Raw genomic sequence first — 115,285 nt, 5'->3', positions numbered from 1 at the left:
CTTACACTTTTACATTGTCCCTCATGTTCCCCTCCTTATTCTATAATTTAACATTGTACTATAAGAGGAAGCACTTTTATTATATTTTGTTATGTGGTTGTTTGTGTGTGGGTGGTGTGTGTGTGTGTGTGTGTGTGTGTGTGTGTGTGTGTGTGTGTGTGTGTGTGTGTGTGTGTGTGTGTGTGTAGTAAAAAGGTTATTTGAAAAATAAAAAGGCTTTCCAAAACTAAATGATCTTGAAATAGTGGAAGTTCTCACTTCCATGAAAAAGTAGGAAGTAAGAAGTATAATATATTGATGTAAATATGTTCGTAGAGTGATTGAGTGCATCTGGAGTAAATAGCATTCAGAGGGCGACCTGAATCTTAAGACTCTCTGGACACTGGAAAAGCGTATTGTTGGGAGATCCTAAGAACGTGCTGAGGCCATGTCTTTCTTCAGTTTGATGTCTAAAAGTAGAACAGATACTATAGAACATTCATAAAACGCTAATGAGTGTGTTAATGATGTCTAAATCACGCTGCATAATCATTTGATTAAATGTCTTTTCTGTTTTCAGAACATATAAATGATTTGCATTAACATAAAGGACAAATGGATCACAAATACTCGGAAAGACCCCAAACAATAGCATTATTGAGTAGTTTTACTGTCTGTTACTCCCACATCACTATAAAATAACTGTATGGAGTTCCGCTGTTGAGTGATGTATAGAGAATCCTGCAAATCTTTAGTTGCTGGAGGTGAAATGCAGGTCATTTATCAAAGTCCTAACTACAGAACCAGTGACAAACTGGGTACAAAAACATTGCAAATGGTTTTGAAAAACCAACAATTTCAAAGGAATGTTTATTCCTTCCTTGGCATATTATATTGTTTATTTGTGGTATACATCTGTAGGAGAAAAATCACATGACATGGGAAGACTAGTAGGTGTTGTAACTTATTAACAGTATGGCGACTACATTTTGTTCTGAGGAAAGTAACCCACAATTGGCAAAACAGGAAGATTTTTAAGTAAATAGTTGTTACTGTATGTATTTTTACTCACTAGTAATAAATAACAAATCTTATTGATTTTGTTTCATTCTTGCACTAAGTACTTTGAAATATCAACCATTATTTATAGAAAAACCTAATCTTTTCTACTGATTACATATTTAAGATAACATTTTAATGTTTCTGAAGTATTTTGCCCCCCAAAAATTTCTAATTAGTATTTAGTAATTTTCATATTTCTGGTTATTTTCTGTGATATTATTATATTACATTTGGGCACATCTGCTAAGAGACCTTTGGTTGCCTATTCCCGACATTTGGATTTACTCATGCTACAGGTTTTTATACATTGACTTCACAATGATGCTTTACTACATTTGTTGTTCTACATAAAGCAATCTATTCTCAATCTGTTCTCAATCAAGATGTGCTTACATCTCACATTGAACACATCAACTCAAAAGAATAATATATTATAATATCATGTAAAAAAAACAAGACAGTAAGACACATTTAAAAAAAAAACATCATACCTGTATAATAATTATACTACCAGTCATCTAGTAGATTAGAAGTTACAAAATCGCAGCATACAGTTAAATTACTAATGTCATCAGTGTTGCCTAAAGCAAAAAAATGTGGTTTATCAATGGGTCACTGGTATAAGATGACAGTGCTATAAGGAATCAATAGCCTTTATATAATCCAGCTAAGGGCATCGTTTATCATCCTAAAAGTTATTTTTAACGAATTGGCCATTTTAAATCTACTTTTCTGCTTTACTCAACACCAATGATCAGAGTAAAAATATACTGCAACTGGTTTCCTTTGCTCTAGCAGACTTTGATACCAGCCAGATGCTTCCTATAGTCTGACCCTTTAATAAATTAATATGCACTTAATTCAATGCTAACACATGACAAAATACTTGGATATTGCCGAATTTAATTGTAATATCTTCAGTTTATTCATTTTAATATGTAAAATACCTGCTTAAAAAAGCAACAGTGTACTACAAGACTGTTATTTATTTTAATCTCATTATCATTATTCATTGCTAGTATTTATAAGAACAGGAAAGAGCATAATTACACAATACTGAAATGTTAACGGATAACTATTATTTTAATTATAAATACACTGATCTACAAAAAATGTATAAAACAAATACACTACAGTCCTCCAATACATAAACAGTTAAAAAAAAAGCTCATAAGAAATGTAAATGAAATTGGTAATATTTCATCTAATAATTATTACAAATATAGACTAATGATAGAATATATTAAAATTCTATCAGACTAATGGAAGTACAAATATTATAGAAAAATGGAATGAAAAAGTTCTAAATCTTTAATAAATGACATAAAAAAGGAATATTTGTCAGCATGTCTAACATAAAGTACCTAGGAGTCAAAGTATGTAATAATAATAACACAAGAATAATACAGGCATTAAATAGTAGGAATGTGGCACAAATGAAATTCATGTTGAGATTAAATATTTGCTATGTTGACTGGCAATATAGTAGTAAAATGCAGTAATAGGTTAATTACTATATTCAAAATGATATCAGATGGCATAAAAGATTCATATGAAACTAGCTATAATTTGGAAGCGCTCCTAAAAGAATGCAATGTGAAATATGGTAGGGTTAAATCAATACAGTTCACATCTTAGGCAAAGTTGGATACTGGGAAAAACAATGTGTAAATATAGGATACTGACACCTCATAACTTATGTGTATATACTGTAGGACACTTTCTGTGTGTATATATATATATATATATATATGTGTGTGTGTGTGTGTGTGTGTGTGTGTATTTCTACATCTTACAATCTTACAGGTATTACACGCTATTAGAAACTAGGTTTGACAACATGACAGCATCAGGCCACATCTATAGATATCAACAGTGACACAGATACACCCTGAAATAGGGGGAAACAGTATCGCAGGTCTGATCATTCTCAAGGAAGTTGAGAAAGAAAAGACAACAATTATTCTCTAACATACAGGTAACCAATAATTTCCCACTGACATCTCTAATACCTCATGTGAAGGTGAACAGGAGAAAAAGTGAGTAATGTACCTTCACCAGCCAGTCACAGCTTCCTTCTCACACACTGTGTACCAGGACACAGCTGAAAATGTCATATTTGTGCCATATACAACATGTTTTAAATGCAGGAATTACATGCATTTTGAACATTGTAGGACTCAGTTCACTATCTCACACTGTGTTTTCATTTGTATTATAGAAGAAGGGAGTCACGTGACACTGACCCCCAGCTGAGTGATTACAATAGGAATGGCTCTATAAGCAGAAAAATCTCAGTAGCGGGTAAAAGCAACGCAGATAAAAGCTTAGGGGGGAAAAAAGATCTGGACAAAAAAAGAAAATTGTCAGTTTTTGCAGTTTCTTGAAACACATCAAAATTACATTACATTAACTACCTAAAGAGAGCAAACAAAGTAGTGATATTATAAATAGGATAAATAAGAAACCAATATAAAGTTGCAAATTTCATATTTAATTAAGATTTAAAAAAAAAAATTGAAAATATATATGAAAATGTATATGAATGTTTGTACAATAATAGTATTCGGCCCATGTAAATACAGTGGTTACCACATTAGCTCAACAGCTAACTTTGTAATAAACTTATATTGAACTGTACTGTGCTGTATGTCATCAATAAAAAAGTTTGCTGGACTGCATATTATCATTAATTCATGTGTCGTTGCATTATTATGCTACAAACCCACAATTTTCAAAATATTTTTTTTTTTGGATATATAGGTGAGGGATACTCAACCTGTACTATAAAATAACTGAGCTGTAGAAAAGTAAAAGTTCTTAAAAACAAATATAAAAGAAAGATTGACACACAGTCAAAATGTAGCACATAGTTTAAGGTTAAGGCTCCCATACACTTCTCTGATTCGAGCCCAATTTCTCCTCATTCCAATGGATCAGGCCAAGACCAGGCCCAAATCAGATGTGCAGTCACGTGCGCATAGGATCAGATTCAGAGGTCAGACAGGCTGCACATAACACAAATCGTATGTGCAGGCATCAGATCGTGTGTGCTTTTTAACACCCGCAATGTATAGTATCCGGCCGTGCAGAAGAGGTGCTCTCCCTGCTCTGCATCCCTGTGTGGCCGCATCAGTGAAATAATTTTTTTTTTTTTCAAAAGAATGGGTCTCTAAGCCTATCAGTGGCCATCCATTCTTTTGAATGTGTTTTTTTTTATTCTCCTACCTCCTGCCTTCAGTTTCCTGGGAGTATTATATGCAATAAATTGCATGTAATATATTGCATGCACAAATGTCACATAAAGTGCCAGATCGTATGTGAGCCCTTCCGGGGAGCTGCCGTGGGAGCTCAGGGGAAATTGGGTTGACTTGTCCTTAAGACAAATTGGACAAGTATATGGGGGCCTTCGGAGTTTAGATTTAGGTTTTAGCCCTATTCTGGTCAGTTTCCTTATCTATCAGTAGTGCAATATATGCTGATAACTTGAAGGAAACAGATAGGAAACCTTTTTCCATTTATGATTTTGGACTTATTAGCAAAGACTACTCTCAAACAACTTCTCAATCACCTTAGCTGTTCCCACTTTGTCAAGATTTATTTTTTGTATGTTTCAGAATAAGCTTTATGTTGTATCACATATATTTAACTAGTTAAGTATTTTAGAGTGTAAATTGATACAGTAATGATCATTCTATTACATGCAGTTCCTCTCACAATATTATTCAGTAGGCGATGCAGGCTGCTGTTTAGGGTCTGATGGGCTTTAAGGGTAATACCAGCCTTCCACTGGCAATTTAAGTGCATTTTCAGGCATGAATAAATGGCATTTTTGTTATATTATGTTCCTAATATTAGTTATGTATAGGTTACTCTATAACTAGGATTCAGTGCATTTTAGTTCTTCACAAATTTAGTCTGGCCATCAAGTCAGTTCTTATTTATTTCACTTCCCAGGTACACCTAGAAATAATGCAGCATAATTTACAGTACTGTATGAATGAGGAGTTCTCTATTATATAGTACCACTACACTGTCAATTTATGAGATGCACAGTAAAACATGGATGGTTGCACACAAATGCGCCACTCATGCCTCCTGCTCACAGCAACTCCATTCACTTCTTCCCTCACAACTAAATACTCACACAGTTTACCCCAATTCCACCTCCCTTCACAGTTGATGCTGATCCTACCTTCTCTGCATAAGTGACCTGATCCTTCTACCTTCACAGCTGGAGACTAGAACAGATCACTCAACATACAGTTAACATATCCATAGTGTTATCTAGAACAGTACTGACAAAAAAAATCCTACATTTTTTCTAATTTAAAGCCAAATATATATATTTTTTTTCTGAAATGGAATTTATATTTAGCAGGATAAATACCTTAGCTACACCTTGTGCTGATATTGGAAAAATTGGCAAATACACAGATATAAGCTGTTCTAAGAGCAGAAAATAGATATCATGCCACAGGGTGAGCACAAGGGCAACATGGCCTTTCTACACTCCCATGCTACCTGGACCTATTAGAAAAGGCTGACCAGTACTACTTCCAGTGGGAGAGAGAAAACAGCAGAAGAGATAGAGAACAGGGGAGTATAGAGAGACAAAAGAGAGGGAGAGAAGAAAATGTCATAGAAAGAAAAAAAGAGAGGGAAAGAGAAAAGATGAAAAAGGGGGACAGCAAGAGGAAGACCGGGAAAGAGAGAGGCAGGGTAAAGAAGGCATAAAGAGAGATAGGAAAAAGATGAGGGAAGAGTCGGAGAGTGAGAAAATAAAAAAGGGGGGAGAAAGATAACTGGAGAAAGAGGGAGATAAAATAATAAATGGAGAGACAGAGGTAAGAATGGAAACAGAAGGGGGCTGCAGTGGAAAAATAAAATCCTGCAATTTATGCTACAACATTATACATGCATTTAACATGCATTAGAGCATGCAATTTTAGATAAGTATATTTTTATTGCAATGATAAAGCTGGATAAGGGAAGAAATACTTGCCTCAAGCTTCTGAATACAACCTGTGTTTAATGTATAAGCAAGCTAATTAAAACACACCATAAGATGGCATTGTAATTTATACTGGAGTATATGAAACCCCCTAAACATTGAGCATGCAGAACAGAGCAAAACTAGGCCAAGACAAGGTGCTGTATGCTAACTGCCAGTGGTAGCTATACTACGGGAGCCTAGAACATGAGTGCTAGAATACACAGGATTATTCAGGTACCCATGATGCACTGGACTGCAACAACAGGAGCATCCTGGGATGACTGGCCAGCAGTAACATGCCAGTTTATAAATAGTCAGTGCCAGTTGTGATAACAGAGTCTGGTAGCTGGTGTGTGACTGTGTGACCACACATACTGTAAGAGGCAGTTATATTTCGAGTAGCATTAGTCAAATATACATCAATCATTTTTCTGTAATGTTTCAATGCTTGAGGAGTAGCAATTCATTAAGTCCCCAACTGCAGGAATTTCAAGCAAGGTGAGGGCAGTAATCTCCATTTTTACAGGAAATGGTCAAATACCGGAAAATCTGGACCATGTGGATGTCATTGAGGGGTATGGGTCATTCGGTCGACATCCATTAGGCCGACCACTACTCGTCGACAGTCATTATGTCGACACATGAAAAAGGTCAACATGCATTAGGACAACATTGTCAAAAGTCGACACAAGCAAAAGGTCTGCATGAAAAAGGTAGACATGGGAAACAGTGTTCATGAGTGTTTCAGGTTTTTTTGGTGTCTATGTCGACATTGGTCTACATGGACACTGTATAAGTGTACTGCTTCCCCTCACAGGGCTTGCTGCACTTGCCATGTTTTGGGCACGGTGCCTCGCTGCACTTGGCACACTATTTATTCTCTCTCTATGACCACTGGAATGCTAATGGCCCTGTTGGCCGAATGCAAGCTTTTTCATATGTTGACCTAATGACTGTTGTCCAGCATTGCTTGCTCTAATGACTGTCGACCTGTCAAAGAAGAATACTTCAGTTGGGTGTATAGATTTTGAAGGGCATAGTAAAGTATTAAAGTAATAACTCCCTGGTTGATACATGAGCTACATGCCATAAATCATATATAATTTTAATAAAACACAGCCTTATTAAGATCAAATACATGCTTGCAATTTCCCCTTATGACTCCATTATTTATTTAATCAGATTTTTCCCCCAAATAATTCTGTTTTGGAGTACAGCTACAGTAGCTCAATTACCCTGCACTGACTTTGAACATTGCCCCTCTTCAAAAATTGATGACATTTTATAATCAGATGGCATTGGAATTCCATTCATCAATGCTTTTCAGTGTCCTCAACTTCACCTGGGCCCTTTTTATCTCCACCTACTATTTTTGGTGTGAACCGTCTTGCCACCTCCAATGCAATGAATGTGTCCTGAATGAGTACTTTACCTTTCAATTTTCCAACAGATAGCTCTACCACAACAATCACATTAAAGCCCCGTACACACGGGGGGATATATCGCTGAGCGATATATCGCTCACGATGAGCGATATATCGCTCAGTGTCCCGTTTGCATCAGCGACCAGAAATGGTCGCTGATGAAAAAGAAACTGCCGGGGAGCCCGGCAGTGGAAATCAGCTGGTCGCAGGAGTATGTTCCTGCGACCAGCAATCACTACGGGAGAGAAAAGGGGAGCGCGCACACTCCCATCGCGGGCAATATGGTTGCTCAGCGACCATATTGCCCGCGATATTAGACAAAATCACCCCCGTGTGTACACAGCCTTAGTTATTCACCAAGTCAAAATCTATAGGATCTGCACATTTGACCGTTCCACATTCTGTTAGTGAGACGTTTTGTTTTTAGATTTGCTGCATGGTTTTTAGCAGGGTGAAGGCAATAGTCACCTTAAAGTGGAAATGGCTGATTAAAAATCAGGATTTATAGGCGAAGTGTGCTGTTTGTAAGTAGATTCATTTGACTTCTATTCAAGGTTACTGGATTTAAGTGACTCAAATTCTAGTGGTAGCCAGAATTCCATTTTAGCAGAAGGCAAGTCATGGTTTAATGGAGAAAAAACTTTGATGGGAAGGAGAGGGGTTGTTGATCATTTCACTTTTGTAATTGAGGTGGGTTTAATCAGGGGCGTAACCAGAACTTAGTGCCCCCCCCCCCCCCCCCAGAGAGAGAATGTAAGGGAGAGAGAAACATAGTGATGGAGAGAGAAAGAAAGTGTTAGGTAGAGTATGGAGGGGTGTTGTCACTTGCAGGGGGTAGTCCAGTAAACACAGGAGAGTGTGAGAGGCAGTCACTTTCAGGGGGGAATTGTTGGCAAGCACACACAGGAGACATGGGGGGCTGTCACTTGCAGGGGGGGAGGGTTTGGCAGGTATATGCAGAAGGGATAGCAAGGGGGGCAGACTGTCACTTGCAGGGGGGTGCAAGTATATGCAGGAAGGATAGCAAGGGTTGGGCTGTCACTTGCGGGGGAGGGGGGCAGGCACATGAGGCAGGTGAGGAGGGTGAGGGCAAGACATGTGATGTGCAGGAGGTGGTGAAGTAGAAGAAGTAGCATCTCTGCCTACGACCTCCATCCCTCCAAGCTACTGCAGATTTAGTAGATATTCTATGGACTCAGCTGACTCTGGCACTGGCTCCCACACCACTATATTGGGAAGCAGAGAGAGCTGATTACCCGTTGAGCCTGTGATGCTCAGACCCATGAGCATCTGTCCCCCCTCTACCTTTCTCTCTCCTGCCGCTACCTGAGGTGAGCTGTAGACCAGAAGTGTGTGTCCAGGTGTCGGTGGGAGCTGGTACTGGTGGAAAGGCCCTCACATGCGAGACTTCTACCGCCGCTACCGGGGTTCACATCTCAGGCTCCGCAGCTCCAGGCACTGGGGAGGAGGCTCCGGGTGTGTGCAGGGATCCAGCAAGTGCCGCCCTGCACAGTAACACATGACAATAGAGCAAGGCAGCAACAGCGCCCTCTAGTGTGGTGCTCTATGCTGCAGCTGACCCGCTCTGTATATCGCCTCAAAACTGCTAGCCACTATCTTCACGTGCAGCGCCACATTACCAATATTAAAAACAATTGATATAACTTAAGATGGTGCAGGGGATTGTCTGCTGGCCCCCCGGACCCCCAAGCCACGGGGTCCCATAGCTGTTGCACCCCCTGCACCCTCCATAGTTACGCCACTGGGTTTAATGTGTGAAACTGTGCAATGCACCAACACTGCAGTTTTAAAAAAAGCATTCATCCGCACTAGAATTCACAATAAGATTAGGATTGGAATGTATGTTAATATTTCTCAGTAATGGAGAATGGTAAAAAAGCAAATGGCGGAAGCTAAGGCAAAAGACAAATGGATGGCATGTATTTTTTGGGCTTGTTATCTTTATTCATGTCTTAATGAGACTAGAGTTATGTTAATTTTGAATTACATGTTACTTATTCATGGGATTTTTTTTTTTGCTTTACTATTTTATAGAGAATGTACTGATATTTTTATAACAATGCCCCAAAAAGTGGACCTGGACAAATCTCATTTATAACAAGTGTATATTTCTTTAACAAGAAATATTAAAAAGGTATATTTTATTGTATTGCCTGTGTTGTGACATATATTAACTATTTCATGTCTATTGTTTTTCAGATGTTTTACTATTATTTTAGTACATTTTTATTTTTTTATACAAGGTATATTGTAAAAAGTTCAGTAATCAACTGGAATTTTTCATTTAGTAAAATAGTAAAAAATATTGTATGGCTGAGAAATACTTTGAATGATCCTTTATTGAGTTCAACTTAAAATGAAATTGATCCTAATTCTGATTTTCAACTTAATTTCAGTCATGATACCCAATTTATTGAAAATAATTATAACTCAGATTCATTAAGGTCTTGAAAATATTTTTTATCTCTCTAAACACTGAGACCACTGGCAAATGGTTTCCCATCACATGACAGGTTGTAGACAGTTATTAGGTCATAAGGTAAAGGAAAGCAAACTGGGTATTTGACACTGATACTCCTTTCACACTGCAGCTCTTAAATGGTAAATTGCCCTTTTTTAGCATTTAAACAGGTAGAGCTGCAGTGTGAAAGTTCCAGGGTGCTATAACCGTTTAACAAATACCGGTATTTGTTAAACGGTTAAAAAGCAGTCGTTTCAGAGCCTTTTTCAGAGCCTTTTTTTGGCAGTGTGAATGGCTCTATATCTATGGCTTGAAACGGGTTGGATGTGTGAATGGTATTACATGCTATTTAAAACGGTTTTCACCTGCAATGTGAAAGGGGTTTGAAAGGGATTTAATGGCTCAGACCTGTTTTAAATACCATTTCGAAATACCGGGTCTTTTAGGCAATGTGAAAGCAGCATGAATCTGTCCATAGAATGGTGAAAGCAAGTTTTGGTCCAAACCAATATAGGGCCTAATTCAGGTTGGCAAAATCCTTCTTTAATGAACAAAAAAATGTGCACTGCAGGTGGGGTAGATGTAATACGTGCAGAAAGAGTTAGATTTGGTTGGGGCTCTATCTGCACATGTTACTTCTGCCCCACCTGCACTGCACATGGTTTTGTCCGTTAAAAAAGGAGTTTGCTTTTGGCAAACCAACCAGAATCATCCCCTTTGTTATATAAAATGTTAGGGGAGCAAATCAATGATTAATGGAATCATTCCCCAAGGGAAAAAAGTGCCAGATGTGAACTTGAAGAATAATTTGAATTCTATGAGATGCTCTGTTGCTGTAAATGTGTTGGGAAAAGATGAATACAGTACACATGCATGCCTTTCTAAATAGTTTGCTGGCTTAAAAAAAGAACCACACCCTTTCCTCAATTAAGAGGAGCTAAGGTATAAACACATACCTCCCAACATGACCCTCTCCAGGAGGGACACATTGCTCTGCTCCTGGACTTCCCTCTTAATGTATGATTGTCATCACATGTATTAAAACACCTTTCTCATCAATTAACCTGTTCAAAACAGGTGATGGCAATCATACATGAGAGGAACCTAGAAAGATAAATATTCCCCTTATAGTTCAAAGGAGATAAGGACCCTGGAATGCTATACAAATCGACTGCATGATTTCTCTATGGCAGAGCCAATAAAAACTTTTTTCAAAATTGGAAGAATTCTCCCCCCCCCCCCCCCCCCCCCCATCCTCCACCCTAAAAGTAACACTGCTATGAACACAGCAAAATAGATTCACATTTTCAGGAACATTTGCATCACATTACCTGTGATCAAGGTTCACAATTCACAGGTAATGTGATGCAAATGTTCTTGAAAATGCTGGGAATAATACGTTTCCATATTCCTTATTACCTTGAATCCTCAGGACTGGTATGGCATGCCAGATTAAGCCAAGAGGTTTTTTTTACATAAATGGAAAAAATCGAGATAATTTATTAAACATAGTGCCAATGGCAATGAGGTCTACACCTTCATTAGACATTCGATTGACTCATTTTGAATTAATGATAGACAGACAAATTACATTGACAGAGCATGTATGAATAGATGGATTTACTATTGATAGACTGTCAATGGACCAGAACCTTATTATAAAACTAGAGAAAGCGGTACTTGTGTCCTAGCACGGAGCCTAATTAGCATACGTACGCTATCGTAGGGAAATCGCATCGCATGTCCCGTTTTAGTGCCGTGCGATGCGATCTCAGTAGTTAATATGGTATGGACGTTTGGCAGTTAGCGGAGCTGTGCTTTCAGAATTAGTGTAGGCTGCACAAATAGCGTAGTCATTTAGAACTTGCGTAAGTGTTCCCGGTTCCTTTCAGATTCAGTCAGAGCTGAATGACTGACAGTAATGGCTGCATCAAGGAGAGCAGAAAACGTCAACGAAGTGACAGTGATGGCTAGTGAACCTGTGACAATGTTCACCTTGTTGAGTCACATGGAGAAAAAGAAGACTCGTTGTGGGGGCATTCGTAGGATATTTACATGCGTAATATATTGTTAATAGGGATTCGTGGAAAAAGGGGCTGTAGGAATAGTGATATTACTTAAAACGTAACCTTTAATAGTCTTTATTAATTATAATTTATATATTAATTAAAAAAATTTAAAATTATATATTAGTTATTAAATATGGAGTGTCTATTAACATAAATAGTGATTAACAAAACTTTCTCGCTCTATAAACCTCTTTCTCCCCTTTTTCCCTCTATTTAAAGTAATGACTCAGACTGTCAAAATTTAGATACATAATACAAAGAAACACTTCCTACATACAATTAAGGGTCAACTAATTGATTATTGCTAATTATTACCTTTCAATTTTTTTTTCAATTTTTCATGCTTTAATATATATGTCCTATACTCTAAAATTATGATGATAATACCTTTTTGTATTTATTCTCTGATGATAAAATTTACTGTAGATTTTTTAGTGATATTGGTATGTATAATCTTTACCTTTCATTGTCAAGCGGTACAATTGCCCAATTGAGCATTCAATTTGCTCTTTCTAGTTAAATACCTGATACCATAGTAACCCAGACAGGATGTGAGCAAGCCCCGTGGGAGGGGCGAAACGTGTCTTCCTATCTGCTTCTATGCACTAGAACCTATAAATAAGTTAAATAAAGGAGTTTCTCTTTTTTCTTAGAAACTTCTCAAATAACGTAATAAAACAGGATTTGGATTTCTCTTTGAATTATTTACTCCATTTTTAATAATAAATTGATGATATCTAAGTCACTGGAGTATCCAGTGCGGAAACCAAACAAATGTTCACCTTGCCAAACACAGAGGAGGAGGCTGTTCTATTTTTCCAGCACCACAATTTGCTTCCTGTCACGCAAAATTTTGTGAAGGGCACCCTATCCGACTATCGATGAAAGAATGCATATGGCGCTGCCACATTAAAGCCTGTCACAAGAAGCCTGTCGCAAGAAGGTGAGCCACTGGTTCCTGGGGTGCGGTTTATCGTTCCTGATGCTGGTCCGCTTCATATATTCCTGGGCTGAGGAGCTGACAACAGTATCTTATTGTGAGTGTCATCTGCAGTTCGCCAAGAAAACAACAGTACAGTATAGTAATGTAATGCGTGAGGCCTGCACTGTGGACCTTATTTTACAGCCCCAACAGTGTATTGGCGGTCCCAGAAAGATCATTGAAGTGGACGAGGGCCTGTTCGTCAAACGTATGGGAACGGATGCTGCCGCACCAGTGAATCTTTGGAGGTATATGCAGGGAAACAGGAGACTGTTTTGTTACTCCAGTACAGACATGTGATGCCACTACGTTGATGGCCACCATCAATGAATGTGTGGAACCAGGAACAATGATTTATTCTGACTGCTGGCAAGCCTACAATACGGAGCAGCTTGAGGAGGCCGGATATAATCATGCACATGTTAATCATAAATTCAACTTTGTGGACCCGGAGACAGGTGTGCACACCCAGAATATTGAGCGCCTGTGGGGGGGCATGTAAATAGCCCAACAAGCGCCAAAGAGGCACGTCACGCAAGTATTTAAAGTCCTATCTGCAGGAATTTATGTGGCGTAAGACTCTGGGTCATGAGAACGCATTTCTCCGAATTCTGCAGGCACTTGTGCTGCTTCCTTAAGCCAATGCAGTGTCTGAAAAGTTACTTTGTACTTAATGTTTTTTTTGTCGTTATTAATTGTCATTCTTCTTGTCATTTTCCTTGATTTATTGCTATATTTCTAAATAATTCATGTGCCATTTTATTATAAATGATTAAGTAAATTCAAGTTAATCGTTAACACATGTCGTCATTACTGTCAGATGTATGATATGAGAGGTGTGAATGTGTTCCTAAAACACCCCCACTATCCACGCTACCCCTAAGCGTGGCGAGCGGACGCGGAAAGCGTCCTCCCATCCTTTTCATACCCCCACTATCCACGTCGGCATGGAGTTGATTTTATATAGTGTGGTGAGTGCAGCGAGCCACCGAGCCCGAAGCATGGCGAGCGCAGCGTGCCCTGCGAGGGGACGCTGAATATATGTAAAGTATACTGTGTCCGCTCGCCACTATGGGCTCGGTGGCTCGCTGCATTTGCCACATTTTATAAAATCATCTCCACGCCGACGTGGATAGTGGGGGGTATGAAAAGGTCGGGAGGACGCGTTCTGCGTCCCCTTTTGGGGCTCGCTGCGCTCGCCACGCTTCGGGGTGGAATGGATAGTGGGGGTCTGCAGAAAAAAACACTAAGAAATGGCATAGGTGCTTTCAAAATGAAGCACCCATCATATCTCATATCATGGGTAGCCATACAATGAAATATCGCATTGCATCGGATCGCACAGTGTGTATGGTGCCGTGCGATCCCATTCGATATTTCATTCTATAAGCACTCTTGTGCACTTAATATTAACTAAAGGCACATCTTATCCCATTGCATCGGATCGCACGGAAAAAGACATGCTTTTAGGGCCTGCCCTATAGTCCATGGTCTGGACAAAAAAAAGGAAAATTTACAATAGTGTATATACAAAATACGGTTTAAAGATGCCAAGAAAGTGAAGGATAGATGGGCACATACTAATAAAAATAAACTGTACAAGGGAGAGGGATCAACTGAGTAACTGTTCTTTTCTTCTTCTTTCACAGGAAAATATAAATTCTAATATTGTCCCTACCTTTACTGGTGAGACTCCAGATTCAGTAAAAATTGATTTGACTATTTCAAGAGGTAGGTGAATAAATCTCTTCCACTCTAAAGATGTAGAATAAATTCTCCTTCCAGTGTTCATGTAAGCACAACTTGCTAGCACGGCGCCCATCGCATACCATCGCATACCCTATATAGTGGTATACGATGGTATGCGATGCGATATTCGCGTAAATTAACATGAATGTACAATTAAATATTGCATAGCATTGCATGCCAGCAAATGGCATGCGATGTGATGCTATTTTTAATTGTACAAGCACCCTGATGGGTACTTACAATGTTAAAATGCACCCCCATTGTCAATGCCACCCCCACTATCAACGCCAACCCGAAGCATGGCGTGCGCAGCGAGCCCGCGAGAGGCGGCGGTACGCGTCCTCCGACTTTTTCATACCCCCACTCTCCACGTCAGTGTCGAGTTGACTTTAGATAGTGTGGCGAGCGCAGCGAGCCACCGAGCCCGAAGAGTGGTGAGGAGATGAAGAATACATGTAAAGTAATCCGCATCGGATCGCTGCGCTCGCCACACTATCTAAAATCAACTCCACTCCGACGTGGATAGTGGGGGTATGAAAAGGTCGGAGGACGCGTACCGCCACCCCTCGCGGGCTCGATGCGCTCGCCACGCTTCGGGTTGGCGTTGATAGTGAGGGTGACGTTGACAATGGGGGTGCATTTAACATTGTAAGCACCCATCAGGGTGCTTGTACAATAAAAAATTGCATCGCATTGCATGCATCGCATGCTGCTATATTGCATGCAATGTGATGCACTTCGAACAAAATCGGGGGCGCCGTGCTAGGAAACAAGTACCCTGAAAAGTTCTGTTCCTGGAAGCATCACATGGAGTAGGGTCTATTTCCTGGGACAATTTAGCCGAGTACCACAACAAGAGAAGGAAAAATACTGCCATCTGCAACAGCTCAATGACCAGAAATAAGTGAAAACTCCACTAATGGTCTCACTGCCACCTGTATTCCTGTATTCCTGGTACGCTCACCATGCTATCTAAAATCAACTCCATGCCAACGTGGATAGTGGGGTTATGAACTCTCCACGTTGGCATGGAGTTAAGTTACTTTATTTTAGATAGTTTGGCGAGCGTACCCAACCCGGAAGTAGCACGGCGCCATGTTGGTGCCGTGAAACTACACAAGAACCGAAAAAGGAACAGTTTATAATACGCATAATATAGCAAGATTGTTCTCAGAGACCCACACCAGGATAAATTAAATCATTTACATCCACCATAAAGAAGCAAAACAAAATGATGTAGGTATAGAGATAATATGCATTTCTTAAGGTAATTATGTTTTCAACACAAACACATGTAATTTAGAGACCTACAATCTCCTATAATACTTTTTACGGGAATAATTTTGACCAATTGTTATTGCTCACAATCCAGCATTGGGGGGAAAACCTCAAGAGATAATTGCAGACCTATTTTGACTACTATGAATTTAAGTGCTATGACCCCCACGCCCAAATAATGATTCATTACATTGCCACAAGTAGCAACCCTGTGTAGTCAATGATATCTTGAATGTCTCCATTAGCCTTTCTTTATGTGTGTTCAACCCAAGCAAAGCTTTCTTTGACAAACTGTCTACAGTCCACTATATTGAATACTTGGAAAAGTACATTTGCAAGAACATTTGGACATACCAGAAATAATGGTCTGAGTCATTGACACCTGGAAAGTGCCACAAACCACTTGCTGCTGAGTCACAGTAAGTTCTGTCTAAATTGTGTAAAGGAATCTGCAGCTTGTAATCAAGTAAACCAAGCACCTTGCTTACCGACCTAAATTAAATAGGCATTATTTAGAGCAAAACTGTGGGAGGTACCAGATGCAGTTCAAAGCCATATACATCATCCAACTAAGAAGCCAGAGACATTGCATGTCCTGTACAACTAACAAAATGGAGAATTCCAGCATCTAAGGTTATGCAAAGCATGAATGGACTTTAATGCATGTTCAAAATTTATTGGGAGTTCTTAAATGCAGGAGAGCATGTCCAGTGTCAATCCCAAACTTTTGCTTCCACACACAGGACTATACTACCATTGGTCAGACTGTTATCACCTTAATTCTTGTTTATGAAGAGGACATAAATAAAGATCGTGAACAAGAAGCCTTGTGGTATATACACCTGTGTTAGACATGCACATTGATCCTTTATCCCTAGATTTACAGAAACTCTTGGATAGTAAAACACACAAACATAGTTCTAATTATTGAAATGGTTATGAAGGTAGATGCTACACTAAGTAAATTATTGCTTGATAGAGATTTTTAAATCCCTATGACCAACACCTGCTTTGAAATTTTTTAATAAGCATTTTTTTAAGTAGTTAACCAAGTCAAGAATTTAGTTAGAAAAACTGACAGATCCTAGATATAAACAATTGTTATCTTAATTTATTTGCCCATCTTCATTAATTATTATTGACACAAGGGGTTGACTGTTATCATATACAGTAGGTAATTGTGTAAGTCACAGGTTCTCTAACATGGTCCTCGGGAACCCTCACAGTGCATTTTGCAGTTCTCACAGAATCACAAGTGAAATAATTAGCTCCACCTGTGGATCTTTTGAAATGTGTCAATGAGTAATGAATACACCTGTTTGGTGACCTGGAAAATGTGACCTGTGTGGGGTCCTGAGGACAAAGTTTGAGAATGCTTGGTGTAAGTAAAATATAAATTAGTAGGTGTTTATTTGTGTGTATGTGTGTGTGTGTGTGTATGTGCGATATATAATATATATAGATCATTACCGGGTCGCTGTTGATGCGGAAGATACGGAGCATTTGTGAATATAGCAGGCCATTAATTAAACTTCTGGGGTAACAACTTTGTGACTGAAGCAGAGTATTACGATCTGTGCTCTTTGTGAACACAGATGTAATGATTTTGTTGTTAACAATTTGGATGTCCACATCCAAAAAATGCTCTTGAGTCTTGCTAAGTTCAAATGTAAATGGGCCCTGCATTGATATTGTATGCATTAATGGCTTCAATAAGTATGCTTTCCTCTCCTAACCAGAATAACAGCAAGTCATCAATAAAGCGCTTAAAGAAATACATTTTGGCAGAAAACTCAGGATTGGCATAAAACAAATCGTGCTCAATGGAAAACATAACAATATTCGGTACTTGTTTCCTAGCACGACCACCCCGATTTACATCGGGGTGGTCGTGTCGGAAAAATCGGGTCGATCGCATCGCATGCGATTTGGTCGCATGCGATGCGATCGACGCGACCGACCGATTTTGGACCCGATTTTTTTTTTGAATGAAATGTAAATCGGGTCCCTGGGACCCGATTTTACATTGGATTCAATGTAAAATATTTCCCAACCCCCCCAAATGTAACGGCGTACAACCCACCCCACGATAGACGCCAACCCGAAGCGTGGTGAGCGCAGCGAGCCCGCGAGGGGCGGCGGTGCGCGTCCTCCGACCTTTTCATTCCCCTACTATCCACGTCGGCGTGGAGTTGAGAATAGAATAGTGTGGCGAGCGCAGCGAGGCGAGCGCAGCGAGCCCCGCGAGGGGACGCGTATACCTGTGAAGTTATACGCGTCCCCTCGCGGGGCTCGCTGCGCTCGCCACGCTTCGGGCTCGGTGGCTCGCTGCGCTCGCCACACTATTCTATTCTCACTCCACGCCCTAGTGGATAGTAGGGGAATGAAAAGGTCGGAGGACGCGCACCGCCGCCCCTCGCGGGCTCGCTGCGCTCGCCACGCTTTGGGTTGGCGTCTATCGTGGGGTGACGACGGGGACATCTATAATGTGAAATGGGTCATATTGGCCCATTACACATTTTTCAAATTTTTTCACTATTTCAATGTTAAAAAATATTTTAACATTGAAGCCTATGTAAAAATCGGGGGCATCGCGTCGGGACCATTGTTAATGGTCCCGACCGACGCGATGCCCCCGATATTTTACCTTTCCCGACACGATTTCAATGTTAAAATATTTTTTAACATTGAAGTCTATGGGGAAATCGCGGGCATCGCGTCGGTCGCGTCGGGACCATTGTTAACGGTCCCGACCGACGCGATGCCCCCGATATTTTGTCCTAGCCGGCCAAATGGACCTGATTTCAAAGGAAATCGGGTCCATCGTATGGATCGTGTACCTTAACTTAAAGGTACACGATCCATACGATTGTGGCCGTGCTAGGAAACAAGTACCCAATATTCAAATCTTTCAAATTGTTAGCATTTTCATTACATCTTTGTTCACAAAGAGCACAGATCGTAATACTCTGCTTCAGTCACAAAGTTGTCACCCTAGAAGTTTAATTAATGGCCTGCCATAGTCACAAATGCTCCGTATCTTCCGCATCAATAGCGACCTGGTAATGAGCCATACCCAAATAGATACATTAATTTCTAAATTTAAAGTAAGAGGATATTATCCTAAAATGCTAGCTGACTGCAAAATGAAAGTGTTACAACTGGACCGTGATAAATTACTGGAAGTGAAACCTGGGAAATCAGGTACAGAGTCGACTTCTGAGACACGAGTACCGTGGGTCAATAGGTACAATTCAGCATCCCCATCCATTAATAAAACCATAAAAAATCATTGGCCAATTGTTCAAAGTGACCGATCCCTACCATTTACAGACAAAACCCCTATGCCGTGCTATTCACGTGGCAAGAATTTACATGACCTTCTTGTCAAAACTGAAGTGTCAATAGCCAAAATCCAACGTACATTCTTGGGAACAGCTAAAAAATGGTTGCTTTTAGATGTACATGTGTGACATGCCACATGCTTCACATGTGACTCGATGTTCGTTGTCTACCAAATTGTATGTCAGTGTAGCCTGTATTATATAGGCAAAACAGAAAGAAAGTTTAAAGAAAGAATGGGGGCACATCGCTTTTAAAGGTGAGACAATCCCCAACACAGCACCTGAATTAATATTAGCTGGGGTGCATGAGAAAGCTCATGCACCCCATTCAGCAGCGCTTCCCGCCATGCTATCCGGCAAATACCACTACAAGCTCCCAGCCGCCGCCTGGACCACTCTGCCTGCCCCACACTGCCCGCCCCCTGCCATTGCTGCAGCTCACCGGGGGATTTTACTTGCAATACATTGCATGCGATTTATTGCATGTAAAATTGCACATCAAGTGCAATTTTAGTCCAAATCGTAAGCGAGCCTCCCGGGTACTTAGGACAAGCTGGACTCGTGTATGGGGGTAAGTTATTGTTTCTGTGCAGGGTAAAACCTGGCTGCTTTATTTTTCAACTAAAATTTAGACTTCCCTGTGAACTCACCTCATCTACAGTCATCTACAACTTTGTAGATCAGTGATCAGGTCTGAATCGGGACCATAGCATGTAGCAAACCGAGATTTGAAATGGCTGGGAGTCCGGGACATGCAGCACTGTGAAAACAGCCCGGCAGCTCCCGGCTCTCTGTCTGCCCGGCTGTCAGTACATAGTTACAGTCCTTCCCGGCGGTAGTGGCTGTCCCTGTTAGGAGGGGGGGCATATATTCCCCTTTGGCAATGAGCCCATGAGCATATACAGTATTCCCCCTTGGCAACAAGCATTTATTTATTCCCACATGGCAATGACCATGTAACCCCCATGGCAACGACCATGTAACCCCCATGTCAACGGTCATGTAATCCCACATAGCAATGACCACGTATTCCCCCTTTGCAACAAGCATGGAACCCCTGGCAACAAGCATGTAATCCCACATGGCAACGAACATGTAATCCCACCTGGCAACGAGCATGGAACCCCTTGCAGTGAGCATGTAATCCCAGATGGCATGGAACACATAATCCCACATGACAATGAACATGGAACCCCTGGCAATGAGCATGTAGGTAAGCAGCATTTATGTTGCATAATTTGTAATAGGCATTATGGTGTTCGGCATAATACGTAATGGACATTATGGTGTGTATGTCTTAACGTGTTATGGGCATTACAGTGTAAATTTTTTCTGCGTGCCTTCGGAGCGCAATGTCCCTGTTTGTGGAATTAATTGGGCATTTTTTCTCAATCCGTGTGGCATTATGTGAATTTTGGCTCAATCTGTGTGGCATTATGTGAATTTTGTCCCAATCCATGTGGCATTATGTGAATTTTGACTCAATCCATGTGGCATTATGTGAATTTTGACTCAATCCATGTGGCATTATGTGAATTTGGGCTGCATTCTGTTTTTCATCATGTGCAAGGGGCAAGTATAATGGGTCTACTATTTTGTTGCATAATGTGTAGAAGTGGTATATGGTGTGGTACACTACACTCAAGGACATGCCCCTTTTTGCGTGGCCACACACCTTTTTCTGGAGCGCACACGCACTACTACATCCTTCACTTTTGACGCCAAGGTGGGCCTGTGTACTTTAAAGGCCAGGATCTATGTATAATACCATTCCCCCTCTCTCGGCTCTCCTCCTCTCTCTCTCTCTCTCTCTCTCTCTCTCTCTCTCTCTCTCTGAGCAAGCACACTGGCACCCCCCCCCCCCATCCCCTCCCTCTCATGGTGCCCCCCCCCTGTCATTTTCTCCTGGATCCGCCCCTGTTAATGACTAAATTCTCGCACAGGCTTTTGCTAAACCACTGCACTGTAAGGTGGCTTACCTTGTCAAGGTGGCACAAGCCACATCAATTTTGATTCCAAAAGACACCTCAGCAATGTGTTCCCTTGACCTGTCACTAGCTATCACCTTCCTAGTGATTGGCCAACTTATCCAGTAAACATTGCACTGACCCCAATTCCAAACAATCTTTTAAAGCATCCTCCACAAACACTACTTATTAACAAGTCACACCCCTGTGATGCACCTGTGTGTGCCGTGTGTAAGCAAGGTGGAGAAATGAATCCTGCCTTAATGATAAGACTGCAATCTCCCAGAGTAGGCATTAAAGTCCCTCAAAAGAAACTGAGATAAACTACCCTGTTTGCCACAGATGCCATAACTAAATCTGTGCATGAAGCTATATTCTGAAGGGCAGCATAGGGAACAGAGCAGAAGGGCAATGGGCTGAAGGGTGGGTCCAGCATAAAAGCATGGCCGAGAACCTCTGATAAGCCACATGGCATGCAGAAGACTAAGCAGCTCCGCCTCCTGGTGCTCTTTTCAACCAACCAACATACAGACAGATGGGCCATGCCATAAGGCCAGCCCCTGCGACTCATGGTATGCCCCCAAGAGTGACCATGACCCTTTTCATGCATGGGAGGGCTGCCAGGGCTGTTGTAGAGCCTTAATCCATCCCTGATGGTACATGTATCATAACCTCAATATAAGCAGAGGCCTGCATTTGTTTCAGGTATGGGTTATTAGGTCGATAGTGTCTGACCTTTCTTATGTCGACTTTTTGCTTGTGTCAACCTTTTCACCATGTCAACCTAATGCATATTGAACTTTTTTGTGTGCCAGTATTATCTACTTTCCTAGAATTAAGACTTATGATATGCCTACACTGACAGTTTACACAATAATTTGTTTTTTAAACTGTGTTATCTTATTTGTGCTAAAAGTAGGACTATTCTACGCTGTCCAAAATTCAGGTTCCATTTTAGGAGCCGCACTCCAGTGTCACACCACAACCAATAACTCACAGAAGGTTATACATCAAATAAGTTGAAGTTTAATGCTATCACTCCTCCTATCGATTGTATTTCTCCAGTAGGAGATGATCCAGTAGCTGCTATGAAGTAGTAATCTAGAATTAAACTCACTGACATGAGGTTGTATTGTGCTGTAAGCAGGCATATAGAGATAAGATTGTTGTCTAATAACACACACAAAGCACAGCCAATAGATCCATATTATATAATGCATCAGCTCTATTAAATGATAAATAGCTTGTCGCTCTAACTGGACAAAATAAAGACTGTGCATTAAGGAAACACATTAAAAGTTAAATTATATCATCTCAACACATAAAAAATTAAGGAGGTCTAAAGATTCTGTTTATATATTTATTCCCACAGACATGAGATTAACAAAAGGAAGATAAAGTGATGGCTTAAAGTGGTGTTGCCCAGGGGGAAGAAACAGATTATTTAAATACTTTGATATATTTTATTGGATTAGACAACAGCGTTACCACATATAAACTCTCAAGGACGCTAATTTTCCTGCCTGCTAAACTGTGGTATCATTTTATAGTATAGTAACTCCTTCCCTTCAATGTCTTTACCATGGTTCATTGAATGAATCTCAACAGCCTTTTCTTGTCTGACTAGAAATAAAGCCCTCCACAAAATATTCTGTACGCATTTATCAAAGGAGGCAAAGGCTTCAGCAGAAGGTGAGACCAGCAGAAAGAGTCTCTTTATAAAGAGGAGATTAATCTGTCAATCACCCCTGAAACAGATGCCTGTGAAAAATACAGTATGTTTTTTTTACGACTTTTTGTTTTCATAAGCATATTTATTTTATTTTTCATTTTAGATTTACTTTATGTTTACTTACAAAAGGAAAAAGTGAAGCGCTATAAGTAAATAGTTACGACTTTGATGTGCAGTCTTAAGTATGAGATAAAGTGTCTGGAGATGCTATTGACACTGGCAACACAGGCTCGAGAAGGACCCTGTCAAGAACAGTATTTGGACTCGCTTTCATTTGTTTTGTATTTTTTTTTTGTGTGGTATGGGTCACAGGGTTGCCATTACTTAAGGTCACTCTTTGTTTATTATTTATTTATTTACAGTTTATTATATAGCGCAGCAGATTCCGTTGCACTTCGCTAGGACTTAAGTTGACATAGACACAGTATAAGTGTACCGCTTTGCTCCCCATGCTAAAGGTGCCTAAATATGCTCAGCACACTATTACATTCTCACTCTGGGGGTTATTTTGGTTCACTCTTTCTGAAAAATTCCTTCTTAGATGGACAAAACCATGTGCACTGCAGGTGGGGGGGCAGATGTTACTTGTGCAGAGAGAATTAGATTTGGGTGAGTTATTTGTTTCTGTGCAGGGAAAATACTGACTGCTTTATTTTTGCACTGCAATATAGATCTCACTTTGAAGTAAAACCCCACCCAAATCTAATTCTCTCTGCACAAGTAACATCTGCCCCACCTGCAGTGCACATGGTTTTGTCTATCTAAGAAGGAATTTGTCAGAAAGAGTGAACCAAAATAACCCCCTATATGCCTACTTTGATAGTAAAGTATGAAAATCCACCTTTTATGAAGAAAAAACCATGAAAAACTCATGTCGACCTAATTCATGTTAACCTAGAGACTGTCGACCTATAGAGGATGATGTAATGCTTGAAGACCTAATGACAACATCCCGTTTTTGTGTGGTGCGGTACATATACTGTAGGAGATTATGGGGAGCTGAGTTGCATAGAACGTTCAAGTACAGTTCCACTTTAGCTTACTCTGCATGCACTGGAATGCAGTTTTATGGTTGATCAGGTACATGGAAAAGAAAGTCAAGTGCTGTGTAGGCAACATCTCCATATACCACGGTGCAACGATACAACAACCCAATTGCAAGTATGACTATCATCAAGATGCAGCAGCAGATCAAAAAGCACCAAGCACAGGTGTACTACAACCAAATTCCAAACCTCTCCAGATGTGCCTATTTACAATGTGACCTTCTCCCAGCCCACATTAAAATGAACCAAGTGTCATCAAAGCTTGGGCTGGATACTGCGAATGCAGGGGAATAAATATTAATGGGGTATGTTCGGCAGAGTGCTGGGAGGGGGAGTTGCACAACCAGGCATCCAAATGGTAGGATCAAGCCATTGGAGATGGCCAGTCCAGACGTGATATAACCTTTCATCCACTATTATTCAGGTATGGGCTGGTTATTCCAGTGGGAGGATTATTTTGTGGCCTCAATTGCCTTAGGGAATAAAGCCAACAGCATATGCACATCTACAATGTGTGTTATGCCTTAAGTCAGCACATAAATAATGATGTTATCACACTTGGCCATCACACAGCATGGCAAATAGGGCCATTATTGGTCAAATTCAAACCTTTTTAATTCGCTCTTAATCAAGTCCAAAGATTCACAACAGGATACTGTTTTTTTATGTAGCCCATGTACAGTGGGGTGTTTTCAGGGGGGGGCACCAAGGCATTCAGGGGGGCACCAAGGCTGTTGTTTAGGTGATCTATTTTTACATTTTAAACAGCTATGGATACACAGCGGTGTGCCTCTAGCAAGAACCGGGGGTTTGCATATCGCAGGAGTCAGAATCCATGGGATTGGAGGTCTGCTGCTCATGGAAGCCAGAACCCAGAGGTCTGCTGCTCACATGAGCTGGGATCTAGAGGTCTGCCGATTGTGGGAGCTGAGAGCCAGAGGTGACTCAGGTGAGCTGGTGCGGTTGTGTATCACACACACATCAGAAGCTGCAGTGCCTCTATGGGACATTTGGCCCTTAACAATAGCTCCCCCCTTCTCCCTCATGAGCTGCTCGCCTGCACACATGCACCAATGCTACCTCTACCTTCTCTTTCTCCCCTCTCTCCCTCTTCCCCACTCTCCATCTCTCTATCCCCAATCCATTTATTTGTCTGTGTCTCCCATATCCTCTCTTCATACCTACCCTTCTCCCCCTTCCTTCCTCCCTCCCTCTCTCTCAGCATCTGCCTCTACCTCTCTTCTGCTCTTCCCACTTCCCCATCTCTCTCTTCCACTCTGTATCTCTCTATTTGTCTCCCACTCAGTCCTCCGTTTCTCTAGCCTCTCCTGCCATCTCTCCCCCTCTCTCCCTCCCTCTCTCTGTCCTCCATTCCTCCATCTCTCCCCTCCTTCTCCTACTCTTTCTCTCTCTCTCTCTACCCCTCTCTGTCTCTCTACACCACTCCAATTGTCTGTGTCTCTTTGTCTCGCCCTCCCTCTCTTCCAACTTCTCTCTATGTGCGGATAGGGGCAGAATGGGGAGGTGTCTGGGAACAACTGCTGTGGCTCAGTGCTGCATCTCCCAGCTAGTGTCACAGCCTCCATCTCCTCACTGATGGGGAAAATGACTCATGGCCTGGCATTCCCTGTGCTCAGTCTCTTGCCAGGTCCCCCGCCGACTCCCCCACTGGCTCCCTTGTAGAGTGGCAGGTGTCCAGCTGGCTTCCGAGTTTGGAGGTAGCTACCGCAGGGGATTACAGCTTCTGGCTACCTTACACATGTGGTGTCCAAGCCATACAACACATGACCAGAAATTGTTTAGAAAATTAGCATATCTTCCCTGCTGTAGGGAAGATGAGAAGATGGTGCACATCAGATTGCATTTGTTCAAAATACTGTACTATGTGCATTAAAATTGTTCTATAAATTGGTCATAATCAATCAGAAAATAAATCTTTCTAGTGTGTGGGCACCTTTATAAACCCTAGATCAGGCATGTCCAAACTGTGACCCTCCAGCTGTTGTGAAACTACACATCCCAGCATGCTTTGCCATAGCTTAAGTATTCCCTAACAGCAAAAATGTGGCAAGGCAAGATGAGACTTGTAGTTTCACAACAGCTGGAAGGCCATAGTTTGGACATGCCTGCCCTAGATAGTCCAGGCCATTATTATAATTTTACTGAAATCTTAAGATAAATTATTTTGTAAAAATGTACTCTACAAAATCTTTTGTCCAGGATGGATGGGGAGTTCAAAGGAAATCAAGATCACTGATCTTTCTAGTGTGTGTGGGCACCTTTACCTGCTCCAAGGAAGACCAGAAGATGCAGCTAAAGATCTGTGGGAATCCAGGATTCCGGTCTTCATGCATTGAAGTATTTGGGAGTTTGGGCTCTCAGTTGCTCGGGTGTTCAGACGCATCTGGTTGCCTTGGAGCACTCAGGTTTTTAAGGCGTGTTCAGATATTCACACATGGGCGTGTTCATGTGGTTGGGTATTTGCGGTCAACGGTGTGAGCGAGGTATGTGGGTGGGTGACGATGGCGCACACCTACAGGTCAGTGGCATGTGGCGGCAGTGCAGCTCAGCCTGGAAAATTTCTGGGCATACCTCCGATGGGTTCATATTTTTCTGAAATCTTAAGATAAATCTTTGTCAAAATGTATTCTCTGCATGAAATCTTTTGTCCAAACTTTTTTAAGCCATGGCACAGTAGAGAATCAGAAATTTTATCAGGGCCCACCATTATTAAATTAAGAAAATTGGCTTATGTCATCCTTAAACTCAGGTATATGGTTAGAAACTGTTTTCACCTCTGGTTGTCCACATATTTTATGATTGGAATCCACAAGCAGCATCCGCCAACTGCATGATCCATGGGGTTGCACAAGCCAGCCTCTGCAGGAGCTACCAAGAATCCAGGGAAATTCTTTGCTGGTTAAGGATAACCAGGCCACACTCCACCCCACCCGCCCAACAATGGCCTTTCACCTTTGAGAAATTGAAGCAGTTACTGCACCCTCCCCACCCTACATGAAGGCAGCAAGTGTAAATCACTACCAGTCTGCTGCCATCCTGCTTCCTATTTTGCAGGACAGTGACTAGGTTGACACCTGAAAATGGTCAACATACCATAGGTTGACATTGCCTGAATGTCTACACAGGCTTATGGTCGACATACTGTCTGTCAACATGGACACCGTATAAGTGTACAGCACCCCCGCTGCACTCTGCACACTATTATATTCTCGCTCTATGCCCACTTGTATAGTAAAGTATGAACCAAGTCAGTTTACACCAAAAAACGTGTTGACCTTTTGAGTGTTGACCATGTCTATGTCGACCTTAAGCTTGTGTCTACCTTATGTCAATGCCTATGGTATGTCGACCATTTCCAGGTGATGACCTAATCACTGTAGACCATTAGTGGTCAACTTAGTGACTGTCGACCTAGACATTGTCGACCCAGGGACCACATACTTTATGGCTAACTAGCATGCTATGTAAGTTCTGTCCAGTTTGGTAGGGGTTGGTCAACTCTAAAACATTGAAAATTAAATGGAAATTGTCTTTCCCACAGCGGTCTGTAGGGAAATGGACACTAATGCAAATATTATATAGCACTTAGCAGAGATGCTAGTTAATGAGGTATGATCAGCTGGAGGTCATTCCACATGTTGCTGGAGATAACTGTCCTAGACTAGACATGTATATGACTCCAAAGAGGCATATCTGGAGGTTTGCTGAAGTTTGCACATTTTTACTCAAAACAATTGGATTTTCTTTACATCCAAGTGTAAATGAAGTAATATGGCTACTTCCTTATTGGTCTACATGATTCTACAGAAACCATTTGTTTTAATACAAAAGAAAAATATCTGTCAATGTCAATCTTATTTGCAGTGATGATATGTAAGCATTAACTATGCTATCTGATTATATTAATAAAGAACATTATAATATTTTTGCTATCAAAACTAAAAAATATTACTGCAGGTAGAACAATGTAACTGAAGATATGTATTTTCAACTTGTAATTTGAAATGATGCTGTAGAAAAGGTTTTAATGAGGCTACTGATGACACAGTTGGCAGTGGCACTGTGGAGGTTGGCAGAAAATGTAACTGTGATATGACTGATATAAATAATAAATTACATTATTACCAATATACTTAGTCATCACAGTAAATGGATCTGTAGAGATAGTAACGGTAGAAAAATATCCATCTTTCGCACTTGAACGAAAAAAAAAGATTCTATTGTCTATTGCACAGGTTCTCAAACTCGGTCCTCAGGACCCCACACAGAGCATGTTTTGCAGATCTCCTCATAGAATTGCAATTAAAATAAATAGCTCCAACTGTGGATCTTTTAAAATGTGTCAATGAGTAATGAGTACACCGAGCACCAGCTAGGTGACCTGGAAAATATGAAATTTGTGGAGTCCTGAGAACGGAGTTTGAAAACCTCTGGTCTATTGTCAGTGCACCAATATCTATTTTTATTTTTCTTACTAAGTCTGTGGTGAGTGTAACTAGGTAGACCAATCCTGGGATCAAAATCAGCTGGATCCAGGAATTTTGTCCTAAAATTGCCAGGATTTGAATCCCATGACTAGAACTTCCAATTTTGGTATTTTGAGATCAATCAGCGCTTCCACATTTTTTAATGCTGGGCAGTGCTGAGCACCTGCAACAGATGGCTTAGATGCTGTCTGGTTCCCCCCTGCCCCCAACTGTGTGACTCTTTGCAGCATAACAGCACCATCTGCCCACACCATGGGCATGCACACATAATAGATGGACTGTAAAGAGGGAGTTGTGGGAATATTTGTTTAATTTCAGTACAGTCAACAAGGTACTTTTTGATCAGCAGTTTCATCATAAAGGTATTTACTTGTTTTCTTTAATTACTAAATGAACATATTAATTATATATTATAGAGGGAATTTGGAAGAGAATTTACGGCATATGAGTGTTTCTGGGACGTTCAGCCACACTCGTATCCCAGAACAAGGTGTTCCCAGTGTCAGATCTTGCATGTTTTGGATTTCCCAAAAGTAGCAGATTGCGTGTTTTGTGTTCTATATAAATTTCTCCCTCATTATTGTGGGTGTCCTTTCACACTGGAGTTCGGAGGAAGGAGGAAGAGGGGTGTGAGTAGGGGCTATCAGTATATTTAGTTCTTAAAATGCCATTAGTAAACATATATTAGTGCACCATAAAGATGTAGGAGAACTGTTATAAACATACACTACACAGTATGGTTGTACTACAGAATGAGTACTACTCATTCTGGTTGACTCGCAAAGCTTTGCGCGTTAACTAAACGCTGCCTGCCACCTGCACAAACGCCCACCATATGCACACCAATTTTCACCGCACGCATGCAAATGGAGGATGTTTTGCATAAACATCCATTCACAGCTTGCGTGCGGTGATTTCTAAAGTGCTTGCAAATCTAAATCACTCTCTGGTGGCTCAGATTTGCGGAGCCCTTTTACGGGAAGAGGGCGGGCATCTGAAATCCGGTGACATCAGCTGCCCTCTCCCGGCACCCACGTGACAAATAAATGACCATGGGAACGCCCCAGCATTTTCATGGGAGTGCTGGGCCTTCCCATGGGCGTGAACCATGCCTGCTGCCCCCAGCCCGCACTGCTCTGTGCGAACAGGCAAGCGACTATACAAGTCACCGCATCCATTCGCAAACAGAGCCTGCTTATGCGCATGTGCAGTACTAAACATTGCTCCCCCTTGCAAATGCAATTAATCCAGAATAACCTCCAGTGTCTGCAGACATCACTGTCAGTGCACTGTTTGTCTCACACACACACAAACACTCACACACATACATACGGTAAACACATAAAAACTATGTTCCTGATTCAGAGTTGATCACAAATGCAAAATCTTTCTCTAATGGGAAAAACCATGTGCAGTGCAAATGTAACACGTAAAATGGGGATGCAGTTTAATTCACGGCGGTCGGGATCCCGGCGTTCAGAATCCCGACGCTGGAATACCGACCGCCGAAATCCCAACACTTTCTTCCTCCGTGGGTGTCCACGACACCCCTGGAGGGAGAATAAATTAGCATGCCGAGCGTAGCGAGGCACCAGGCCCGCTGCGTGGCGAGCGCAGCGAGCCCGCAAGGGGGGGCGATCCACGTCCCCCCCTTGTCGGGATTTCGGCGGTCGGGATTCCAGCGTCGGGATTTTAAACGCCGGGATCCCGACCGCCGGGATTTCATACTGAATCCGTAAAATGAGTGGTGCTGCAAAAACAAGTTACATTAAAATAAAATGCTCTTGTTAAAGTGAGACTGCACTTTTTCATATTAGCTGTGTGACATAAAGTGTAATACATACTAGCTGGCTGATACTTGCCGCCTTCTTATTAGTATTACTAAAGTTGACCAATTCTTCCTGCCTTTTTCAAAAAGAACACAAGTGATGCAGTGTACAATATACCATATTAGCTGGGTTAGATTAGATAATGGGTGCTTGCCTGATATGTACCACCTATCTGTACTACAAAGATTTTTTGGATGTTACCCAAATCTTGACATTTGTCAAGGGGTCTGGTCCATGTGTTAGTAAATATAGGAACATTAACCATTTAGGGGGGTATGCAATCTAGAATAGCGGCTGTCGATCCCCGCCGATAGCCGTGATCCTGGCCCGTTTGCGGTCAGATCGACTGCATAATGACAGACGGGATTCAATGTCACACCTGCCAATGGGCGCAAAGGGGGACGTGGCCACGAAAACGGCCGTGGATTGCTGATCTGCGGCCTGGATCACGACAATCCACGGCCATTATCGGCAGAACCGGCCTGACAGCTTCTGAAGTTGGGCCCGTTCTGCCGTGATCCCGCATCAATGCTGTTATAAATGACAGCATTGTATAGAGAGCCGCCGCTATTTCCCACGTAGGAAATAGCGGAGGCACATTGCTTACCCCCCTTAGACACCTCGTCCTGATTATTAAGCAAAATCAGAAAAATCCTGTAACATTATGACATGCAGTCCAGCATCCACTACCAGTAGTTTGGAGCCTTGTGAGCAATCAGTGTAGGAGGCTACATCCACAAAATGTGCAGAATCTGATCTTCATTAAAATGAATAAAAAATTCTATGAGGAAGTCTCACCAATTTACAACAAACAGAAACTTCTTCTAGAATAGAGGATTCCAGTGGGGATGCGCTAATATTGGGGGTTATTCAGAATCCCAAAAGCAAATTTTTTTCTCTAGTAGGCAAAACCATGTGCACTGCATATGGGGCAAATGTAACACGTGCAAAGAGAGCTAGATTTGGGTGAGAGGACAAATGGAAAATATTGACAGTGTTCATGCGCTCCTCGATGTGAAGTTGTTTCTACAGATGGGGCAGGCCTCTCCCTTGCTGGCGAATCGCCAGAACGTCAGCGCTGGTGATCCACCAGGGGCCTGCCTCACCATCTGACTGAGACGCGCGCGCGTCTTATGCGCACGCGTGTCTCAATCTCCATCGGCGGGGCGACGGGAACCCTGTCCATCTCCGCCTCAGGTAGACGGACAGAGGGTTGGGGGGGTGCAGGCAGGCGGCGGGGACCCGGGGGAGCAGCTGGAAGCACCGTCGGAAGGGGACGCACTCGCCTCTCGTGCGCGCACGTCCCCTTCTCGTTATGCAGATGGTGCTGGCGGGGGATTTTGGCTGGCGTTGCCATCGCCATCCCCTGCCAAGATGGGACCTGCCCCATCTGTATGTCCAATTTCACTTGTCACATAAAAGAGATAAAAAATATATGTACAATAGTGTAACCTATTAAAGTCCACAGTGATTCTAATATACAGAGTATGCGTGTAACTGTACCGTATTTGAAAGGCCACTGATACTGTAGGTAGACTTTTAAGGCATTTGATAAATAAGGTATCCAGATTCCAGTCTCACAACTGTGTCTTCTCCTGTTAATAGTTTTTTTCTCTCAATGTACATATAAAACAAAGAGACCATATATGGTGTAATACCATCTAGTCTTTGATCAAGTACATGAAATGCTTAAGTGGGGGAACCGTACCCTATATTGTTGTCCACCTCAATTCAGTAGACATCAATAGCTCAAAATGAAGGGAGACAAAGACCTTCAATACTGGTCCTCCTTCCCTTAGAAGTTTTTCAACATGTAGGAAAATCAAGAACATATCTCCAATGGTGAAATAACATTTTAATCAAGCATTTAAAATACAATAGAATTCACAATAAAAATGGATGGGTGTGAACAATGGACGCTCACCAAATTTGTATGTCCACAAAGATTGTAGACACAGACAGCATGATAAAATGACCTCAGGTGTCCCTTGATGCTGTTACAGATGTCCCTGGATGCTGTTACTCAGCATACAGAAGGTGTGGCTGGGAGGAAGGGCCCAAGGACAATTCGATTGTGCACCACTTTTCTTTTTATTATGGGCTTTATTATTTCAGGGCATTGGGGATGGTTTTCAGTCTCTTGGAAGTCAATCCTTTACTGTCTCATGCTTCATTCTTATTATACTGTCAATAGCAGTTAATCAGACAAATTCCAACTTTCTGAGTAGAAGAGAATAAAAAGAAATGCAGTAATATGGAGGGACAGCCTTCTGGAAATATTTCATATCTATTATTCAACAGATGTCCTATGAGAGATGTAACAACTTCACTATGATATCAGATATTCACAACAAACCTTTGTTATAATTAATAACAATATCCTACAAAATATTATGTATAGCTGAGTATTAGTACTCCAAGAATTTTCTTAATTTTAAGACTAAGACTATAAAATTGAGATACATCATTTAAACCAGAAGCCATAACAACCACTACTGTTTGTATTTTACTGGGAATTGGATGATGGCAGTACTGAAGCGTGTGTAGTAAGAATTCCTTGTGTATTTTTATTTTTGCAAGAGTTAATAGGACAGTACTGTACTCTGTAAGTAGATGACAATATTTAAAAATCTGAAAGTAATGTATTCACAATTTTGACCGTTTGCGAAAGAGCCTACTAGACAGTGGACAGTGATTTTGGAGTAAAGAAATAAGCTGTGAACAGCATATAATGCAGTACTGAAGTGCATTTTTGTATCATCTACAGGAAATGTAGATTACAAAATTGGGACAAATGTAGTGGAACATGATTTAATAAATAAAATACAATTTTATTTTACACAAAAAATATAAACTATATAGACTGTTCTCTTGCCTGCGAATTAGAAAAGAGATCCAGTTAGCATACGGCAGTCCGAATCCTGACACTGGTTAGAAGACCTAAGCCGTTATCCTGACATTGCTGTCCCCACAATCCCGATTGTTGGCATCATGATCAAAAGTATGCCAGGAAAGGTTAGCGTTATGCTGCAGGTGTGTGCGTGTGTGTGTGGGGGGGGGGGGGTTATGTACTAGAGGGAGGGTTATGGTTATAATTTGAGGTGGTGGCAGTGTTAGGCTCCTGACCATCAGGCAACTTGTTTATAAAGCACCGGGATCACCAGAGCTGGCCTAACCTATTTGATGCCCTAGGCAAGATGTTGGCTGATGCTCCCTAGAACTTTGCTAGCTTCACCTCTAACCCAGCATTAATCTCTCAGCACAGCATTCAGAAGCACAGATCACAGCAGCCAGCAACATCCATCATCCATAGCAACCCTGTGCCAGCAAGAGCACTGACCCCCACATCCCCATTTTAGAAGCAGCAAAAATGCGTGCCTACGGTGTGCACCAAAGAAAGGGGGATGTTTTTGCTGGCAAGGGGCACGGCCATACAACAGTAACCCCAATCCAAATTATGCAAATAGTACACCCTTATTATCATTAGATAACATGACAGTGTCCCTTATTAACTTAACATCACATAGTAGTGTCCCTTATTCACATTACATAACACACAGTAGTGCCCCTTATTCATGTAATACCACACCATATTGTCACTTATTCACATTACACCACACCTTATTCATGTTACACCAGAAAGGCCAAGGACCATCCTGGGAGGGTGGAAATGGGAAAAGAAGATGGCCTGACACACCTAAGGGAGTAAGAAGAGGTAACGGAAAGGACCAAGGGCAATGGGAAAGAAAAAGTATCGGATGTGAGACCAGCTTTCTGTTACTGGGAGGAGTGGCAGTTGCTTGGCAAAAGCGGGGTGAGGCACTAGTGGGGCTGAGAAAATGAATGCCTTATCCCTGAGGCAGCACGGGGGTGTGAAGAGGACAGACCATAACATTTGTGGAAAGGGAGGACATACAATAGCAGTAAGGGAGGAGGTTTATTTTTTAAATAACTATGAAAATATAAGTAATTACCCTGGTGATCAAGTTGCAGTCACGGATGGTGGTATAACTCTCTTGTCTTCTGTGTACACCTAAAGAAAAAAGAAGAAATATGGACTGCGCTCTATATTGAGATTATAGAAGTCATATTTATTAATCAATAAAATTAATAGTTACAAAATTATAATTATAAACCGGCCGTCAGAAGACCGTAAAATACAAATAATATAATAGAACTCTGCCTATATATTGAATACAGCTTTGCAAAAATACTATTGGTCAGAAATTTATTTTATATTTTTATTATATCATTTGTGTTTGCTGCTGTGAGGTGTTCTCTGCAATCCGTGCTCTTAACTTTGGCAGGCTCAGCTGTGTGAGCCACGCTGCCAGTGGCTGCCCGTTCAGTGTGGCATCTTAAATATGTTCTTGATAAAGATCGAAGCATTGAATGACGAACTGAGTCACTAGTCATTTTTTAGGGTATATGAAGTCATGAGAGTGCCTTCATCCTCACGTTATTGTAGTATGGGATTCTTCACCCTGGACGGCTCCTGGGAAAGTAAAACTATTATATGTTGTGGAGTGCTGGCTTGAAAACTGATGTGTGTGTATGTGTATATATATATATATATATATATATATATATATATATATATGTTTTGTAGCAGGTAAACCGCTGACCAGCATAAGCAAGGAAGGTTACAGCAATGCAGCATACAGGCATAAACTCTTCAGAATGCTCCAGTGTTCTCTACCATAGCCCACACCCCGGCCTATCACTTGGGCAGCTATTCTACCATCACGAGACATGACCCTCTGCCCTGGAAACCCTTATATCAGGAGATCACAGGTGCTGCTATGCATATATACCTCTCTTGTCCATTTTCAAAATTAGACATTAAAGGAAAAACAATTAGTATTCATGAACTATAAAGAATTATATACTATATATTGAGCTTGGGGAATGCAAATAATATATTGGCATGCAAAATCTTACATGAAACATGTTTCAATTAAAAAATAACTCAAGGGGCGTGGCTTGGCGGCCATTACAGGCAGACGTGGACGCCAGGAGCTCCTGCTACACCGGGCCTAAAACCATTAAACAGCAGGCATCCGGGGACGAAACCTAGCTCAGGAGACCCCTCCAGAGCACCAGCACAAGCGGCGGACCCGGCGGGAGGCGGCGGAGTCGGGGTGACCGCTTTCCGGCCACTCGCGGATTGCGGCCTACCCGAAAACCGGGAGCCGCGACCTAAATTTCGGCAGCCAGCCGCATCGCGGGCTCCAGGACGCGCGTGTGCGGCAAAACAGCGGGGAGACGTCCCAGCGAACGGGCTCTTGCTCTGGCACGTACCTGGCAGCCCCCCAGCTTACCTCCACACAAAAGGTTGGTCCACTGCCCTGCCCCAGCTCTGTCCCTGCATAACATTGAAGCCAGATCCAACACCCTGTTACTGAGGCGGCGGCCATATTGAGTGTGGCAGAGGCCTGCAACACTCGCTTTAGAGGACAGGTGCAGGTGACAGGGAGCTGCAGCACCACTTAACGGCCTCCATTCACAGAAGGCAGACCTAACACCCCTGACTGGGGGACAGAGGCCCATAGGGGCTGCATGAACTGAACTGTACCACATATTAAGAACATAAGCAGCCACCCCAGGACAGGTGACACAGCAATACAGGTGTCCCAGTATTGGAAACTGAATGCATATGCACCAGGGTTGTTGAGACCTGCCCCAAAGTGGACATAGGAGAGCTGCCTCCCCCTACTGAGCACCCGGGCCCCTGGGCGTGCGGAGATGAAGTGTGTATGCCTGGCACCCATGTCCTGCTGATGCTGCTGTAGTCACTTTCTGGGGGAAGGTGCCGGCGACGACTCTGACAACCTGATTAGCAGCACTAGACCCACTTCGTCTGAGAGCCTAGAGTTTACTGAAAGTGCATAACGTCATAAGTTCCATGGTGAAGGGCAAGAAGACCACCCAAATGGAAGGCCGTAAATCTCAGAAGGGTTCCAGTGCGCATCACTCGGAATCCTCACAGCCTCCCTCAATGCGTCAGTTTCCATCGTCAGGTGACTCCGTAATCCCGCCTACGCCTAACTTAACACAATTTGCTGACCCTGACCCCCAAAGTACCCGATCTGTGGAGCAGGTGCCCGCACAAGATACAGGAGGTATATCCCAAGTCTTGCAGATGCTGAGCACTATGCCGACGAAACGTGACTTGGATCAGCTAGAACAGAGATTGCGAGAGACCGTCCGTTCAGAAGTTGCCTCCATACAGTTAGAGATGACGCAATTAAACTCTCGCTTGACCACTGTGGAGGAATTCACCGCGGACTCTGCAGCCTCACATAACGATCTGAGGACCGCAGTCATTCGTCAGGCGGTGGAGCTGCAACAGCTGCACGACCGTTTAGATGATTTGGACAATAGGGGGCGTCGTAATAATCTGCGGATAAGAGGCATCCCTGAAGACGTTCCACCACAGAGTCTCATTGAGTATCTTATAAAAGTGTTTAATGGCTTGTTGGGACAAGACCCGGGGACCCAAATTGAGTTTGATAGAGCCCACCGTGCCTTAAAACCTAGGGGCGCACCAACTGATGGACCGAGAGATGTTATTTGCCGCTTACATTATTACACTCAGAAGGAAGATGTCTTACGCAAAATACGGCAGAGCGACTATGCCATACAGGGAGATCATCAGATCCAGATCTTCCAGGATTTATCTTGGTCAACCCTTCAAAAACGTAGAGCCCTCCGCCCCCTGACAACCGAACTCCGCAAATTGGGCCTAAAATACAGATGGGGATACCCCTTCAACCTGCAAGCTACACATAACGGCAAGCTCTATACTCTTAGGGGCCCAGACGATCTGACGGCCTTCTGCCGAGCCATGGACGTTCCTATAGTTGCTCTTCCAGATTGGCAAGAACCATTAGTGCGCTCTATTCCGCCAGAATTAGCTCATCCCAACAACGATTGGCAAGTGGTTCAACGAAACCCTAGGCCTCCGCTGGACCAGAGGTCACCAAGAAGATCTACCTCTAATTGAGGGTCTACTCTCTAACCCTGTTGCATCATTGTGATTGGACTGTTCGAGGGTTTGGTTTTTCCAGGCAAGCGACCTGACCACACACTTTTTCTTGTGAACCTGAGTCACAGGAGCAGTCTCATGATCTTCGACCCAGACCGTAAGGATTACAAATAGGGACTCAACTGTAACCGTGATGGGACTTTAAGTACAGTAAGAGATGGATAAAGGTTTGGCCGCAACCTCTTAAAGGTTACGATGGGTTTAACATTGTTTTTGAAAAGTTGGGGTTTGTTGTCGGCGCTGACCCCCCAGTGCCCCCATGCCGCCATCCCTTTTTTTTTTTTCCTTGGAACCGGATACGTTTTGTATGTTCGGATTTTCAAGGGGCGGCATTGTGATTTTGTATGTGTTTTTAGATGAAGTATTTTCATATGATGAACACTGTAATATTACTTTCTGGATTGTTTCTTCTTATAACTACTCGTCTTTCTCTCCCTTCCTTTCCTCACCTCTGTTTCTTTTCTCGATGTGGTTGGTACCCCTCCTCCAGAGCCTGCGCAGGCCCCGCCCCCCACCACCCGACCCATGATGGCGGCTAACACGAGACTAACTGCTATTAAGCTGGTCTCTTATAACGTTAAAGGCCTAAATCTTCCCGAGAAACGCTCAAGGGTTCTACGAGACCTCTATGCCTTTAAGGCTGATGTAGCATTCCTACAGGAGACGCATTTCCGGGCTGATGCTGCTCCCACGTTGACGAACCGTAACTTCCCGACGGCCTTTTATAATAACAACACAAAAGGCAAGTCACTGGGAGTGGCCATTCTCCTGTCAAGGAAACTCCCCTTTAAAGATGTGACCTCAATAGCTCTGGAGGAGGGCAGGACACTAGTGGTAAAGTGTAAACTCTATGAACAGACCTACACGTTTGTTAATCTTTATGTGCCGAACCAAATGCAACACTCCTACCTACCTATAGTCTTGGATAAGATTGCCCCGCTGGTGGAAGGCGTTTTGGTGGTGGGGGGAGATTTGAATTGGGCACTCCAGCCGGAGATGGACACCTCAGGTCCCGCAGGCAGGCCCTCTACGGCCTTACATCGTAAGATTAGGAGGGCCCTACATGAACACCAATTGGTAGATACATGGAGGCTACAACACCCAGTAGACCGAAACTACACATTTTATTCTAGACCACATGATATGTACTCCAGATTGGACCATTTTTTAATGTCCCATAGGTATCTACATTTGATCAAAGATACAGATATAGGCCTGACGACTTGGTCAGACCATGCCCCTATATTTTTGTCTATCACGACGACCATAGCTAATGTTAAACAGTGTACGTGGCGCTTAAATGAAAACCTTCTAACTGACGCTAGATGTAAACCGCAATTGACTACAACACTCACGGAATATTTTTCCGAAAATGAAACACCTGATGTCACGGGTCTCACAGTGTGGGAAGCACATAAGTGTGTGGTACGGGGGAAACTCATACAACTGGGAGCAATGTTAAAAAAAGAAAAATTGAGTAGGAAATTAGACTTGCTACAACAATTGCGTTCATTGGAGACATCCCACAAGTCCACCCCCTCCCACCAAACGCTTAAGGAACTCACTGCGGTGAGATCTCAGCTTAATACCTTGTTGTTTGAAGACGTCAAACGTGATTATAAATTGTGTAGAAATCGTTACTACCAGTGGGGCAACAAACCTGGCAGGCTTCTGGCAAGGGCACTACGCTCCCAGAGAGCCACGTTATATATTGACATGATAAAGGACCCGGGGGGGGCCAAGCGCCACCTTACACGCGATATAGCTGCAACGTTCCACTCATATTACACCAAATTGTATAACCTTAACGCTGGGGAGGCGCAAACTCCCTCCCATGACCTGGTGGAGACGTACCTCCGTGAGGCGGGTCTTCCCCGGTTGTCGAGAGAGGACAGCGCCAGTTTAGAGTCCCCCTTTTCCCTGATGGAATTGGAAACAGCACTAAAGGAGACCCCGTCTGGAAAGAGCCCTGGACCTGACGGTTTCTCTGTTTCATATTATAAATCTTTTAAAGACTTACTTTTGCCAAAACTGTTGACTGCCTTTAATGAGGTATCGACGAGCCGTGGTTTCTCGCCTCACTCAGTGACAGCTCACATTACAGTGATCCCGAAGGAAAATAAAGACCTGAGTCAATGCGCTAGTTACCGCCCCATTTCCCTATTGAACGCAGACATCAAATTGTACGCAAAAGTTATAGCAAATAGGCTTAAGTGTTTAATACCGGACCTAATACATTCTGATCAGGTGGGCTTTGTCCCTGGGAGAGAGGCACGGGACAACACGATCAAGGCTATTGACTTGATATATAAGGCCTCTACACACAACATACCCATGGTAGTGCTGTCGACCGACGCCGAAAAGGCGTTTGACAGGATAAGCTGGGTGTTTATGGAAGGGGTGCTGAGACACATTGGGCTAGGCCCGGAGTGCTTGCAGCGCATCATGGCGCTTTACAGATCTCCCACGGCACGGATAAGGATCAATGGGACCCTCTCAGAGCCGGTACATATTGGCAATGGGACCAGACAGGGGTGCCCTCTCTCCCCCTTGATCTTTATACTGTGTATGGAGGCTCTGGCATGCACCATCAGACGCAATCCAAATATCACGGGCTTAAAGGTGAAGGGAGTGGACCATAAGCTGGCGCTGTTTGCGGACGATTTGTTGGCAACACTGACCAACCCCGTTATCTCTATCCCCAATCTTATGGCAGAATTCCGGACATTTGGGAATCTCTCAAATTTTAAAATAAACATGAGCAAATCTGCTGCAGTTAATGTATCCTCGGCCCCCCGTGATATAGAACACCTTAGGCAATCCTTCCCCTTTGCCTGGCACCCTTCTAGCCTTAAATACCTTGGTGTTGTGTTGTCCCCTGATATGTCTCGCCTTTTTGATAATTTTAGGCAGTTATTGCTCACACTTCGCACCGAACTTAGGAGTTGGGGCAATAAACGCCTTTCTTGGTTAGGAAGAATCAGTGTGATCAAAATGAATGTTCTCCCAAGGGTCCTATACCTTTTACAAACTCTACCTATCCATATCCCGAAGACCTGGTTCCGAGACCTACAGAATGAAGTCCGGTCATTCATATGGGGGGGTAAGAGACCGCGGTTCAGACATGATATACTCTTTAGAAGGAAGCAGATGGGTGGATTGCAACTCCCTAATTTCACGGTTTATCACGAAGCTGTGATTTTGAGTCGGGTTCTGGAATGGACGCGTTCAATAGATGCCAAACAATGGGTACATATAGAAAGCGAGGTTTTCCCTCTGCCGATTGAGCTTTACCCCTGGCTTCCCAAGGTTGGCAACATAATACATCCCACAGTAGGCCCCACAATAACCTGTTGGAACAGACTGAGGAAACTCTCATGTGTTACGTCGCTAATATCCCCCCTTACTCCACTGTTTGATAACCCTATGTTCCCCCCCGGAGTTGCTAGCTTAGGATTTGAAAAGTGGAAACAACATGGCGTCCATCGGGTGGGCCAGTTATTGGACGGGAACAAGATATTACCCCTTTCAGACTTACAGGAGAAATGGGGGCTACCTCCATCAGAGATTTGGAGATATCTCCAACTTAAACATTTTGTGCAAGGGAGGGATGTACGTGAGGCAGCTGGCCGAGCATTGACACCTTTTGAGGGTATGTGCAGGGAAACAACGCGCCCTTTGCACCTGCTCTCGAGAGGCTACACTCTTCTAATAGAAAATAAATATAATGCATTGCCAACCTATGCCCGGGCTTGGAATAGAGACCTGGGTCTGGAATTAGACGATGAGACTTGGTCGAAAATAAATTCTGAATAATTGTATAATGTTTTAAAATGAACAGTATGAGTATCTCAGCCTTTTCTTTTATTATAAAGGTGCTCTGAGAAGCGTGTTATAAATGCTCGTTTTTTTTTTCCAATGTAATTTACATTGTTACACATAAAGTAAATTGTTGGAGTTGCACGTGGATTATTTTTGATAGTAGCACAAAACCTTACTGTTCTTCATAACATGCAATATCTAAATCTGATACTTCACATTTTTTTCTTTCTTTATATAAGGACTATCAGGTGATATAAGACCATTCAAAGTTTGTGCTCTCATTTGTCTCATTCTTTTTAGGATTTAAAAGGGCATTTTTTTATCACTACAAAGAACTTAATATATCACCATAGAAATTAAGTCATTGGAATAACCTTTTTTTCATAAATATATCTCCCATGTTATCCATTTTTTAAGTATATTTACATTAGATATATTTTTTTGAACATCTTAAAGTGGTTAAGGGTGATCCTCAGCCATTGTTTCTATTGCTTTTTAGTTGAATTATATATATTTTTCAATTAAAAAATAAATAAATATATACATATTTGAATTATTTTTAAGATCGAAAATATGCTTCCTAAAATAGAATACAGTACTTATATTTTAAATCTTTATACATATTAGAAAATATTAAACTTCTTCAAAACCTCTTTTTTCATTCATATAGTGGGTACTTACATCTACAATAGAAAACAAGAATTGTCCCATTTTACGTCTTTTAATAATTTTGAGAAAATATCTCCTGTATCTAAGATATGATGAATGTTTAACCACTAATTGTTGTAAAAATGATGAATGAGGTCTGATCTTATTTTAAAAATCAGAAAGGGCATCATTTTTGCTCTAAGGAAAGTGTTCTTAACTCCAGTCCTCAACAGGTCATGTTTTGTGTATTTCTTTAATCATGCAGTTAAATTAGTCTATTTTATGGGGACAGTAAATCTACCACCTGTTTCCACAGAGTGAGATTCTCAAAACATGAGCTATTGGAAAATTTTGAATATTGAGTTTGAGAAAAACTGATTTAACTGTCAAATGTATTGCTTATGGAGATTGTACAGTATTTCTACAATATATGTATGATTATAGTTATTTTTAAAGTTTCTATTCTTTATTTTTTATATATAAAATACTTATTTCTTAATTATATTATCAGAATTTGTGTTTCGTGGTCCCATTCAGATTTCTTTTTAACTTTCTTAAAGTCTAAGATGATAGCTCCTAATATTTCTTTCTATGTGGCAGATGTATTAAGCCTTAACAAGAGATAAATGCAAGGGTGATAAAGAGAGATAAACATCCAGCTAATCACATCCTAGCTGCCATGTTACAGGCTGTGTTCGAAAAAAGTCAATAAGGAGTTGATTGGTTGGGCATTTATCTCTCTTTATCACCCTTGCATTTATCTCTTGTTAAGGCTTAATACATCTGCCCCTTTATTTATGGCTCTTATAATTCCTTAATTGTGTTGATTTGTATGTCTTGAATATTTCCTGTGTTTTTCTGAATTTTTTTGGAGAATTATCCTCATGTGGAAACATGCTTTATTTGCCACAAAAACAGTACTAGAAAAATATGACTTAGTAGGTAGATTTTTAGAAGTGATGTTAGCTATTTACTCAGCTGCTAAATCCCATGTTTATAGTAATTGATTTATTTCCACTAAATTTTCAGTTTGTAACGGAACCTGTCAAGTGTGCCCTCTGTCACCAAGTACAGTATGTTTGTTTTATCTATAGAACCCTTAGCAGAAAGTATTCATAAATCATATATGATAAAGGGACCTATAAAAATATAGTACAACATAAAATTATTTTATTTGCTGACAATGTTCTTATATTTCAAACTAAACCTAAAGAATATCTACCTCTTGTTTGGATATTTTAAATCAGTATGCAAAAGTTTCCTATTATAAATTAAATAAAACAAAAAATGAAGTTCTTCCAATAATTATTAACTCTATAGAACTATAAATTCAAGTGGAAAACCTAAATCACTAAAATATTTAGGTATATATTTAGTTGTTAAGGAAAACATTTTCTTGGATTACAACTATGGTCTATATTTACAACTGAATTAAAATTTGGAAGATTGGATAGACTATGAAATAACTTGACTTGAAAGAAAAGCAGCTGTCAAAATGTTTTTCTTACAGAAGATACTATAGATATATCACGCTATTCAAAGAATACTTTCTAAGTATTGGTAATAGAGATTTAATTCTGTCTTGAATAGATATATTTGGAGAAGTAAAATACCTAGACTTGCAAATAAATCTTGTAGATTATGCACTCATGGCCAACTGTATAGAATGAGGGGGTGCTCCTTTATAGTAACACAGTGTGTCCCACTAATATGCAGAATGGGACGAATCCCAATAAGGGCACTCACCAGGGTTTCACGTATTTGACAGCTTCTTTATTGGTTATCCAACCAGGGTTACATATCTGTAGGTCTACGTTTCGGCCACCCTGACCTCTGTGCTGTGTGGATGTCATTGTTGCAGTGTCTTGAGAAAGGCCCTCTAGTGGCCGAAACGTAGACCTACAGATATGTAACCCTGGTTAGACTTGCAAATAAATATTAATGCTTCCTAGATCATATGCAGGTCTTTAATTTCCTAATTTAGAAATACAACATATTTCTTGTTTGATAAATGAAATTAGTGATTGGACAAAAAAGAATAATCCATAAACATTGTGTAAATTTAGAATATGGCATGATAGGTAGTTTTCAAATTAATGATTTAATTTGGTTCCATCTACTACAAATAGAATACTTAAAAAAAAAATACATTACTAGCACTCTTAATTTACTTTTCAATTCAGGCATTGACAAATTATATTCTAAATTCAAACTTGAATATGTTGATCTCTAAAGGAATATGTACATTGAAAGATCTACATTCAAATAATGAATTAATGTCTCTCACTCAGATTCAAAAAAGTTTGTTTTATTTCCCTCTTCTGCAAACATGTAAAAATTTCTTTCTAAATACAATATATAATAACTCAAGTATTTTCCACTATACATCTAATTTTGGTACTCCATCTTGTCAAAATTTAAATTAGAGCCTCAGTTAGCCCTTTGATCGCCAAGGGAATTTGTCAAACTGGGTTTGAACATGATATCAAAAGTTTATAAAATATCATAGATCACATTCCCTGATACCCCATCATTCTGTTAGGCGTGGCATAATGACCTGGTCCACGTATATAAAGTGACTGGAAGAAACACTGCCGTGATCACACACTGCTCTACCAGCTCAGAGGTTTGTGAAACTCAGTATAACCTATTTACGAGATGGTATAGATGCCCAACACTGCTTCACAAATGCTATCACACTGTATCCACTCTGTGCTGGAGATGTGGAAAACAGAAAGGCACCCTCATACATATCTGGTGGGATTGCCCACATATAACACCATTCTGGCGAGAAATCATAAAACTGATATCCAAGATAGTGGAAAGTGCGGCACTGAACAGTCCAGACATCTGGTTGCTCTCACACCCCACCATCCTGGCATCTACATACAAAAATTCTCTATTAAAACATTTGAGTAATACAGCTAGGGTGGTGATACCTGTACACTGGCGTTCAGTGGTACCACCTGCGATGTGGGAGTGGTGCCAAAGAATGGATTTCTACATGCATATGGAGGTCTACTGCACTGCACTAGATAAACACTCCACTTATACAGCGACTTGGTTTCCGTGGCTTGAATGTAAGACTACTAAAGAATATACGGACATAATGGGGGAAATTTACTAAAGTAAATTTGTAAAAAAAATAGGTGTGTTTGTATCCAGAAATACACGTATTTTTGAAATTTACTATCCCGAAAATACGGCAATTCGTATTCGTATTGATGTGCTATCAATACGAATTTGAATTGCCGTATTTTCGGGATAGTAAATGTCAAAAATAAGTGTATTTCTGGATACAAATACACCTATTTTTTTTACAAATTTCCTTTAGTAAATTTCCCCCAATACCACCAAATCATATTTGATGTAAGCACTCTAGGGTATACATACAATGGACCACATGCTCTGATATTTACACTAAATTACCTGTACACTGACCCTTGTCTTTCCTCTTTTTCCCCTCACTTCTTATTGTTTTGTCTTCATTTATCAGTATATTATTTCTTTTGTTGTGTTTTTGAAAATGAAAATAAAGAATCTATAAAAAAAATAGGTGTGAAAATTGCCAAGCAAACCTTTTTATTAATCCTTTGCCTGCCAATGTTGTTGCGAGAGATCCGCAAAATAACAAAAATACACTTGGGGCCTTATTTTGGTTGATTCCCTCCCCAGAGTGTTCACACAGGGGAGTGATGTTTTCTTTATGTGCATGTGCATACACTGACTTAGTAGGCAGTGCAGGCGTGGGGCAACAGTGTTGGGCTGCTCCCATGGGAATGCCCAGCATTTCATGGGTGTTCCCATAAAAATGCTGAGCCTTCCCATGGAAATTAGTCTGTAATGTCAAGGGGGTGGTCAGGGGGTGGGCAGCTGATGTCAGTGGTTGTCAGCTGCCCACCTGCTTCCCATACAGGGAGCATGCAAAGCTAAGACACCAGAGATTTGGCTCCCGCACCCAAGGCTGCGAATGGATGTTTATGCAAAACATACATTTGCAGCCGTGTGAGGAATTTGCTGAGAGAGGGGGGGCAGATGGCTTTGCGAGCAAAGGGCAACGTTACATCCACACGCAACGCTGCAAATTTTGCAGCATTGCGTGTGGACCAGAATAAAGTCCTTGGTGCCCGGTGCCCCAAAAGACTGCAGCCCAGAATTCTCACAGGGTTACCAACCCCTATACACTCCAAACTCTACTAAAATAGTGTGCAACAAAAGGCACTGTTTTGAATTATTGATGACGTGTTCTCCCAGGAAGACACTATGGAGCCACACTGTCCTTGATGTTGGTCCCTTTGTGCATATCAAGGTTTATTTAAATCAAAATAAACTTCATCCACTATGAAAGATCCTTTAGGGTTTACTGACCTTTGGGTTAATTCCTACACATAAAGGTATCTTTATACTTCATTTGTCTTCACACGTCATGCAATGGCTCACATAAGGAAAAGTACTGACCTGGGACTATATCCCTATAAAGGTTTCTTTGGACCTGGTCCCTTGTCCACACCAAGAAGTCAACACCTCCAATTCTCCATAAAAAGGGGTTTTTGTTTATTCTTAAAAGATTTCCATAAAACAAAGCAGATAAAACATTCTTAAAGCAGAAAAACATCCTCCACATGTAGGACCAAAACAATGCTCAACAGTATGCTTTCCTCTCACCTGGACTGAGCTGAAGCCATAAGTCACATGGACCCTATGGTATGGGTAAGCAGTGGATCCTCCTGTGGTAGGTCTGTTGTCACCAATGCGTTTCGGACAGAGATTGTATTTCCTCAATTTTCTGAATTGATGTAAAAATGCAAATGTAGGTGTGGACTTGTATTTTCCCAGTTGTGACTTATAGTAATACATAACAATAACTTCCAATTTTTGTACCTAATTTCCACATACAGGTACATCATATCTTTCATTGGAGTAGATCCAGTATTTTGAGATGATGTCCCAATAGCAAAAGACTGTATAACTGTCAGGACTGCCATTGATATCAATCTAGCCTGCAGTACCTCTGGTTTGCCAGAGGTGCTGCTGTTGTGTTTGGACTGCAGTACCTATAGATGGTCAGAGGTGCTGCTGTTATGTTCAGCTTGCAGTACCTCTGTGTGGCCAGAGGTGCTGCTGTTGTGTTTGGTCTGCAGTACCTATGGGTGGCCTGAGGTGCTGCTGTTATGTTCTGCCTGCATTCCCAGCAGCAGCACATATTGCGGATTGTGTGCTGCAGGAATTGGCTTTATCTTTCTTTAAAGCTGTGTTTGCCCTGAGCTTCAGGGCCAGTTATAGCCTTCTTAGCCTTGGCTGAAGTCCTGTACCTTGCCTGATACCTGTACCTGAGACTTGTACCTGTTCTTGTACCTCATTCCCGATGCCTGTTCCTGTACCTGATTCCTGATACCTGTATCCTTGTACCTGTACCCGTTTCTGATCCTGATAATACAGTGATTTAACATCCGTCCTGCCTCTGTTGTCTCTTCCTCCAGCAGGTATTATTACTATTAGACGTGCAGTCCACTGGGACTCCTAACAATAACAATCTTACTTTCAATACCGTAGCCATCTTTGAAAAATATACTAATTGAAATTGGTAGAACTTCCTGTTTTCTTTACCATTCAATGCCTGTTAAAATAGCCATTTAGAGGAAGCCATACAAGCAGAAAAGTTCCTTGGATGCTTTGAGACTTGACTTGTACATACTTCATTTATATCTGGTTGGCACTCAGGAACTTTTGGGTACAGAGCAGACTATATAAAGTGCACAGTATAAATAATCTTATATGACTTATTGTTTCACTGGGTATTTCCTGATATATTTCCTCTACATACCTTGTTGAGGAGGACTATTATTAAAAGGTAAAAACAGAAACATTAATCTGTATAATACAAAGATACACTTACAGATTGGATGTTATGCCATTCACAGCATAACATCCAATCTTTAAAAACATCCAACAGTATAACATCGAACAGTAAGCTTATTCATTAAAAATTAGTGTGGACTGTCTTGCTTTAAGGAGGAACTTTAAAACACAAAGTGTGGACTTCTCAATATCTTTGAAATTAGTACACTATGGGCCTTATTCTAGTTCACTCTTTCTGACAAAATCCTTCTTAGAATTACAAAACCATGTGCACTGCAGGTGGGGCAGGTGTAAAATGTGCAGAGAGCATTAGATTTGGGTGAGTTATTTTGTTTCTGTGCAGGGTAAATACTGGCTGCTTTATTTTTACACTGCAATATAGATCTCACTTTGAAGTAAAACCCCACCCAAATCTAATTCTCTCTGCACAAGTAACATCTGCACCACCTGCAGTGCACATCATTTTGTCAATCTAAGAAGGATTTTGTCAGAAAGAGTGAACTAGAATAAGGCCCAAAATGCAGTGATTGCACCAAGGCTCATAATTAGCTGTCTCCCATGAATGTTGTAATTTTAAAAGTTTGGGGTCCTTTTCCATTGTTTTAAGTAACATCATAATATCTACTTTTGTGTAAGTATAATAGTTTGCACACATAACACAGATCACAAAACATTTGAAATGATAGAATAATGATTAATCAATTTTTAATTACAAAAAAAGTTTAAAAAAATTGTTTAGAACTTCAAGACAGCCACCATGAGCCAATCACAGCTCGGTACATCCAGGGCCGGTGTAAGGCTTCTCAGCACCCTAGGCAAAACTTTACCCTACTGCCCCCCCCCCCCAATACTGCGACCAGTGCTCCAATCCCAACCCCTTAAGGCACACTTGCCCAACATTCCGGAATGGCAGGTAGGCTCTCAAAAATTGGGTGGTCCATCCAGCCCCCTGGGAAAGTGGGCAAGTGCCCTGGAGGCCCCCCTTTGCCATCCACATTAGAGTACAAGGAGGAGGGGACAGCAAACTAGGACAGTATGCCTCAAGGGAAAGTATGGAGGTGAGTTCTTAGAAGTTCCACAGCAGACACCTGCATTAAGTACAATAAAGATCCTCATAGACATCCTTGATTTTTCGATAGGCAGACTTGGTGGCGCCACCCAGATCCTGGCGCCCTAGGCAGTTGCCTAAAGCTGCCTAATGGTAGAGCCGGCCCTGGGTACATCATCACCCTGTCCCCTCTGACTGGCATATATGAGCCTGTATGATTGAGCCACTGCCAATTCGCCAGTGGTGAAAGAGCATTTAAGAGCTTCCAAAGAAGACGTCTGGAAGTCCTGGTGGCCCTGGCCATGCAAAAGATTTTATATGCTGTTGCATAACAGGTGAAGACACTAGAAGCCCATGGTCATGAAAAAGAGCTTAAAGTCTGCCATGTGAAGATGCTGTATAATAAACTATTAAAGCGTTAAATATATTGTTTTTCTTTTCATATTTTCTTTACAGGTGGACTTTAGGTGCCATATGACCCTTAATGTCCTGGCGTGCTGGCACTTGTGGGTCTCCAATTGCAGGTCAGGGCTGGCTGGCTTGCTTGGACCTGTAAATTGTGTTTAAAGAACAATATTTTTGTACCAGAACCTTGCACCAATGCCAGTAGGGACCCTATTTCAATTTTTGGGCCCCTACTTTCCAAGAAATTTAAGCCCTGGGATGATGGGTACTTATGTAATATCTGGGCTCCCGTTTTTCTTATGAGACCGCGTCCCCTCGCGGGGCTCACTGCGCTCACCACGCTTCGGGCACGGTGGCTCGCTGCGCTCGCCACACTATATAAAACCAACTCCATGCGTAGTTGGATGGTAGGGGTATGAAAAAATGGGGTGCATTTAACATGGGAGCCCAGATAATACATAAGTACCGGATGATGAATTTGGGGGTGGTTAATGTGATAACAGAGGGACCACACAATAAGTGTCCCACCAAACTTTACTGCAGATAAGAACAGAAGAAATTGCTTTTTTATTTAATGTAACTTAAATTTAGAAACAAATATGTTATATTACTTAGCACTCATTCTCTGCATGTAAGCTTAGTGCATAGTCATTGCGGAGGAACTTTTTAAATCCTATCATTTTCTGGGAGAGCCAACAATCCTCAATAATCCTTGAGATATAGAAAATCTGCTGCTTAATTATTACTTGAAGAAATAGCAAATAAATGTGACTTGACAAGAGAAACAAGGAAAACCAAAAGTAAGGAGAATGGCATTTATTGTATTATATTAAAATAGTAATTCAATTCATGGCTATTTGCTTTTAATTGAAATCATAACTATTCAGCGCTTCTTAATTTTCTAAATCTATCTTGCAAACCTTAGAGCTCAGATGCGGTGAACCGCAAACCACAAGTTAACTTACTGTATCTATGAACTAAACGTGAGTTGTTCTGGGCTGCACAAATCATAACTTCGTTGCAGCCACAAAAGAAGTTGAACTGAAGAATGGGGAATACAGGAGAGTGACGTCACCATCAATATAAATAATGCTACATCAGCACGAGGATAGACCTGTGACTTGACATTCAAGCAATCAGAGACTTCAAACTTTATTCTCTCTTGATCCCTCAAAATGGGATGAGGTCACTAGGTCTACAAGCTTTTGGTAGACAATCATTAGGCCACTATAGGACGACAGTCACTAGGTCGACACATAAAATAGGTGAACAAGCTTTTGGTCAACATGGTCATTAGGTTGACACAAGCATTAGGTCGACATGGAAAAGTGAACAGGCGTTTTTCATGTTTATCTTTCAAAAAAGGGTGTTTTTTTAATGTTTTGCAATCCAAATGGGCATAGGGGGAGAATATAATAGTGCCCAAAGCATGGCGAGCCATGGGAGGGGACACGGTACACTGATACGGTGTCCATGTCGGCTTAAGTCAACATAGACACCAAAAACATGAAAAACTCATGTCAACCTTTTTCATGTTGACCTAATGCCTGTGTCGACCTATTTCATGTGTCGATCTATAGTGGTCGACTTAATGACTGTCGACCATACCCCCCAAAAAAATTTTTTTACCATGTTATGCCAAATTTGATCTCCTGTACTGAAAATAACGCATAACTTAGTTGAAAGTCATTTTGGGGGGAAATATCTCATTTATATTCAACATTACTTATTGGGCCAATATTATCCGCAATATCTCCAGTCTCAGAAACAAAGCGTCTTTGAAAGATGTGGAATATTCCCTCTTCAGTCTATGCATGGCCATCCAGTATTTTTCAAGACTGCACTTTAATTTTCCTATGCCTCATAGATTTTATTGTTTTTTAAAAGATTTGAATAATGCTATAGTTTATTGCCAATCTTCCTGCCCTAACATTGATTCTTGTCATTGCCTTTGCTCATTAATACGCTGCCTTTGCTGAGATTTAAGAATTGTTTTATGAAAGAGTCTATCATCATATTTACATATAGACATAGGCTTAAGAAGTGTTGTATGGCCTTCTTGATTGTTATAGACAGCAGTTTGCATAATGACCTTTTTTTTCTGCTAAAATATTCTTGCAGTATCGAAATCCAACAGCATATAATACAAGGTAATGGAGACGTTAAGCTATACTAACATGGCTAAAACATTCCCTGTACAGTTCATACACATACTGTACTCTAAGTATTTCAGCAAGAATATGTAACATTCCTATTGCACTAGGGGGTATATTTACCAAGATGCAGATTTATGGAAGTGGAGATGTTTGATTGGCACCCAATCAAATTATAGATATTATCTTCCACATTGTGTTAGAGAAGTGGAAGCTAATTGGTTGCTATTGGCAATATTTCCATTTCTATAAAATTGCACTTTAGTAAATACACCCCTTAAAGTTGTGTGCATCTGCTAAAATGGATCATAGGAATCAATCTAATTTAGAATGTCTCCAATGACTGTATGGGTACTGAAGCCTTCCCATTGTGGAATGGGCATGTAAAACCTGTAATGACCTGGTCTTTGGGTGTACAATATGTACAAATGGGTTAACACAATGATTCTTCTGGACTTGCTCTCAACAATAGCAAGTAACTTATTTTAGGAAAGAGTTTACACACCCAGGCACAAGTAATAACACCAGAGGTTGAACAACCAAAAGAGAACACTATGTGGTGGCTATTGAGACAAACCATAATAGCCTGTCTAGTGTTTGGGAGTAAAAACCCTCAATAACACAAATATAATTTGGAAATAAACACTTTTTGGTGTAACACAGTTCATATTTTCCAGGCCACCCCGTAGGTGCACTGTGTATTTTCAACTGTCACATTTTAAAATTCTACAGGTGACCTGGAGAATATGAAGTCTGTCGAGTTTGAGAACTTGTGCCCTAGTGCATAGATTAAATTATTTCTCCTTCACCTTCATATTATGGCTAATTTGGAGACACAGTTGGCAGGATGGTGTTGCTAAGCCTCAGGTGGAATTCATCAGCCATGATCTTCTGTGAAGAAAAGAATACTATTCAAGCACCACTAATATGAATGAACTACTGCTACCCTGTCACTCATAAAATCACATAGAATCGCAATCAGCGTGGCAGCTCACAAGACAATTTTGCAAGAGTGAACTTCTATGTCTCCCCCAATGTTCCCGTTATTTAAGTGTAATTGTTTCACCTCTTTAGAATGTGAAAGGTAGATTAATAACCATGCAGCACTACCTTGGATGTTCCCATAAATGCAACACACCAGTGAGCTAGTAAATTGATAATACATAACTTTCCTGTGCAGTTTCCAGTACCAGATAGATTTGTTTATCTGAAACAAAAAAAAAAAAGAAGGAGAATACTCTTCTCCCCCAATTCTGGGACTCACAATAAGGGTACACAAAAAAAGACCATCATTGTGTAGTATTAAAACAAGATGGATATTTTAATTCGTATATAAAACTCTAATTTTTGTAGCCAAATTATACTAGACCGTGATGCTAAGAGATAATCAATTTGCGCGAATCAATCTTAGGGATAGGAGGATCACAACAGGGGAAAAAGCGGGAAGGAAGGGGGGGAGCAATCTCCATTGCAAACAGGTATAAGGAAATGGGTTGGTGTAGTAGTAGTAGTTTGTTTATTTATAAGGTGCCACAAAGTGTCTGCAGCGCCGTACAGAGCAAACAAAAAACAAATTACAAGGTAACGTACAGGGTGTGTGGATAAAATACAGCATAAATAGGGGTATGGCTGGTAGAACTAAAATCAGCATCAGTTCTGAAATAGGCGTCAAATTTGTCGAGGAGACTGAAGATGAAGTAGAGGAGGGGAAGAACAGGGCAGGAGCACTGGTGAGGTAAAGAGGTAGGGTGAGTACGTGAGGAAGGAGGGCCCTACTCATAAGAGTTAACAGAGTAAAAAGGAGGTGGGTGGACGAACGAAAAACAATAGGATAAGTAGGAACGGATGGGAACAGATGGAGGGGTAAGGTAGGCAGGATAGGAGGAGCGAAAGAGGTTAGGAGGAGGAGGGATAGGCGAGTCGGAAGAAGTGGGTTTTGAGGGAGCGCTTGAAGGACGTAAGGGAATCAGAAAGCCTGATGGGTGGCGGGAGGTTGTTCCAGTGCATGGGGGGCAGCGCGAGAGAAGTCTTGGACACGGGAGTGGGAGGAGGTGATTAGGTGACAGGTCAGGCGGCGGTCGGCGACGGAGCAAAGAGGACGGGAGGGAGTGTGGATAGAGATCAGTGAAGAGAGGTAAGGAGCAGTGGAGGAGAGCCTTGTAGGTGGTGGTGAGGAGTTTAAAGAGAACTTGTAAAGGAATGGGGAGCAAGTGAAGAGATAGACAGAGGGGGAGGTGGAGGTAGAGCGGTGGGAGAGGAAGATGCGCCTAGCAGCAGCGTTAAGAATGGATTGGAGAGGGGCAAGGCGGGCGAGAGGTAGCCCGGAGAGAAGGATGTTGCAGTAGTCAAGGCGGGAGATGACAAGAGAGTGAATGAGAATTTTGGTCGCGTCAGTAGAGAGGAATGGTCTGATGCGCGAGATGTTGCGGAGGTGAAAGCGGCAGGACTGTGAGAGAGCACAAATGTGGGGGGGTGAAAGAAAGGGAGGAGTCAATGATGACACCAAGGCAGCACGTTTGGTCGGTGGAGGTGATCTCGTTTCACCAATGCTGATGGAGATAGTGGGAGAAGAGGGGATATTCGGGGGATGGAAAATTAGAAGTTCAGTTTTACCTATGATTAGTTTCAGGAAGCGTTGGGTCATCCAGGCTGAGATGGCCGTGAGGCATTCGGAGACCTTGGACAGGAGTGATGGGGATAGGTCGGGGGAGGAGAGATAGATTAGGGTATCATCAGCATAAAGGTGGTAATGGAAGCCGTAGAAGCTGATGAAAGTGCCCAGAGAGGTGGTGCAGAGGAAGAGGAGAGGGCCAAGGACTGACTCTTGGGGAACACCGACTGGCTGCGGGGTAGTAGGAGAGGAGGAGCTTGGAGTGGAGACAGAGAAGGAGCGATTGGAGAGGTATGAGGTGAACCAGGAGAAGACCGTGCCAGTGATGCCAAAGGAGCGGAGGGTGTTGAGCAGAAGAGGGTGGTCAACAGTGTCAAAAGCAGCCGACAGATCAAGCTGGATGAGGATAGAGAAGAGGCCTTTGGATTTAGCCGATAGTAGATCGATAGTGACTTTGGTCAGGGCAGTTTCAGTGGACTGTAAAGGGTGGAACCCGGATTGGAGGGGTCTAGAATGGAGTTAGCAGTAAGGTGGCTTAGGAGACGATTATAGGCCAGATGTTCTAGGAGTTTGGAGGCAAAAGGGAGGAGAGAGATGGGCCTGTAGTTGGACAGAGAGTTGAGGTAATATTGCCGCTGAGCATTTTGAGCATCAGGTGCTCTTCTTCCAGGGCAAGGTGGAAGAAGAGCACCTGATGCTCGAAACGCGTCGACGGCAGTGACTGATTGGACTTCCTTTGGGTGAACCTACCAAGTGCTAAGGTATTTGGGACCACTGCAGGGTGCACTTCCGGACTGCATCCTTGCCACTTACCATCCCTTGCTGGCTCCAAATGCCCTTAGGGGTAAGAACTCATCCCATCCTTTTAGAGAATATAAATTTTACCATGTTATTTGCCAAATAATTGTGTATATATTTTTAACTCTATCTCTGGCGCCTGATAATATTATCACACCAACCCATCTTCTACTTATGCCCAAGGTCTAAGGGAGACCTTAAGTGATAATTAAAAGGCAGCCAAAGAAGGAGCGCAGGACATTTGTTGCTCAAAACCACCATTTCAGTCGATGTATAAGGAAATATCTATTAGCGTAATTAACAAAATACGCAGATAAATAAAGAATAATACAAGAGCAGGTGCTGGGGGACACTTACATTGCCAATACCATGAGCGGGGAATCAATTTTGTCAAGTCATTTTTAGATCAAAGACATCACAAAATTATTCTTGCATAGTAGATAATTTAAACAGACTAAATTGTTTCCATTTGTTCAAAAAAGTATATATATATATATATATATATATATATATGTTGTGCTATATCTTTCATACAGATGGAGCCTCTCTCGTTCAGTGCCGGCACTCGCCAGCACCTCCCCTCTGGTGAGCGCCAGCGGAGAGGGACTCCATTAAAACTGGGACGCGTGTGCATCTCACACACACGTGCATCCCAGTCTTCGACGGCATGGCAGCAGCATCATGCCCGTCTCCGCTTCAGGGAGACGGCAGGGTTAAGGGGGAGGTCGGGCGGCAAGGGAGACCAGCGGTGGCGGCAGGGGAGGTGGCGGGGACCCGGGGCAAGCTCCGTTGCCGCAGGGCACGCAAGCATCTCGTGTGCGCGCACCCCCTGGCGGGAGCTGTCGGGGGCTGGCGAAAGTATTGCCAGTCCCTGCAAAGATGAAGCTGGCTTCATCTGTAATACATATATTTTAATAACAAGCCATCTTGTTCATCCAGTGTGGGAATGTGTTTTGTGATCCACAAATTCATAAGTCTTGGAGGGCCTAGGGCACTTGAGACAGGGGGTTACTGGGGAAATGTGGTGTAAATACAGAATATCCCTTATCCAAAATGCTCGGGACCAGAAGAATTTTGGATAACTGATTATTAAGTATTTCACAATATTTTTATATTTCAATGATGTATCTTGAGGTATCTTGCATGTATGTTGTAAAAACACATCAAACATATATACAATATAACAAACGCCGGGAAACACGCCGCCAAGCCCACCACTGCCCAGAGCCCTGGAACCGCCTGGACCCTGCCTCTGGACGGGGAACATGCTATCCGGACCCCCAGTGCTGCCGCCCGTATACACTACACCCCCGGAGCCAGTAAGAGACTCCAGTGGTCCAGGAGGTTGTGACAAATAGTACTTAACATAATTTTTTTATCTTGAGAAGGAAATGTATTGAATGATTTCACTTCTTTCTTTCCACATTTAGAACTATCGTGGGAAGTAGCCAATGATATATTGAATCACACAAAGGCTTAATTTGTCATGAGGAAATGTCATAATAATTACAGTGACTCACTCTATACTGCTGAGAGATAATGAATTTAGTTCTATGTTTGTTATATTGTATATATGAGCATGTGGATAATATTACTGTAATGCTATTAATGTACTTTACATACATGTACAGCTCTAGCCGCACTCATCTATCCCTGATTGCCTTGGTTTGCTCCCACAGGAGCAAATTAGACACATGCGCATGTCGACGGGATCACGCCAACACTGAACATGTTGACATGCATTAGGTCAACCACTGAAGTTCAACAGGCCTTAGGTCGACACACTCAAAAGATTGACATGGCTTTATGTTGTCAGGGTCATTCCACACAAGCAGTATGTCAACATTGGGAAGGTCAGTAGTCAAAAGGTCGATATGGGTTTTTACTTTTTTCTTGAGCCGTCATGTGCCTACAGGTGGTATTTCATGCCCTATGATTCACTAGGGCGTGGGAGAAAAATATAATAGTGTGCCATGTTGAATGTGTTGACATTTCGGACAAGAAAGAGAAAAACCCATGTTGACCTTTTGACTATCGACCCTCCTAATGTCTTCCCAATGCATGTGTCGACCTAATGGCCCTGTCGATCTTTTGAGTGTGTCAATCTAAGGCATGTCGAGGTTAAGTGGTCGACCTAATGCATGTCGACCTTCCTGTCACAATGGGTCGCTTGTGATGTCACAATGGGTCGCTTGTGATGTCACAATGGGATTCTTGTGATGTCACAATGGGTCGCTTGACCGCTTGTGATGTCACAATGGGTCGCATGTGATGTCACAATGGGCCGCATGTGATGTCACAATGGGCAGCTTGTGATGTCACAATGGGCAGCTTGTGATGTCACAATGGGTCTCTTGTGATGTCACAATGGACCGCTTGTGATGTCACAATGGGTCTCTTGTGATGTCACAATGGGTATCTTGTGATGTCACAATGGGTCGCTTGTGATGTCACAATGGGCCGCTTGTGATGTCACAATGGGCCGCTTGTGATGTCACAATGGGCCGCTTGTGATGTCACAATGGGCCGCTTGTGATGTCACAATGGGTCTCTTGTGATGTCACAATGGGCCGCTTGTGATGTCACAATGGGTTGCTTGTGATGTCACAATGGGATTCTTGTGATGTCACAATGGGTCGCTTGTGATGTCACATTGGACCGCTTGTGATCTTTTGAGTGTGTCAATCTAAGGCATGTCGAGGTTAAGTGGTCGACCTAATGCATGTCGACCTTCCTGTCACAATGGGTCGCTTGTGATGTCACAATGGGTCGCTTGTGATGTCACAATGGGATTCTTGTGATGTCAAAATGGGTCGCTTGTGATGTCACATTGGACCGCTTGTGATGTCACAATGGGTCGCATGTGATGTCACAATGGTCCGCATGTGATGTCACAATGGGCAGCTTGTGATGTCACAATGGGTCTCTTGTGATGTCACAATGGGCATCTTGTGATGTCACAATGGGCATCTTGTGATGTCACAATGGGTCTCTTGTGATGTCACAATGGGTATCTTGTGATGTCGCAATGGGTCGCTTGTGATGTCGCAATGGACCGCTTGTGATGTCACAATGGACCGCTTGTGATGTCACAATGGACCGCTTGTGATGTCACAATGGGTATCTTGTGATGTCGCAATGGGTCGCTTGTGATGTCGCAATGGGTCGCTTGTGATGTCACAATAGGTCGCTTGTGATGTCACAATGGGTCGCTTGTGATGTCACAATGGGTCGCTTGTGATGTCACAATGTGTCTCTTGTGATGCCACAATGGGTCGCTTGTGATGTCACAATGGGTCGCTTGTGATGTCACAATGGGCCGCTTGTGATGTCACAATGGGTCGCTTGTGATGTCACAATGGGCCGCTTGTGATGTCACAATGGGTCTCTTGTGATGTCACAATGGGCCGCTTGTGATGTCACAATGGGTTGCTTGTGATGTCACAATGGGATTCTTGTGATGTCACAATGGGTCGCTTGTGATGTCACATTGGACCGCTTATGATGTCACAATGGTTAGCATGTGATGTCAGAATGGGTCAATTGTGATGTCACAATGGACCGCTTGTGATGTCACAATGGGTCTCTTGTGATGTCACAATGGGCAGCTTGTGATGTCACAATGGGCAGCTTGTGATGTCACAATGGGCATCTTGTGATGTCACAATGGGCATCTTGTGATGTCACAATGGGTCTCTTGTGATGTCACAATGGGCATCTTGTGATGTCACAATGGACCGCTTGTGATGTCACAATGGGTCTCTAGATCCCTCTCTTCCTCAGTAGTTTCCATTATAGTGCCATTTATACTATATTGAGTCTTTGGATTTCTGAGAACCAAATGCATGATTTTGCATTTTTTGGCATTAAACTGTAGTTGACATTCTCTTGACCATTTCTCTAATCTACCTAGATCCTCAATCATTTATTTTACCCCTCCTGGTGTGTCTACCCTGTTGCATACCTATGTGTCATCTGCAAAAAGGCACATTTTACCCTCAATTCCATTTGCAATATCACCAATAAAGATATTAAAAAGCACCGGTCCAAGTACAGATCCCTGGGGTACTCCACTTGTAACCTTTCCCTCCTTTGACTGTACTCCGTTTACTACAACTCTCTGTTTTCTGTCCTGCAACCACGCTCTTATCCATTCAACTATCTTAGAATCCAAAATCAAGCTTTCAAGTTTATTTAACAGTCTGCGATGTGGGACAGTGTCAAAAGCTTTACTAAAGTCTAGATAAGCTACATCTACAGCCCCACCTTGATCTATTACTTTAGTCACCCAGTCAAAAAAGTCAATAAGATTTGTTTGACATGATCTTCCCCCAGTAAACCCATGCTGTTTTGGATCCTGTAAATTTCTGGTTTTGAGATATTCTACAACTCTTTGTTTTAAGAGTGTTTCCATCAATTTCCCTACTACTGATGTAAGGCTCACTGGTCGATAGTTGCTTACCTCTTCCTTGCTTCCACTTTTGTGCAGTGGGACTACATTCGCTGTTTTCCAGTTCTCTGGGATTACTCCAGTAGCTAGTGACTGGTTGAATAATTCTGTTATTGATTTTACCAGCTCCCCTTTAAGCTCTTTTAGTATCCTTGGATGTATCCCATCTGGCCCCATTGATTTATCCACTTTCAGTTTTGAGAGTTCTGTGAGGACTTTCTCCTCTGTAAATGTACTTGTCTCTCCCTCAGTTTTCTGACTATACTTGCAACTTAACTGTGGCCCCTTTCCCTCTCTTTCAGCAGTAAATACTGAGCAGAAATAATTATTAATATTATCTGCTATTACATTGTCTCCCTCAAGAAAACTTCCACTCTCTGGCCCTTATTCTGGTCGGTGCGGATATATCCGCGTGCGTTCGGGCCGCCGATGTTTTGTATCTGCGCATGTGCAGAGGCGTCTCTGCGCATGTGCGAGCGGGGCCTACGGCCAAATCCCGCATGATATGTGAACACTCCGAACAGAGGGAGGAGAGGGGCGTGAAGGGCTATTTGGGCTCATTACCATATGCATACGCCCCGTGTTTCATGGGCGTTCCCATGCAAATGCTGGGCGTACGTATGGTAATGCGGCCGTGACGCACGTGTAGGGGGCGGACATATGACATCGCCAGATGTCAGCTGCCCGCCCAGATCCCTGCTTTTGCACGGAAAAATGTCAGTGTGGTCTGAGGTTGCGGGAGCTGGTGGAGCACTCGGTCCTGCATTCGATGGTCTGCGACCATCGAATGATGGGGGAGGTTCCCTTAGATGGAGGAGGCGTATTCCGTAAAAAATACACGTGCGGTCCATTCGGCCAGCTTCTTACCGCGTACGGAGGGAGTTGGCGATCCGTATGGAAGGCGGGGTTTCGCACGCACGGTCCTGGCCGCATAATCGGATCCGGCCGCAACGATCAGAATAAGGCCCTCTGTCTTCAGTCTAATTATTCCACTTTTTGTTTTTCTCCTTTCACTTATATACCTAAAAAAAGTTTTCCCCCCTTTACCCACTGACTGGGCCATTTTCTCTTCAGCCTGTGCTTTTGCACATCTGATTACCTTCTTAGCCTCCTTCTGTCTAACAAGGTACACCTCTTTGTCCTCATTCTTCTGCGTCTGCTTAAATTTCTTAAAGGCCAACTTTTTTGCTTTCACAATACTTGCTACTTCTTTTGCAAACCACAATGGCTTTCTTTTTCTTGTGTTTTCCTAACTCTTTTGACACAAAGTTCTGTTGCTTTTAGAATTGCACTTTTTAATTTTTCCCACATATCCTGCACTCCTTCCAAGTTCTTCCACTCTGCCAAAGAATCCCTTATAGAGTTTCCCATCTCTACAAAATCAGCCTTCCTAAAATCTAACACCTTTGTTTTTGTGTGCGATGAGTCAGTCTCTGTCTTTATTTTGAGCCATACTGCTTGATGGTCACTAAATCCCAGATTTTCACCCACATTTATGTCAGATATTCTGTCACCATTTGTAAGTATTAAGTCTAATATTGCGTCCTTACGAGTGGGCTCCCTCACCAATTGCTGGAGGGATGCTCCTTGCAAGGAATTCAGCATGTTCCTACTTCTGGTGTAACGTGCAACAGGCAGCTCCCAGTTTACATCAGGTAGATTAAAGTCTCCCATGATTATCACCTCTCCTTTTAATGCCATTTTATTGATGTCCTGCTATAGGCTCTTGTCTAGTTCCTCTTCCTGACCTGGTGGTCTGTAGATCACCCCTATACGAAGAATCGCCTTCTCCCCTGTTTCTCACCAAAGGGCCTCCGTTTTTTCTTCAATACTTTGTATTCAGGTAGTCTTTATATATTTTTTCACATATATTGCAACCCCTCCTTCAATTTTTCCCATTCTGTCCTTCCTAAATAAAGTATATCCTGGTATAGCTATGTCCCAGTCATGATTTTCATTGCACCATGTCTCTGTAATAGCCACAATATCCAGTTCATCCCTTGTCATTATTGCAATTAGTTCTGGGATTTTATTTCCTAAGCACCTAGCATTTGCACACATAGCTCTTAAAGTTGTGTTTGTGCTTCTCCTGCTGCTAGCTATGTTCATCTTTCTGCCTATATCTATTCGGTTTTGATCGGCATTATCTTCTGTTGCAGTGGATATGCTTCCTGTTCCATTTGCCTGCAGAGACAATACCTCTAGGTTGGGGGAGCAGATTTCTTCATTCTTATTTGTTCACTGCCCCCCTCTGCTAGTTTAAAAAGTTGCTTATGAAGCTTCCATACTTCTCACTCAATATTCTCGTTCCCTTTGAAGATGGGTGCAGGCCATCACTTTTATATAAGGCTCTGTCTTGCCAGGTAGCTTGACTTTGACCTAAATATCCAAATCTCTCCTCCTTGCACCAATTCCTTAGCCAAACATTGAAGTTTCTAATTCTCAGAGTTCTATCTTCCCCTTGGTGTACTGGCAATACTTCTGAAAAAGTTACAGTGGTTGCCACCTGTTTTAGAGCAGTTCCTAACTTTCTAAATTCATCTTTTACGGCCATGACTTCAGAATTAACCAGGTCATTTGTGCCTAGGTGGACGATGACATCCACCTCCCCATCTTTTCTTGCTGCCTTTACAATTCTTAGCATGCGTTCTTTATCTCTTGGAGCTGTGGCTCTAGGTAAGCACCTTACTTGTTTCTCTACTATAGTAGCATTTCCCAGATGAACTCCTCTAATGATGGAATCTCCCAAAAAAAGTGCAGTCCTTTTTGGAGGTGAAATTTTCCTGGTCCTACAGTTAGTAGAGGTAGAAGTCCTCATATCTTCCTGTTCTTTATTGCCTACGTTGGTCATACATTCCAACCCTGCAAGAGCAGAATATGAGTTTTGCAGTGTGACCACTTGGGGAATGTGTCCGATGCCCTCTGTCAGTCTCTGCCTTTCAGAGCCCACAGCAGTCCAAGCAGAATGTCTTCTGGGGACTCTCTGAGGCAGTGGTGGTTGCAAGGACACAGACATCCTACGTAGCTCAGCATGCAGTTTAGCTATCTCCTCCTGCAGCAAAGAAAATTGTTTGCAGATTGGAACGCAGCCGAGTCTACAGAATGTCTCCCTCAAAACAAATGCATTACATCCACTGCACCAGGCCAAACATTGTATCAGATGTATGGTAATAACAATAATAATATGTGTTTTGGCTTTTGTGTTCAAACTCACCTTTTTCTGTTTTCTAAATCACCTGCTTCTGTTTCTGTCACGGACCCACCGGTCGCCTGCTCCGATACGTCAATCTGAGCAGCGCCGGCCGTGACTGGGGTTCACTCAGGACACTCGGGTCCTTTCCTTGAGGTACACTGCCACCAGCCAAAACCTGATTTTAGCGCCTGAAACTGCGCAAGGGGCGGCTTGGCTCGCCCCTGACCACACAATACAAGATAACAATGGTAACGTTTTCCAGCCTTTCTCTCCTGAGGCTAATGAGTCTTAGGAACACAGAACCAGAACTGGGAATATGTATTATTTATTCCTAGAAATACTACAGAGCTTTAAACAAAATGGTTACAAGACATTACAATGATTTTAAAAGTACACACAAGTTTTAAATGCAAATTTCAGAAATAAAATAAAAAGGGAAAAAAGACAGAACCGTATCTTACAATCCTGAAGTGGGGGGGTTCTCCACAAGAAATCTCTCGTCGCCTACAGCCTGCTTGCTAGACCCCCAGGTAGTGACACTGACTATAGGGAGAAAGGTCTTAGTTATACCTTGCAGACTCCCTCATCCCTCCCACCCTTGGGATTCCACTCTTTCCATGCTGAAGGAGTGTGGAAGGTCCCTGGCAATGTATTTTCTACAGTCTGCTGTTTTCAAAGTGATTGATCCTCCTTCCTTGCATAGCAGACCCACTGATAAGAGATGTGAAGAAAGGGGACAAACTCTAACCTCTTCTCCTGGACCATGGTTTATGAGGGGCTCAGATCTTATCTTACATCCTAACTCCGGAGGAGTCCACAGATGTCACACTGAGGGAATACAGGCCTCAAACTCAAACCAGGGTCACCTACAGTTTACATACAAGACATGTCCTGATTCCAATACTCACAGGAGACATAACTATTACACCAATATCAGACATACATTGACCGGACAGATAATCATAACAGGAGGCATACGTTAATTTGATCGATCACCTGATCTGATCGTTACACCTCCCTCTTTTAAAATGGCGCACAGAGGTGGTGACCCACGTCACCATCTCCTCAGTGCGCTATTCACTTCCTCGCCGTGAGAGTCCATCCGCATTACTGTGGTGGGCACCCTTTTTGTGCTGGATGGTAAAAGTGTACTGCTGCAGTATGAGACTCCATCTTAGCAGTTTACCATTATCTCCGGCAACTCTATTCAGAAATACCAATGGGTTGTGATCTGTAATTATTAAAAAGTCATGTCCGTACAGATATGGCTGGAGTTTTTGGAGAGCCCACACAATCGCCAAACACTCCTTCTCCACGGTGGCATAGGCTACTTCTCTGGGAAGCAATTTCTTACTTAAGAACAGGATGGGATGCTCCTCTCCTTTCTCATTGACTTGGCTGAGCACAGCACCTAGCCCATAATTGGAAGCATCAGTCTGCACTATAAACTTCTTTTGGAAATCTGGGGCCTGCAGCACAGGTGACTTAGCTAATGCGGACTTCAGCGCCAAAAATGCCCCCTCACATTCCTTTGTCCAATTGACCACCTGGGGCAACTTCTTTTTGGTTAAGTCTGTCAGTGGTTTTGCTAGAGTGCTGTAGTGGGGTACAAATTTTCGGTAATACCCAGCAGTACCTAGGAAGGACATGACCTGTTTTTTGGTTGTGGGAGTGGGCCACTCCGTTATAGCCTCTACTTTGCTTAACTCTGGGCGAAGGGTACCACCTCTAACACAGTGCCCCAGGTAGTGTACCTCACCCAGCCCAAGCTGGCATTTCTCTGGTTTAATCGTCAACCCGGCCCCCGTGATTTTACTTAACACACTGTTCAGATGGATCAGGTGCTCTTCCCAGGTCTGACTGAACACCGCAATGTCATCCAGGTAGGCAACGGCATGTGTCTCCTGGCCTTCCAGCAGGTCATTAACCAGGCGCTGAAAGGACGCAGGTGCATTTTTCATTCCAAAAGGCATGACCAGAAACTCAAACAGGCCGAATGGTGTGATAAATGCAGACCGCTCACGGGCCTCCGGTGACAGTGGGATCTGCCAGTATCCTCTACTCAGATCCATGACAGTGATGTAACGTGCCTGGGCCAGCTGATCTAACAGTTCATCTATCCTGGGCATGGGATAGGCATCGAACACAGTGGCATCATTTAACCTTCTATAGTCTACACAGGAGCGGGTGCCCCCACACTTCTTTGGGACCAGTACAACTGGGGCAGCCCAAGCACTGTGAGACCGTTGAATCACCCCCAGCTGCAGCATTTCATCAATTTCCCTCTTCATGGCTTCCAGCACCTCAGGAGAAGCCCGGTATGCTGGCTGCCTGAGGGGGGTCTGACTACCTGTGTTTACATGATGAGTTACCAAGTGTGTTTTTCCAGGCTTCCCTGTGAAATGGGACTTGTAGGGCTGCAGTGTGTCAGTGAGCTGTGCTCGCTGTGCCTCTGTCAGTTTATCACTGAAGTGGGCATCAGACAGGGATCGCCCCTCCTTAGCAGCAGCTGCTAAATCCATCAGGGGGTCAATTCCTTGCTCATTCTCAGGCAAACTACACACAGCAAACACACAAGCCCCCCTTTCGTGATAAGGTTTGAGCATGTTGACATGATACATCTTCTGCCTCTTACGTCCCTCCCCTTTTTCCACAATGTAATTAACATCTTTGATACATTGTATTACAGTGTAGGGACCCTCCCAGGCAGCCTGCAGTTTGTTCTGTCTCATGGGAACCAGAGCCAATACCTTTTGCCCCACCTCAAAGATACGCTCTCTAGCCTGTCGGTCGTACCATTGTTTTTGCTTGGTCTGTGCAGCCTTCAGGTTGCTCTGTGCCATTTCCATTAGGAACTGCATTTTCTCCCTGAATTGCACCACATAGTGCACCACGGATGTTTCCGGGGTGACCAACTTCCCCTCCCACTCCTGTCTAATCAAATCCAGGGGTCCACGGGCACGGCGCCCATACAGGAGTTCAAAGGGGGAGAAGCCCGTTGATTCTTGAGGCACCTCCCGGTATGCAAACAGGAGGTGCGGCAAGAACCTTTCCCAGTCCCTTCCCTGGGACTCCACAAAGACCCTCAACATCTGTTTTAGGGTACCATTGAAGCGTTCGCAGAGGCCGTTCGTTTGGGGGTGATAGGCAGAGGTGATGAGGTGATCCACCTGCATCCTCTTACAGAGACTCTGCATGAGCTTGGACATGAACTGAGTACCCTGGTCAGTTAGCATCTCCTTTGGGAACCCCACCCTGGAGAAAATGGATATGAGCGCATCCGCCACTTTGTCTGCGCGGATGGAGGAGAGTGCTACAGCTTCAGGGTACCTCGTGGCGTAGTCCACCACAGTGAGAATGTATTGTTTCCCTGAGCTGCTGGGGATAGCGAGGGGCCCCACAAGATCTACACCAACCCGCTCAAAGGGTTCTGCGATAAGTGGTAATGAAATGAGAGGTGCTCGGCCTTGGTCACCGGGCTTCCCAGCTAACTGGCAGGCATGGCAGGAGCGACAGTAATTAGGTACATCGTTCCCCATGTTAGGCCAGAAAAAATTGGGCCTCAAACGAGCTTGAGTTCTTTTCGGATTCATATGTCCGCCTAAGGGAATTTCATGAGCTATTTTCATTAACCCTTCCCTATAAGCCTGTGGAACCACCAGCTGCCTGTTAGGACCTTCATCTTCAGGGTCCTCTGAGGAAGGTGGCTCACGATATAACAGCCCATTTTCCACATAAACTCTGACTGAGCCATTCCCCGTTGGGACCTCCTTGGCTTGTTCCCTGAGAGCGGCCAAGCTGGGATCGGTCTGCTGTTCTGCTTTGAATGCCTCACTTCTGAGCAGCTGATCAGTGTGGGGAAACAAGGCAGGCAAGCCCCCCCCCCTCCTCTAGGACAGCATCTGAACTGGAGACTTCTACAGGAGGGGAGGGGGGTGGAGGGGTATCCACTTCCAGGGAGTCCCCTTCCACACAGGCAGGGGTTAAATCACAGCTGTTCTGGGCTGCAGCTCTCCTTGTCTGAACTGCTAACACAGAGATTGGCTCAGTATTCTGTACAACCCCAGATACTGGTGCTTTCGCAACATTATCTGGTAACGATACATCACATAATTCTACCTTAGTACAGGCATTGTGACCCACTTCCCTCCTGTACATTTGCAAAGGGTTAGGTTCTGCTAAACACAAATCTGCAACCTCACATACATTTACATTACAATTGTAAAGCTCAGCAGGGGTCGCCTGAGGGACAGAAGGGTTAGCTAGTAACACAGAGTCAGTACCAACATCACTTTCATTGACATAGGCAGTGTGCATCTTTCCAAGATCAGTCCCCAAAAGCACACCGGCAGGTAGATTGTCCAGCACCCCAACATCACGGATGCCTCTTCCAACCCCCCAATCAAGGTATACCCTGGCCATAGGAACATCAGGGTGGACCCCACTCACCCCCCGTACAGCAATAGTCTTTCCTGGGATGATGTTCTCTGGGCCCACCAATGCTGAATCTATGAGAGTCAGATCTGCACCTGAGTCCAATAGCCCAAGCGCCACCCTTTGTCCTACCTGGACTGGTTGTAGATTGTCCCGGGGTCTCTCCTGGGGTCCTCCTACACACAGGACGGCAGGCATAGGTTTCACGGCTGGGCCCCCCACAGAAGAGTTCCTCTTGGGGCAACGGGAACGGAAGTGCCCCACTTCATCGCAAATAAAACACCTGCGGCTGGTTGCCAAAACAGGTTGTCCCCCCACCCCCCCAACAAATGCAGCGGCTGCTGGTTTAGTTGAAGAGGGCTGCTGGGGCGAGTCTCCGGGTCTCCGCTCTCTCCAGCTGACTTGCCCGGGCGTCCCCCAGGTCTTCTTTGCCACAGAAGCCCTGGTGCTGGTGTATTGGTCTGCCAGGGTGGCAGCCTTTTCTGCTGATTCGGGATTCCGGTCCAGGACCCACTCTTTAACCTCAGCTGGGCAGAGTGCGATGAACTGCTCTTGCAGAAATAGGTCCTTCAATTTATCATAGTCCTTTACTTGCAAGCCCTCAACCCACTGATGCAATAGGGTTGACAGTTGTGCTAACAGGCCCCCATAGGTATCAGAGGGGCTGCGCTTTAAGTCTCTGAACTTCTGTCGGTATGCCTCAGGGGTGATGTTGAAACGCTGTAGCAAGGCTTTCTTTATGGCAGTATAATCTCCATCCAGCTCCTGGGGAAGGTCAGCAAATGCATCCAAAGCCTTTCCCCGCAGCCCAGGGGTTAAATAACTTGCCCATTCACTGGGGTCCAGTGCAAACTGCCGGCAAGTCTTTTCGAAACTCCTGAAGAAAGTATCCAGGTCACCATCTTTCTCCAGCACGGGAAATTGGTCATGCCGGGGCTTTTTCCTACCCGGGTTACCAACAGCGCTCTGGCCGCTGAGCCTCACCAGTTCCAACTGGTACTCACGCTCCGCCTGACGCTCTGCAGCCTCTCGCTCGGCTCTGCGCTGCTCAGCCTCTAGCTCGGCTCTGCGCTGCTCAGCCTCTCTGTCGGCCGCAGCCTGTCGCTCTGCAGCCTCTCTGTCGGCCGCAGACTGGCGCTCTGCAGCCTCTCTGTCGGCCGCAGACTGGCGCTCTGCAGCTTCTCTGTCAGCAGTTGCCTGGTAATGCTGCATTAGCTGCACGGCCATTGTGGGGTCCAGGTCCTTCATTTGCCTGACAGCAGTTTGAAGGTAACTCTGCAGTGTAGACTCACTGTTGCCAGCAGATGCATCTGACCCTGGCGGGGCATCACTTGTGTTGTCTTGTGCCAACTGAGCCCTTGGAGTAGGAGTGTCCCTGGACTGGCTTCCTCCAGCAGCTAGAACCCGATCGGCTTCCATGAGTGCCTTTATCATCAGTTCTTTACTCAGACCAGACCAAGGGATGTCCCTCCGTACACATATAGTCGCCAGATCATCACGTCTCATCATCCGGTAATCAGACATCCTGAGTCTCACACTTGTCAAATAAAATGATAGTAAAGAAAACAAGAGAAGGGAGGGGAACAGAAATTGCATCCACTGTGTGACTTTTAAAACTATAGTAAAGCTCTGAGTTCTGATTCTGGTGATGTGGGTATTTCTCACAAAATTCTACCCACACTCACTTAAGTTCTTAAAGAGAAAAATGAATTCTCCATCCCACCGCTTGCCACTAAATGTCACGGACCCACCGGTCGCCTGCTCCGATACGTCAATCTGAGCAGCGCCGGCCGTGACTGGGGTTCACTCAGGACACTCGGGTCCTTTCCTTGAGGTACACTGCCACCAGCCAAAACCTGATTTTAGCGCCTGAAACTGCGCAAGGGGCGGCTTGGCTCGCCCCTGACCACACAATACAAGATAACAATGGTAACGTTTTCCAGCCTTTCTCTCCTGAGGCTAATGAGTCTTAGGAACACAGAACCAGAACTGGGAATATGTATTATTTATTCCTAGAAACACTACAGAGCTTTAAACAAAATGGTTACAAGACATTACAATGATTTTAAAAGTACACACTAGTTTTAAATGCAAATTTCAGAAATAAAATAAAAAGGGAAAAAAGACAGAACCGTATCTTACAATCCTGAAGTGGGGGGGTTCTCCACAAGAAATCTTTCGTCGCCTACAGCCTGCTTGCTAGACCCCCAGGTAGTGACACTGACTATAGGGAGAAAGGTCTTAGTTATACCTTGCAGACTCCCTCATCCCTCCCACCCTTGGGATTCCACTCTTTCCATGCTGAAGGAGTGTGGAAGGTCCCTGGCAATGTATTTTCTACAGTCTGCTGTTTTCAAAGTGATTGATCCTCCTTCCTTGCATAGCAGACCCACTGATAAGAGATGTAAAGGAAGGGGACAAACTCTAACCTCTTCTCCTGGACCATGGTTTATGAGGGGCTCAGATCTTATCTTACATCCTAACTCCGGAGGAGTCCACAGATGTCACACTGAGGGAATACAGGCCTCAAACTCAAACCAGGGTCACCTACAGTTTACATACAAGACATGTCCTGATTCCAATACTCACAGGAGACATAACTATTACACCAATATCAGACATACATTGACCGGACAGATAATCATAACAGGAGGCATACGTTAATTTGATCGATCACCTGATCTGAACGTTACAGTTTCCAACTCACAAGTCACTTAAATATTCAAGCTTCACTTTAGTCTGCAAGCTTCTCATGGGCCGCTTGTGATGTCACAATGGGTCGCTTGTGATGTCACAATGGGTCGCTTGTGATATCACAATGGGATTCTTTTAATGTCACAATGGGTCGCTTGTGATGTCACATTGGACCACTTGTGATGTCACAATGGGTCGCATGTGATGTCACAATGGGTCGCATGTGATGTCACAATGGACCGCTTGTGATGTCACAATGGGTCTCTTGTGATGTCACAATGGGTCTCTTGTGATGTCACAATGGGCAGCTTGTGATGTCACAATGGGTCTCTTGTGATGTCACAATGGGCATCTTGTGATGTCACAATGGGTCTCTTGTGATGTTACAATGGGTCTCTTGTGATGTCACAATGGGTCTCTTGTGATGTCACAATGGGCCGCTTGTGATGTCACAATGGGCCGCTTGTGATGTCACAATGGGTCGCTTGTGATGTCACAATGGGTCTCTTGTGATGTCACAATATAGAAATATAGAAACATAGAATTTGACGGCAGATAAGAACCACTTGGCCCATCTAGTCTGCCCCTTTGTTTAAACATGTTACCTCAAACCATATTTGATCCTTGAATAGAAGAAATTAGTTCCGAAACAATTGCGCCAAAAGACTGCTGCACTGTAGCCACCCAAGGAATACCACTCCTCATAGAAACAATGTAGCCAGAATATGGTGTCTACAGTTGCGCTGTCTTGACTTGTAGAGATTCTGTTAGAACCTTGTGAACCCCGAGCTTCAATGGGGGGATGCGAACAGGAGGACAAAGGGAAGATGGTCAGTCAGATGTCAATGGATATTCATTTACACCAGGGGTACTCCGTAACTGACCTTTTCACTTTGCCCTATTTTCACATAAAGGTATCTTTGTTCACGTCAGGTCACCCGCTCATGGGTAGAAGGTGCTCACCTTATCTCTATGCCCTATGTGCATGTAAGGGTTTCTTTTGGTCACGATCTCCACCCGGAGACAAGGAGTGTTCACAGGAAACCAATGGATAAATTCCAAAAAGATTTATTCACCACAAGGCAACAATACGAGACGTCACACTTCCAAAAAATCACACGATAAAAAACTCCAAGAAATAGATAAAAACAGTCTATATCAAGATAGGACCAGAGAACCACTGGGCCCAACACAGCAAGCTTGATCTCACCCGGGAAGAGAGCCAAGATGGGTACCACACTGATGGAAAAAGTGGTTGGGGGCTTCAGGGTTCCTCTGGTGGCTATCCTCCTTCTCACCAACGCGTTTCGGGTCTTTGTAATTGACCCTTTTTCAAGGTATGAAGGAGCTTAATGTTGGAGGGTATTTATACCCTTTCCAATTATTCCTTTAGATAGTCAATGGTAAAACATGGAGTGAAGCATTTTTTCTTACTTTAAAAAACTTTGCATAAAACATGATTTCATAAAATTACATATACATTTATACATTACATATAATACATATAAAAAATTTATCACAGTACAGATCATGAATCATACATATATGATGTGCGGCACATGTACATGAACATCGTGAAAAGTCCGGTCCTGGTTTATAGAAATTGAGCATAGCGATCAGCTACTTCCTCCTTCCGGCGTGTATTGGAACGCAACGCCGGAAGCGGGACTGACGTTCACGTCCAGACGTCTGAGACGCACCTCCGTGCTGTATACGGAAACGGAAGTGACGTTTGAAGATTCTGCTGGAACGCAAACGGACCGGGTTCCCAGGTTACTATGAGCCGCACTGTTGTATGTCACGTGGTTGTTTAGCAGCCAATCAACCCCATCGGGGGTTGTTTATGGATATTCCCCACGCAATTACATATAGGTATAACAAGAGAAAAGAGACAAATGTTAGATAAATGAAATCGGCACCGAGATTTAAAAATAGCAGAATGCGGCATAAAAAGTGGTGCATAGAGGATCATTTTATAAAAAGCATTTAAGCTCAAAATCAACATTGAGCCCCTTGGGCTCCAATGTTTTCAATTCATAAATGGATTTCATCTCCGTACGTGAAAGTCGCAAATCCATGTCATTAACCCTCCAGTGTGGTTTGATTATTTTAATTCCACAAAATGACATCAAACATGCAATATTGCTGTTATGGGTTTTGCGAAAATGGTCTGAGACATTATGCGATTCTAGACCTTTTTTCGCATTCCTGACATGTTCTGCCAGCCTAATTTTAAGTACCCTTTTGGTCTTACCAACATATTGTTTTTTACAGTCACATTCCAATAAATAAACACAATACTTGCTATTGCATGTGATAAATTCATCTATACTGAAAGTTTTTCCAGTTACCGCAGATCTATATTCATGTATGACGGGCATGGGGCTTTTGCATGCCCGGCACATGCTGCATGTCCCGCAACGATAAAAACCTTTAGATTTTATATGGTTCAATGGTGATGGAGTACCAATGGCGCTATTGACAAGCGTGTCCTTAAGGTTTTTTGCCCGCCTGTAAACAAATTTGGGCTTAGCAGTTACATAATTACTTAATAGTGGGTCATTGGTTAGAATTTGCCAGTGCTTGGTGATAAGGCTTTCAAGCTGTTTGTGTTGGCTTGAATACTGGGTAATAAATGCAACCCCTGAATTATCGTTTTTGGGCCTTTTCTCCATAATTGAAGGGTTCTGATTTTTGTGGACAATTAGGTTACGTCCCTTGTCCTTGGCCCTTGTGATGGTGTTGTTTTTGTAACCTTTACTCTGGAATTGCTTTTCCAGTGTGGAAGCCTGCTCATCATATATATCTGCGTCGGTACAATTGCGACTGATGCGCTGAAACTGGCTATTCGGCACACTGTCCAACCAATTGGAATGATGGTTGCTATCTGCATTTATGAAAGAGTTACAGTCGGTCGCCTTGATATAGGTCTTGGTTTTCAATTGTCCCTCTTCTATATAGAATGAGACGTCTAAAAAGTCAACCGTTACCTCACTCACATTAAATGACAAAGATATGTTAAGCTCGTTTTGATTAAGATATTCACAGAACATATCCAATTCCTGACGACTGCCTCGCCACACAAATAGAACATCGTCGATGTACCTGCGCCAGAGCACCAGGTTGGCACCATACGGGTGGCCACTCCAAACGAAGTGGTCCTCCCACCACGCCAAAAACAAATTGGCGTAGCTAGGTGCCAACCTGGTGCCCATCGCCGTGCCCATGAGCTGGAGGAAGTACGAGTCGTCATACCAAAAATAATTATTGGTTAAAATTAGTAGAATTCCCTCCAGAATAAACTTTTTCTTATCGTCCGTCATATCTTCTTTTTCAAGAAAGTAGGACACTGCTTTGATGCCCAAATCGTGCTTAATGATGGTGTACAGCGATGTGACATCTGATGTCACCAAAATATAGTCCGAATCCCATTGTAGATTTTTCATAGTTTCCAATGTGTCTATAGTGTCTTTTAAATAGGCTCTACTTTTTTGGGCCAAAGGCTGTAAAAGACTATCAAGGTAATGGGATAGATTTGACAAGATAGAATTCGTGCCGGCCACAATTGGCCGGCCTGGGGGTTTTTCCTGATTTTTATGCATTTTGGGTAATACATAGATTACCGGTATGGAGGGGTGTTCGATTTTGATATAATCCTTCTCATTCTCGTCTATTACTCCTTTACTGGTATAGAGATTTAAAAAGGTTTCTAGTTTTTTAGTAATAAGTTCTGTGGGGTTGCCCCTTAGTTTTTTATAAGTGGCGGTGTCACTTAATTGGCGTATTATTTCTGCATTATATGTATCCACATCAAGTATCACGATGCTTCCCCCCTTATCGGCGGGTTTAAGCACTATATCTTGGTTGTCTTGGAGTGATTTGATGGCTAATTTCTCTTTTTTAGTAAGGTTCACAATGGGCAGCTTGTGATGTCACAATGGGTCTCTTGTGATGTCACAATGGGTCGCTTGTGATTTATTTATTTATTTATTTGCAATTTCTTATATAGCGCAGCAGATTCCGTTGCGCTTTACAATAGATGTCACAATGGGTCGCTTGTGATGTCACAATGGGTCGCTTGTGAAGTCACAATGGGTCGCTTGTGATGTCACAATGGGCCGCTTGTGATGTCACAATGGGCCGCTTGTGATGTCACAATGGACCGCTTGTGATGTCACAATGGGTCTTTTGTGATGTCACAATGGGCCGCTTGTGATGTCACAATGGGCCGCTTGTGATGTCACCATGGGCCTCCTGTGATGTCACAATAGGCCTCCTGTGATGTCACAATGGGCCTCCTGTGATGTCACAATGGGTCGCTTGTGATGTCACAATGGGTCTCTTGTGTTGTCACAATGGGCCGCTTGTGATGTCACAATGGGCCGCTTGTGATGTCACAATGGGCCGCTTGTGATGTCACAATGGGCCGCTTGTGATGTCACAATGGGCCGCTTGTGATGTCACAATGGGTCGCTTGTGATGTCACAATGGGTCGCTTGTGGTGTCACAATGGCTCGCTTGTGATGTCACAATGGGTCTCTTGTGATGTCACAATGGGCCGCTTTTGATGTCACAATGGGCATCTTGTGATGTCACAATGGGTCGCTTGTGATGTCACAATGGACCGCTTGTGATGTCACAATGGGTCGCTTGTGATAGTTGTAGTAGTAGTACGTTTATTTATAAGGCGCCGCAAAGTGTCCGCAGCGCCATACATAGCAAACAAAAAAAAAATTACAAGGTAACGTACAGGGTGTGTTGAAAAATACAGTATGAATAGGGGTATAGCTGGTAGAACTAAAATCAGCATCAGTTCAGAAGTAGGTGTCAAAATTGTCGAGGAGACTGAAGATGAAGTAGAGGAAGGGAAGAACAGGACAGGAGCACTGGTGAGGTAAAGAGGTAGGGTGAGTACGTGAGGAAGGAGGACCCTACTCATAAGAGTTAACATACTAAAAATAGGTGGGTGGACGAACGAAAAACAATAGGATAAGTAGGAACGGAGAGGAACGGAGGCAGGATAGGAGGATCAAAAGAGGTTAGGAGGAGGGATAGGCTAGTCGAAAAAAGTGGGTTTTGAGGGAGCGCTTGAAGGACGTAAGGGAATCAGAAAGCCTGATGGGTGGCGGGAGGTTGTTCCAGTGCATGGGGGGCAGCGCGAGAGAAGTCTTGGACACGGGAGTGGGAGGAGGTGATTAGGTGAGAGGTCAGTCGGCTGTCAGCAATGGACGCGAAGAGGGCGGGAGGGAGTGTGGATAGAGATCAGTGAAGAGAGGTAAGGAGCGGTGGAGGTGGAGAGAGCCTTGTAGGTGGTGGTGAGGAGTTTAAAGAGAACTCTGAAAGGAATGGAGAGCCAGTAAAGAGATAGACAGAGGGGGGTTGGAGCATCGAAGGGGGATAGAGGAGGGAGGGCAGGCAGAGTCCAATGCCGAAGATAGGGTGTCATTATAGAGGGAGGCGGCGAGGTTCGGGCAGGACATGAGGGCAGGACATGAGGGCAGGACATGAGGGCGATGTGATGTCACAATGGGTATCTTGTGATGTCACAATGGGCATCTTGTGATGTCACAATGGGTATCTTGTGATGTCACAATGGGTCGCTTGTGATATCACAATGGGTCTCTTGTGATGTCACAATGGGTCTCTTGTGATGTCACAATGGGCTGCTTGTGATGTCACAATGGGTCTCTTGTGAAGTCACAATGGGTCGCTTGTGATGTCACAATGGGTCTCTTGTGATGTCACAATGGGTCTCTTGTGATGTCGCAATGGGTCGCTTGTGATGTCACAATTGGTGCAATCTACATCTGTATTTTGACTTCAGACATTTTGTTTTCGTGTCCTTGATAATATAATAATGAAAAGGTGACAAAATGGCCCACCTGGATTTTTGTTTATTCCCCTCTTGCCCTCTCCACCCATGTAGCCATAGAGTTCCATAGCATGCTGTTTACTCTCCCAGAATTCCTGGAGAGCTCTCTTGGGAAAGTATCCCTGATTCTTGGATAACATATTTCACTAAGCGAAGTTAACAGATGCACAGGGCTGGCTGGGGGCTTAAGGCCTGATTCAGACCTGCTTGCTAGGCTATCCGCTCTACTATTGGAGCGGATTTGTACGCTTAAACATCTACTCGCATGCGGTCGCACGGAGGAAAAATCATTCAATTTTTGCTCACCCTCAAATGATTTTTCCACCCTTCGGTATGAAAAGTAAATTTATACTCTTCTTATGGTTACTTTGTTAATTAAGGATAGAATGGGTGCTGATGTTATGTGATGTCATCCACCTGCCCCTAGCAGGCAGGGGCATGCCTGCATTCTGACACCCCCTCCAACCCCAGAATTTCTATGGGCACGCCTACCATTTTTGTGGGCACACCCATGAAACGCTGGGCGGGCCCATCGGAACTCAGGCAGCAAGCGCTTTGGAGAATGAAAAATTCTCTGAAGGAAATCGCTGTGGGGGTTTACACATGTGCATAATTGCGCATGACAAACACACAACATAGGCTGGGGAAGCAAATTCAGACCACAGCAAGCAGGTCTGAATCGCCCCTTAAGGGCATAATTAGCTGTGAATTGTGTCTATGTGATTGTGCTACAGGTACATTGAATCCCAAAAATTTGTATTAGATCAGGGCCACAAGATGTAATTCACTGCATCACTACCCTGGTACCAGAGGCGTAGCGAGGGCGGTGCCGGCGGAGCACACGCTCCGGGCGCAGGATGACTGCATGGCGCCGGAGCTGTGCTATGGCACCGCCAGCTCGCTCGCCAGCCCGCTCCCCCGCCCGCCCGCTAGCTTCCCCGGCGCGCCCGCCCGCCAGCTTGCTTCCCCACTCCGTCCGCTGCTGCTATGTAAAATTCACGCCGGATCCCGCTGGACCGCTAGCCAATGGGCGCTTGCGGTCCAGCAGCCAATCAACTGATGGCTGCTGGACCGCGAGCGCCTATTGGCTAGCGGTCCAGAGGGAGATATGAATTTTACGTAGCCGCATTTCTCTCTCCCGGACACAGCGCAGAGAGCCGTGAGCGGGCGGCAGTGTGCACACTGGCAGGGGGGAGGAGAGGGGAGGGGTGCACACACACACTGTCTCTGTCAGCACAGGCAGGGGGGGGGCTCCTGGCTGTAACTATGGTGTACTCCCACCCTCCACCCACCCTGCTGCACTCACCCTCCTAACCATATAACCCACCCACCCTGCTGCACCCACAAACCCACCCTAATGCAGCCACCCACCTACCCTGCTGCATCCTACTGCAGCCACCCACCGACCCTGCTGCATCCTACTGCAGCCACCCACCCACCCTGCTGCACCCACAAACCCACCCTACTGCAGCCACCCACCCACCCTGCTGCATCCTACTGCAGCCACCCACCCTGCTGCATCCTACTGCACTCACCCACCCACCCTGCTGCATCCTACTGCACTCACCCACCCACCCTGCTGCATCCTACTGCACCCGCCCACCCTGCTGCACCCTACTGCCCCCTTGGCATCGAGCATGAAGCCCCTTGGCATGGAGCATGAAGCCCCTGGCATTGAGGTAAGTGGCACTTATGTGTCAAATGTGTAATCAGCATTATGGTGTGTTGTATGTAATGGGCATTGCGTAGTGTTTTATAGTATGTAATGGGCATTACGGTGTGTTATATAGTATGTAATGGGCATTGCAGAGTGTTATATAGTATGTCGTGGGCATTATGGTGTGTTATATAGTATGTCATGGGCATTACAGTGTGTTATATAGTATGTCATGGGCATTGCGGAGTGTTATATAGTATGTCATGGGCATTGCGGTGTGTTATATAGTATGTCATGGGCATTGCGGAGTGTTATATAGTATGTCATGGGCATTACAGTGTGTTATATAGTATGTCATGGGCATTGCGGAGTGTTATATAGTATGTCATGGGCATTGCGGAGTGTTATATAGTATGTCATGGGCATTACGGTGTGTTATATAGTATGTCATGGGCATTGCGGAGTGTTATATAGTATGTCATGGGCATTGCGGAGTGTTATATAGTATGTCATGGGCATTACGGTGTGTTATATAGTATGTCATGGGCATTGCGGAGTGTTATATAGTATGTCATGGGCATTGCGGAGTGTTATATAGTATGTCATGGGCATTACGGTGTGTTATATAGTATGTCATGGGCATTGCGGAGTGTTATATAGTATGTCATGGGCATTGCGGAGTGTTATATAGTATGTCATGGGCATTATGGTGTGTTATATAGTATATCATGGGCATTATGGTGTGTTATATAGTATGTCATGGGCATTATGGTGAGTTATATAGTATGTAATGGGCATTATGGTGTGTTATATAGTATGTAATGGGCATTACAGTGTGTTATATAGTATGTAATGGGCATTATGGTGTGTTATATAGTATGTCATGGGCATTATGGTGTGTTATATAGTATGTCATGGGCATTATGGTGTGTTATATAGTATGTCATGGGCATTGCGGTGTGTTATATAGTATGTTATGGGGATTACGGTGTTATATAGTATGTCATGGACATTGCGGAATGTTATATAGTATGTCATGGGCATTGCGGAATGTTATATAGTATGCAATAGGCATCATGTGTGGGCTTATGTGTAATTGGAATTACAGAGTTCACTAAAATGTCCAATGGGCATTACGGTGTGTGGTATAATGTTGGTCCCTGCCCACTTTTCACTGTGCAGGAGCCTCACCTACTACAAAAATGGTGAGGGAGAGGGGGCGCGAAACATGCCTTTGCTCCGGGCGCTGTGGCACCTAGCTACACCACTGCCTGGTACCTCTCACTCGTCTCTGACCTCCATATACTTCAACTATGTAAATCTTTACAAAGTGGTGTGTTTATGATGAAAATATGTGCAGTCCATTGAATATACTATTCTGGCATACTAGGAGGAACACATATTAATGATATATTAATAATGATCTTGTTATTACATACTGTAACGCTGGGCCTCATGGTGATATACTGATGACTATTACAGATTTGCAGAGCTTGAACCTAAGCTTAGATTAAACCAAGTTTTTTTTGTCCTACTAACTTAGGGTTGCCTACCTTCCCAGAATGTCCGGGAGGGTCCCGGAAAACAGGGTCTCCTCCTTGCCCCCTGGAAAGAGGGCCGAGCCTCCAGAATGTGGGCAATCTCCCGTGACCCCCCTGTGGGGTCTGTGGTACAAATATAGTGAATTGCATCATTGTAGCCCTGCCCTATACCGGCATTGCATGGCAAGGGCATGGCCATGGGGAGCCGATTGCACTGGCCACGCCCCTGCATCGGATGATCCACTGGCCGCCCCTCCCCTGTCCCGCCTCTTTCCAGTCCCATCAGCAGCCCTGCTTCCCCTGCCTCACTGAACTGGAGACGGCAGCCAGAAAGTAGGCAACTATGTTCTAAATGAAAGATGGTTTTCTTCCACATACTCCTGTTTTCGTTCATGGTTCAATGAGAAGGCCTAGCTAGATTGCATCAGTTTTAAAATCTCCTTTACATTTTTCACAGAGTTGACCTCCAGGACACAGAAGCTGTTCTGGAGCCACTACAGCTGTCTGGAGTAGGGTAAGCCACCACTGGGCCACCAGGGATGATATGCCGACACTGTAATGTGTCAACATTTCATCATTGTCTACATGATGAATGTAAACATGGCCAAATGTTGAAATTATGACCATGGTAAATGTCAAACTTATGACAAATTTTTATACCATATCTCTATTGAGATGTAAATTGCTCATTTTATTCTAGCATGAATGTCATTTAAATCTTTTTTTTAATACTGTAAAGGAAACTAAAACTTCCAAATGCAAAAACACTATCTTAAAACAGGGATCTATCAGGAAAGATGTGTTCTAAAGCATACACTGTGACATTTACTACCCACATCTTAGCAATAGGATTGTTTGCATGATACCAGAAAATACAATGGAAAGCTCTTGTCTACAAGTCAAATATTTTGGGTACTTGTTTCCTAGCACGGCCACCCCGATTTCCATCGGGGTGGTCGTGTCGGAAAAATCGCTTCGGTCGCATCGCATGCGATTTGGTCGCATGCGATTTGATCGCATGCGATGCGACCGACGCGACCGACCCGATTTTTTTATTGAATCAAATGTGAATAGGGTCCCTGGGACCCGATTTTACATTAGATTCAATGTAAAATATTCTCTAGACCCCCAATTTTACACCGTAAACCCCACCCCAGGATTGACGCCAACCCGAAGCGTGGCGAGCGCAGCGGCGGTGCGCGTCCTCCAACCTTTTCATTCCCCTACTATCCACGTCGGCGTGGAGTTGAGAATATAAAGTGTGGTGAGTGCAGCGAGCCACCGAGCCCGAAGTGTGGCGAGCGTAGCGAGCCCCGCGAGGGGACGTGTATAACTTCACAGGTATACGCGTACGCTCGCCACGCTTCGGGCTCGGAGGCTCGCTGCGCTCGCCACACTTTGTATTCTCAACTCCACGCCGACGTGGATAGTAGGGGAATGAAAAGGTCGGAGGACGCGCACCGCCGCCCCTCGCAGGCTCGCTGCGCTCGCCACGCTTCGGGTTCACGTCAATTGTGGGGTGACGATGGGGACATATATAATGTGAAATGGGTCATATTGGCCCATTTCACATTTTTTACTATGTGAGATGGACTTAATCAAGTCCATCTCATCTTGTGCCATTATAATGGCACAAGACCGACGCGATACTCCCGATTTCAATGTTAAAAAATATTTTAACATTGAAGCCTATGGCAAAATCGCAGGCATCGCGTTGGTCGCGTCGGAGCCAATGTTAATGGTCGCGACCGACGCGATGCCCGCGTTTTTCCCTTTGCCGGGAAAATGGACCTGATTTCAAAGGAAATCGGGTCCATCGCGGGCATCGTGTACCTTAACTTAAAGGTACACGATGCCCGCGATTGTGGCCGTCCTAGGAAACAAGTACCATATTTTGTAATGCTACTAATGTCATTATATTGACATGTACATTTATTTAGAAAAAATAAACCTACAGTATATTTTTTTCATTTATATAATTTTATCTGTTCTGCTTTATCTGTTGAAGATAATTTATTGATGCTTATTTATACCAAAATCCTTAGTTCCTTTTACGTAATATATACATTTACACTAATCAAGTTTTTGTTGCTCCTTGTTGCTCTTTTTACACATTATCTTAGGAAATGGCCACAAAATAACAGCAAAATACTCCCATAAACACAAAGGAAAATACATATGGATGACTGGCAGTAAGGATAACCGGCTGTCAGAATATTGATGCCAACATCCCAAAGGAGGCAATCCCGATAGGGGACAGGAAAGTACACTTACCTTCCCCCATAAAACGAACCCTCTCTTTCTGCCACCTAACTCTCCCAACTGCAGCCTAATCATAAGCCTCCCTGCTAGGGCCTAACCATAAACCCGCAGCCTAACCGTAAATCCCCTCTAATGTCTAAACCTAACCTTCCTCCCCCAATCCCTTCCTAACACTAACCTTCCCTGAATACTTATGTTCGGGAGATTCCAGCATTGACATCTTCATTGGTGTCGGCAATAAAGCACTGATCTTCTGGATGCTAATTGCCAGTGTCTGTATTCTGACTGTCAGCATCCCATTTGCTAGGATGGGTACTTGTGAGTTATCTGGGCGCCCGATTTTTTGATTGTATGCCTTAAGTTAAGGCATACAATCAGATGCGATGCGATGCGATATCGCATCGCATCGCATGCGACCATCGGATGCGATGACCCGATTTTTCCATAGGAATCAATGTTAAAATGATTCCTATGGAAAAAGGGGTCCTTTTCATACCCCTACTATCCAAGTGGGCATGGAGTTGGATATAAACCTGTGGCGAGCGTAGCGAGCCACCGAGCCCGAAGCGTGGCGAGCGTAGCGAGCCCCGCGAGGGGACGGTATTCTGTGTCCCCTCGCGGGGCTCGCTACGCTCGCCACGCTTCGGGCTCGGTGGCTCGCTACGCTCGCCACAGGTTTATATCCAACTCCATGCCCACTTGGATAGTAGGGGTATGAAAAGAACCCCTTTTTCCCATTGAATTCCATGTTAAAATGGACTCAGTCCATTTTAACATTGATTCCTATGGAAAAATCGGGTCATCGCATCGCATCGCATCGCATCCGATGGTCGCATGCGATGCGATGCGATGTGCCCGATCCGACCCGATTTCGAAATCGGGCGCCCAGATAACTCACAAGTACCCTAGGATGCTAACCACATTCCACACAAAGTAAAGTTCTATCCATATACAGTATATTATAAATACTCCAAGTTGTATTCTCAATAGCTTATACACAAGTAGTGTTAGTTTCAAGCCTTTCCCATCTGGGGACAGGCCAAGAGTTCCCTTAAACTGCAAAAATCATTATCATTATCATGTGATAGAGAAGTACTAGTCAATTAATAAATAAATAGGGAGAGCTCTTAACTCACATTATCGCACCAAACCTTGCATTTAAGCACTCAGGGGTACCCTTGTTTGAATGAGGGGAATCCCCTCTACAGTATCTCTCCCATCCAGGCATCTATAAATCTAAAGATCCTCTCATTTGATGCAGTTGGCTTTAATGCCTTTGTTAGGCTATCCTATTAATCCTACACATCTGTGCATTTAATTCAAACACATTAAATATATACATTATAATTTTCAATAGCCCCCAAACAACAGCATGATTGACAGACTGAGGCCATTTTGGGGTGGGGCAGGGACAACCTTGCAGTAACTGAGGGAGAGAGCACTGACACTTAGCCAATCAGAACTGTTTCGATGGCAGCGGTTATCATTTGTAAGAGTGCTCACTGTATTGGATCCTGGGAAGGGAACCGATCAGCAACATGAATAAGGTGAGTTTCTATTATGAATATGACTGTGTGTGTGCAAAAACAAAAAATCCTACACTATTAAGTGTGTATATTTTCCTTTTTAATTATTTTCTTTACAGCGGAATAAAGGTTTCAAAGGGCCATTACTCTGCCCAGGCATGATGCCACTTGCAGATTTCCAAGTGCTGGCTTGTGGGGCAGGCTTGTTGTCCCACTGTAAAAGACAATATTTATTCTTCATTTACATAATGAACCCACACCCACCAGGACTAACAATGTTAGTCCTGATCCGCTTGCCCAGCCCCCAGCCACTCCTTCTCCATAAATAGACGCTGTGCACCTGCAGTCTCCCAACTGCCCCCCTCCCACCATGGGACACTGTTGCCCGCAGGTGGGACAGCGGGACAATCACAAAAAGTGATTTTTCTGCACAGTTGAATGGCGAGCACAGCAAGCCACCCAGCCCAGGCCCTACCCAATTAGGTAGGGCCTGGTCCAGAGCATGGCTTTCCGGCACCCCCTGCAAACTGTAAATATGTGCCCTACTTCCTAAACTTTATAAAAAGATAGTGGTCTCATAAGGAAGGGGAGTGGTCAAACAATAGTATTCCTAATTTAAACTACACCACACAATAGCAGAATCAATCATTTTCACATTACACTGCATCTAGTGTCTCTGATCCATATTACGCCACATAGTGGTATCCCTTATTCCTCATGAGACAGTAGTGCCTCTTATTCACATTTAGGTTAATAAGTAGTGCCCCTTATTCAGGTTATGCTACACAGAAGTACTCTTTATACATGTATCAGAAGTACTCTTTATACATGTATACCACACAGTATTGCTTGTACACAATGCCCACAGTAGTCATGCTCCTTACACATAATGACCACAGTAGTGCTGCTTTTACACACAATGCCCACAGCAATAGTTCCTCTTACACAGTTGACACCTTTAAGTGCAGATGTGGACTGATACATCTTTGAGGTGTGTCATAAAAATGACTTACATCCAAATGTAAATGAGCCACAAAGCAGTTAGTAAGATCTACATGTTGATGAAAAGATGCTGATACTTTTCAGGCCTGGTTAATGTATTGAGTTTTATAAGTGTTTCCATATAAATTCACATAGCCGTAAGTATTATTGTGCTTGTGCCTTTTAACCATTGCAGGGAAATGGCACTGATGATCCAGTTTGAATGTACAGTATATACCTCTGAGTTCTGTGTTTCCCCAAGAATTTAACATCAGGGAGATTGTTAGACTCTCCAGAGAGTTAGGGAGATTGCTGCTATTTCATGGCATCTCCCTGATAATCAGTGAGAGTTAGCAAGTACAGTATAAGGTAAACCTTATACAGAGAGGAAAATCCCACACAAGACCCAGCACAGAATGATGGCAAGTAGTGAGTAGTACAGGAACAGTATTTATTGATTGCTGGAGGTGCCCCCAGAGATCGAATAGGAACTATTCTGATGCGGGGGAGGAAGGGGGGGGTTGGTTGTGATGACAGCCAAACAAAGAGATTTCTTTGCGGAGGCACACTTTGGTGAAATTGTGATATGATTATATATTACAAACATAACTTTTAATGATCTCTTTTAATTGTTAAAAAAGGTGACAGAAATTAGGGTTCATAACAAAAGTTCATGATATGCATAGTAGCATGTTTTTTAAAATATATAATCATATCACAATGTCATAAAAGTGTGCCTCCACAACAAAGTATATGGTGAAGGCAAGTATAAGAAATAGATATATACCAAATCTACTTTGGCAGTCCGGTTACAAATTATTCGGTACTTGTGTATTTGCAGGGCGAGCAATTTACATACATACAGCACTGTAGGAAAATCGCATCGCATTGCATGCAATTTTTCTGTGCAATGCGATGCGATTTTTCATTGTATAAGCACCCATACCATGAGATGTGATGGTACTTCATTTTAAAAGCACCCATGCACACCCCCACTATCCACGTCACCCCGAAGCGTGGCGAGCACAGCGAGCCCCGCGAGGGGACGTGGCTACGCGTCCTCCCGACCTTTTCATACTCCCACTATCCACGTCGGCATGGAGATGATTTTATAAAGTGTGGGGAGCACAGCAAGCCACCGAGCCCGTAGCGTGGCGAGCCCCGCGAGGGGACGCGGATTACTTTACATGTATTACGCGTCCCCTTGCGGGGCTCGATTTGCTCGCCATGCTTCGGGTTCGGTGGCTCGCTGCGCTCGCCACACTTTATAAAATCAACTTCACGCCGATGTGGATAGTGGGGGTATGAAACGGTCGGGACGACACATAAACGCGTCCCCTCGCGGGGCTCACTGCGCTCACCATGCTTCGGGGTGACATGGATAGTGAGGGTGTGCATGGGTGCATTTAAAATGAAGTACCATCACATCTCATGGTATTCATGGGTGCATTGCACAGAAAAATGGCATGCAATGTAATTTCACTACGCAGAATAGCCCACTAAGCAAATAGCTTAGTGGGTGCCCTGCTCATTCACAAGTACCAATTATTCTACTGGTTTTCAAAACAAAGTCCTTATTTGAATATTGAATCGAAACATTACTAAAATATTATAGTAAAAAATTATTACATCATTAATATAAAAGAAGATGGCTTTTATACTTTGACACTGTAAAATACTGTTTCTTATACCAGAGGTTCCCTTACTGTGTGCCTAGGCACCCTGGGGTTAGGCAAAGCTTGAAGGGGAGCCTGAATATGATGGTCCAGGACCTAATCAATATATTTATGGTCAAAATGATAGGCAAAACCAATGTTAGTATCTGCCAATCCTAAAACATGTAGACAATCAGAAGCACAGCTGTACACCACCACATAAGTGACCATAAGGATGACAGATAGGAATCATTGACTCAATTTAATTTTTATTTAATTTTTTGTCCAAATTTAGCAATAACATTTTTATTTTAAATGCCATGGGAAAAATGCTGATACTCTAGGATGAGTGATACAAGAAACATTGGGAATCACTGTCCTAAGCAGTAATACCGCAACAAAATTAAAATCAGACAAGGCTCTCTAGTTCATCTGGCATACCTTAACACAGGGGCGGATTGGCCCACCGGGAAACCGGGTAATATCCCGGTGGGCCGGTCTATAAGTGACCAGAACAGGCCGCTCTCCTCCATGGCTGGGCCGCGGACCGCTCGACTACAGCGTTTAGCGGCCGCAGCATCACATGCCACAACAAATATGGCCGCAGCTGTCTGTGGCACTGAGAGATTTAAAGATGGCCGCGGGAGGGCTTCTGCGCATGCGCAGCTCCACGCAGCTCTTATGCAGAGGTGGCCAGATGCCAGAACATCGATCGCGGGTGCGCGGGTGACGTCACCGCGCACCCGGCCACTGAGTACACTACAAACTGACTCAGCGCCTAGAATTGTGAGTGAGCAGCTGAAGAGGGGGAAGGCGGAAGCAGCATAAAGTGTAAGGGACTGTCATCTTTTTCTTTGGGATTGGGATTTGGCCTCTGTTTAAAAAAAAAATATTATATTAGATATTATGGGGGACATTTACCAAAATGGATTCGTAGAAAAAAGGTGTATTCGTAGGGAGAAATACACCTTTTTTTTACGAATTTGTATTTTCGGGATTTACAATCCCAAAAATACAACAATTCGTAGTCCTAAAGATGGAACATTCGTATTTGTAGTTACAAATACGAATGCCCTACACCATCGATAGGATACGACAGAAATCACCATTCAAAAGAATGGTGGTTTCTGATTTACTAAGCAGCCGTACTGACAATACGGCTGCTTAGTGGTGTGAAACACCCACGCAAATACGACAGGAAAATAGAACACCATTTTCCTGTTCTATTTGCGTTTTAGCCTGCACGGATCAGTCAGATCCGTGCAGGCTACAGTGTAAAAAAATAGAAAAATAAATAAATAAAAAAAAAAAACGGCGTGGGTCCCCCCCACAGCCGAAACCAGCACCAGGCTGAAGGAGCCGGGGCCGGTAATTAAAAATCAGGGAACCCGACAAATAGGGGTTCCCCGATTTTTAACAACCAGCCCCAGGCTCCAGGTCCGGGGCTGGTTCCCAAAATACGGGGGACAAAATGAGTAGGGGTCCCCCGTATTTTAAGAACCAGCCCCAGGCACAACCAGCCGGCAGGGTAATGTCACAGCCGGGGGACACTTATGATATAAGGTCCCGCGGCCAAAACATTCTCCCTACCGACCAGTCAGCCTGGCCAGGGGCCCTGGGGGAGTGGGGACCCCCCCAATGAAGGGGTCCCCCCCCTCCAGGACTTACCTGACCAGGCTGAAGCCTGGTGCTGTCCTCGATGCCCCTGGGCGGTGGGCATCGAGCTGATAAATGTTGTAAAAAAAAGATGAACCTATTGTTTTTTACTGTGGCACTACAAGTGCCAGCAAGCCTCCCCAGCAAGCTGGGACTTGGAGAACCACAAGTCCCAGCCTGCTGGGCATTAAAGGGCCCGCTGGCACTTGTAGTTCTACAGTTAAAAAAATAGTGCACAAAACACACTGACACACTTTTAAAATAAAACTTTATTACACACAAAGCCCACACATACTAATACTTACCTATCTTCTTCCCATAGGTCGCCCTGGTCCTGTGTCGGCGTCTTCTGGTCCTGTGTCGTCTTCTTCCTCCATGTCGACCGTCGCTGTCGCCGTCCGGATCCGACGAAATCCATTTGGGAAGCTGTGGAAGGAAACCATACTCACCTGTCCCAGCGCGACGTAGTCCAGGTAAGGGTCTTTGCAAAAAAACAAACCGACACCCCGAAACCAGACCGGACTGACGGAGACGCACGGTGTTTACATCGTGCGGCTCCGCCTCCCGAATGCCGCTATTGGCCGCCTTGCGGCCTAGCGGCCAATCAGGAGCCGCTAGGCCGCAAGGCGGCCAATAGCGGCATTCGGGAGGCGGAGCCGCACGATGTAAACAAACACACGTGCGTCTCCGTCAGTCCGGTCTGGTTTCGGGGTGTCGGTTTGTTTTTTTGCAAAGACCCTTACCTGGACTACGTCGCGCTGGGACAGGTGAGTATGGTTTCCTTCCACAGCTTCCCAAATGGATTTCGTCGGATCCGGACGGCGACAGCGACAGTCGACATGGAGGAAGAAGACGACACAGGACCAGAAGACGCCGACACAGGACCAGGGCGACCTATGGGAAGAAGATAGGTAAGTATTAGTATGTGTGGGCTTTGTGTGTAATAAAGTTTTATTTTAAAAGTGTGTCAGTGTGTTTTGTGCACTATCTTTTTAACTGTAGAACTACAAGTGCCAGCGGGCCCTTTAATGCCCAGCAGGCTGGGACTTGTGGTTCTCCAAGTCCCAGCTTGCTGGGGAGGCTTGCTGGCACTTGTAGTGCCACAGTAAAAAACAATAGGTTCATCTTTTTTTTACAACATTTATCAGCTCGATGCCCACCGCCCAGGGGCATCGAGGACAGCACCAGGCTTCAGCCTGGTCAGGTAAGTCCTGGAGGGGGGGGACCCCTTCATTGGGGGGGTCCCCACTCCCCCAGGGCCCCTGGCCAGGCTGACTGGTCGGTAGGGAGAATGTTTTGGCCGCGGGACCTTATATCATAAGTGTCCCCCGGCTGTGACATTACCCTGCCGGCTGGTTGTGCCTGGGGCTGGTTCTTAAAATACGGGGGACCCCTACTCATTTTGTCCCCCGTATTTTGGGAACCAGCCCCGGACCTGGAGCCTGGGGCTGGTTGTTAAAAATCGGGGAACCCCTATTTGTCGGGTTCCCTGATTTTTAATTACCGGCCCCGGCTCCTTCAGCCTGGTGCTGGTTTCGGCTGTGGGGGGGACCCCACGCCGTTTTTTTTTTTATTTATTTTTTTTTTTTTACACCTTGCAGCCTGCACGGATCTGACTGATCTGTGCAGACTGCTAGAAATAATTCGTATTAGCGGCCGTATATACGGCCGCTAATACGAATCATTACACCATCGGAGGGTTACAAAGCAGTCGTATATGACTGCTTTGTAACTGATCCTCCGGAACACGACTTTGCATACGACTTAAACAGTCGTATGCAGTCGTAGGGAAAATACCAATACGAAAAACTAGGTTTTTCATATTGGTAAATTTCCCCCTATATATCTGGGTTTAATATATATGTATATGTACTGCATGTGGGAGGGGGGTTCTTTTTGCTGTTATTATGCGGAGGGGATGTGTGTGATGGGGTCTCTTCACACGTGTAAGTGCTTATAAGTTGCTGCATGTGATGAAGTTTTGTGTCCCCCTTATGTGTGTGTATATATATATTTTTTTAAAGGGGCACAAAACTCCGTCACAGGCAGCAACTATAGGTGCCCATACACGCACCGATCCCGGTGGTGCGATGCTATACGATGAGATGCCCGTTCCGCGGCACCTCATCGCACAGTACAAAAAGTATGTGCTACACATACTTTTTGTACTGTCTTTTTATCGCATTGCATTGCATGCACTAGGCATGCGATGCGATGGATGCTAGTTTAGCCCAGAACGCACGCCGGGATCGGTGCGTGTATGGGCACCTTTACACTTGTGAAGAGACACACCCCCCCCCGCGCATAACAGCATATAGACCCCCCTCCCACCGCATAACAGAATTTTGCTGGATTCTGTTCTTCTCTCGACCCTCAGAAGCAGGGCATCATGGTGTGTGGCATATGTATAATGGGCATCACGGTGTGTGGCATATGTATGATGGGCATTACGGTGTGTGGCATATGTATGATGGGCATTACGGTGTGCGGCATATGTATAATAGGCATCACAGTGTGTGGCATATGTATGATGGGCATTACGGTGTGTGGCATATGTATGATGGGCTTTACAGTGTGCGGCATATGTATAATGCCATCAGGGTGTGCGGCATATGTATAATGGCATCAAGGTGTGTGGCATATGTATAATGGCATCAAGGTGTGTGGCATATGTATAATGGTATCAGGGTGTGTGGCATATGTATAATGGCATCAGGGTGTGTGGCATAGATATAATGGCATCACGGTGTGTGGCATATGTATAATGGAGCATCATGGTGTGTGACATATGTATGATGGGCATTACGGTGTGCGGCATATGTATAATGGGCATCACATTGTGTGGCATATGTATGATGGGCATTACGGTGTGTGGCATATGTATGATGGGCATTACGGTGTGCGGCATATGTATGATGGGCATCACGGTGTGCAGGATATGTATAATGCAATCAGGGTGTGTGGCATATGTATAATGGCATCAAGGTGTGTGGCATATGTATAATGGCATCAGGGTGTGCGGATGGATATAATGGTGCATCACGTTGTGTGGCATGGGTATAATGGCATCAGGGTGTGTGGCATATGTATAATGGCATCACGGTGTGTGGCATATGTATAATGGAGCATCACGGTGTGCGGCATATGTATAAGGGCATCACGGTGTGTGGCATATGTATAATGGCATCACGGTGTGTGGCATATGTATAATGGCATCAGGGTGTGCGGCATATGTATAATGGCATCAGGGTGTGCGGCATATGTATAATGGTATCAAGGTGTGCGGCATATGTATAATGGCATCAGGGTGTGCGGATGGGTATAATGGTGCATCACGTTGTGTGGCATGGGTATAATGGCATCAGGGTGTACAGCATATGTATAATGGCATCAGGGTGTGCGGCATAGGTATAATGGCATCACTGTGTGTGGCATATGTATAATGGAGCATCACGGTGTGTGGCATATGTATGATGGGCATTACGGTGTGCGGCATATGTATAATGGGCATCACGTTGTGTGGCATATGTATGATGGGCATTACGGTGTGCGGCATATGTATGATGGGCATCACGGTGTGGGGCATATGTATAATGCCATCAAGGTGTGCGGCATATGTATAATGGCATCACGGTATGTGGCATATGTATAATGGCATCACGGTGTGTGGCATATGTATAATGGCATCAAGGTGTGTGGCATATGTATAATGGCATCAGGGTGTGCGGATGGGTATAATGGTGCATCATGTTGTGTGGCATGGGTATAATGGCATCAGGGTGTGTGGCATATGTATAATGGCATCACGGTGTGTGGCATACGTATAATGGAGCATCACGGTGTGCGGCATATGTATAATGGCATCAGGGTGTGTGGCATATGTATAATGGTATCAGGGTGTGTGGCATATGTATAATGGCATCAGGGTGTGTGGCATAGGTATAATGGCATCACGGTGTGTGGCATATGTATAATGGAGCATCACGGTGTGTGGCATATGTATGATGGGCATTACGGTGTGCGGCATATGTATAATGGGCATCACATTGTGTGGCATATGTATGATGGGCATTACGGTGTGCGGCATATGTATGATGGGCATCACGGTGTGGGGCATATGTATAATGCCATCAAGGTGTGCGGCATATGTATAATGGCATCAAGGTATGTGGCATATGTATAATGGCATCACGGTGTGTGGCATATGTATAATGGCATCAAGGTGTGTGGCATATGTATAATGGCATCAGGGTGTGCGGATGGGTATAATGGTGCATCATGTTGTGTGGCATGGGTATAATGGCATCAGGGTGTGTGGCATATGTATAATGGCATCACGGTGTGTGGCATACGTATAATGGAGCATCACGGTGTGCGGCATATGTATAATGGCATCAGGGTGTGTGGCATATGTATAATGGTATCAGGGTGTGTGGCATATGTATAATGGCATCAGGGTGTGTGGCATAGGTATAATGGCATCACGGTGTGTGGCATATGTATAATGGAGCATCACGGTGTGTGGCATATGTATGATGGGAATTACGGTGTGCGGCATATGTATAATGGGCATCACATTGTGTGGCATATGTATGATGGGCATTACGGTGTGTGGCATATGTATGATGGGCATTACGGTGTGCGGCATATGTATGATGGGCATCACAGTGTGCAGGATATGTATAATGCAATCAGGGTGTGTGGCATATGTATAATGGCATCAAGGTGTGTGGCATATGTATAATGGCATCAGGGTGTGCGGATGGGTATAATGGTGCATCACGTTGTGTTGCATGGGTATAATGGCATCAGGGTGTGTGGCATATGTATAATGGCAACACGGTGTGCGGCATATGTATAAGGGCATCACGGTGTTTGGCATATGTATAATGGCATCACGGTGTTGCATATGTATAATGGCATCAGGGTGTGCGACATATGTATAATGGCATAAAGGTGTGTGGCATATGTATAATGGCATCAGGGTGTGCGGCATATGTATAATGGCATAAAGGTGTGTGGCATATGTGTAATGGAGCATCAGGGTGTGTGGCATATGTATAATGGCATGACGGTGTGTGGCATATGTATAATGGCATGACGGTGTGTGGCATATGTATAATGGCATCACAGTGTGAGGTATATGTATAATGGGCCTTGGTGAAATAGGCCACGTCCCATACTGATAGGCCACACCCCCAAAAATGTGGCGTGCCTACGGCGCGCAACAGCCCCCCCATTAGGGCTGCTTCGAGATATTTCCCGGCCTGGTTTTAATTCCCAATCCGCCCTGCCTTAACATTTAACTAACAGCTTGAAAGAATCCAGGTTACTGAGTTAGCCAGTTAAAAAATAATTATATATACTGTGGAATCGGTACATCTATCAGAATGAATTTAGGTCTACAGTCATTAGGTCGACCCACTAGGTCGACTGGCAGGAAGGTCGACCTGATTTAAGGTCGACATGGGCCAAGGTGGACATGACTTAATGTCGAATTTACATAAAGGTCGACATGAGGAAGGTCGACTGGTCATAATGTCGACATGGGGTTTTCACTGTTTTTGTATCCGAAAGTCGACACAGTCGACATGGACACAGTTGGCAATGAGAATCGGACCCTCACATCGCTCGCTTCGCTCGCAATGCTTCGGGCACGGTGGCTCGCTTCGCTCGCCACAGCTTTAATAACCTCCTCCACGCCCTAGTGGAAGGTAGGGCATGAAATACCGCCTGTCGGCACATGTCGGCTCAAAAAACAGTGAAAAACCCCATGTCGACCTTATGACCAGTCGACCTTCCTCATGTCGACCTTTATGCAAATTCGACCTTAAGTCATGTCGACCTTGGCCCATGTCGACCTTAAGTCAGGTCGACCTTCCTGCCAGTCGACCTAGTGGGGTCGACCTAATGACTGTAGACCTAAGTTCATTCTAATAGATGACCGCTTCCCATTTTACAATAACAAAAAAAAACTGTCAATGTCATTATTTTTAGTGGATTGGTGGAGACTGAACACAAATGAAAGGCAGTATTACCGCACATACCACCTTTCATTTTTGTTCATACTTTACATGTGGAATTGGTGATTCCATCTTTGGCAGAGTGCTGCTTTTTAAAGAGCGCCAGTGTATTGTTCTGTGTTTTTGTATTTCATTTGATTGCTGGAGACTGACAGACTCTTTACAATAGCTTTTATTCTATGTACATTTATTCTAACAGAAGAAAGTTCTACCCACCTTATCCATTACATGAGTCCTCTGTCATATCTTTATATTCACTTTCCTTAAAGTGTCCGAAAGGACTGAAGCTGTGACAATGATCTAGACCCTGACCCCAATTAAGAACAAGATCCAAATTGGTATGATTTGGAAGGCAACAATTGTAATCTCTGTCCCCGAGATAAGTAAATAAATCTTATAAAACATACTTTTACATTGACATAATTATTAAATGTTCTTTTTAATATAAACTGGCTAATAGAGACAGGAACAATATAGTTGGACATTCGGGATTAAGTCATTAAGTCTACAGCAACTAGGTCGACAAGCATTGGGTCGACACCACTAGATAGACAGGCAACAAGGTCGATATGGGTTTAGGTCGACATAGGTCAAGGTCGATATGTGTCTAGGTCGACAGGTCATTAGGTCAACACAAGCATTAGGTTGACATGGGCAAGGTCGATAGTCAAAAGGTCGTTATGTGCCGACAGGCGGTATTTCATGCCCTACCATCCACTAGGGCATGGTGGGAGAATAAAAGGCAATGTGCCCGAAGCATAGCGAGCGAAGCGACGCACTTCAAACTGTGTCCATGTCGACTGTGTTCACATTCGACATGGGCAACGGTCGACGTCGACCTCATGTCGACATTTTGACTGTCGACCTTGCCCATGTCGACCTAATGCTTGTGTCGACCTAATGTCCTGTTAACCTAGACTTATGTCGACCTAGACACATGTCGACCTTGACCCATGAAGACCTAGACTCATGTTGACCTTGCTGCCTTGCTGCGACCTAGTGGTGTCGACCCAATGCTTGTCAACCTAGTTGTTGTAGACCTAACAACCCACACCCGGACACTCAAGACATCACATCATGGGTAAAATGTAACAGGGTGTGAGTATCAGAAAGTGAGAGATTTTGGGAGAGTTTTACCATTTTTTTTAAAAATGACATGCCAAAATCAACCGTGCAAATGATTGCCGCTTTTAAAAAACATGGGAAACCTCTCCCAAAATCTCACACCCTATTACATTTGGCCAACATGTTAACAGCCACCTGTCCAGTGGCGGATTTAAGGGGGGGCCAACGGGGCAGTCGCCCCACCTTGGCCAGTGGAATCACTATGCTGATAGCTGAAAATCCCCTTTTTCCAGGGATACCAGAATTTTGAAAATCGGGGAACTGGAGATGTCCAACTTCAAAGCAGCAGTCCATATCCGACCTGTTACTTGCAATTTCCAGTCATATTTCTCAGGTTCTGTTTGACTAAGCTGGGACTCTCCCCTTTCTGTGGACACTAGCAGCTTGTCTCTATCTTGCCCAGAACCAGAGATATTAGTCTTCCAGCAGCCGATCCCTGCTCCAGCTCCAAACGTCTGATGTACAGTTTTATATATTTGTCAATGGATTGCTCTGGCTCCTGATCTCTGATCCCCAAGTTCCCATCACCTCCTGAAAGGTGGGACTCTAGGTTTTTATACTATTGAAGGCAAAGAAATCTATTTCCAGATAATGGCGATATCTGCAGTCAAACAAGCTGCTCTTCCACCGGAAAATGACGAATATTAAGACCACTCCATTATCCAACCCTCCCCTGCGTTTAAAACACCCCCTACCTCACTGGAAGTCATTTACAAGGGACCCTTCATTCAGCTCAGTGCCCCCTTCCACATGTTAGTGTTCTCCCATCAAAGCTGCTGCTGATAGCACCCCCCACCCCTAGGAGGGGAGAATGGATAAGGGACCCAGTGCATTGCTTTACCCAGGGGCCCACACTGCTGTTAAGACGGCCCTGGGCGAGGGGTATACTCCTCACTGCACCCACACCTACTAAGTAATGATTGTAGTGATGATGGGGAGGTGATGACGCCACCTCTCTCACCCAGTAGCTGGGCTTTCTCTCCCCATCCTGCTGTCCTATTGGCTGGTGGGCTGTAAATTAGGTGGTTTGCCACCGTGACTGCTCACAGACAGTGTGGGGTGGGTGTGTGCCCATTGTGTGCCCGGTTTCAGGATGAAGTCTCCTGATGAGCGGGAGCAGCCACAGCCTGGAGCTCCCTTGTATGTGCACTGTCCGGCTGCTGGTGTGCCCGGCTGCACATCCAGTGTGTTTGTATGTGTGATATACTATATATGTATTTTGGGTGAGCTGTGTGTGATGTGAAATGTACAGTACATGTGTGTTTGTGGTGTGCTATCTATATGTGTGCAATGCAGACCCCCCATGCAGGGTTTTTTCTTTAACATTTATTATAGTATTTTTTTAATTATCATTATTATTATTATTTGGGGGGGTTATTTGCTGTCTTACAATGGGAGGAGTCAGTAATGGGAAGGGGAGGAGTCAGGACTGGAGGGGGAGGGTCAAATTTAAACAGTAAAACACCCCCCCCCCCCCCCTAGAAGAGAAGTCTAGATCCGCCACTGCACCTGTCTAGAACTTTCTGCAAATCTTTACCTCATTGCTATGAGTTACATAGTTACATAGTTACATAGTAGGTAAGGCTGAAAAAAGACTTGCGTCCATCTAGTTCAACCACATTATTTCAATTTGACCAGTTTTTTCATGGTGCTGCCACCATTTTGGAGGACTGCTGAGGTCTTGCTGCTCCTGCTGCTGCTTGATGGCGCTGGAGATGATCCAATGCTGAATTGTACAATATGACACAGTACAGATAACAAATGCAAGCAGGAAGTCTCCTGCTGTGTTACCATGCTAGTGCAAAGGTGCTGCTTCAAAGTAAGCAATAGCACTCACATCTGATGTAGGACCATTATGCATTGTGTGCTGATTGTGTTATGTGCTGTTACCTGTACAATAAATGCATCACTTATAACCCATTGGAGGGGATCTACAATATATAATACAATCTGTCATTAGCATAACCAGTCATTTTAAGAATTTTCTTCATTTTAGATTTTGCAGACACCCCAAAATCTGCTGCTTCCATTTGACTTGGTATAAGAATGATTTGATGAGGTCATCTGGTTGTTGATGGGCCCATATATTTGGCCAAAATGATGCTAAGCACCAAAACATCCAGGAGTACAACCGATAAACATTATTTAGCCCAAAGTGGAATCAAAGTAAAAAATTCAAAAGGGGATTTAACACCTAGACCTTCCAAGAGGTCCTGAAAAAGGTTGGACTTGATGGACATAAATCTTCTTTTAACCTAAACTATTATGTGTTACAGTGTAGAGCTAATTATAATGATTCAGGTAAGCGGTGTTTAGTATGTAGAGTGTATAATTGCATTTTCCATTTTTTGCTGTGTGGAACTACAAATTTCAGCGTGGCAGGAATTCTCATGTTTAGAATTAGTGTGTGCAGGCCAAAGCCTCTTCCCCTATATGGGTACAAGCATGAAGCTACATATACTGTAGGATGGAATGTAACTGGAAGCATCGCAATATATTGACTTTTAATTGAACTAACTTTTAAATGTGTTGTTCTGAATCAATCGCAATTACTTTCAGAATCCCGTCATTTTAATGTATGTGTCCCAACTTTACTCTATGAAAATCATTAACAGAATAATCTTTTTCTCATAATTCATCCAACTTGAACAATAATCGATGGCAGAATTACTGCATTTGTGAGCCAAAAGAAAACATGGAACTACTTACACTTAGGAATACATTTGCATACTGGATACATATAAACATGAGTAATTCCAAATTGGTTGCTGAAATTTATTTGCCGATGTTTTACTATTTTCAAAAATATAAAAAGTTTACTAAAGAGCTTCTTGCAGTAGCTGTTCATTGTTACCATGTCATTTGTTTTACTTTATATTACTCCAGTTGTGTTTTTCTGTCACACGAAGGCTTAATTATTATCAAAATTACAGGAGCAAACCATATAATAATTGGGACTCTTATTATTTATCACATGTACAAACCTCAGACCCATAGGGCAGAGGTCACCGGAATGGACATATACATCAACAGAGAAAGAAAATGAATCTTCAGACAGAATATGGGAGATAAAGAAGTCAAATCTTCATACAGAATAAAGGAGAGAAAGAAGATGAATCTTCATACAGAATATAGGAGAGAAAAAACAAATCTTCATATACAGTACATGTAGAAAAGCACTGAAATCTTTTGGCACTCACAGCCATCTTGAAAATGCTGTGTGGTATTTACCATAACAAATTTAAAAGCACAACAAACAGGTTACACTCTGGTCCAGAGATGCCAATATAACACTACAGGTAGATCCAACGTTTCAGTATTTTACCATCACACAGATAATAGAACATAATACTGAAATGTTTACTCCATCTGTCCAGCCATACTAGCATTTTAATATGGGAGAGAAAGAAGACAAATCTTCTTACAGACTATGGGAAAATAAAAACGACAAATGTTCATATATGGGTAGTATATTAACAATCCTTCTGTTACTCACTAATCTTGAATATGCTTTGCCTGGTGCCCTCGGCATCCAATTGCAGACCAAACACATTACACTCTGGTCTAGAAATACTAGTATAACCACAGGTAGATCCAACATTTAAGCATTTTACCTTCATACAGATGACAGAATGAAAATAAAATACTGAAACGTTGAAGCCACCTGTCGAGTTTATACTAGCTTTTCTGACCCTAGTCCTGCCTGTTTGCTTTACATTACAACATATACTGTAGTAATATATGATAATTGCACAAACTGGATCCAAAACATTGCCTTATTAAGCATCTGAGTTTATTGAAACCAGTTTGATTTTGCAGTGTAAATGATTGCTGCTTTAGAAAAAACCTGGAGATTCCTTACCAATCTTTCTGGATCTCCCGTCCTATTAAAATTTCGCCCTATACTGTATGTCATTTATTCATATGACATCACCGCTTCTATATAAAATGACAAGATACTGTGCTGACAAGAGAAGCGTGCAGAATTGAAAAGTATTTATGCAGTTGTAAGGAGAAGAATTGGGGGTACTTATGTAGTATCTGGGCTGCCGATTTTTTGATTGTATGCCTTAAGTTAAGGCATACAATCAGATGCGATGCGATATCGCATCGCATCGCATCGCATCGCATCGCATGCGACCATCGGATGCGATGACCCGATTTTTCCATAGGAATCAATGTTAAAATGGACTGAGTCCATTTTAACATGGAATTCAATGGGAAAAAGGGGTCCTTTTCATACCCCTACTATCCAAGTGGGCATGGAGTTGGATATAAACCTGTGGCGAGCGCAGCGAGCCACCGAGCCCGAAGCGTGGCGAGCGAAGCGAGCCCCGCGAGGGGACGGTATTCTGTGTCCCCTCGCGGGGCTCGCTACGCTCGCCACGCTTCGGGCTCGGTGGCTCGCTACGCTCGCCACAGGTTTATATCCAACTCCATGCCCACTTGGATAGTAGGGGTATGAAAAGGACCCCTTTTTCCCATTGAATTCCATGTTAAAATGGACTCAGTCCATTTTAACATTGATTCCTATGGAAAAATCGGGTCATCGCATCGCATCCGATGGTCGCATGCGATGCGATGCGATGTACCCGATTTAGAAATCGGCAGCCCAGATACTACATAAGTACCGAATTGGGAGTTCTGTGCCACAAAGAAATCTGAGTGGCATATTGGGTAAAGCACACTATAGTAGAGAGAACTATAATTTGTCATAACAATGTGACTACTCAGTGTTGTGATTTTGGTATAGCTCTTCTTTCTGAAGAGTCTTATGCTGTGTACACACTGTGTGACTTTGATGTGCGATTTTGACTATATAGTGGATGTGTGGCCCCACGGCATCGTAATCGGAAATAGAAACGGACTGTGCAGCACAGTTTATTTCTACTATTTCGGAACGAGATGGAAACCGCTACCCCCCGCCCCCTCCTCTCATCTGGCGCCATCCCTCCCTACCTGCCAGCAGATGCAGGTACAACGCCGGGTCCCAGCGGCCACCTACATCGAGTCGAGACCGGCACACACCGTTATACAAGGATGTGATGAAGGTGACGTGGCTGCTGTCATAGCGCATTCCAGTGGCCTAGTGTTATGGGATAGGGAAGTAGTATCAAAAGGTATCAAAGACAGATAAAAGAATAACAGTATATTCACAATATACTAATTTAATAGAAAAATGTTTTAGATTTTATAATTGTGTGTATATACAGACATATGAGTGGACCTTTATAAGTAATAACAATGAAATTGATACTTAATGTACAAAGGATACAACTTGAAAAATAACCAAAAATGTATCATTTGCTGTTGCGTAAAATTGCTGTTGCAAAATATTTTTATTTTTATAAACCTACAGATTATCCTGTAACAGCTTGCCACAGTAGAGATTGTGGCGATAGAATTTGACTTTCCATGTTCTGAGCTAAGCTGATAAAGTACAGAATAATGATACTTGCAATCACTATACAGAAGAGCAGGAACATCTCCAAAAGTGGGAGAAGTGAATTAGAACAACATCTGCTTAAAAAAACGAAGATGCATCAGAACTTAGTCAAACGATATAATTCCACCAAATGTTCTATGTCTCTAGATTTAAAACCACATCAATACCGAAGTCTTTTTGGTCATATATTAACTAATTGCATTTACTCGCCATATTAGTATAGCTTTCTACTCACACAGCAGATGGGACCCGGGAATTGGGTTTGTAGGCTTGGAACAACAAATGTCACAATAACATTTGTGGTTAGGGACTCAAAGTAAAAAGACAAAGTAACAACTATGCATAAAACAAAGACATGAAACTTTTTGGAAACTCAATATTCTTATGGATCAGGAACAGAAACAGTTAAAGACAACTATAGATATTTTTTCCCAGAGCTTTGTGCATTTCCAATTAAATAAAAGCTAAGCAGCAGGTGCTGGTATAGATATGTAGAAGTAGAAAAAAAAAATGAGGCATGCAACTCTCTGAACCTAATGAAAAACACACTGAGTTACCAGAAGCTTCTTTCTAGTCAGGCCCCCTGCTGAGATAAAAGGTCAGAAGAGATAGAGTGGGGATGGGAGGAGGCAGGGAGAAGAGAACAGGAAAGGTATTTTGCAGGCATGATAAATTTAATGCAAGTCGGTGCCCAAACCGATAGTCCGGAGTGATTATTTTCTATGAATGCCAGATGTTAGCATCTTTCATAAAGAAAAATAAGATATAATCCATTTAAAAACAAATACAGATAGTTATATTTCCCCTGCTGCAGTGACGTCTGCTGCAAGAAACTCTGTTTTATAGCTAATCATTTTCAGGACCTATGGATAGATTTTCAACAGTCCCATACTGCCTCCTGCAGGGTCAATTGTAAACTGCACTGTCTGAGAGAAATTATATGACAAAAGCACTGGTATGACATTAGAAAAATGAACTGATGACAGGAGTGCTGCATTATGGACCTTATTCTGGTTAATTCTGCCGATACGCATGCCCTTCCCCCTCGCATTCCGCGTTCGTATGCACGGGCTCCGAATGGATGATTAACATAAACATCGATTCGCAGGCTGTGCAGGAACACCCACATCATTCGGTGGTCGCCGACTCTGAGGTAACCTTAAATGTGCGTGGGCATTCAGAAGGAAGTGGGTGGGCTGCTGACATCCGGTGATGTCAGCTGTATGCCCCCGGCGCTCATGTCACTTGGGGATTTCCATGAAACTCTGGGTGTTCCCATGGGCGTGACTATCCATCGCCATCCCCCAACCCCCCCCCCCCCCCCCCCGCCTGCAAAGTTGGGTGCATGCACCTGGCGAACAGTCTGTCCCAGCCTATGCACATGCACAGAAATGCGGCTGCACATGCTTATAACATCAGTCCTTGTGCACGGACCAGTGGCGTAAGTTTGTTCCAGTTGCCCGGAGGCAAGATATATATTGGTGCCCCCCCCCCCACACACACACACACACACACACACCACACACACACACACACACACACAATATTTCTGTTCAGAAATATAGATAGAGATAACATATTAACATATATATTTCAGAACTCAGCCACAGAAGCAATATCGTTGGCTTTTAAATTACTAATCTAAGCTTCCAGGGGGAGGAGAGGTGCCCCCTTGGGAGCAGGAGCCCGGCGGCAGATGACTCCATTGCCTCCCAGAGTTCTGCCTCTGGCACGGACCAGAATTATCTCCTATGTCTGTTATCTAAATTGCTAGGTATGTGTCTATGGGGGTATTTATCAAAGTTCAAAGAGAGATAAAATTGTGCAAATTAGCATAACAGCCAATACGCTTTTGCCTTAAATTTTATGTGAATTTTAAAAATGACAGTTAGGAGGTGACTGGTTGGTACTTTATCTCATTTTCATTTTTTTTGCCAAGCATTGATAAATACCCCACTATGTGTGATTGCAACATTGTAAACTGACTGTGCAACAAGAGTTTAGCATCTGTTTAGATTGTGCATACATCAGAGCAACCCAAAATATGGGTTACCCTACAGCAAGCCATTACAATGCAATAAACAGCACTATAAAACAGAGCACAGATATAACTAATGCTCAGTACACACTAGACAATTGTTTTATAAATTTGCTTATAACAAAATGCTGTTACATTAAATTCTTAAAATCCTCGGTAGGTAAGTGCACCACAAAGAGAGTACTTTCTTTCTCTCCATCGCATAGCTTCCTAGCTACAGCCCTTGAAATCTGTGCATGCAGCTCAATTGGTGGATGTCGCTAACAACGTCACTCCTTACTACTTCTCCCTGCGGTCACTCCTTTTGTGCTGGGATCGGCAAATGGGTATGCACCTGACTATGCCGGCATCACCGCTATCACTCTCTCTGCATACACACATCATGTAGTGTGTACCCAGCTTAACTGTGCACCTTGGCAAAACAGTGTTGCACTGCAGGTGTGGGAGATCTGTAATGTGCAGAGAGATTTATATTTGAGAGATGTGTTTCCAATTCCAAACTAATATCCACATTGCACTCTAAATCTAAAGCTACATGCAAAAAGCAACCAGTATTTTTATGTTTTTGCCCCCAAGTAATTGCAGCAAGGGCCCTGATTCAGATATGGTTGTTATTTGCATAGCTACTGCTGCTTCCTATTATTATTTATTATTTATTACCAGTTATTTATATAGCACACACATATTCCGCAGCGCTTTACAGAGTATAGTTGAACATTCACATCAGTCCCTGCCCCAGTGGAGCTTACAATCTATTTTCCCTACCACATGTACACACACACATTCATTGTGGGAGGAAACCTGTATACCCGGAGGACATCCAAACAAGCACGCAGAGAATATACAAACTCCTCACAGTACAATGGTGGGTATCGAACCCATGAACTCATTGCTGTGAGGCAGTAATACTAACCATTACACGTCCATGCTGCCCACAAAATCTGGTATATATAAACACCTCCTGTGTGCATATGTGATCCACTATTATGTTCAAGGACGCAGCATCGGATCACTCTGCGACACCATTGGTGACCTTGAGTAAGCATGAGGATAAGTCACCGCCCTCTGGCCCTAACACCAGGTTTTGTGCAACAGAGACCATCCCCGCCCACAAACAGATGAAGATTGTCAATCACATGACAGCCTGCAGCATCACTGTGTTTGAAGACACAGGACCCCTATGGAACATGCATAATACAGGCAGGGCTGGCAACAGAAATCTTGGGGCCCTGTGCAATTATATTTCTGGGGCCCCCACCTAATCCCAAATCCACACAACCCTCTTCTGTACGAGCCTCATTTAACCTTTCGCTGCTCCAGATCCTACTTTCAGGTGCGGACTTCTCTCGTTCTTAGTCCTGTTGGCCTGGCTCCTGCTGCTGCCATGTCACTTTCACAAAAGAATGCCGAGCACTACAAGCAGGCACGGAACACAGGACCCGCGCATGTGCTATAAAGTACAGGAGCCAGAGACTGAGGCTACAGTGCCAGCGGTGGGTATGGCTGTGCACCTGCAGCCACAGGCCATGTGCACACACAGAGTAGATGGCTCTGAGCACCAAAGGGCAGGGCGCACACACAGTAGACAGCAGTGGCACGCAGTGTCTGTCAGACTCAGCCACAGACAGATGGTGCACAGTAGACGGCCTGGCCATGAGGGTCACTGAGAGGCCAGTGGCCGTGATGGGGCATGGAAGCTCTGGGGCCCTTGAGATTGCTGGGGCCCATCACACTTGTCCCCCTTGACCCCCCCCCCCTGTCGCCTGCCCTGAATACAGGTCCTGCGCATGCACAGTGTACTGAACATTGGTGCACCACATGATTTCAACAATAGTAATCAGACCTGAATCAGGCCAGAGGTTTGCCCAGCTACACAGTTACATGTCCTCTCCTGCTTTTATTCCCAACTCAGAATAAAGGGGGTATTCTGGTTGTGGGAGTTTTCTTTTTCTTGCTACAGGATGTTTGTTACCCTTGTAAGATGTGTACCCCCCTGTTATTTCTATGTTTCCTTTAGACGTTCTCCTTCCTAACAAGCAGTTTGGAGATTAGAACAGCTACCTCTCTCATCTCAACTCTCTTAAAGGAGTCTTGTTGTATGTCATCTGGTGTAACAATAAAGAACTCACAAGGCAGATAACTTGTTATGTACCCAATCATCTATTCCAGAATATCATATGTACTGTGTCATCATAGAGGTTAGTAAGCCCTGTTTGAACATTACCATAACAAAGGTATTGAGGCATTGTTGCCTACCCTCCTGCATTCTGCAGGAGACTCCCTGAAATAGCAGCAAGCTCCCTCTCTCCCTCATTAGTCTAGCAATCTCCCTCATTTCACCTAGCCCACATTACACTGTTATATTTTTGGGAAAAAGAGGAATGAAAGATAGATACATTTACATTTACTCATCAGCACCATTTCCCTGCACTTTACCAAGGTTAGTAGCTCTTACTAGCTGCTTTGGGGCTCATCTACATTTGGATATAAGTCATTTTACAAGATTCCTCTCAGATGTAGCAGTACACACCCACGCTTCTAGGTACCACGTTCACAATCTCTCCATATATGGAAATAGACACGCCCTGTGGGTGGCGTGTGACCAGGGCAGGCGACAAGGGGGGTCAAGGGGGACACCCATACCGTGCCCCGACCAGTTGGGCCCCAAGGCTTTGAGGGACTCAGGGGCTGTAAGCATGGCTGCCTAGTCACCTGTCTGGCTAACCGTACTAATGAGTTTAGTGACATCACGCAACGCACCAAACTGCACAATACTGTGCCCTCCAATCTGCTTTCCCTATTATATTGCATAGTAAATATTAATTATCTGTTTATTTCTAATAATAAAAAAATACATTCAATATGCAATATAACGCAAATCTGCATGCAGTGTTGGGGGCCCCAGAGATATTAGTGTTCCGGACCCCAAGATCTCTGGTGCCAGCCCTGAGCATGACACGCCCTCTCAATAGGGCGATTTGCAAAACCAACTATAATATCCCTGAAACTAGTTTTCAAAAGTAGGCAAGTATGTATTGAAGTAAGGTAATACCCTTTTTATGCCAGCCAGGCATAAGTTTTCAAAAGTAGGCAAGTATGTATTGAAGTAAGGTAATACCCTTTTTATGCCAGCCAGGCTGTGACTAAAAGGCAATTCTGATGTACTGACTACACCAGCCTACATTTTAGTGTACGGGCAAAGCCCACAAATTTTATTTTGCTGTGGAAATTCCGGTACTTGTTTCCTAGCACGGCGCCCGTCGGGTCCCATCACATACCATAATTTAAGGTATGCGATGGGACCCCATCAGACCCGACCGATCCAATTTTCGGGGTTTAAAGACGTTCCCCTACAATTTTAAAATCGGTCGCATCGCATGCCATTGTAATGCGAAGCGACCGACCCGATTTTACATTGTACAGCCACCCTGATGGCAGATTACAATGTAAAATGCCCCCCCCCCCCCGACCCGATTTTTAATTGTATACCCGCCATGATGGTTAATTAGTATGTCAAATGCCCCCCCATTGTTAGAGCCATGCCACGATCAATGCCAACCCAAAGCGTGGCGACTGCAGCGAGCCCGCGAGGGGCGGCAGTACGTGTCCTCCGACCTTTTCATACCCCCACTATCCACTTCGGCGTGGAGTTGATTTTAGATAGTGTGGCGAGCGCAGCGAGCCACCGAGCCCGAAGTGTGGCGAGCGCAGCGCGCCCCAGGAGGGAACGCGGAATACATGTGAAGTAATGCGCGTCACATGTGAAGTAATGCGCCACTATATAAAATCAACTCCACACCGACGTGGATAGTGGGGGTATGAAAAGGTCGGAGGACGCGTACCGCCGCATGCAATGCGATCTGGTCGAATGCGATGCAACCGATTTTACACACCCGATGTCATAGGAATGTGCTAGGAAACAAGTACCGAAATTCCTTTAAATAACCTATATAAATTCAATTTGAATAAAAATTGCTATGCATTATTGTGCTTCTATAGTATCCGCTAAAATAGAGAAAAAATGATGTACAGTTAGAAACAAGTGTTGAAAAACCTGGGTAATTACAGACAGTCATAGAGGTGGTAAGGCCCTTCTTGCAAGCTTAAGCTGGCCATACATTTGTGCAATTTGGGCACTTTCCACCCGATTCCGAGAAATCGGGCTGAGAAATCATGTGAAAAGTGGCAAATCACATGTGTTTTGTCTCTGATTCCGATTCCATGCAGGGTCTCGTGCACATCGTATAGGAGCTGCACTGAAGAATTCTTAGATCCCAGAGCACTTGCTGGGATCGCATGCGATATTTATGTATGCTAAAAGACCGCTTACAGTATATCGCATGTGAACCTGCCGCCCGGGAAGGTCCTAAGCGGGACAAAAGGATTGGCTGTGTCTTCTCCCCTCAGAGAAATCGCAGTAATGCATAGAGGCCTTTACAATCTATAGGGAAATAGTAATTGACATCTATAGATATAGATAGGTGCTAGCTATTGTATAATGGTCCACCAGATTGCAGAGGTTTTTGGTGGGTCACCCAGCATTGCTGATCAGGGGTCAGGAGAAGTAGCGCATGCAGGGGGGGTTTCTGAGTACCCAGAAACCCCCCCAGGAGACTAACAATCCTAGGCTGAAAGCTGAGGGTCCCCTCTTTCCATGGGTACAAGAATTTTAAAAATCGGCCCTTGGGAACCGGAGATATCTGACTTCAAAGCAGTGGTCCCCATCCAAGCCTGTTAATTGCTCTTCCCAGTCAGATATTTCAGGTTTTGTTTGACTTAGAGTTTTGCTGAGGGTATATTCCAAAAGCTGGGACTCTCCCCCTTTAATGGACACTAGTAGCTTGTCTCTACTGTTCCCAGATCCAGAGATATCAGCCTTCCAGCAGCTGGTTACTACTCCGGCTACACACACCTGGTATGTAGTTTTATATGCTCGTTGGCAGATTGCTCTGCCTCCTGAACTCTGAACCCCTAGTCCCCAATACCATTTGGTAGGTGAAATTCTCTAATTTTTAATTCCTTTAAAATCCAAGAAATCTATTTCTGGGAACTGGAGATATCTGCAGTCAAGCAAGCTGTCCTCCCACCAGAAAATTATGAATAATAAGCCCACTCCACTATATACCCCTCCTCTGCATATTAAACATCTTCTACCACCCTGGAAGTTATGTATCAGGGCCCCTCCATTCAGCCAAATGCCCCCTTCTCCCACCCCATCTCCCAGCATCTGTGCAGTAAAGGGGTAATTAGTGGAAATTACTGATCCAGGCCCTACATGCTGAGTGGTTGATATAATACCACCTACCACCCGCGGGACATCAAAGCTTCCCCCACCCCTACCGCTGGAGGATCGGTAGGGGCCCCAATACATTGCTATGCCCAGGGGTCTACACTGCTTTTGATGCCCCTGTATGTATATATATATGTATGTGTATATATATATATATTATTTATATACATTTGGTCTATCTATAATACTTTAACTGACCCGGCATATACTGGGTCACCTAAGTGTCCATCTCCGTGCTTTGCTCCGCCCCTCTGGAAACCCCCTTCTGAAAATCCTGCGTTTGCCCCTGAGGAGAATGGGATAGTGAAGGAAGAGATAATCATGCTTTATAATAAACATTACTGAATTGTGTATTTGAACCATACTGTCTGAATTCATAATATCATTATATTTTGGATAACAGAAATAATTGCAACACACCATGAGAGAACAGCAATGTCAGAAAAACACAATTCACATGTCAAGTTGTCATGATTGTCAATTGACAGGAGCAGGCACCGATCCTACTATAGTTATATATACAATTTATTTTATTAATAGTAAACACCTGAACTCACAAATATTTACATTGCATTAATAGAAATTTGTTTCCATTGTCTAAATAGAATGTTACAAGTTAATTGCTGATTGGTTCCTACGGTTCGGTGAAAATTTTGTATCTAATTACAATGTTAGTAAATTATAGTCTGATTCAGAGGTGGATGCAGTTGCATTCATTTTTATGATTTTGATTTGGATTGGTGGCTGTGATAATGAGTAAATGCTATTTTCTGCTGTTTCTTTCTGCATCAATATACACTGAAACACCCACTTTCAGTATCTGTGGACAGTGCAACTGTATCCGTGGTTCTCAACACTCCGCCATCAGTGTACCATTGCTCAATATTTTCATTTCAAATTCCTCTACACGTGGCCCCTGCCGGTGTATCTGCATTTGGGTACCCAGCTGTGTTTATGGACATGCCCATGACACTCCCACATTACATGCCAATAATATGTCCTTTTTTTGCAAACACTTCAGGCCTTGTACCAGTAACTGCCCAGCAATGCCTATTGTTGTACTACATGGCTCTGTACATAACCAGATATACTCAGTGCTACACATGTGTCATAGGGGTAGCTCAACATTTTAAGCATGTACAGAGCAAATAATCTCTCAACTGTTCAAACATCAGCATTGTGTCCTACTAGGAATCAGGCCCTTGCCTTTCTGTAATCCGTGTTAGTGCAAGGGCTACTTACTGTATTTACACTCAGTGGTAAATTTATTAGAGCTTCTAAAAATGAAAAGAGGTGATGTTGCCCGTAGCAACCAATCATATTCTCTATATAATTTCTTTGTTGGATCTTAAAAAGTTATAGATATAATCTTGCTATGGGCAACAACACCACTTTTCATTTTTAAAAGCTTTAGTAAATGTACCCCTTCCTGGTCACTCAAGGGGCTGTTATTACAGACTTAAACTGCATTGCTCATTAACAACTAACATACCTGATAGGAAGTTCTTGTGTATCATCATAGTCATCATCATGGTTAAATGGTAGAATCCATAAAACTCTGCAGTTCCTGAAAGTCAGTATACAGTAGTTAGTGAATGAGACAGAGGGAATACAGGACCCTTCTTTGTGAGAACTTAGAATCTACAGTATATACCCTGGGCTGGATGTGCCACTAGGCCCTTACTGCACAGGCCTGCCACTGTGGAGGGCATAAGTGAGCCAAGTATGTCCGTCATGTCTCCCCCCTCTGCCCACCATTGTCACTCTCGAGTCTCCTCTGTTCCCGCCATCATCACTCCCAAGTCCTACCTTTCTCCCCTGCTGTCACTTCCGAGTACCACTTCTCTCCACTGCCATCACTCCTGAGTCCCACCTCTCGCCCGCTGTCATTCCCAAGTCCCTTCTCTATCCCATGGTCAAAACCACTCCTCCCACTGGCAGAAGCAGCACAGAGCAGCACCACAGAACCACCAAAATCGACCCACTGCCAGCAGCACCATGAACCGGACAACAGCAGTGGTATGTGCTCCGGGAGGTCACTGAACTGAGCCTCAGGGTCCTCCCCAGTGGCGTCACTAGGGTTGGCCTATCTGAAGGGGGAGTGGCCTGTATGTGCGGGTGTACCTAGACATCCTCTGCTCCCCTGCATAATAATACCAGGATACCGCAGGCTGCTCCCCTGCATAATAATACCAGGACACTGCAGGCTGCTTCCCCTGTATAAATATACCAGGACACCACAGGCTGCTCCCCCTGCATAATAACAGGAAAACACCATAGACTGCTCCACCTTTATAAAAAGAACACAACACCACAGGCTGCTCCCCTGGCTGCTACCACAGGCTGCTCCCCCTGTATAAGTTGGTTGAACTCGATGGACTAACGTCTTTTTTCAGCCTTAATTACTATGTTACTATGTTAACACCATACTACCATTGCCCTGCAACTCATTCACAATGCTAACAGTATCTACAAACTGCACAGCATTACATATGGTTTTGCATGGGTGCTGCTGTGATTCTGAGTCCCGTCTTTCTGTCCGCCACCACCATCCTCCGCCCGCCAGCTCTTTTCCACATGTCAGACGCACGGGTGGGCAGCGTCGGCATCATGAAGTCACCTGCACTGAGGAAATGTCCTCAGTGCAGGGGGCTGGCGGCCATGATCCTGTAGCTGCAGCCATGATCTGAAAGCCTCGGCAAGGAGGACTGGAGGAGGTGGACTGTGGACAATTCACGGATTACCAGGCGGGCAGGTGCGGTGAGAGTACAGCTGATTTTGGTGTCATTCCACTGAGCGGTGACACCCGGTGCAGGCCACACCCCCTGCACCCGCCTAGTGACGCCACTGGTCCTCTCTCCCTCTCGGTCCAGGAAGCCCTATGAAGTAGGATAAGCAATGCCTATAGTACAGTATCACCCTGTAACTAGACCTATGAAGTAGGATAAGCTGTTGCAATCTCAGATTTTGTGATTATAAGATTTGGGTTGACAGAAAATTGGTTCTCTTGTACAGTTGTATTTAGAATCACATAAAATTGAAAACAATTGTATAAGGATGCAGAATGTTTCATTCCATTATTTTTCTGATGCCATTGTTAAATCAAATGTACAGGCTTCAGCTATTTACTAAATTTATAGAACTGCTCAGTGTCAGAGGGGTTACCCCCAGATGAAATGGAGATGCTTGCCTCTGGCCTCCAAGCCCTGAAGGTGCACATGCATGTGTAACCGCTGCTCTTCCAACAGAGCTCTGTGGTGCACCCGCTGCTGCTATCACCTGGAATAGGGGACAGGATGGATATTGCTTTGTACCGCTCAGCCTGTGCTGCAACAAGCAATGGTGCACCCCTGCACATACAGCCTAATTCAGAAGGGATCACTAATCAGAGAATTGGTAGATTGAGGGATTGAGCGAATGACTGTTCATGCACATCAAAAGCATAGCGCATGCGTGGAGTTAATTAGCAAAAAATATCTGTACACATAGAAGTTGCAGAGTAGCTGCAGTTTGATTGATGGGTGGGTCTCTGACGTCAGTGAAGAGCACCTGATCCTTGAGCAAATTAGTGGAAGCACTCGACGAAAAACACTTTTCAAGGTACTTGTTTCCTAGCACGGCGCCAGCGATAAAAATTGTATCCATCGGGTGTTAAAAAAATCGCGTCGATCGCATCGCATGCAAACAAATCGCATGCGATGCGACCGACACGATCTTTACATTGGAACCAATGTAAAATGGTCCCTGAGACCCGATTTTACATTGGCCCCAATGTTAAATGCCCCCGAGACCCCAATTTTAATTGTATCCCCACCCTGATGGGTCAAATCCCCCCCATTGTTAATGCCACCCCACAATGGTACGCGTCCTCCGACCTTTTCATACCCCCACTATCCACGACAGCGTGAAGTTGATTTTATAAAGTGTGGCGAGCGCAGCGAGCCCGTAGCGCGGCGATCGGATGCGTATTACTTCCCAGGTATTACGCGGCCCCTCGCGGGGCTCGCTGCGCTTGCCACGCTTCGGGCTCGGTGGCTCGCTGCGCTTGCCACACTATATAAAATCAACTCCACGCCGACGTGGATAGTGGGGGTATGAAAAGGTCGGAGGACGCGTATCGCCGCACCTCGCGGGCTCGCCACGCTTCGGGTTGGCGTTCATCGTGGGGTGGCGTTAACAATGGGGGGGCATTTGACATAGAAATTACCCATCAGGGTGGGTATGCAATGAAAAATCGGGTCCATTGGCCCATTTAACATTGTTTCCTATGTAAAATCGGGTCCATCGCATCGATCGCATTGTATGCCATTATAATGGCATACAATGGACCCGATTTTACATAGGCATTTAACATTGAATACAATGCATTCAATGTTAAATCGCGTCGGTCGCATCGCATACCTTAACTTAAGGCATGCGATGGACGCGATTTCTTAATTGTCAGGGAAAAGGCTAAAAATAGCCCTAAAATCGCGTCGGTCGCGTCCATCGCATTCCTTAAGTTAAGGTATGCGATCACCCACGACGGGCGATGTGTTAGGAAACAAGTACCCTTTTCAATTAAATTTTTTTTTTAATGGATCTGCAAAATTATCGCTATTTTGAAAAGGGGCGGTTTTTCTTTCTGTCCAGCGGCAGCTTTCTGCTTGCAGTCCACTGCAGAGTCTCTAATTAGTGATCCATGCTGAATTTCAGTAGGTCAATATTTCTTTGCAAGCCATTCACTTTAATGTCAGTATTATAAATGCTTGGCCATGCTCTTGAAGGCAGTTACTTTATTGTGCAATAAAAGAAAATAATGTGAAGGTACATACTTTTCTTATGGTATATTAGTATAAGTCATAACATGACATTATGAATTGGCTTTTGATGCCAGATACATCGCATGGACAGAGCGTCTGACTTTTTTATGCATATGCACTTCCCAATCAGATACTCGACTGGTAAGCCTGACGGGCATTTAAATTTGCCCACCCATCTTTGACATCAGTCTCAGCAGCAAGTAGAAGGGTGGCCGGCGGATTGTCGGACACATAGCGGGATGCGGATATATCAGTCACTGGCTGTGCAGCAGGGCCAACGTGATAAGTCTGTAGATGTTTGTAACATACATATTGGGTGTACACACCCACCGACCCCACTGATGATACATCAGCCGTACAGACAATATATTCCTCAGTGTGTACCCAGTTTTAGATTAGACTGGATTTTGAGCCTGATTCAGGTTTGCTTGGTACGCTGCGACCATCGTAATTTACCGAGCATCTGAGACGCTGCCCCGCTGATTCAGGATCATTGCGAGTGATCTTGAATCGGTCCCTTAGTTATTTTATTTGCTGTTTTTGGTCCAAATTTTTTGACAATTATATTGGACATGGGTACATGTAGTGCCCACACAACCATTAGTCAGCCATACACATTATTTTACTAAAAGCTAATTAAGCATGTACTTTTATGGCTTTCGATGTACTCTATCTCATATGATAAACTGATCACTTCAATATTCTTCTCCATACTTAATTTATTGCGCATTATAGTCTATATGCATTGTAAAACTTATTTTTTTTTAAAATCATTCTATGAAAGGCTTTCCCAGTGCTACTGTATTGAGATGTGTAATAGAGTATTTGTGATTTTATAGATGCACGTTTTAGGTAATTCAAGTAATGTTTCCTAGGAAACTGACACAAGGCTGTAATAAACGGATCAATGCTCACAAGGCTTTTTTTTATATTAAGAATCTAATGGAATCTATGGAACATGTAGACATTGGGTTCGAGATGTAATAGAGTGCGAATTTTAGACTTTTGCTAATTTTTTGAAAAAAACATCCGATTTCGCATGTTTTTACGAAAATTACACATTTAATAGGATGTGAATTGCGGTAAAAATCACACTTTTTTGCCGCAAAAAAATGCACATTTTGACCTGTCAATTTGTTTCTCACACTTGAATTCGCATCCAGATGTTTTCCCATTATAAAGTATTCAACTCGCAAATATAATAGGGTGCCATTTTTGATAGACTTTACCAAAAATAAAAAAATAAAAAGACTGGCGAAACAGACAAAGCCATGCACAGAACATTGAGATCTGTGCATGGTTCTGTCTTAAAAAAAATATAGGGGACAGAAAAACTGTGGGTCACCTGTATTTTGGAACCAGCACTGGGCTCCTACAGCCCGTGTTGTCATGCCACAGCCGGGGGACAAATTGTACGTCAGTTCCACCCAGCTGTACCATGCGCAAAGTGGCTGGTCAGCCCTAGAAGAGGTACCTGGGGGAGTGGTGTTCCCCCCCAGGCTTCATCGATCCAGGGCTGAAGCCGGGGGCTGTCCCCGGTGTCCCTAGGCAGTGGATTCCGGGCTGATATGTGTAAAATTAAATTTAAATAAATTGCTTTTTACAGTCGAACCACAAGTTCCAGTATGTGGGGCATTAATGGGTTGCCTTGGACTTGTAGTTCGCCTGTAAAGAGAATGTTCAAATAAAAAGCACACACACACACACACACATAGAATAGTATAACTTTAATACATACTCTAATTTTACACCAGCATACATTACCGTTCCAGGCTCCAACGGTGACTCTCCCCTGAACCTTACCCACACAGACAGCATGAGTGAGCCGGCTCCCCGCGCACTGATTGCTTTTTTTGTATAGAAATATGACACTGTTCAGCTCCCAATCAGTGGTTACTTGGTAACCTTCTTCAGGAAACTTTATTGATTAAAAGTATTTACTTTTATCTGGTATTTATTTCACTCTTTATCTGTAGAAAAGCAATCAGTGTGAGCTTTAGGCCTCAGTGGATATTGTTTCTAGGCTGTGGTGTGGTGGCGTTGCTACATGAGGTTAGCTTTTCCCGTTGCAGTCAATTAGCTATATACCATAGAGCATCCAGTATCAGAGTAATTCTTCTATTAGCTGTTCAATCATGTGTCACATGTCAATCTGGCTTACTGTACATTTAGGAGTCTTTTACCAGAATTACTATGGTTGTCATAGAGGAATGTAAATAGGGTGACCAACTCATCCCTTCAATCCGGGACACATATTAATTACACAGGTTCTGTGGCTGGCTTTCACCAGGTTTTAAACTGCCACACCTCAAGACTCCATTTCACCTGGTTTTAAACTGCCACAGAACCTGTGTAATTAATATGTGTCCCGTATTAAAGGGATGAGTTGGTCACAGTGGCGTAGCTACGTTTTGGGCGCCCCCCCCGCCAAGCACCCCTACCCCGCCACCCATGCAAACCCCCCCTCAATCCCCCACAGCCTTACCTATCGCGCTGGTCCCGGCGGCTCCGTTCTTCTGCTGAGGACCACCAGAAAATGGCCACCCACATACAGCAAACAGTTTCAGAGAACTGTGTGCTATATGGGGGCGGCCATTTTGTGGTGGTCCTCAGCAGAAGAACGGAGCCGCCGGGACCAGCGCGATAGGTAAGTCTGCGGGGGATTGAGGGGGGGTTTAACTGTAGCACCGCAGCCCCCGGCGCCCCCACATGCACAGCGCCCCCCCCCCCCGCGGTGGCGGGGGCTGCGGTGCTATAGTTACGCCACTGGTTGGTCACCCTAAGTGTAAATGTATATGCAAATGTTGCGATGTCCCCGCCTCTAGGGCAATGTTTCTCCTTCTCACTAATGGTATGTGACTTTCCACTGGGATGTTAACTGCTTACTTGTCTTGTCTCCACCGGCTATCAAACTGATAATGGGGTCGCCTATATGGGAGGGGAGGCTGCATTACTTCCTATCCAGCAGTGTAATTACAGGAGCTAACAGAGCTCCGCCACAGGGTGGTCATGGCAACCACATCAGCACTCCTCAAGACACTGCCCCTCACAATACGCTCTCCACCTCTGGGCAACCAGTGCCCACAGAATGGTAATTTGCGAGGCTGCAGGCAGAGCAGAAGGTGAGGTGGGAGCTGCTCTTGGGTCCAAAATAGCATTTTGCTGTTGCAGGCCTCTACTTTGTGCTGTCAATAAAATGGTATCAAAAGTAAACTGAAACTTCATCTACTGTACCTGCTGCAAATGCTATACCCTCTGGAATGTTAAAAGGATGCGGAAAAACCCAAAAATATTCAGAATGGTGTCACATTTCCTATAACTAATTGACATGATGTTTGACTTTATTCAGACCATGAACTTAAGCTCCCATCAAATATTACAATGACTTACGGTTAATACATCTTTGTAAGATTAAATGAGGTGAGTTTTAAGTACATTTCCATTAAATATTTACCCAATCACACCCTTAGCAGGAGGATGAAGCTACCATTGTGTTACAGCCTTTGAAGTAATCTGACGCATATATTTTAAATTATTACTCAATTGAATGTGAATATGATACAAACTGCATTGTGATACATAGCAGAACAGCTATGTCATGCATTGATAAAAAGCAAAAAGGAAAAACACACAAAGATTAAAAATCATAACCAAATTGGCCCTTCTAAAGTAAACAGAACCTGTCCTAACCCACCATTGACTAAAGCACTCAGACTATGGAAATAAATAAAGTAGATATAATCACAGAGGCTGTCGCCTGCAAGTAAATGGTGAAAACATATGACACATTAATGATTACTC

General features: G+C 43.7%; 1 protein-coding gene and 2 long non-coding RNA genes across 4 annotated transcripts in view; all 3 read right to left on the bottom strand.

Moving 5' to 3' along the window:
- The window catches only part of LOC146080872 (uncharacterized), a 58,362-nt gene extending 55,008 nt beyond the window's left edge, over positions 1–3,354 (bottom strand). Inside the window, exon 1 of one of the 2 annotated variants that reach the window (XR_014475014.1) lies at positions 3,094–3,354. This is a non-coding gene — a long non-coding RNA (uncharacterized LOC146080872). The remainder of the gene's footprint in view (positions 1–3,093) is intronic. The other variant, XR_014475013.1, reaches the window with a different exon arrangement.
- A 29,083-nt stretch (positions 3,355–32,437) lies between these two features.
- On the bottom strand, positions 32,438–108,251 carry LOC146079648 (uncharacterized). Its single transcript, XR_014474670.1, has 3 exons — positions 108,175–108,251; positions 34,422–34,480; positions 32,438–32,667 (listed from the first exon to the last, which is right to left on the bottom strand). It is a non-coding gene; the product is annotated as an uncharacterized LOC146079648 (long non-coding RNA).
- LOC146079813 (uncharacterized) lies at positions 66,332–68,440 on the bottom strand. Its single transcript, XM_083186455.1, has one exon. It carries the CDS (start codon positions 68,438–68,440, stop codon positions 66,332–66,334), a length of 2,109 nt encoding a protein of 702 aa, XP_083042581.1.
- Positions 108,252–115,285: the final 7,034 nt, after the last annotated feature.

This window comes from Crinia signifera, chromosome 5, assembly GCF_055691185.1.
Source record: "Crinia signifera chromosome 5, ASM5569118v1, whole genome shotgun sequence".
In the NCBI taxonomy this organism is placed as follows: Eukaryota; Metazoa; Chordata; class Amphibia; order Anura; family Myobatrachidae; genus Crinia; species Crinia signifera.
Note: the sequence above shows the minus strand (reverse complement) of the source record. Positions and strands in the feature narration are given on the sequence as shown.

Bases quoted from the DNA above. Each gene is read 5' to 3' on its own strand.
- LOC146079813 (XM_083186455.1), bottom strand. From the start codon at position 68,440: ATGTCTGATTACCGGATGATGAGACGTGATGATCTGGCGACTATATGT.